We start from the raw sequence: 144,179 nt of genomic DNA, 5'->3' as shown, positions 1-144,179 counted from the left end.
CTTCGCTGTCTGCTCTTTAAACCTGATCTGAGACTGTTACCTGGATTAAGACCCGGCTTACCTTTGACCATCCAGTTATCTGCCTGCATCTGACCTCGGCCTGTTTGTGACTCCTTTTCGCCTGAACCCCTGTACCTCTGCTGTCCGCCTGATATCCGACCTGGCCTGTCTGACTACTCTTGTATTGGTCCTATCGGTTCCTGGTTCTGATCCAGCCTGCTAAGCTGATCCAGTCTGCTAAGCTGCTCCTGATCCAGTCTGCTAAGCTGATCCAGTCTGCTGAGCTGATCCAGTCTGCTGAGCTGATCCAGTCTGCTAAGCTGATCCATTCTGCTGAGCTGCTCCTGATCCAGTCTGCTAAGCTGATCCAGTCTGCTGAGCTGATCCAGTCTGCTAAGCTGATCCATTCTGCTGAGCTGCTCCTGATCCAGTCTGCTAAGCTGATCCAGTCTGCTGAGCTGATCCAGTCTGCTTAGCTGCTCCTGATCCAGTCTGCTGAGCTGATCCAGTCTGCTGAGCTGCTCCTGATCCAGTCTACTAAGCTGGTCCAGTCTGCTGAGCTGCTCCTAATCCAGTCTGCTGAGCTGATCCAGTCTGCTGAGCTGCTCCTGATCCAGTCTGCTGAGCTGATCCAGTCTGCTTAGCTGCTCCTGATCCAGTCTGCTGAGCTGATCCAGTCTGCTGAGCTGCTCCTGATCCAGTCTACTAAGCTGGTCCAGTCTGCTGAGCTGATCCAGTCTGCTGAGCTGATCCAGTCTGCTGAGCTGCTCCTGATCCAGTCTGCTGAGCTGATCCAGTCTGCTTAGCTGCTCCTGATCCAGTCTGCTGAGCTGATCCAGTCTGCTTAGCTGCTCCTGATCCAGTCTGCTGAGCTGATCCAGTCTGCTGAGCTGCTCCTGATCCAGTCTGCTGAGCTGATCCAGTCTGCTTAGCTGCTCCTGATCCAGTCTGCTGAGCTGATTCAGTCTGCTTAGCTGCTCCTGATCCAGTCTGCTGAGCTGATCCAGTCTGCTGAGCTGCTCCTGATCCAGTCTACTAAGCTGGTCCAGTCTGCTGAGCTGATCCAGTCTGCTGAGCTGCTCCTGATCCAGTCTGCTGAGCTGATCCAGTCTGCTGAGCTGCTCCTGATCCAGTCTGCTGAGCTGATCCAGTCTGCTGAGCTGATCCAGTCTGCTGAGTTGCTCCTGATCCAGTCTGCTAAACTGATCCAGTCTGTTAAGCTGTTCCAGTCTGCTAAGCTGTTCCAGTCTGCCAAACTGATCCAGTCTGCTGAGCTGTTCCTAGTCCAGTCCACTAAACCGACCCAGTTCCTGTATCCTAGTTCCTGCAAGAAAGTCTTGGCTGGGCTGATCCACTTCCTCACGGTTGTTGATCCTGCCAGGCACCCGTGCCACTTCTTACTCCTGTGCCTACTGTTACCTTACCAGGGGGCCACGAGTGGGAGCCGTAAGGGAGGCCGTCCTCTGTAATTCGGGCTCAAAACCATCAGGTACGTGACAGTATTCAATAAAGGAGAAGTAGGGCCAAAGTTCTTCTGGCCCAACTTCTCATGTGGGTCACAGGAGTGCACTTACTTCGGCACTCCTGTGACCTAGGTTAAGCCAGCATCGGACTAAAGTCGGCTGGTGTTACTCAGCCAGTCCAGGCTCTAGAGGGATCCCGACTTTAATGTTGGGATCCATCCAGATTTCCGAGCGGCAGCTGATTTGTCCTCCCAGCTCTTCATTGATAAGCTGAGCCAGCCACTTATGTTCCCTCCACAGTCCTGCGCTCCACTGATAGTCACCAGCTCTTTGCTTTGAAGACGGAGAACTGAGTGATCAGTGCTCTTTGGTTGCTCAGTTCTCGGTGTATGTCAGGGGACAAATGAAGCATTAGACCGATGCTGAATCCACCTAGGTGAGTATGTATGTTTGTTATTTTGAAATTCCACACTTTTAAAATATTTCACTAAATGTATTCTTGTAATCGCCTATATGCTAATAAGAGGAGAAAGTAGAGTGATAACGAGATGAGCTCATCACTGTACTGTCCAGTCACAGACTGAGAGGGGACGATACTAAGCTAAGCAGGGCAATAACTTCTCCGGAGGATGTGGAAACCTTGCAAAAAGATCTGAACAAATTAATGGGGTGGGGGCAACTACATGGCAAATAAGGTTCAATGTAGAAAAATGTAAAATAATGCATTTGGGTGGCACAAATTACTAATGCAATTTATACACTGGGGGGAGAACCTCTGAGGGAATCTAGGATGGAAATGGACCTGGGGGTCCTAGTAGATGACAGGCTAAGCAATGGCATGAAATGCCAAGCTGCTGCTAACAAAGCAAACACAATATTGGCATGCATTAAAAAGGGGATTAACTCCAGAGATAAAACAATAATTCTTCCGCTCTACAAGACTCTGGTCCGACCGCACCTGGAGTATGCTGTCCAGTTCTGGGCACCAATCCTCAGGAAGGATGTACTGGAAATGGAGCGAGTACAAAGAAGAGCAACAAAGCTAATAAAGGGTCTGGAGGATATTAGTTATGAGGAAAGGTTGCAAGCACTGAACTTATTCTCTCTGCAGAAGAGATGCTTGAGAGGGGATATGATTTCAATTTACAAATACCGTACTGGTGACCCCACAATAGGGGAATTTTTTTTTTATAGTGGAAGGGAGTTTACCACAGTGAACACAGCGTCTCCCCGTAGGGATGTAGTCCCAAGGGAGGGGGCGAGCAAGCTGACTAACCCCCAGCCAGAACAGCTTGGATGATGGGGGCAAGCTTACTGAGGAGAAACAGGAAGTGAGAAATTCAGACAAAGAAAAAAAAATTCAGAAGGGAAACCGAAGGAAAAGGTAAGTGAACCAAAAATGCACTAGCTTAAAGGAACCTATTAAGAAAATAAACAATGAACCTTTACAACCCCTTTAAAATTAGAAGAAAATAGGTTTAACCTTAAACTACGTAGAGGGTTCTTTACTGTAAGAGCGGCAAGGATGTGGAATTCTCTTCCACAGGCGGTGGTCTCAGGGGGGGGCAATCGATGGTTTCAAGAAACTATTAGATAAGCACCTGAATACTGACATATAATCACACACATAGGTTGGACTTGATGGGTTTTTTTTCAACCTCACCTACTATGTAACTATGTAAGGATGAAATGAGTTTGGTGGAAGTGGATTGAATGATGCTGGCCATGAGACCGAGGACATCTATTGGCATAAAAATGTACTGCAGGGCAGATGTTTGGATTGATGGTGAACATGCAGCAAAAGATGGTTTTGTTATTTTATATTTTATTGGGGTATCAATTTGTATCTTACTTTTGGCTGCAACTGTGGTCTAATGTATTTTGACAAATCATTTTCAATATATTTTCAATTGGCAACTTCTATTAAAACATTCCATGCTGTTTCAGCTTTGAAGTTTGTTGTTCTGACACTTTCTGTTATATGGTGACAATTCTCTGTCCCTGTCTGTACTGACTCCCAGCTTGCACCTTTCCTTTGCTTCTGGCAGATGAAAGGAGCAACCAGAGAGGGAGCGAAAAGAAGATAAGTATATGTTTCCTGCAAAGTTCTACTTAAGGTGAGCCTATTGCTTTACCCTGCATGGGCACAGCACAGGAGAACTTGAAAATCAAAGGCCCAGATTCAAGAAGCAATTGCGCCCGTGTAACCATGAGTTACACGGCGCAATTGCTTACTTGCTCCGGTGTAACGAGTGCTCCTGATTCAGGAACCTCGTTACACCGGCTTGCAGCCTAAAATCTGCGCAGCATAAGGCTCTTATGCCTCGCAGATTTTAGGCTGCATTCTTGCGGGGGCCGCTAGGGGGCGCTCCCATTGTGTATCAGCGTGTAGTATGCAAATTGCATGCTACCACTGATTCACAATCTTGCGCGGGCCCCGCGCAAGCCAGGTACGGAGTTTCCGTACGGCTACTTTAGCGCAAGGCTGCCCTTTCTAATAGCAGGGGCAGCCTGTGCTAAAGTATACCGCCGCTCCCGCGTCGCGATGTTCAAATGTTACGTCGTTTGCGTAAGTGCTTCGTGAATGGCGCTGGACGCCATTCACGTTCACTTTGAAGCAAATGACGTCCTTGCGACGTCATTTGCCGCAATGCACGTCGGGAAAGTTTCCCGACGGAGCATGCGCTGTACGCTCGACGCGGGAGCGCGCCTAATTTAAATGATTCCCGCCCCCGGCGGGATCATTTAACTTGCGCGCGCTTACGCCGGGCAAATTTGCCGGCGCGCCCTCGCAAGTCACGGAGCTACTGCTCCGTGAATCGAGGGCAGCGCAAAATATTTGCGTGGGCGCAGGGCAAAATCGTTGCCCTGCTCCCACAAAAATATCGCGCAAATCTTATTGAATCTGGGCCAAAGTTTCTATGCTAGTTGAAGGCACCCTGGCTGTAAATAATGCATTGATTTTCCCCGGCAGTAATACCATTACATTGGAACCTGACAACTACCATTGATGTTGGTTTTACAACATGCACAGGAATTTTTAATTCTGGATGTAGAACCAGATACCAGAGTACACAAATCACTAACCACAGTGTACCATTTGCCAGGTACTGACTGGTCCTCTTTAACCACTTAAGCCCCGGACCATTTTGCTGGTCAAAGACCAGAGCACTTTTTGCGATTCGGCACTGCGTCGCTTTAACTGACAATTGCGCGGTCATGCGACGTGGCTCCCAAACAAAATTGGCGTCCTTTTTTTCCCACAAATAGAGCTTTCTTTTGGTGGTATTTGATCACCTCTGCGGTTTTTAGTTTTTGCGCTATAAACAAAAATAGAGCGTCAATTTTGAAAAAAAATAATATTTTTTACTTTTTACCATAATAAATATCCCCCAAAAATATACAAAAAAAAGTTTTTTTCCCCAGTTTAGGCCGATACGTATTCTTCTACATATTTTTTGTAAAAAAAAATCGCAACAAGCGTTTATTGATTGGTTTGCGCAAAAGTTATAGCGTTTACAAAATATGGGGTAGTTTTATTGCATTTTTATTAATATTTTTTTTTACTAGTAGTGGCGGCGATCAGCGATTTTTTTTCGGTACTGCGACATTATGATGGACACTTTTGACACATTTTTGAGACCACTGGCATTTTTATAGCAATCAGTGCTATAAAATGCATTGATTACTTTAAAAATGCCACTGGCAGGGAAGGGGTTAACACTAGGGGGCTGGGAAGGGGTTAAGTATGTTCCCTGGGTGTGTTCTAACTGTAGGGGGCCTCATTAGGGGAAATGACTGATTGCTGTTAATACATTGTATGAACAGACGGTCTGGCATTTCTCCCCTGACAGGACCGGGAGCTGTGTGTTTACACACACAGCCGCCGGTCCTCGCTCTGTAACGAGCGATCGCGGGTGCCCCGGTGGTGATTGCGACCGCCGGGCACGCGCACGGGAGTCGGGGGCGAGCAGGGGGGCGCGCGCCCCTATTGGCTGCTGGGCGAGGTGACGTATAGCTACGTGCTCTCGCCCAGCTGAGCCGACCTGCCGCTGTTAAACTGCGGCGGCTGGTCGGCAAGCAGTTAATGAGGCACTATGGGCAAAATAAAAAATACCTCCATTTAGCAAAGGGGTTTATTTACTAAAGGCAAATAGGCTTTGCACTTTGCAACCACACTCTGCAAGGGCATTTTTTCCAAAGTAAAGTAATTGAGGACAAGTTCAATCACATTCGAGCTGCGCGATTTATCGTGAAGAATCGAAATTGCGTTTTTTTTTCCTTCCCGATCTTCAAAACAGCATTTCATGATCTTTCTAACAAGTGCAGAGAGTTCTCACAGCTGGAAAAACTAAATCCAGGCAGCCTCTCAAGTTTTATTACAACACACGAATAAGTGGAAACAAAGGGCCAAATTCTCAAAAAAGCTGCCTAACTTAACTTTCAGCAGTTAAGTTACACAGGCGTTAAATTTCTACCTAAGTGCCCGATCCACAAAGCACTTACCTAGAAATTACACGCCGTGTAACCTAAGTGCCTCCGTCGCAAGGCGGTTGTCTGCTCGAGGGGGCGATTCCTATTCAAATGAGGCGCGCTCCCGCGCCGGACGTTCGGCGCATGCGTGTGACGTCATTTTTCCCGACGTGCATCACGCGAACGTACTTTACGCCGGGCTTTGTGGATCGCGACGGGACAATAAAGTTGCGTCGGGAAAAAAAAAAATACGCGCCGGGAAAAAAAAATCAAAATTTTAAAAAAAACGCGGCGATCGAAAAAAAGGTTTGTTTTTACAAGGTCTAAACAGTTTAGGCCTTCTAAAAGCAACCCTAATTTTACGTATGCAAAACGTAACTTACGCAGAAAACACAAAGCTAAAAAGCTTTGTGGATCTGCTTAAGTACTCATTTGCATACGCAAAGCGGCATTTCGACTCGAAATGCCCCCAGCGGCGGATGCGGTACTGCATCCTAAGATCCGACAGTGTAAGTCTATTACAGATGTCGGATCTTCTGCCTATCTTTGGAAAAATCCTTCTGAGGATCGTTTCCAAAGATAGCCACAGGGATACGCAGGCTGAACAGCAGTTCCGCCTGCGTATCTCCTTTGAAGATTTGGCCCAAAGTATCTTTTTGTTCTTTTATCAAAGGAAAGAACTCCGGCGTGTAGATGAAGGAAGTTTAAAGGGGTTTTAAAGGTTAGTTTTTTATTTTCTAAATAGGTTCCTTTAAGCTAGTGCATTGTTAGTTCACTTACCTTTTCCTTCGATTTCCCCTCTAAATGTTTTTTTTTCCCCTTTGTTTTCTTTGTCTGAATTTCTCACTTCCTGTTCCTCCTCAGTAAGCTGTACTGGCTGACTAACCCCCATGGATGATGGGGGCAAGCTTACTGAGGATAAACAGGAGGTGGGAAATTCAGACAAAGAAAAAAAACATTTAGAAGGGAAATCGAAGGAAAAGGTTAGTGAACCAACAATGCACTACCTTAAAGGAACCTATTTATAAAATAAGAAACAAACCTTTGCAACCCCTTTAACGACCACCAAACCTTTTCTGACATTTGTTGCTTACAAGTAAAAAATCATTATTTTCTGCTAGAAAATTACTTGGAACACCCAAACATGATATATATATATTTTTTAGCAGAGACCCTAGAGAATAAAATGGTGGTTGTTGCAATATTTTATGTCACACCGTATTTGCACAGCGGTTTTTCAAACGCATTTTTATTTTTTTTAATTAATTAAAAAAAAAAAACAGCAAAGTTAACCCAATGCTGTTTTTTTGTTTTATTTTCCCTGCATGTAATTGGGTATTATTTGTAAAGTGAAGCTTCACCTCATTTACTAAGCTACGGAGCAACTGCACTTGCAAAGCTTACAGTCTATTTGTCTTTAGTAAATCAACCCCATAGTTTTATTACCTGCTGATCCTGCCAGTAAGCTTGTTGGATGTGGGAAACCCACATCCAATTCGCATAGGTTCGAACCCAGCTGGAGGAAATTCATATCCTGGGTACTGCACACATGTGACTCATCATTGAGTTAGGAGACCACCTCAATGTTTGACAGCACATGACCGCATCTCCCGCCTGGTATCCGGGCATTGGTTACCACGCTCTCAGGCAAAGCATTACCCTGTGCAAGGGTCAGCAACCCCGTTCAATGCCTGGCGTAGTCCAAAGAACCCACCTAAAGGGAGAATCTATCATGTGACACTTGCTTGGCAACCAACAAAAAAGAGAAGCATGGAGGATGTGACAAACAACCAATCAAAGCCCCCATTAAATGTCTCCCATTTTCATTGATTGTATTCCTTGTCATAATATGTAAATGACTATGTGGAGCTGAATAGTGACATATGGAGGTCAGTGCTCTGTATATGGAAGCGTTGCACTAGCACTAATATTGCTGGTCATGGAAGGATGACTATGAAAGGCAGTGGCAGTGCGTCCATAGTGGGCGCAGGAGCGCCGCCCCCTCTCTCTCCTGCACCGTCACTGAAGTCAACAATACATAGATTCATGCATTGCATGAATCTATGTATTGATGGGCACAGTGGCGACAATTGATGGCACAGTGGCTGCGTTTGATGGCATGGCACAGTGGCGACAACTGATGGGCACAGTGGCTGCGTTTGATGGCATGGCACAGTGGTGACAATTGATGGGCACAGTGGCTGCGTTTAATGGCATGGCACAGTGGCGACAATTGATGGCACAGTGGCTGCGTTTAATGGCATGGCACAGTGGCTGCGTTTGATGGAATAGCACAGTGGTGACAATTGAATGCACAGTGGCGACAATTGATAGCATGGCACAGTGGCTGCGTTTGATGGGCACAGTGGCTGCGTTTGATGGGCACAGTGGCAGCAATTGATGGGCACAGTAGCTGCGTTTGATGGGCACAGTGAGGCTGCAATTGATGTGTGTTTTTCGTTTGTTTGCGCCCCACCAAAAATGTTGAGCACCAGCCGCCATTGATGGAAGGATGACTATGGAAGTATGTGACAGTGCAGGGAGCACACAAGTCTCCATTGGTCCAGTGGCAGCGGATACAAATCCATTGTATAGACCATACTGCAATGTGCACAGATTGTGGCTCAGAGAATGCCCCTATTATAATCCTTATGGTGGTCTGCACTCTGTACATTATAGAACGTTCACTACTAGCACTATCCGTATGCTGCTCATTCCTGCAGGCACACAGGGGACCAGCAGCACACAACAGGCCGCAGCATCCTCCCGTCTCCATGACAACACAATAGATTCCTGCGCAGCGCGTCCCAGGGTGGCCCCACCCATTCCCTCCATGGCCCGGCCCCTCGGTACTCAGTGATTGGTGGGGCCTTCAGACGTGACGTTGCTTCCGTGTGCGCCATCTTGGGAGCGGAGGATGAGGACGGAGTCGCTGTGCCGGAGAGGGGTGTGAGTAGTTGGTGGTATGGCGCCCTATCTTCCGTCTGCGCTGTCTGTTGGGCTTTAGAATAGCAGCGTGGTCTTCAGACGGTGTGGAACTACAAATCCCAGCATGCCTTGCTGTCCTTGGTGTGTGAACTTTCCTATACCTGTCATGTTGTGCATGTCACAGAGGGAGGTGGGGTGTTCTGCTGTCGTTCTCTTCTGCTGGGATTGCACTAGTCACACAATTGTATCTCTTACTACAAAGAGCAGGGTCTTTTAGCAGCCAATCAGATTTCACTTTCCTAGTAGTACATATCTAGTTACTGGTTGCTATGGGTTACCACACTTCCCATCTCATGTCTTTGATGTGTGCGTTTCTAACACTTGAGCTCTGGGAGATTTTACCCCCTTCATGACCAGGGCATTATTTTCTTTTTGGCACAGCAATACTTTAACTGACTATTGTGCCGTCATACAATGCTGTACACAATTTTATATATATTTTTTTATATATATATATAATGTCTCCTCCACCCCCCTCCCCCTTCTTTTTTTTTTTTTTCTTCACAGAAATATAATTTTGGTGGTATTTGATCACTTGCGTTATTTTTTTGCACCATCTTTGAAAAAAGATGGAACATTTTGGGGAAAAAACATGTTTTCTGCTATAAAGCATCCAATAACAAAAATAAAACAAATCTAATCTGTTCATAAATGTGGGCCAATATGTATTCTGCTACATGTGTTTGGCAACAAAATCCCAAGAAGCGTATATTGATTGGTTTACGCAAACGTTATAGCGCCTACAAAACAATGGGATATGTATACTGGAATCTATAAAAAATAATTATGATTATTTTTATACTAGTAATGGTGGCAATCAGTGAATTATAGCGGGACTTTGATATTATGGCGGACAATCTGGCACTAACTGAAACTTTGTGGGAACCAGTGACACCAATACAGTGATCTGTATTAAAAATATGTACTGTCACTGTACTAATGACACTGTCTGGGAAAGGGGTTAAACATCCAGGGCATGGGTGCTGAATTTGTGGCCCTCCAGCTGTAATGGGACTACAAGTGCCATCAGCCCTCTGCTTTTGGGAATCATGCTTGTAATTGTTAGTGGCTTGCAATGCTTCATGGGACTTGTAGTTCGGTAACAGCTGGAGGGCCACAGGTTGTGCACTCATGATCTAGGGCAGTGATGGTGTTACCTTGGCCCCCCAGATGTTTTGGAACGGTTTCCCATGATACTCCACTACACTACAGAGTGCATGAGCATCATGGGAAATGTAGTTCCAAAACATCTGGAGTGCCAAGGTTCACCATCACTGATCTAGGGTGATGAAAGGGTTAAGTGTGTGTGTGTGTGTGTGTGTGTGTGTGTGTGTGGTGAGGCTCTTTCTCGAAGGGATGTGCTGGTTTGCAGGGAAACAAAAACTGCCACCTCCCAACTGACAGGACAAAGCTCCTCATTGTTTACATGGGCAACGCTCAGTCTTGTCTTCCTCCTCACCGATCAGCGGGTGCCGGAAGTCCTCCATTGGCTGGCACCCACTGATCAGCTTTTGCTGTGTCTAATCACAGCTGGTGGCTCGCATGCGTCCCCTACCCAGAAGCGGTAGGTAGGAGAGCCCCCTGGCAACAGTTTGAAAACAGTGCGGCTGTGCGGGGCTCCGCCCACACGGCTGCGTCATTTATACACACAGCTCTGTGTCTGAGTGAACTACAAGCCCCCACAATCCTTAGTGGCTGTCGGCTTGTAGTTATCGATGATCTAGCAGGGCGCTGTGGTAGTTGAGTCTTCCTGTCGGGGAGTATCGGCTTACCCATACGGGATGTACGAGGAAGAAGATGCACTGACAGTGTGCAGGTGAAATGCTTCACAGGTTTCTGCAACAAAAAAGAATGCGCTTTTTTTTTTTTAATTATTTTTTTTTTTTGCCTAAAAACATAAAAAGTTCATTTTTAAACTAAACGTATCCTTTAAAGTGTATCACTAGGCTAATCCTGAGTTTTTATTTTAGTCTGTGGGGTGATTTCACTAACTGTCAGTGTCATTTTACTATCACGTGTGATAAGTGTTTTTTGGAAATATTGAATACAATAAAGTCACTTCAGCAAAGTCAAATATCAAATTTGAGGTAAATACTGAAAAATAAAAAATGTTTTTAAAGTCAATTTCCTTAGAGGAACTGCAGTCCGCTCACATAATTTATAATAAAAACATCTTTGCCATTCTGAAGCTTCCCTCCAACCACTTTGCATATTCTTTTATATAATACTGTGACTCTGTACTTTCCAAATATGCTGCAGAAATCTCCCTTCACTGAGTCTGGCTGCAGCCATTTTAGCTAGGGGTGCAACGGATCAAAAAACTCAGTTCGGATCGTTCCTCGGATCAGGAGTCACGGATCGGATCATTTTTCGGATCGGCAAAAAAATAATAATCTCCCCCACTGTAATATCCACATCTCCCCCCCCCCCCCAACTATAGTACCCCCTCGGTGCAGACCCCCCCCCTTCTCGGCACAGTGACCCCCCCCCTTCTCGGCACAGTGACCCCCCCTTCTCGGCACAGTGACCCCCCCCCCAGCTAGTACCGACACGTGCGGGCTCCTCCTCTGTGGGTGTAAACAGAGGAGGGCCGCCGCCGGGTGTACCAAGATGGCCGCGGCTCCGGAGCTAGGCCGAAGCCGCGCCCTTTCCTAGCGTTATGGTCGCGGCTCCGGAGGTAGGCCGAAGCCGCGGCCATAACATTAGGAAAGGCTGCGGCTTCGGCCTAGCTCCGGAGCCGCCGCCGTAACATTAGGAAAGGCCGCGGCTTCGGCCTAGCTCCGGAGCCGTGGCAATCCGCGGATCACAGTGTGTTCCGATCCGAAGGGGGTGACCCGTTCGGATCACTGATCAACTGTGATTCGTTGCACCCCTAATTTTAGCTGTGGGCAGCTGAAGCTGCTGCCTGTTCACTTCCTGGATTCACACACACCTCCAGCCCTGCATCTCTCATTGGCCCTCTTATGACTCACCCCCTCCCTTCCTGGCAAACTCTCACAATGAGAAAGAGCTGTACATGATATCATGAGCCTAGGCTTTTTACCAGACAAGAAACAGGAAGTGGGCTGTATAAGGCATTTACTAAAAGAAAAAAAATGGTTTCCTATCCAAAGTTAAAACAAGGACAGAAGATTTAATAGATAGAAAGATGAAAAAATTACTAAAAGTCCTTTAAAAAAAAAAAAAAGCGCAGTGGCCATTTATCTTTTCCTCCAGGCAGTTGGTGTTTTAGGAATGTACAAAATAACAATGAAGGGAACTCTGAGTGAAAAGTATACAATGTATCCCTGAGCTCAAATGTAACATTTCATTGTGAATGAAGGCAAACCAAGGCCGCCTCCACACTGGCATTCTAGGCATTGAGGTGCGTTTTTGCTGCTCCCTGAATGCCAAGCAAAGCCGCCTACAATGGAGAATATGGACAGCAGACAGAGCCGTTCACATCTGGGATCTGGGAGGCGCTAAAGCTTGTCAACTTTTTCTGTTCAATACTATTGGAACGTCCCGTAAATGCAGCTGTAGCATTTATGGTGCAGTTACAATGCTTGGCAAGCATTTAAAAAAATAGTAAGGTGGGGGTGGACTCTCCAACAAGCTGCCCCCCCCCCCCCTAAAAAAAAAGAAAAAAAATCACTTGGAGGGAGGGTGTTGTTTAACCACTTCCCGACCGGTATGTATGTGAGTAAGTTCCCATTCACATGGACGGACCGTTCAGGCCCGCCTGTCAGTTTTGACGGCGGACGGTTCTGGCCCGCCTGTCAGTTTTGACGGCGGACCTGAACGGCCGCTCCATGCAGTCCTATGGAGCGTCGGATGTCGGCGGGGACATGTCCGCTGACATCCGATCCGCCAAAATCAGACGTATGGCGATACGTCCATATCCATCCATATCGGATCGGGTGAGGTCTGATGAAAACGGACATGCTGTCCGTTTTCATCAGATCGCTCCATAGTAGACAGCGGTGCCCGACATGCCCCTCCCCGCTCAGTGAGCAGAGAGGAGCTTGTCATCCGACGGCTCAGCAGAGATCTGCGGACAGATCTCCCGCTGAGCTGGCGGGAGCAGGCGGACTCCGTAGCGACGGAGTCCGCCTCGTGTGAATGGGGCCTAATACACACACAGCGTGGCAGGATGGCTCGCCTGTGCGAATTGCCGTATATGTACGGTGGCTCCTTCTAAGATCCATAGCAGGTGCACCCGCTGCATGGCGGGGGACCCGATGCGCATGGCCAGTGGGCACGAGGGCCAGAACAGGTGTGTGTGTGTGTGTGTGTGTGTGAGAGAGACTGTGTGTAAACACACAAATCCCTGTTCTGACAGGGGAGGAGAAAAGGCTTGTCTGTTCCTACTAAGTAGTAACAATGATCTGGCTCCTCCTCCTCCTAGTCGATCCCATCCCCTCACAGTTAGAAACACACCTAGGGAACACATTTAACCCCTTGATCACCCCCTAGTGTTAACCCCTTCCCTGCCAGTGACATTTATACAGTAATCGGTGCATTTTTATAGCACTGATCGCTGTATAAATGTCACTGGTCCCAAAAAAGTGTCAAAGGTGTCCGATCTGTCCATTACAATGTCGCAGTCCTGCTAAAAGTCAGATTGCCACCATTACTAGTATAAAAAAAAATGCCATAAATCTATTTCCTCCTTTTTGTAGACGCTGTAACTTTTGCGCACACCAATCAATATACGCTTATTGTGATTTTTTTTTTTTTTTTTTTTTCACTTTCACTAAAAATATGTAGAAGATTAAATATTGGTCTCAACTGATGAAGACATTTTTTTTCAAAAAATTTGGGGGATATTTATTATAGCAAAAAATATATAATTTTTTTTCAAAATGGAATATGTGAGAAAAAAAGGACGTCCATTTTGTTTGGGTACAAAGTCCGGGGCTGAAGTGGTTAACACGCTGGCCATATACGGTTAAAAAAATCGTTTGACAAGAACAGTCAGAATGGAAAAAAAAAAAAAATCTGTCAAACTTGCGTGCAATAACGCCATCATTGTATCAATAGTTGTCGCCCAATTATCTACATATTATCGATCGATATTCGATAACAGCATTAAGTGCAGTGTTTATTTTTTTTGGCCAATCGATTTCACGATCCGGGGTTACTTTTTAACATGCATGCGCTGTAGATTTGTTCGACCTGTAGATATGTTTTTAATTGATTCCACTACTGTTTCGGTGCAAAAAATCTGCCATTTTAGCTTTTTTGGCCGTACTTCTATGAATCGCTGAATTGCAGTTTGTTTTTAGCCAATGGTTGTGGACTGACATATAAAGGCTGTCAATGGCCTTTAAAAGATTCTGACTTTACAAAGTGTTTTTTTTTTTTCTATTTCTAAACTGCTATTATAACACCATAGGAGTATTGTTTTGCATTAGTGTCAGTATTAGAATTTTTTGGAAGTGTGAACTTCACCTAAGTTTAGGTTCACATTTGTGCATGTGCGATTGATGCGTTTTTGCACCATTTCAAATGTGTTTTTGATATGTTTTCATGCGTTTTTTTTTTTTTTTTTTTGTAGGTGGAGGAGACTCGCGTTTAAACACAAAACTTTACCAAAAACACATGTACATGCATTTTTGATCCACTTCTGCTGAAGTCTATAGAGCCAAAAATGATCTCCCCTGCGTGTAAGTCCCAGCACCTTTCCAAAAAATGCACTTTCAGGAAACTGCATAGATGTGAACGGGACCCATAGGAAATAATGTTAAAGTGATATTAAAGGTTTGTGGGTTTTTTTTTTTTAAATATATGTAACAAACATGTCGCTTACCTGCTGTGCAATGATTTTGACATCCTCTTCTGGTGCTCCTCCCCCTTGACCAGTGCCCCCCAATAACAAGCCACTTGCTATGGGGGCACTGGTGCTTGCTCACTCCTGAGCACTGCTCTATGCGTCCATGAGACACACAGAGCCGTGGCTTGGCCCCACGCTTTCCTCATTGGCTCACTGGCTTTGATTGACAGCAATGGTAGCCAATAGCTCCCACTGTTGTCTCAGCCAATGAGGAGAGGGAGAGAAATCAGACAGCCGAGGCTCCCGTGCATAACGCTAGATCAAGCGGAGGGCTGTAGGAGGAGCAGCACACAGAAGGTTTTTACCTTCATACATCGAATTCATTGAGTTAAAAAAAAACTTTTAGCTTTTACAACCACTTAAAATGGATTGTGTTTCTGAAATTCAGCAAACGCACTAAAAACCACATCGATGTGAACTTCGCCTTGGGGTCAGTTCACATGTGTATGTTGTTTTTTTGGTGCATTGTTGTTTTTAGAGTTCAGTGGCAGCGTGCCTAATAAAATGTGACCTGCCAAAAATGCAAGGCACATATGTGAACTGATTCTTAGGTTAAGTTCTCACTATTGAGTGCCGGGAACACATTTGTATGTGTTCCTGATTGTCGGGAAAAATGTGCTGCTGTTTAGCAGACACACAGGGGTACCGTTAACTTCTAATGGCACCCCCATACATTGACAGAATGTCTGTTTTCAAAAATGGTCCAGGAATTCTTTCTATTCATTTTATTAGGCTGCCCTACTTGCAGAAATGCGGACCACACAAGTGTGAACTGGGCCTAAGGATGTTTTCACAGTTTCACAAAATTTCTGTGTGCCTTCGTTGATAGAACATTGTTCCTCTGATGCAAAAAAAGGTGATAAAACTAACACTAGATTAAATAAGTGCTAAATATCAGAAAACTAAATTAACACGCTTGTAAAATAATGGCTGTTTTTTGGTGAATTGACTGCTTTTGAGAAAAATATAATGTGAGATATTTTAAGATAGAAATGAATGCAGTATTTGTTGCTAAGTGCAATGACCCCTGTGTTGTCCCTGTTGAGATATTCACCTCTGTATTAGTCCTGGTGACTGTCACTAAGACAAAGTGATAAGAAATACAAGATTAGAACTGAGGCTCGGTTCACACTAACTGCGGTGTGAATTCGCTGCAAATTCGCACCACATTTAAATCGCAAACCTGTTCATGTGAATTGATTGAAGAGTGCCTAGGCGATCCTAATGGAACTTTTGGTTCTCAAAATCCCCTCTTTGGCTGCAGCGGTTTGGGACGCATCATAGATTGGCTCGCGCTGCTGTCAATCAACTCCAATGACGCGAGGGCCGGGGGGCGAGTCCTGGAGTCGGCGGCTATGGACGCCAGGCACAGGACTCTGGAACGCACCCGCAAGGTAACCCCCTTGGGAGAGCGCTTCCCAGAGGGGGTTATCAGAAGCAGGGAGGAGCCGAGACAGCTACTGAGGGACCCCAGAAGACGAGGGTTTAGGGCCACGCTGTTCAAAACGAGCTGCACAGTGGAGGTAAGTATGATATGTGTTTTTTTTTTTTGTTTGTTTTGTTTTTTAAAGAAAAACATGTGAAGCTTTAGTATCACTTTAATCTAATCTTTCAATGCTTGTAAAGTAATTTTATCTTTCTTCCTTGCTCCAGCAGGCTTCTCCTTTCCATGAGATCATCCCCCTGTAGTCCTGCATTGTAAGCAACCCGAGAGCCTTTCCACAACCTGGAGCATCAAGGGAAAAGGAGAGTGCTGGCTGCTGGGGGAACTTGGGGGGGAGGAAATGTAAGTTAAACTACTTTAAATATTCCCCTAGACAAACATCTGCATTTTAAAAGGTTAGATTGCCTATAGTAAAAAACACACAACCCACAAGATGCCAAAATCTCCCATTAACCACATGTAACCAACAGGCTGCCCTATGCGTGTCACAGGAAAAACGAGCCACAAATCATGAGCTCCCACTATGTTAGATGTAAATGGGGCCTGAAAGTGAAATTGGTGCGATAACACAGGAACAATGAGGCTCCATTCACATTTGTGCGTTTCCTTGCATTTCAGAAATACGATGTACCAAAAATTGAAAAAATGAACGCACCAAGCTCAGCTCTAAAAAATAGTCCTGAAGCTTCTTTGGGGCGATTGCTGTGTGTAGGGAAGCCTAATCAGGTGGATGCGCTGCCCTATGTGTGATGAGTAAAAAATACTCAGACGCCCTCCCTCCCCTGGCTAAAAAAAAAAAATGCATGTGGGAATGTAAGTTCCTGCTATGCAGAGTTGTGAACGGGGCTTGACAGCTGAGTGTTTCTGTCCACTCCTTTCTATGTACTTTTATAAAACTTGCCATACACTAAGGGCCCTTTCACACCGGGGCGTTTTTCGGGCGCTTTGGCATTAAAAAAGCCTGTAAAGCGCCTGAAAGAAGCCTCATCTGTAATCCCAATGTGAAAGCCCGAGTGCTTTCAGAGCTCTTTCACACTGCCAGTGCCCGAAAAACGCTTGTAAAGTACCGCTAAGACCCCTTTCACAATGGGCGTTTTTCAGGCGCTTTGGCGTTAAAACCCCCTTCCCATTGAGGGAGCTTTTTTTAGGAGCGGTGTATTCAACACTCCTAAAGCGCTGCAAAGAAGCTGCTTGCAGGACTTTATTTTTTTTACGCCCTGCCTGCGCAGAGCCTCAGTGTGAAAGCACTTAGGCTTTCACATTGGGATTGCAGATGCAGCTTCTTTAAGGCGCCTTTTAACGCTAAAGCACCTGGAAAAACGCCCCAGTGTGAAAGGGGTCTAATTCACTGATTGTGTATTTAGTGGGAAGGGTGATCACTGATTGCATTTCTTTTAAAAAGTGCAGCTGTGAATGGGTGGATGATGTAGGGTGCTAATGAGGTCAGCTGGTCCACTCCTTCCTGTGTCATGACCTGTAGTCTGATCAGGAAGAAGACATTACTAATGGAAATGTCTGGAAACATGGATCAGGACAAGAAAAATAATTGTAGATTTAGTGGTAAGCATTGATATTTTTGCAAAAAAAAGTACATGAATGCTATATTAGGGCATAGGGGAGCTGGAATTTTGAAAAAAAAGTGTACAAAGGCGAACTTGCCCTATAAAAATAATGCATTTGTGTATGGAATGAAGCCTGCCCCCCAAATGCTTCTGATAGTTTTCACAGCTCTGTCCTGTCCTCTTCTCTAGTGCAAACCAGCTGTTAGGACATGTGCCCCCAGCGGTACACAATGTCTTTCTGAGCCCTACACATGCACAGTGCTGTCTCTTGTTGCTGCAGATGACCTCCGCAGCTCCACAGCTGATAAGCTCAGCAGAAAGCACAATGCGAGACTCGTAGAGGACGGTGCTCCCTCCTGTACTTCTAGGGGGTGTTTTGTCCTAACAGCTAGCCTTTCCCTGAGAAGAGGACAGCACAGAGCTGTTGGAAGCATTTTGGGCAAACTTAACTTGCAATGGCCTACAGGAATGACCTGCCCTGCTTACTCTAAACCAGGAGTAGGCAACATTGATACTCCGTGGTGACCCTACAAATCCCATCATGCATCTGCTCCTTGAAGTCATGCCTGTGACTGTCAGTCTTGCAATGTGCCTCATTAACTCCACAACAATCCGTGCTAAGATTGCCTAGACTTATAAAATTATCCGTGTGTCACTCTGGGAGTTTGCAAAAACAACAAGTAGCATCTTTCCAGCTTTAGTCTTTTGTACTTCAGTTTCTGTAACATTCTCTTTTTTTTTTTGTCCTAGTAAACTTCCATGGAGAATTTATCATCCCGTGTTATCAGTTCACCTTGCAGCCACCCTACCTTGACCGCCTTCTCTCCATCCCAGAAAATGGAGGCTGCTCATGACTGGCGGAGTGTGTCTCTCTATTCTGAAGCAAGCTTTATACGACAATGAAATTGGCAGCAGACACAAAGTGAAACCGGTGCCTCATGTAGGGATATGTACATTCTTCCTCCATGTTTTATTGGCTCCAGCTATATGCATTGTTCCTTATGTAACACTCTCCACATTTTACGCTTGCTTCAAAATGTGGCATTGTACATGCTTTTTTATGCTTGCTTTCACATGGGCCTCAGCTTGTATAAGAGCAGGATGAACAGCAAGCTTTAACACCTTTTCAGAGATTTGAACAAGCTTTGTTGAGGCTATTAAAGCCAGGGTTTGGCAACCGGTCGATCGCGATCTACCAGTCGAACGCGTCCAGCTCACTGGTAGATCGTGCCTTCAGCTTGCCGACCCACCGTCCCCACAGTGTCAAACGCAATGGAACTACTTCAGTCATTTGCATCTGACCAAGCGCCGGCCGTGAAGGGAGAAGGCAGAAGGCGGACTGAGCAAGCGGTCATATCAGCCGATGCCTCTTATAGTTCTGGCTGCAGAATAAGGCAGAGTGATATCTACTGCACTTCACCTCAAAAACTCTGCTAGCCAGAGCGGTGCCCGCAGGTGCTGCAAGACAAGATTTCTGTGGTGCACTAAGTGTCCTCTCCAATCCCCTGCATCAGGTCAGAGTGTCTTGCACCATACTGAAATGGCCAGAACGGCATCTAAAACTATGAACTCATTGTTACTATTTTAGGAGGCTCAGAAATTGTATATGCCCAATTATAGGCAGGATTTATGAAAGTCCACTTTTTGTGAGCGCCTAGTAGTTGAGCAGAAAGCATAAACCAACAGAAGGAGCGCCACACAAAAATCGTAAGAGGCCAAATCACATTATTGTCTCCCTATAAAACAGCCATTGAGTTTCAGGGGACAAAAGCCTCTCCCTTCATTTAGGCTACAAGTACAGATGAAAGTATATTTTTATTTTATACTTTCTTGTAGTCCTGAAGAAGGGGGCAGTTTTTGACCCCCGAATAGGCTGCTTCTGTTGGGTTTTATGCTTTACTTTCTGAATACTCAATGGAGTAACTGTTAGCCCAGTTTGTATGCAAGCTGCTCAGTCAAAGACAATGAGATTTCCAAATAATAGTTACCTTTTTTGTATAAATAAGCACTGAATTCCCAGTGCCCCTTGGATATATTACTTTGTAATATATGAACAGGGCTGGCATACATGGCGCAATACAATGCCATGTATCGGGCTTGCTTTTCCTTGTAATTATGTTGTCAGTGGCTGGAGATCAGCTTTATCCTTCATACAAAGGTTTGTTGCGCCATTATGATTAAAAATAATGGGAATTGCTACAACCGGCCCAAAGGCCTGTCGTGGTTTTACACCAAACTACAGTATAGTGGAGCTTTTAAAAAATCCTCGAACACGTTAAACTGGGAAAAAGAAATAGGAACTTCCTTCTCACAAGGGGAGAGGCAGACTGCTATACAATCACGCTTTCGCCACTCCCACTGTGTGAATCGTTGGGAACTGATCTTAAAAATGATATATATGGGTCCTACCTAACTCCAGTTTGGCTGTCACAAATCTACTCCGATTCGTGCCATAAGTGCTGGAGGGAGTGTGGAGAAAGGGGTGGCATCCTACATATAATGTGGAACTGCAAAGCTGTAAAAAGTTTTTGGAACGCAGTATTCTCCTTAATTGCTAAAGTCACAGGCCTAATCACTTTACCATCACCACAGTTGGCTTTATTGAGCATAGGAATACACTTGGTACCTACAGACCTGTGGTTACTCACATTTTGATAGCGGCAAAATTAACTATTACTACAAAATGAAAATCCTTAGATGCCCCTAATGTTTCTGAAGTCATATCCAGAGTTAAACAGTATGTATATGAAAAGTACTTTGCTATGAGGAACCATCATTTATTTAAATTCAAACCTTGTTGGGATTTATGGATAGCGAATTACCCAAGTGACAGATAGTGGAATATTAACAGTCCTTCACATATTTGTCTGGTACATCTTGCTGGTTGTTTTTTTTTTTTTGGATTTTATTTGTGTTATGAGTTGTCAGTTGAAAAATACGTTATACTAACTCAATCAACAATATGGACATGGTTAAAACATCTTAGAGGGTGCGGCTTTGCACTCCGAGGCACAGTTAGTTCCCATTAAGGGGTGCTTGGAGTGTGAAGGCGGCACCAAAGCCAAAATAGTACCATGGATGTGGTTGTCAAATGATGCTCTATATCAGCGATATGCAATTAGCGGGCCTCCAGCTGTTGCAGAACTAAAAGTCCCATGAGGCATAGCAAGACTCTGACAGCCACAAGCCTGACACCCAGAGGCATGATGGAACTTGTAGTTTTGCAACATCTGAAGGTCCGATAATTGCATATCCCTGCTCTATATGGTGGTTCTTGTGTAATAAGTAAATAAATGTAATTTTGCACTTATTGATGACAATTTAATGTCTGTTGTGTGTTGCTGTAACTTTGTTTTCTCTTTATGACCTAACCCAATAAAAATAATTGAAAAGAAAGAAAAATAATGGGAATGTATTTTTTTTTTTCTGCTGCAGAATGAATGAGTTGAATCTGAGTGCTGTGGGCATGGACCAGCTTACCGCCTCCTCAGTTGCCAATTCTCTGCCTGTCTCAGGAAACCACCTTGGACTCTCAGCTTCCCCGCCACACAATGCTCTTACTACATCAGGTACGGGGGGGGGGGGGGGGGGGGGGGGGGGGGGGGGGGGGGGGGGGGGGGGGGGGGGAACGGAATTGGGGCTGTGGTCCTTTTCACGCCACTCATAAATAAATGTCTGCTATCCATGCTGAAACAGTATGTTTGCTTGCCTTTTTCTGAATGTGTGATCAGTGGTAGCGGCTTGATAGATCTATTACTGTAGATCTGGACTAGCTCTGCACCCACAACTTCTTCTAAACCCATTTCCTAACCTGACCTGCAGAGTTTATACGTGCAACCCTGTCTAAGATTCGCTTTTATGGCTGTCTGTTACAGAAGAGAGGCATCATTACAAGAGAGTGCTGCCTTGCAAGAGACAAGAGGTAGAGTGCTGTCTTGCAAGAGACGTATTAGAGGTAGATATTGAAAGGGTGTGAGACACTAATACTTTTGCTGGCCACACATGGCCATTTTGACGCAGTTTCATTCAGTTTATGAATACATGGGTCAATGTACCATCATCCTTACCTTAAAGATAATAGATAAACCATTGGTGGCAGTTTTATTTATTTTCTCCCTAATTTACACAAATTTGATGATTTTTCAGCTTTACTTTTAGTTGTGTATAGGCATTATTTCCTGGCTGGAGGATGTCCAGCAGCATCTAGCCCCCTTCCTCTCCAGCCTGACTGTCCCTGGCCCACCACTTTTAAGGCTGGATTCACACCTATGCATTTTTAGTGCTTATAGCATTTTGCAGATTTGCACTACAGTCCATGGTTTCCTATGGAAGACGTTCTGTAGTGCAAATCTGCAAAAAGCACAAAAAAGGTGTGAATCCAGCCTTAATCATTGGATTTCAGTTCTTTCAATCATGGAGGCTTAGCATAACACATGGGCATTACCTAGGACGGTGTGCATGCAAATGCAGCCTGCCTAGGAATGCCCACTCCTCCAGACTAAAATTCACCCATTAAGGTATTTTGATTTTTCAAAACTCCCAAGAGCCAGCCCACTGCTGGCATCAAGGTTGAGAGTGAGTGATTGAAAATGTGTATGGAGGCAGGGTGCGGTTATATGTTCAGAAATCTATGTACAGCCCCTCCCACTGTACAGCCCCTCCCACCAGCCATTATCTGCCTGAATTAAATAGAGAAGCACAGAGACTTGATGATAAAATCACAGGGACTGAGAAAGGGGTATATTAAAGAACCAGGGAAGGTATATGCATACTTAATGTCAGTATTAATGTGTGGCAGGTACTTTTGATCCATTTAGTCACCTTTTGCAGTCGAGATCTAGTTGATGTTGTTGTGTTTTTTTTTTTAAAAACCATAGTTGTTCTTTGCACTGATCGAATAGTGGTAAACTTATTGGCTGAGTTTTCCATTTATGTCGTTCCCTAGCAATGGAATACTTGCTGGTGTCTTCTAACCCTTGTACTCCAGCGGTGGTATGTTCAGCAGCAGCCCAAAGGATTGTGTCATGCTTTTGTTTTGAAACATTAATGACCTAAAGCAATATCCAACTACCAGATGGTTACACCTTTTTGTTATGTGTTGTGGGAGGGGCAGAGAAGATGCCATGGAGAAGCACATCCCACTAGTAAACACCAAATTAACTAATTAGGATTGGCCTTCAAAACAAGTGGTTATTCATAGCATTGATTTTGTTTTCTGTTGTACAGGTCTGCCGGTGGCCATTCCCAACATTGGTCCATCTCTGAGCTCCCTTCCTTCTGCCCTTTCTGTCATGCTTCCTATGGGCATCGGAGAGAGAGGCGTAATGTGTGGACTCCAGGAGAGAAATTACACCTTGCCACCCCCGCCATATCCGCATCTTGAAAGTAGCTACTTCCGCCACATACTGCCTGGTAGCGTATATTGATATTTTGATTTTCTTTGGTTACTGCATACAAATTTCAAGGCTGTTGGTAAAACTACACCATGTGATTCTTGCTCTAACTAGTGCCACTCCTTTCAGATCTCTTCTTGCCCATGAACTACTTCACCTTGGCTCCCTACTAGCCTATTCACTTTTTATAGTCAAAAGGGAAGATAATAATGGCTGGATAGGGTGGACTACACAGCTTTTTTTTTTATTTTTTTTCTATTACTGCGCTTGGATTTTAAAGTAAAGCTTGTGGACATTTTGGTGTGCATTTTTCTGGCACTTTTTGTTTACTTGCAACAATCGGTATCTTTTTTTTTTTTTGCTAGCAAATTTCCTAGCACCCCCCCCCCCCCCCCCCCCCCCCAAACTCATTTTATTTTTAAAGTAGAGGCCCTATCGAATAAATTGTTGGGTTTTGCTATTTTTTCAAACGCAATTTTTTGGAAAAACAACTTTTTAGAATTTTAATGCAAAACAAGCACAATACATAACCCAATTTGTTTGTACAAGATGTTACGTCGAGTAAATCGCTACCAAACCTGTCATACTTTAAAATTGCGTATGCTGTGCACTTTAATTCTAGGACCAGACCTCCTGTATAAATCTACTGTCCATGATCTGATGTTCGCATTGATACCTCACGTGTGGGACGATCGCTGTGTGCATGCGTGCGGGACTGATGCGTGTGCTTGCCTTTATGTATGAGCATGGGGGGACAGAAGCACTTGCATTTATTTTTTTTACACTGTTGCTCCATTTCTTTCTTTTTTTTATTGCTGTCACAAGGAATGTAAATGTCCTTTGTGACAGCAATAGGCATGTGACGGTTACTATTTTTTATGGAGAGATTTGAGGTCTAGAAGACCCCAGCTACCTCCTCTGCCCTTAAAAGCATTTAATCACACCAAGATCAGTGTGTTTTGCATGCTTTTGATTTTTGAAAATGGTGCCATTCACATCTGGGTTTTAGTGATGTCATTGCTTCCGGGTTACTGTAGCCCAGAGCTGAACAAAGTCGATCCAGTCAGAAGCGCTGGCTGGTCAACCGGGACTCCACATTGGACAGAAGATCCCGGTAAAGCAGCGGTAGGTGGAGAATGTCCACTCCTGCTGGTAAAAGCAATCCAGAAGCTATTTGGCCACTAGGATTGCTTTTACAAGAAAGCCAACCATTGTCTCTAAAATAAAATGGTACCTGGATAATGCCTGCAGCTACAAGCATCATCCTGGTATAATCACTTGAATCGCAATGACATACCAGGTTGGCAAGTGATTAAAACAAGATTTCTGTAAGCTGCAGGCACTCTGGAGCAATTTATCCTCAAAGTTTTCAGCAAAAGTACTAAAGTTGTGTTTTTACTGGACTCTACTTGCTCCCTCCTCCCAGAAGTGACCTAATGGCTCAATGCCCCTGCTCTGCTCTTCCTGTGGTTGCTCAGCAGTAGGGATGAGCTCCGGCGTGTTTGCACACGTCACATGCAGAGCCCGCCAGGAAGTCGGCACAGCGCTGCGCTAATCGCAGGCAGTGACTGGCAGACATTTCCTGATCTCTGCAGCCACGCATCATGACAATGTCTCACTACCTGTAAGCGCAGCGCCGTGCTGACTTCCTGGATGGGCTCTGCACGTGGAGTGAGCGAACACGCCAGAGCTCATCCCTACTCAGCAGCTCAGGGTTCCCCCTTCCAGAGCTCATTGGAGATAAGAAGACTGCTGAGATAGGAGAGAAGAGTGCTCTGGGCTGCTGTAAGAATAGGATATACAGTGCCTTGAAAAAGTATTCATACCCCTTGAAATTTTCCGACTTTTTTCATGTTACAATCAAAAATGTAAATATATTTTATGTGATAGACCAACACAAAGTGGCACATAATTTGTGAAGTGGAAGGAAAATGATAAATGGTTTTCAATTCTTTTTTGCAAATATGTGAAAATTGTGGCGTGCATTTGTATTCAGCCCCCTTTACTCTGATACCTCTAACTAAAGTCTAGTGGAACCAATTGCCTTCAGAAGTCACCTAATTAGTAAATAGAGTCCACCTGTGTGTAATCTTGGTTTCCAAATAGCTGTTCTGTGAAGTCCTCAGAGGTTTCTTAGAGCAGTGTTTCTCAACTCCACTCAACAAGGCGCCCCAACAGGTCATGTTTTCAGACTTTCCATTATTTAGCATAGGTGATTTGATCAGTTTCACTGCCTTTGGTAATTACCACAGCCGTTTCATCTGAGGGAAATCCTGAAAACATGACCTGTTGGAGTGCCTTAAGGACTGGAGTTGAGAAACACTGTCTTGGAGAACAAACAGTATTATGAAGGCCAAGGAACACACCAGGTAGGTCAGAGATGAAGTTGAGGAAAATTTTAAAGCAGGATTAGGTTCTAAATAAACAAGCTGTGAACATCTCGCAGAGCACTGTTCAATTCATCATCTGAAAATAGAGCATGGCACAACGGCAAACCTCCCAAGACATGGCCACCCACCTAAACCGACAGGCCAGGCAAGGTGAGCATTAATCGGAGAAGCAGTCAAAGGGCCCATGGTAGCTATGGAGGAGATGCAGAGATCCACAGCTCAGGTGTGTCCACAGGACAACTATTAGTTGTGCACTCCACAAATCTGGCCTTTATGGAAGAGTGGCAAGAAAAAAGCCATTGATGAAATAAAGCCATAAGAAGTCCCGCTTGCGAGAAGCCATGTGGGGGACACAGCAAACCTGTGGAAGAAGGTGCTCTAGACCAGTGTTTTTCAACTCCAGTCCTCAAGGCGCACCAACAGGTCATGTTTTCAGGCTTTCCATTATTTTGCACAGGTGATTTGATCAGTTTCACTGCCTTAGTAATCACTTCAGCCGTTTCATCTAAAGAAAATCCTGAAAACATGACCTGTTGGGGCGCCTTGAGGACTGGAGTTGAAAAACACTGCTCTAGACGGATGAGACAAAACGTTTAACTTTTTGGCCTAAAAGCAAAACCATGTGTGGTAGAAAACTAACACTGCACATCACCCTGAACACACTATCCCCACTGTGAAACATGGTGATGGCAGCATCCTGTTGTGGGGATGCTTTTCTTCAGCAGGGACATGGAAGCTGGGAAGATGGATGGAGCTAAATACAGGGCAATCTTAGAAGAAAACCTGTTAGAATCTGCAAAAGACTTGAGACTGGAATGGAGGTTCACCTTCCAGCAGGATAACGACCCTAAACGTACAGCCAGAGCTACAATGGAATGGTTTAGATCAAAGAATATTCATGTGTTGGAATGGCCCAGTCAAAGTTCAGACCTAAATCAAATTGAGAATCTGTGACAAGAATTGAAAATTGCTGTTCAGACACTCTCCATCAAATCTGACAGAGACTGAGCTATTTTGCAAAGAAGAATGGGCAAAAATGTCACTCGCTAGATGTTAAAGCTGGTGGAGACATCCCCAAAAATACTTTTAGCTGCAATTGCAGTGAAAGGAGGTTCTTCAAAGTATTGACTCAGGGGGGCTGAATACAAACGCATGTCACACTTTTCAGATATTTATTTGTATAAATGGCTTTTAAACTTTTTTTCATTTTCTTTCCACTTCACAATTATGTGCCACTTTGTTGGTCTATCACATAAAATCCCAATAAAATACATTTACGTTTTTTGATTGTAACATGACAAAATGTGGAAAATGAGGGCGTATGAATACTTTTTCAAGGCACTGTATAACCCTAGAACAGGGGTTGACAAATTTGCTTGGAATCTAGGAGCCAGCTAAAAAAGTTAGGAGCCAGAAAACACACCCCGTCCCGACGAGCTTGCGTGCAGAAGCGAACACATACGTGAGCAGCGCCTGCATATGTAAACGGTGTTCAAACCACACATGTGAGGTATCGCTGCGATTGGTAGAGCGAGAGCAATAATTCTAGCCCTAGTCCTCCTGTGTAACTCAAAACATGCAACCTGTAGATTTTTTTAAACGTCGCCTATGAAGATTTTAAAGGATAAAAGTTTGTCGGCATTCTACGAGCGGACGCAATTTTGAAGCGTGACATGTTGGGTATGAATTTACTCGGCGTAACATTATCTTTCATGATATTAAAAGAAATGGGGATAACTTTACTCTTGTCTTATTTTTTAATTAAAAAAAGTGTAATTTTTTCCCAAAAAAGTGCGCTTGTAAGACCGCTGTGCAAATACGGCGTGACAAAGTATTGCAACGATTGCCATTTTATTCTCTAGGGTGTTAGGATAAAAAATATATATAATGTTTGGGGTTCTAATTAGAGGGAAGAAGATGGCAGTGAAAATAGTGAAAAATTACATTAGAATTGCTGTTTAACTTGTAATACCAACGGCCACCACCAGATGGCACCAGCTCACACATCTGGTGGTAATAACTTGTAATACCAACGGCTCACCACCAGATGGCGCCAGCTCAAGCCAAGTCGCCAGGACACCATTTCTAGTCGCCATGGCGACCTGGCGCCCGGGATTTGTCGAGCCCTGCCCTAGAATATCCACCAATAACCAAAGTGTTATTATTTGGGGCGACTAGCTATTCAAATTCTAAAGTATATGAAGCGGTGTAAATAACGCCCATTTGCCAAATGTGGTTTTGAATGGCTTTTTTTTTATTTTGGTTTGTGTAAATATTTTATAAAAACCTGTTGATTCTGCTCCCCCGGGTTTTATTTTTTTTTTAAAGCGTGACCCCCCTGCTTTCAGTGTGCAGCATTATCGCCCTTCTATGAATTACAAGCAGCTTTGCTGTCATCTGCTTTGCTGCAGTCAGTGCTGCCTGCAGGTTGACTGCTCAGCTGCTTTGACCATTGAGCAGCTGAGCATGGGACTTTTCTGGGTAGCTTAGTCTGTTTCAAGGAGAAGAAAAATAATGAATCTGCTGGCAGGGTCAGCAGGTAATTAAACTGTTATTGGGGAAACTCCAAAATAAACTGCTGTGTAAATGCTAGTCAATAAAACATGAATCTCCTTGCGCTCCGGTGTTTCGCTAGACACAGGTGGTCCACACTTTTCGATTAAGGCAAAGTTTAGAATCTTGCAGCCCTCGTCGGAACAATAGGTATTCATACAACTAGAGAGAAAAAGAGGAGGAGGGCGCACCGACCTAGTGCATTACCAATATAAAAGTTTTTATCAAAAGTATAAAAGCAATAATACTACTCACAAACAAGCATATGCAAAGGCTTTTCTATTAGTCGAACTGCATCCCTTGGCACCTGCAAACAGGACATGGTGACGGGAGAATCAGATGGTGTCTCCAAACGGCTGAACGGTGTAAATGCTCGTGACAGACTGCATCATAGTTTTTGTTCTTTTTTTATTTTAACCTTAATTTATGTCTAATTTGCTGTTTTACTGAGATTTTGTGTTACACCGTTTTTAAGATCCTGTTCTGTTCTTTTTTTTCTGTCGTCCTTCTTTTTTTTTTCTGTTTTCCAGGAATCTTGTCATATTTAGCAGACCGCCCTCCTCCTCAATACATACACCCAAGCTCTTTAACTGTTGATGGTAATGGAGGCCTTACGGTATCCAACAACTCTACATCCCTAGATCCATACCAGTCCGGTGGCTCTGTCGGGCTGGAGACAGGAATGGTGTCTCTGGACAGGACAGTGGGTGGACATTCCAGCCAGAGCTTACACCCCAGCGATGGGCACGAGGTGGCGCTGGATGCTGGGATCAGTATGGACAACGTGTCCCGGGTGAATAGTCCCATCACTACTGAACGGATAACGGAGGAACTGACCATCGAAAGTGTGACCGGGGAGCACTCGCAGATCTCCAGTGTGTCACGCTCCCACGAGTCTCTCACTGTTGAGGCCAACCTACCTCCGGACGCTGTGGGCCATGCTGGGGTCCTGCCATTACACAGCGGATCACTGGAGCTTCCCGTGGTCATGGAGAGCGAGCACCATATGGGGGCTCGGTCCAGAATGACGGAAAACTCACTCAGCGATGCTATCCACACTGTGGCCTTGAACAGTAACCCTGTCAGCGTGGCGCTTTCTACCTCGCATCCGCTCTCCTCTTTAACCTCAGTTTCACTACACGGGGGTGCCATCAGCTTGGAGCCAGTAACCGTGTCTTCCATCACACATGAAGTATCACTGGCAGGCGGGCATGTCGATGCTGGCAATCTGACTTTCGTCCCGTCGTCCTTGCATATCGACTCAAACTCCAACAAGGAAAACGTGGCCACCCTTTTTACAATTTGTGAGTGGGTTTCAAATAGAATGTTTAGCTATAAATATAATTGTGATAGAAGATTGTGTAGAAAGGGACAAGGAGGTGTGGAGTAGTTGGGCCAGCATAGAGAGTAATTTAACCTCCCCAGAAGAGAAGAGGGCTATGATGTGCTTCAAAGTTAATTATTGGAGTTTTCTATAGACCACCCAGTGTTTGAGGAGGTGGAGACTCGGCTCCTTGCACAGATGGAAAGGCCTGCAAAGGCTGGAACAGATAATGGGGTGTTTTAGCTACCAGGAAATTGCTTGGGGTAATGGCAATGCCGGAACCGTAAAGAGCGGAAATTTTATAAACCTATTACAAGACAATTTTATGGTACAGTTCATAGAAACCCCTACTAGAAATGCTCTGCTAGACCTGTAAATCTCAAACAATGTGGAGATTACTAATGTTCATATAAGGGAATATCTGGGTAGCAGTGACCATTACTTGGTTTCATTTAATGTTGGCTGTAAACAACAAAAGCATCCTGGAAAGAGAAAAACACTTAACTTTAAGAGCACACATTTTCTAAGGATGAGGGCTGCTCTCCAAGTCTTAGACTGGGAGGGAATATTGGCATTGATGAACACAAAACAGAAATGCGAAGTCTTCAAATCTATGATAAAACATTTTCCCATGGACAATAAGTTTAAAAGGCTAAAAATAAAACCTACGTAGCTCATGGCCAAAGTTAAAGCTGTAAATAAGTAAAATGCTTTTAAAAAGATATAAACGAAGGAACACGAATAATTTGAAAATTTCAAAGAATATAAGCGAATATGTAAAAGGAAAATCAAGGCTTCAAAAATTGAAACCAAGCGACAGGTTGCAAAAGAGTAGGACAAACCCCCCAAAAATTCAAGTATATCAACAGTAGAAAGATCAGGACTAAGCAGGTAGGCCCTTTACTAAATTTTTGGTTGGTTACAGACGACATAGAGCATGTTTGTTTATTAAATGCCTTCTTCAGCTCTGTGTATACAAAAGAGAATGGAGAGGCTCAAGCCCCAATGGAGATGGTATTGAATTGGCACCAGATGATTCACATTGGCTTGAAATTCAGATGGTTCAGAAACATTTAGACAAAATAATGGTGAATAAAGCCCCAGGACCAGGTGGCTTGCACCCACTGATCATCAGAGTTGAGCTCTGTTTTATCTAAGCCAGTGTTTCAATTTTTTTAGAGACTCTTTATTGACAGGCATGGTACCACTGGAGGGGCACTACATCTGGAGGAAAATTATATAACCTTCACATATGGAAAGGCTTCTTCACAGCAAGAGCTGTGAACATATGGAATAGACTCCCTCAAGAACTGGTTCTGGCCAGCTCAATAGCTGGATGGTTTTCTAAATGTACAAAATTAAACTGGATTTTAATATTTAGAGGTAACGACAGGAAATTTCCAATTGCATCATGGGGGTTCAGGAAGGATTTTTTTTCCCTCACTGGGGTCAATTGGATCATGAAAATAGTTACAGGGTTATAGTTACAGCTCTTTATATATCCAACCTTTTGCCAGACGTGACCATAAGCAAAATATTTTTTCTTGCAGGGTGTACACTGTGTAACCGGGCATATCCCTCAGACTGCCCAGATCATGGGCCAGTCACCTTTATTCCCGACAGCCCCATTGAGAGCCGGGCTCGCCTGTCCCTTCCCAAGCAACTGATCCTGAGGCAGTCGGTGACGGGGGCAGAAATAGGTAAGGATGTGAATGGGCAAAGTGGCAATCTCTCATTAACCACTTGCTTACTGGGCACATATACCCCCTTCCTGCCCAGGCGAAAATTTCCGCTTTCAGCACCGTTGCGCTTTGAATGACAATTGCGTCGTGCGACGTGGCTCCCAAACAAAATTTACGTTCTTTTTTCCCCACTAATAGAGCTTTCTTTTGGCGGTATTTGATCACCTCTGCGGTTTTTGTTTTTTACGCTATAAACAAAAATAAAGCGACAATTTTGAAAAAAACACTATTTCTCTTCCGTTCATAGACGGACACAGCCTTCTTTGACATTTGGGTTATGCTCCTTCCTACCAGGAGAGTTTAGGCAGAATTTAACAGCACTTAAGGTGTTAAAACCTTTCCTTCATGCCGCTCCTCCCAGGGGGCGTGGCTTCCCCAGGCATAACCCACACCCTGCTCTAGGAGCCTCAGTCTTTTTCTGCCTAAGGAGAGGAGTCGGGCACTTCTGGAGTCCCTGTACTCTGGGGGTTTTTTTCTTGCAATGTTTTTTTTTTTTTTTTTTTTTTTTTTTCTCGCTTTTATTATTTTGTTCCTGCATTTTTGAATCTTGTGATTCTTCTATCACCAGCCGACTGGGTGACAGGCTGGGTCTTGACTCTTGTAGTCCCCCCATGTTCGGCCATCGAGCGTGTGCCGGCCCTTAGCTCAGCTTTGGGACATCTGCGACAGGCCCCGTTGCTACAGGGGCGGCCGGGGAACTTCGGTTCTAGGGCACACACATGACTGGTCTGTATGGCTTTGTCACAGTGTGTCTGGCCGACAGCCATGCCGTTTACGGACTTTGGTTCTGTCTGGGATACCTCCAGCCGGGTAGTCACAGGAGACAGGGAAAGTAGTGGCCCCTTACTCAGGTAAGTGGTCTGGCTGGTGTTTTCCCTGGGGAGGTTGACTGAGGGTCCGCCCTGCTTTCCTCTCTCCCCTTCCTCTCCCTCCTTCCCCTGACTGGGTAGTGGCTGTGAAGGGGGGCCTCCTGGGTTTTCTTTATTACCACCGGGGCCCGTGTGTTGTTGGGGGACTGTGTTGTTACTCTGGGGGGTGCTGCTGTGTTATATGAGGTGATTTTTACCTCAGACGGTGGCCATCTTGGAAATCTCTTGGTCTCTTGTGACAGTTTTAGTGCTGTGAAACGCTGTGATTCTTCCCTGAGGTGACAGACACATCACAGCCAGCATATCAGAGCACACCTCAGGTTTTCAGCTCTCTGCAGCTGGGTGGGGTGGTGAGTACCAGGGGCCCCAATACTCTGCAATAGCAGCAAGGAGGTGACCAGTGGGTTTTTTTTTTGTCCTGCCTTGCAGGGTGGGTGATTCAGCGCTGACACTATGGAACCTGAGCCAGGTCTCCCTCTCCAGCTATGCCTGAGTTAACCCTTAACGCCCCTTCCCCTGCCACATCTGTTATGTTGGCTGTCCTGGGTTTCTTGCCAGATTTGAAGCAGCTAGTGCCCGGATGGGGGGTAAAAAGCGCCCCCTCCCTGAGCCTGCTTCTGGGGATGTCTCTGACACAGAATCGCTGTTTTTTCTGGTTCTGTTATGTCAGAGGCTGCGGGCTTAACCCTTATGGATAGTGAGGATGACTGCTGCAGAGTCAGTTGCTGGCAAGAATTGTTTGAGCTCTTGTTTCTGCGGTGCGTGAGACTCTAAAATTTGAGGATGTGGCGGAGACACCTCCGTGTCAGTACCTTTTGGGGTTCTGCAGACCGCCACGCACCGTTGAAGTGTTTCCTTGTGTTCCTTATTTGGACAATATGTTATACAAGGAATGGGATGCACCGCAAAGAGTTTGTCAAAAAAACTTTGCAACCCGTTACCCCCTTGAGGGGGACTTTAAAAAACAAACAGTAGGTCTCTCCTCCGCCAGTGGACCCCCCTGTGTCCAGACTGGGCAGGGCCACCACGTTGCCTGTGGAAGGGGCTCCTGCATTTCAGGATCCCGCTGATAGGAAAGTGGAGGCCGTGGCCCGCTCCCTATTCACGGTGGTGGGTTCGGCGGTGAGGCCGGCTCTGGCCAGGGCCCTGTTCAGGCCCCGACTGAAAGGGCGAAGCTCCTGCTGCAGGAGCTGGAAGAGGGGACGCTTCCGAGTCCTCTAGGGACCTGGCTGAACAATTGGTTCAGGGTCAGAAATTTCTCTGCGAGGCGGCCATGGATACGATCCGGGGCTTCCGTCTATACAGTGGTTCTGCGCCGCCTTGTGTGGCTGAAGGGTTGGTCTGCGGACTAGTCCTCTAAGGAGGCCTTGGTGATGGCCTTTAAGGGTGAACGGTACCTTTGGGACTTGAATGGCATCATTGAGGATGCCACGGGTGGTAAGCGCATGCTGTTCCCACAGTCTGGGAAGGGCTAGGGACCTCGCCCTGTGCAAGGACCCTCCTTGACTACCTCCAAGCGCTTTTTCGCCCGCCCTGTGCGGTGGGGATAGGTCTACATGGTGCTTAAATCCCCCGCCGCGGGGTAGCAGCGCACCTGATTCTGCATGCCTAACAAGTCTGCGGACATACCTGCTTCCGCCTGAAGGTCTGCTCCCGCCCGTGTCTCGGGTGGGAGACTGGCTTCGCACATTCGTGGCTCGGTGGAGGTCTCTCCTCTCCGACCGTTGGGGTTGCGAAGTGGTTTCCTTGGGGTACAAGATTGAGTTTCTCTCTTGTCTGCCAAACAGGTTTTTTCCCTCTGGCCTCCTCCGGTTGGCTCTGTCAGGGGCTGTCCAGGATCTTCTGGTCAGGGGAGTGATTGTGCCAGTTCCCTCGTTGGAACGGTCTCAGGGGTTTTACTCCATTCTGTTTGTGTCCCCACGGAGGATGGGGCCCGGTCAATCCTGGGCCTCAAGTCCCTCGTTTGTTTTGTCAAGGTGCAAACTTTCAGGTGGTGTCGATTTGCTTGGTAATAGCGGCACTCCATCAGGGGGATTTTCTGGCATCCATGGATGTCATGAACGTGTACCTGCATGTTCGCATATCCTCAAAGCACCAGAGACTCTGTGCTTTGCGGTCGGGGGGGAACAATTTCAATTGGTGTCCTTCCCATTCGGCGGGTTTTCGCCAAGGTGCTCGTCCCGATACTGGCCCGGCTGTGACAGCGCGGGGTTGTTATGGGAGGTCTGGACGACATTCTCCTACGAGCTCTGCATTGGTGGAGCCGTGTCTATCACGTGTCAGGCTCTCCAAGAGTCCGGCTGGTTTCTGGATTGTCCTGAAATCAGGGTTGATTCCGTCTCAGGGACTGGAATACCTGGCACTAGTCCTGGATTCCGCAGGGGCGGGAGTGTTTTTCTCCTAACGGAAAAACTTCAGACTCTGCTATCTGCTGTGCAGCAGTTGCCGACCCAGAAGCGGTCATCTCTGCGATTCTGCAGGAAGGTTCTGGGCCCGTTGGTGGCCTCTTTCGAGGCGGTTCCGTATGTCCAATTCCACGCCAGGGTACTACGGAGGGAATTGCTGTCACGATGGGACTGGCTTCTGTCATCTCTGGATTACCAGATTCAATTGAGTCATCTGATCATGTCTCCCCTGGTGTGGTGGCTGGCGTTTTCCGGTGCTTCGGGCCGGAAAGTCGTTTTTCTGCAGGCCACTGGACAGTGGTCACGACTGATGCCAGCCTCTCCGTTTGGGGAGGGGCGCTTGGGGCACCCAGTTAGCCCAGGGGCACTGGACTCAGGTGGAGTCCTGCCTACTGATCAAAGTTCTGGAGCTCCGAGCAATCAAGCTTTGCCTTGCCAGGTGGTCCCTGGATCCACAGGGCCGACAGGTCAGGATCCTGTCCGATGACGCCGTGGCGTAGGTTGATCATCAGGGAGGCACACAGAGTTCTGTTGTAGCGACGGGGGTCGCGCACATCTTTTCGGTGGGCCGAAGGGTCCGTTCCAGCTCTATCGGCCGGGTACATTCCGGGAGTACGGAATTGGCTGGCTGACCTCCTAAGTCGCACTACACTGGGCCAAGGGGAGTGGTCTCTCCACCCGCAGGTGTTTCGGGGTCTGTGCCGAAAGTGGGGCACTCCGGACGTGGACCTTCTAGCGTCCCGTCTCTATCGGTAGGTGCCACGGTTCGTGGCCAGGTTTAAGGACCCGTGGGCGGACGCGTCAGGCGCGTTGGTGGCTCCTTGGGGTCACTTTCGCCTAATTTACACCTTCCCTCCTCGGAAGCTTCTTCCTCGCCTTCTGCGCAGAGTGGAAGCTGTAGGGATTCTATCAATCCTGATTGCCCCCAGATTGGCCGCGTCGCTCCTGGTACGCGGACCTGGTGCGTCTGGTGGCAGACGCCCCCTAGCGTCTTCCCCTGGGAGTTGATCTTCTGTTACAGGGTCCGATCTTCCACCCTGTTTCACAGCCACCGGCTTTAGCGGCGTGGCTGTTGAGAGCCAGGGGCTGAAGGACCGAGGCCTATTGGGCTCGGTGGTCTCTACCGTGCTGCGTGCACGGAAGTCTACCTCACATAGGATTTCTCATCATACATGGAAGGCCTACATCTCTGTGTGTGAGGAGATGAAATGGCACCCTTGTACATACGTGGTGTACAGGGTTCTGCTGTCTTTACAGCAGGGAGTGGTTCGGGCTCTCGCCTTAAGTACGGTTAGGAGCCAGATTTCTGCTCTGGCTGTTCTTACTTGCAGCGACCCTTGGCGTCGCACTACTGGGTGCGTACGTTGTGTCAGGGGGTCTGGCAGGTGGCCCCTCCGGTGCGCCCTCCATTACCCCCATGGGACTTGAATTTAGTCCTTTCGGTGCTTCGGGATGCTCCCTTTGAGGACATTCGGGAGGTTTTTTGTTGTCACAAAGGGTGATTTTATTTCTGGTAGCGATTACCTCGATCAGACGTGTGTCTGTCTGAACTGGCAGCCTTGTCTTGCAAGGCTCCCTACTTGGTCATCCGTGAGGATGAGGTGGTGCAGCGGCCGCAGCCGTTTTTTCTCCCTAAGGTCGTTTCGGCTTTTCACATTGTGGTGGACATTGTTCTTCCATCCTTATGTCCTCGGCCGAAATGCCAGGAGGAGGCCACTTTGCATCCTCTGGATGTGGTTTGGGCCCTACGGGTGTACTTATATGTTACGGTTCCGTTCCGGAAGTCGGACTCACTGTTCGTGTCGTTGACTGGCCGTACAAGAGGGCCTGGCGGTCTCGTCGGCCACCGTTCCTAGGTGGTTCCGACAGATTGTGCTTCAGGCCTATGCCCTAAAGGGGCGTGCGCCCCCCTTTTGGCTTATGGCGCATTCGACCAGGGCGATCGCGGCCTCTTGGGCTTTCCGGCATCATGCCTCTGTGTTACAGCGGTGTTAGGATGCATCCTGGTCGTCGATCCACGCTTTTTTCAAAGTTTTACGAGGTGGATGTGTGTGCATCTTTTGATGCCTCCTTCAGCCGCAGGTGTTACGGGCGGCAGTTTATGTTTGGAGTTTCTCCGTTGAGCAACTCCGGTTTTTGTTTGGGGTGTAACCTGGTTTGCTGTGTTATTTTCACATCCCTCGCATTTTTTTGACACTGCTTGGGGACGTCCCTAATGTCAAAGAAGGCTGTGTCCGTCTATGAACGGAAGAGAAAATAGGATTTTTGTACTCACCGTAAAATCCATTTCTCTGAGTTCATAGAGGGACACAGCACCCACCCCTCCTTGGTTTGTACTGCTTGTTACGGACTGAGGCTCCTAGAGCAGGGTGTGGGTTATGCCTGGGGGAGCCACGCCCCCTGGGAGGAGCGGCACAAAGGAAAGGTTTTAACACTTTAAGTGCTGTTAAATTCTGCCTAAACTCTCCTGGTAGGAAGAAGCATAACCCTAATGTCAAAGAAGGCTGTGTCCGTCTATGAACTCGGAGAAATGGATTTTACGGTGAGTACAAAAATCCTATTTTTTTTACTTTTTCCTATAGTAAATATGCCATTTAAAAAAAAAAAAAGGGGGAAAAAAAACCCTTTTTTTTTCCCCCCTCAGTTTAGGCTGATTATGTATTATTCTTCATATTTTTGTTTAAAAAAAATCGCAATAAGCGTATAGTGATTGGTTTGCGCAAAAGTTATAGCGCCTATAAAATAGGGGATAGAATTATGAATTTATTTTTTTTGCTAGTAATGGCGGTTATCTGCGATTTTTGTCAGGACTGCGACATTATGGCGGACACATCGGATACTTTTGACACATTTTTGAGACCATTCACATTTATACAGCGAACAGTGCTATAAAACTGCACTGATTACTGTATAAATGTGACTGGCAGGGAAGGGGTTAACACTAGGGGGCGATCAAGGGGTTAAATGTGTACCCTTCTAGGTGATTCTTACTGTGGGGAGAGGGGACTGACTGGGGGAGGTGACCGATGGGTGTCCCTATGTACAAGGGACACAGCATCGATCTCCTCTCCCTGACAGGACGTGGATCTCTGCGTTTACACACAGAGATCCACGTCCCTGGCTCTGTGACTGCCAATGGCAGGCACGCACGAGCATGATCCCCCCCCCCCCCCCCCAGCAGCCAGAGGACGTCATATGACGCCCTCCCGGCCCTGTAGAGTCACCTTGTGGCCGTCATTAGTCCCAAGTAGTTAAAGCATGCTTTTGATTCTGCTTTATACTCATGGAAGAAAGTGAAGATAATTTAAACCTCAGCTATAGTCTGTTTGGTTAACCTTCTATTTTTACTTTTAGGAGTGTGGACCCAGGAAAATATTCCAGTCAGAACTTGCTTTGGCCCCTTAATAGGACAAGAGAGTCAGTCCTTGGAGGTTGCAGAATGGACTGACAAATCTGCCAATCACATCTGGAAGGTATCTGAAATAAGCTCTGCATGTTTAGCATGCGTTTCCATAGCATTTTGTTTGCTACGCCTGAATATAGGATGTAACCTGTTGCTTAAGGTGAACTTGGCCTTTAAAATGGAGACAGGTTAATATGTTTCTGAATCAAAACTCAAGTCCTAGTTGAGCTAAATCATTTATTAGCTTTGAATAAACTTGTAAGAAGTTAAGAATTTTGCAGGTTTTTACTTTCTGTACCCTATTGAGGAGTTTTACCTTCCTGTATCTGTGATGAGGCAAAAAAATGATAGGAAGGGGAGAAGCTGCTATCACTGGGACAGAATGGCGCACACAGCAATAAAAAACATTTATCAGAGGTTTTAACCCTTTTTTCCCCCCTACTAAAATAGTGTTTTTTCTCTATTTACCATTGGAGAGATTTCACAATTTCCTGTACTGATAGGAAGTGAGGGGAAATTGCTGTAAGACCTTCTGTTCTATCCAAAAAAATGCAATGTTTCAGCTGGAGTTTGACTTTAAGGCCGGGTTCACACTAGTGCGATGCGGGAACACTGCCATATGCGAACTGCTGGGGAGTGTCAATACATTAGTGACACTTCCATTTCAGCTCGCATATCGCACTGTGAGTTCGGACATGAATCGGATCGCATAGGTGTGAACACCCATAGGATCCGATTCTGGTGCGGACCGAAAAAAAGGGTCCTGTGCGAGTTTTTAGTCCGGATGCAATTTCAGCCATACTATCTGTATGACTGAAATCACATTGCATGGACATTGCATTTGATTTGCAGTGCGAATCGCATGCAATATCGCACAGCACACTAGAGTGAACCGGCCCTAAAGTTTGTTTTTTAAAGTGATTGGTTTCATGGGGTTTCTTAAACACTCTTCTGTTCTCAGATGTATAACAACCATGTGATGGAGTTCTGCATCATAACGACAGACGAGAATGAATGTAACTGGATGATGTTTGTCCGGAAGGCAAGGTATGGAGGGATATAGCAAATCCTGTTGATGGAGATGGAATCTTTATGCAGAAACCCTCAACGTCGGGTTCTGTTTGTTTCACCAGGAACCCGGAGGAGCAGAATCTGGTGGCTTACCCTCACAACGGAAAAATCTATTTTTGCACCTCCCAGGATATCCCCGCCCAGGACGAACTGCTCTTCTATTACAGCCGGGACTACTCTCAGCAGCTGGGTAGGGGGAATGTATAGCCTTGAATCGCAAAGTGAAGTAGCATTCAAATTTTTTAATGCCAAGACTGGTCCACCACTGTTCAGGGAGTATTCTCGGAAACACCCAGTGTTATCAGGTCTGGTAGAGATCTCCCCCCAAGGTTGTATTGCATAGGCCTTCACAGCCAATTGTCAGGCCGGAACACTTGTCAACTGGAGTACAGAAGGTCATTAACCCTGTTTTAACCACTTAAGGACATGGTATTTGCTTATTTGGAGAGGTCCCCGTTCTGTCACTGTGGGTAAGGATTGTGGGTGGTCGGCCGACATTAAGTCTGCCAGACCCGCTGATTGGCTCCCTAATGCTCAATAGGAGACCACAGCTCACTGTGTACGAGCCCAATGTACACCTATGGCGATTTGCGCAACCTGCCGCAGTATAACTGTGGCGCATGGTCGGCAAGTAGTTAAAGCAGAGTTCTGCCTGGAAATGGAACTTGTGCTTATTCGGTTCCTCCCCCTCCAGTGTCACATTTGGCACCTTTAGGGGGGGGGGGTGTAGATGCCTGTCAAGTAAAGGGATTTGCTCCACGTCCGGCGGAAGATTGCCGCAGGATTGGTGGCAATCTACGACATGTATGGCCCCTCCTCCGTTACCCCCCGCTGTTTTCTGGGAGACACACAAGTCCCAGAAGACAGCAGGGACCAGTCGGAACACACAGCGCGACTTGCAAATGCGCAGTAGGGAAACGGGCTGTGTAGCCGCAAGGCTGCACTTCCTGATTCTCTTACTTAAGATGCCAGTGCTTCCACCCGGAGCCGAGGAACGGGTCAGCTTTGGGTGTGGACATCGCGGGCACCCTGGACAGGTAAGTGTCTTTTTTTTAATTCAGCAACTGCAGTAGAAAAAATTTCAAACGGAATTCTTCTTTAAGCTAAAAAAAAAGCATTAAGCATTTATAACCAGTTTAAGCTCTAACAGAGCTTACCCAGAGATTTGCCTCAACATCTGGACAGAGCCAGAGGGAAGAATCTATAAATCCTGTTTTAGCTGGAGTGGGGACAGATTAAATCTTGTTGGGGTCCGACCAAGCTATAAGCGGGACGATTCCACCATTATTCCAGCTTTCATACAATATTTCCTCTAGTTTATACTCCACAGTGATATGTGGGAACTATGTTAGAATAAATATGGAAAGTCCCACTGCTGCCTGTTTTTGGGGGTGGAGGCAGACTCGGGTCCATCAAACTGGAATAATGTTTCAGGTGGTATTGCACTGTATGGGATTTAATTTAGAACAATGTGTTTTATGTCTGTTCATTTGACAGGTTTGCCTGAGCAGCCAGAGGTGCTGCTGTGTCACTGTGGGAAGGAGTGCTTCTCATACGCAGAATTCAAGGCTCACCTGAACAGTCATGTGAACAGTCACCTCACCAGTGAGACCCTGAGCAGTGAGGACACCAGCCAAGCATTGACCCCTAGCAAAGAACGCAAGTGGAAGTGCTCAGTATGTCCGCGCTCCTTTTCTTCATCCTCCAAGCTCAATGTACACTACATGGGGCACATGGGCATGAAACCCCACAAATGTGAGTTCTGCAGCAAAGCCTTCAGTGACCCAAGCAACCTGCGCACTCATCTCCGTATACACACAGGTAAGCCCCACCTGAGCTCTTTCCTATGCTAGGTGGCTATGCGTCAGTACTTTAGGAATCCTTTGTGATTTCTTAAAGGGGTTGTAAAGGTAAAAAAAAAAAAATCCTAAATGGCTTCATTTTACCTTGGTGCGGTCCTCCTTCACTTACCTAATCCTTCCTTCAATTTTGCTTTTAAATGTCCTTATTTCTTCTGAGAAATCCTCACTTCCTGTTCTTCTGTCTGTAACTCCACACAGTAATACAAGGCTTTCTCCCTGGTGTGGAGTGTCGTGCTTGCCCCCTCCCTTGGACTACAGGGGAGTCAGGACGCTCTCTATGTTGCAGATAGAGAAAGGAGCTGTGTGTTAGTGGGCGTCCTGACTCTCCTGCTTCCCCCCTCAAGGGAGGGGGCGAGCACGACACTCCACACCAGGGAGAAAGCCTTGCATTACTGTGTGGAGTTGCAGACAGAAGAACAGGAAGTGAGGATTTCTCAGAAGAAATAAGGACATTTAAAAGCAAAATGGAAGGATGAGGTAAGTGAAGGAGGACTGCACTAAGGTAAAGAAAGCCATTTAGGGAAAAAATGTTTTACCTTTACAACCTCTTAAATGTTCATTGAAAAATATTTAAAGTGGTTGTAAAGTCCAGTTTTTTTTTAATCTTCATGCATTAAGATAAAAAACCTGTGTGCAGCAGCCTCCCCCCCCCCCCCCCCTCCAATACTTACCTGAGGTCCATCTAGTTCCAGCGATGTTGCAGGAGTGTCTTGGCTGCCCAGCACTCCCCCCCCCCCCCCCCCCCTTCATTGGCTGAGACGACAGCGTGGCGCCATTGGCCCCCCACTGCTGTCAGTTGGCCAATAACGAAAGAGGGCAAGGCCGGCCTGTGGCTGAATGGACACATGGAGCTTTCGCTTGGTTCGAGCGCCCCTTTAGCAAGCTGCTTGCTGTGGGGACACTCAACAGGAGGGGGGGGGAGAGAGAGACAGAAGTGGGACCCGAGAAGAGGAGGCTATGGGCTGCTCTGTGCAAAACCACTGCACAGAGCAGGTGATAACACGTTTGTTATTTTTAGCTAAAACTAAAAAAAAGACTTTATCATCCCTTTTTTTTAAATGGTTATCAAATATGAATAGCCATTTATTTGTTTTCCTTTTTAGTTTTAGATAGACTGAGGGAGTGTTGGGGCCTCTGTCATGCTTTCATTGCTGTCCATGTCCCTGCCAGGAAGATTCAAGCTCTATTGGTCCTGGGGACCATTATCACTGGAAGAAAAAGTGAGAATTTAAAGATTTTAAAGCTGTCTACAAAACAAACAAGGGGAAATCTTGCAATGGGGACACTGTTCCTGCAATGACCAAGAAGGCTACTCTCTGCCAGGAACTCTCCCTAATGAGATGCAGTGTAAAATAATAAATCGGCCTTCCCTACTCTACCCAGAACTAAAATGTATTTGCTTTACATACACTTCAAAGAATGTAAAACTGTTTTAAAAAAAGTAAAAAAAAAAAAAACACTGGGAAATACAAATGCAGTGATTGCTGATCAGTTTGAGAACTGATAGTTGATAACTCGCTCCTAATCTGCATGTTACCGGGCTGCCTGAGAGGTGCGCTGACAATGTTGATTTATGGTGACAGCCAGGCAGCTAGCATTGTTAGAAATCCGCATTGGCAGCCTGCATTCGTTTCCATTCAGTTTTTGGCCTGGAACATGTCATCTAATTTTATTTTTCTATAGCTAAAAATAGAACTATTGGACCCGTTTTAATGCCAGCTGCCTGACTCTTCCCGCAGGACAGAAGAATCATCGCTGCAATCTTTGTGACAAATTGTTTACGCAGAAAGCTCACTTGGCCTCACACATGGTGACCCACACGGGTGAGAAGAACCTGAAGTGTGACTTCTGTGAGAAGATGTTTATGAGGAGGCAGGACCTCAAACAGCATGTGCTCATTCACACCTGGTGAGTAGCCACATCACTCTGCTGCTTGAACAGCTTCATATTGATTTTTTTGAAGGCGGCACTCAATAGGCATGTCATATCACAGATACAACCCCCAATTCCAAAAACTGTGTAAAATCTACATAAAAACAATGCAATGATTTGCAAAGCTCATAAACCCATATTGTATTCACAATCAAACACATCCAAAGATTTAACTGAGAAAATTGACAATTTTAACCACTTGGTGCCCCCAGGCCGTTATATGACGTCCTTGACTTTCTGGGGGTATATCTGAATGATGCCTGCAGCTACAGGCATTATTCAGATATTGCCGTTTTCAGCCGGCAATTCCCTACACCATAAGAACGATCTTGCTCTCGACACCGCTTGATCATTCTTACGGGAAGCGAGAGGGGACGCCCCCCACCCTCCGGTGCTTCTACAGTGAGTGGGAGAACGGATCCGCCGGCCCCAGATGTTGACCATAGAGACTTCCGGTGTACCAGATGGTCGCCGAAGTCTCTATGATCGTCTGAGGCTGGGCGCAATGTTATGACCTCGCGCTCGGCTTCTGCATTAAAAAAAACTGTGCTGCCTCGACTGGGAAGCCGAGATCGGTTTGTTTATTTTTTTGGATTTTGGGCTTCCCAGCCTTAGAGGTGAGATGTAGTGTCTTATTGACCCCATATCTCGCTGTAAAGAGGACCTGTCGTGCTTATTCCTATTACAAGGGATTTTGCAATGACCGCCATTGTATTCTCTATGGTCTCTGCTAAAAAAAAAATATATGTTTGGGGGTTCTATGTAATTTTCTAGCAAACAATTATGATTTTTATATGTAGGAGCGAAGTGTCAGAATTTGCCTGCATGCAAAGTGGTTAAGAAAAAAAAATAAGGTCATTTTGAAATGGCAGCAACACGTCTCAAAAAAGTTTGGACAGGGCAGGAAAAAGCTGGCAAAGTGGTACTAAGGAGGTAGAGCATTTTTTACCTAGTTGGGGATATTTGCAACAAGTTTGAAAGTAAAGATGAGCAGAGGCTCACCAATCTGAAAAGCTGCATCTAAAAATTGTTGGACAATTTCAGAATAATGTTCCTCAACATAAAATTACAAAGACTTTAAATATATTATCTACAGTACATAATATCAAGACTCTGAGAATCTGGAGAAATCTCTATGTGCAAATGACAAGGCTGTAATGCAATATTGGATGTTTGTGCTCCTCATACCCTCAGACAACACTATAAAAACAGGCATGATTATGTGATGGACATCACTGCATGGGCTCAGATATATTTCCAGAAATCGCTTTCTGTAAACACTGTTCGCTGTGCCATCCAAAAATGCAAGGTAAGGTCTATTATGCCGGGAGGAAGCCATATCTGAACATGATCCATCTTCTTCTCTAGGCCAGAAGCCATTTAAAATGGTCTGTTGCAAAGTGGAAAACTTCTGTGGTCAGACGAATCAAAATGTAAAACTATTTTTGGCAAATGTGTTTTCTGGACTAAAGAGGAGAGGGACTTTCCGGATTGTTGTCAACGCTCAGTTCAAAGGTCTGCATCTCTGATGGTATCGGGGAGCATTAGTGGGTATGGAATTGGCAGCTTGCAAATTTAGAAAGGCACCATCAATGTTGAAAGATATATCCAGGTTTTAGAGCAACATATGCTCAGGCTACAATTGGACAACGTTTTTGCCCCAAAACTCCAGCAATTGGTCTCAGTTCCCAGATTTTGAGTGTTAAAAGGAAGTGGGGATGCTAAACCGTGGTAAACGTGGCCCCTTGCCAACTTTTTCAAAACTGGGGTTGTACTTTGCCAGCTTTTTGTTTCCCCGTCCCAACTTTTTTGCAACATCTTGCTGCCATCAATTTCCAAATTGCCTTCCCCTTTTCTCTTAAAATGGTCCATTTACTCATTTAATGTTTTTTTTTTTTTTTCTATTGTGAATACAATATGGGTTTATGAGATTTATAAATCATTGCATTCTGTTTTTATGTAGATTTTATACAACGTTCCAATTTTCTGGGATCTGTATGATACTGATGTAATAACATTGTTTCTTGAAGTAGATTGGTTGTTATCCTATTATTTATACCAATAAAAGAACAGACAAGGACATGTGGCTCTACTGCATTAAATACAGAATGTTTTTACAGACAGCTGTGGCTTGCACACTGTGGCTGGTAGTGGGGCTTTGGTGTAGTAGTTCCAACTGTAAGACCCCTTTCACACTGGAGCGTTTTTACATAAAACGCTCTCCATGCATCTCAATGGACCCTTTCACACTGATTCCTGCAAGCAGCTTTTGGGCACTGAAAAGAAACGCTCCAAATACGTCTCCATTGAAATGAATTAAAAGCGCTGTAAAAACGCCTTGCCCTTTCCCACTGAGGCACTGCAAAAACGCCCTAAACCATTAGGGTCTTAGCGGTGCTTTACCAGCACATTGGGATTGCAGATGAGGCTTCGCTCGAAAAACGCCCCAGTGTGAAAGGGGCCTTAGACTTTCTCTTTAGAACCCGTTCGAGCCTGTGATGGCAAACTAAGTAGCAGACATAGTCTCCTCAGTGCATCTCTAAACAGAAGAGCTCACTGCTTCTAGTTGCTATGGTGGTGTTTTTAGGAGTAAATCATCACTTTCTCAGGCCTAACTAGCTGTGGGTTTGTTGCAGCAATAGTTGAAGTATGGCAATTTAAGTGAACTGGACGGATATGTGATGCATTAAAAAAAAAAGTGAAGTACAGCTCTTTAAACACAGACTACAATAGATCAAGAGTGTGTACAATTATATACAAATATATATAACAGCACTTCATTCCTAAAAATAATCCTCAATCGGAAAAATTCCAGGTTTGACCACTAGATGGAGACATGAGTTGTAAGTGGGCATAAGGTGTAGCTTCTATATTTGTCACAGTATACTAGATATTATATTTTATCCCCTTTTCTACCTCTACCAGTGACCGCCAGATAAAGTGCCCAAAATGCGACAAGCAGTTCTGCAGGACCAACCGCCTGAAGAAACACCTGAATTCCCATGAAGGGAAGAGGGACTATGTATGCGAGAAGTGCTCCAAGGCCTTTCTCACCAAATACCACCTCACACGACATCTGAAGATCTGCAAAGGCCCCACCACAGCACCACTTACTGATGTGGACGAGGAAGAAGATGACTCTGAGGATGAGAAGTTCCTAAGCTCAGACTGTAATGTATTTAATACTGATGGGAATCTCTCTCATACGTGACATGAGTGGTGTGGACGCTATTTATTTTATTTATTGTGCGCGTCCATCTTATCGGACTGAGTTCTCAGTGCACGATTGGAAGAAAACCATTTTTTTATGCTGGCTCCGGGCTGTATAGAAGGGGCTTAAATGTTGATTTGTGTACATAAATGAAGTATCCATATATAAATAAAGGAAATTGTGAAAGTTCTGCTTGCTTTGTAAATATGCACCAACCCGATCAACTGGGAAAAAAACTATTTGTTGTCTCTTCGTCATTAGTGGAAAGACCTCTGTGTTCAAATGCACTGTTACAGGAAGCTGTAAATTAAAATAGAAGTTCACCCAAATGGGAAAGTTCAGGTTTATGTCAGTGAGAGAGTAACAAAATTATCCTGAAAAACTGATTTAAAAAAAGTTATAAATTGATTTGCATTTTAATGAGTGGAAAGGGTATTCGATCCCCTATCGGCAAGATTTCTGTCTCCCAGGTGTCTTATATACAGGTTAGAGCTGAGATTAGAAGCACTCTCTTAAAGAGAGTGCTCCTAATCTCAGCTTGTTACCTGTTTAAAAGACACCTGTCCACAGAAGCAATCGATCAGATTTCCAATCTCTCCTCCATGGCCAACACCAAAAAGCTGTCCAAGGATGTCGGTGACAAGATTGTTAGACCTACGTAAGGCTGGAATGGGCTACGAGACCATCGCCAAGCAGCTTGGTGAGAGGGTGACAACAGTTGGTGCGATTTTTATTAGCAAATGGAAGAAAGACAAAATGACTTTCAGTTTTGCACGGTCTGGGGCTCCATGTAAGATCTCACTTCATGGAGTTTAAATGAGAAGGGTGAGGAATTGTCCCAGAACTACACAGGAGAATCTGGTCAATGATCTCAAGGCAGCTGGGACCATAGTCGCCAAGAAAACAATTGGTGACACACTACTCCGTGAAGGACTGAAATCCTGCAGCGCCTATAACGTCCCCCTTTAAGAAAGCACATGTACAGGCCCTTATGAGGAATGCTGCCTATGACCCCAAGAACACCATCCCCACCCTCAAACATGGAGGTGGAAACAATATGCTTTGGGGGGGTTTTCTGCTAAGGGGGCAGGACAACTTCACTGCATCAAAGGGACGAAGGATGGGGCCAAGTACCATCAAATCTTGGGTGAGAACCTCCTTCCCTCAGCCAGAGCATTGAAAATGGGTTGTGGGTAGGTATTCCAGCATGACATGGACCCAAAACTCACGACTAGTGTTGAGCAGAATACGCCATATTCGATTTCGCGATATATCACGAATATTCGAGAAATATTCGCTAAATTCGAATATTCGTGATATTTTATCGAAATGAAATTTTTGTGAAATTTCGCTATTGCGAATGCGAAAATAATTGCGAAATTTCGACAACAGCGGAAGGAGCACTCTGATTGGCTCAGAATATTCGTGATATTTTGCACTCTGATTGGCTCAGAATATTCGTGATATTGTATCGAAATTTCGCAAAATGCGATATTGATGGCGAAATTTCGGAAGGAGCACTCTGATTGGCTCAGAATATTCGTGATATTTTACAATAGAAAATAAAAAGTGTTTTGCATTGGTGGTGATTCTTTACTCTATCCATCTGTCACAGCCGTTTGTCAATCAAACACCTTGAAGATTGAACACGTTCATGCTGCATGCTTTGGACTTTTTTTCACTTCACATATCAAAGACATTTTTATGAAAGATTATTTTTCTATTATTGGGACTATATTTCTTTATATATTTGTTTCACTGTGTATTTCACAAGTTATTTGCGCTTGCTTATTTTATAATTTGCCCACATGTCTTGTCACTAGACATATTTTTTATTCTTGTAGAGCGACTCCATTTTCTGTCTTGTATTAATTTATGTTGTATAACATTTTTGAGTTGCTGCTGTATTCTCCCCTTTTTTTAAGGTATGCGCAATTTTTTCCTTCTTACAATTTTTTTTTATATCAAACATACAAATATTCATAACAGAAACAAACACAAAGCCCCCCCCTTTTGCATCAGAGTTCTCCTACCACAGTTATCGAAAATTCGCAATCATTTTCGCATTTAGCGAAATTTCGCAATTTTTTTTTTTTATATATTCGGCAACATAAAAGGATCGCCTCAGCTTAGCTACTCGGCCCAGGGTCTCTAATCATACCAGCAATGCTTTTAGACGTCGATAGGATGTGATCTGTTCGGAATAGCGAATATTGGCCGCGAAATTCGAGATATTCGCGAATACTCGAATATGCCATATTCGAGCCGAATATTCGCAATACGAATATTCGTGAGCAACACTACTCACGACCAATGCAACAAAGGAGTGGCTCAAGAAAGAAGCACATTAAGGTCCTGGAGTCTCCAGACCTTAATTCCATAGAAAATATGTGGAGGGAGCTGAAGGTTCGAGTTGCCAAACATCCGCCTCGAAATCTTAATGACTTGGAGAGGATTGGGACAAAATCCCTCCTGAGATGTGTGCAAACCTGGTGGCCAACTACAAGAAACGTCTGACCTCTGTGATTGCCAACAAGGGTTTTGCCACCAAGTACTAAGTCATGTTTTGCAAAGGGGTCAAATACTTATTTCACTCATTAAAATGCAAATCTATTTAAAACGTATTTTTGAAATACGTTTTTCTGTTTGTTTTTTTTGTTCTGTCTCTCCATGTTAAAAAAAAAAAAAAAAAACGACTAATTAAAATGTATAGACTGATTATCTTTGTCAGTGAGTCAGTACAAAATCAGCAGGGGATCAAATACTTTTGTCCCCTTGCTGTATAAATGGAGATAAAGAAAGGAGCACGTTTGTAGCCCTAATCATGAGAGCAGTCCAGGTTGACAATGGTGCTCCTCCACAGATACAGTGAAGTGAAGGAATTATGACAGGATCACCAGGTGAAAACACAGGAAAACTAATGTGGATACCACATCTAAGAGATGGTAAGCTGCAACATTACCAAAAGTATTGTGATGCGCTGAAACTGGAGCTACCACCGCTGCAAAATCCCTAGCTGACTTAGGGACATGGACAGAAGGTCAAGAGTAGCATTATCAACCAGGTTTTTTTTTCTCTTCAGAATACCGAACATGAATCTCACAGTGACTAAGTATGAACTGCATGTAATACAGCATTTATTTATAGTTTTTATTATGTGGGTTTAGGGCCCCTTTAACTCTTCTGGAGTTCCCTGCAGGCGCTGTCCCCTCCTTTCGTGCAGGTGCCTCCTCCGCAAGCTGTGTACTTGGGGGTAACCATGCAGATATGCTTTCGAATTGGGATTTGTGCATCTATAGACGGGCACAGCTCTGGTAAGCCCTGCCCTCTGACTCCTCACTGGAGTTTGACTGATTAGTAGCAAGAACCTATGGCAGTTTCCTGTGAGCCCAGGAAGAAAGTGCAGCAGTGCTGGATCGTGAGAGGAGGCAGGTAATTGTTTAGGGATGGTGGGTGGAGAAGGCTTTACAGGTAGTGGTGTGTGTGTGTGTGTGTGTGTGTATATATATATATATATATATATATATATATATATATATATATATATAAAATTTGTGTTTGGGTGGGTGTGTGTGTGTGTGTTTTTTTTTTTTTTTTTTTTCGTTTAGCATAACACATTTAAGGTAAAAAAAAAGTTTAGCCACTAGAACCATTTTAACAGCTTGCTTACTGGACACTAAAACTCCCCTCCTGCCCAGACCAATTTTCAGCTTTCAGCGCTGATGCATTTTGAATGACAATTGCGCGGTCATACAACACTGTACCCAAATGAAATTTTTTTTTTTTCACACAAATGGAGCTTTCTTTTGGTGGTCTTTAATCACCACTGGGGTTTTTATTTATTGCTAAACAAAAAAAAGATGGAAACAAAAAAAAAATTATGTTTCATATTTTGTTTAAAAATTTTGCAATTTTTCTCCTTCATTGATATGCGCTGATGAGGCGGCACTGATGGGCACAGAAAAGGCGGTACTGATTGGTTCTGATAGGGGGCACTGATAGGTGACAAGGATGGGCAGTACTGTTGATGAGGCACTAATTGGTGGCACTGTGGGGCTGGCGGCAGCTCTCTCTGATCGGGACCGATGTCCCTCTATCAACTACCTGTGATTGGCTTTTTTTTTCTCCTCACACTATCAGCATGAGGAGAAAGAATAGCTGATTACCAGCTCGGTTTACATCACATGATCAGTCGACAGCTGATCACGTGGTAAGGGGTCGGGATCTCATAAGACTCGCTGATCACAGAGCAAGTCACACGCGCCCTGCAGGGGGCATGCAGGCCTCTAGAGCACAGGAGGACGTCTATTGACAGCCTCCTGGCAAAGTAGGTCCATGCTGTAGCTGTCATTTGGCTATAGCGCAGATCTGAAGCGGTTAAAGATCAAATGCTCTGTGGCCTATAAAAAATATTCTTCCTATTTTGCTTAATTTCTAGTATTCTTCTGATCTGATTGGGTTATTTATATTTCTCTTTCGTTCATAGACGGACACAGCCTTCATTGACCTTAGGGTTATGCTTCTTCCTACCAGGAGATTTAGGCAGAATTCTACAGCACTTAAGGTGTTAAAAACTTTCCTTAATGCCGCTCCTCCCAGGGGGCGTGGCTCCCCCAGGCATAACCCACACCCTGCTTTAGCAGCCTCAGTTTGTTTTCTGCCTAACGACAGGAGGTCAAGGCTATCTCTGGAGTTCCTGGACTCTGGAGTTTTTTTCTGGCGATTTTTCTCGCTTTTTTTATTATTTTGTTCCTGCATTTTTGAATCCTGCGATTCTTCTATCAACAGCCGACTGGGTGACAGGCTGGGTCCTCGACTCTTGTAGTCCCCCCATGTTCGGCCTTCGAGCGTGTGCCGGCCCTCAGCTCAGCTTTGGGACGTCCACGACGGGCCCCATTGCTCCAGGGGCGGCCGGGGAACTTTGGTTCTAGGGCACACATATGACCGGTCTCTATGGCTTTGTCGCAGTGTGTCTGGCCGACAGCCATGCCGTTCGCGGACGTTGGTCTGTCTGGGATACCTCCAGCCGGGTAGTCGCAGGACAGGTAAGTAGTGGCCCCTTACTCAGGTAAGTGGTCTGGCTGGTGGTTTCCCTGGGGAGGTCGACTGAGGGTCCGCCCTGCTTTCCTCTCTCCCCTTCCTCTCCCTCCTTCCCCTGACTGGGTAGTGGCTGTGAAGGGGGGCCTCCTGGGTTTTCTTTGTTACCACAGGGGCCCGTGTGTTGTTAGGGGGACTGTGTTGTTACTCTGGGGGGTGCTGCTGTGTTCTATGAGGTAATTTTTACCTCGGACAGCGGCCGTCTTGGAAATCTCCTTGGTAACGCTGTGATTCTTTTCTGAGGTAACAGACAAAGCAGTCAGTGCTGCTGTGTTCTATGAGGTAATTTTTACCTCAGACAGCGGCCGTCTTGGAAATCTCCTTGGTAACGCTGTGATTCTTTTCTGAGGTAACAGACAAAGCAGTCAGTGCTGCTGTGTTCTATGAGGTAATTTTTACCTCAGATGGTGGCCATCTTGGAAATCTCCTTGGTAACGATGTGATTCTTCCCTGAGATGACTCGGCACAGCCTCTGGTCAGTTTTAGTGCTGTTACAGTTTTAGTGCTGTGAATCTTCCATGAGGTGAATACACATCACAGTCAGCACATCAGAGCACACCTGAGGTTTTTCAGCTCCCTCTGCAGCTGGGTGGGGTGGTGAATACCGGGGGCCCCCATGCTCTGCAATAGCAGCAAGGAGGTGACCAGTGTTTTTTTTTGTCCTGCCTTGCAGGGTGGGTGACTCAGCGCTGACACTATGGAACTCAAGCTATGCCTGAGTTAACCCTTAACGCCCCTCCCCCTGCCACATCTGTTATGTTGGCTGTCCTGGGTTTCTTGCCAGGTTTGAAGCAGCTAGTGCCCGGATGGGGGGTAAAAAAGCGCCCCCTCCCTGAAGCCTGCTTCTGGGGATGACACAGAATCGCTGTTTTTTTCTGGTTCTGTTATGTCAGAGGCTGCGGGTTTTAACCCTTATGGATAGTGAGGATGACTCTGCTGCAGTCAGTTGCTGGCAAGAATTTGTTGGAGCTCTTGTTTCTGCGGTGCGTGAGGCTCTAAAAATTGAGGATGTGGCGGAGACACCTCCGTGTCAGTACCAGCAGACTACCACGCATCGCTGAAGTGTTTCCTTGTGTTCCTTATTTGGACAATATGTTATACAAGGAATGGGATGCACCGCAAAAAGTTTGTCAAAAAACTTTGCAACCCGTTACCCCCTTGAGGGGGGCTTAAAAAAAAAAAAAAAAAGTAGGTCTCTCCTCCGCCAGTGGACCCCCCTGTGTCCAGACTGCGCAAGGCCACCACATTGCCTGTGGAAGGGGCTCCTGCATTTCAGGATCCCGCTGATAGGAGAGTGGAGGCCGTGGCCCGCTCCCTATTCACGGTGGTGGGTTCGGCGGTGAGGCTGGGGCCCTGGCAGGCCCCGACTAAAAGGGCGAAGCTCCTGCTGCAGGAGCTGGAAGAAGGACCTCTAAGGTGGCCTTGGTGATGGCCGTTAAGGGTGAACGGTCCTTTTGGGTCTTCCCTGACTGGCATCATTGAGGATGCCACAGGTGGTAAGCGCATGCTGTTCCCACGGTTTGGGAAGGGCTAGGGACCTCGCCCTGTGCAAGGACCCTCCTTGCCTACCTCCGAGCGTTTTTTTCGCTCGCCCTGTGCGGTGGGGGTAGGTCTACATAGTGCTTGAATCCCCGCTGCGGGGTAGCAGCGCACCGGATACCGCATGCCTAACAAGTCTGCGGACATACCTGCTTCCGCCTGAAGGTCTGCTCCCGCCCGTGTCTGAGACTGGCTTCGCATTGCGAAGTGTTTTCCTTGGGGTACAAGATTGAGTTTCTCTCTTGTCTGCCAAACAGGTTTTTTCCCTCCGGCTTCTGGCCTCCTCCGGTTGACTCCGTCAGGGGCTGTCCAGGATCTTCTGGTCAGGGGAGTGATTGTGCCAGTTCCCTCGTTGGAACGGTCTTGGGGCTTTACTCCATTCTGTTTGTGTCCCCATGGAGGATGGGGCCCGGTCGATCCTGGGCCTCAAGTCCCTCGTTTTGTTTTGTCAGGTTTTTCTGGCATCCTTGGATGTCATGAACGTGTACCTGCATATCCTCAAACCACCAGAGATTCTGTGCTTTGCGGTCGGGGGGGACCATTTTCAATGGTGTCCTTCCCATTCGGCGGGTTTTCGCCAAGGTGCTCGTACCGATACTGGCCCGGCTGTGACAGCGGGGGTTTGTTATCATGGGATGTCTGGACGACATTCTCCTATGAGCTTCTTCGAGCTCTGCATTGGTGGAGCCGTGTCTATCACGTGTCAGGCTCTCCGAGTGTTCGGCTGGTTTCTGGATTGTCCTGAAATCAGGGTTGATTCCGTCTCAGGGATACCTGAGACTGGTCCTGGATTCCTCCGGGGCGGGAGTGTTTTTCTCCTAGCGGAAAAACTTCAGACTCTGCTATCTGCTGTGCAGCAGTTGCCGACCCAGAAGCGGTCATCTCTGCGATTCTGCAGGAAGGTTCTGGGTCAGTTGGTAGCCTCTTTCGAGGCGGTTCCGTATGCCCAATTCCACGCCAGGGTACTACGGAGGGAACTGCTGTCACGATGGGACTAGCTTCCGTCATCTCTGGATTACCAGATTCAGTTGAGTCATCTGATCATGTCTCCCCTGGTATGGTGGCTGGCGTTTCCGGTGCTTCGGGCCGGAAAGTCATTTTTCTGCAGGCCACTGGACAGTGGTCACGACGGATGCCAGCCTCTCCGGTTGGGGAGGGGCGCTTGGGGCACCCAGTCAGCCCAGGGGCACTGGACTCAGGTGGAGTCCTGCCTACTGATCAACGTTCTGGAGCTCCGAGCAATCAAGCTTTGCCTTACCAGGTGGTCCCTGGATCTACAGGGCCAACCGGTCAGGATCCTGTCCGATAACACCACGTCCGTGGCGTAGGTTGATCATCAGGGAGGCACACGGAGTTCTGTTGCAGCGACGGGGGTCGCGCGCATCCTTTCGGTGGGCCGAAGGGTCCGTTCCGGCTCTATCGGCCGGGTACATTCCGGGAATACGGAATTGGCTAGCCGACTACCTAAGTCGCACTGCACTGGGCCAAGGAGAGTGGTCTCTCCACCCGCAGGTGTTTCGGGGTCTGTGCCGAAAGTGGGGCACTCCGGACGTGGACCTTCTAGCGTCCCGTCTCTATCGGTAGGTGCCACGGTTCGTGGCCAGGTTTAAGGACCCGTGGGCGGACGCGTCAGTCGCGTTGGTGGCTCCTTGGGGTCGCTGTCGCCTACTTTACACCTTCCCTCCTCGGAAGCTTCTTCCTCGCCTGCTGCGCAGAGTAGAAGCTGTAGGGATTCTATCGGTCCTGATTGGCCGCGTCGCTTCTGGTACGCGGACCAGGTGCGTCTGCTGGCAGACGCCCCCTAGCGTCTTCCCCTGGGAATTGATTTTCTGTTACAGGGTCCAATCTTCCACCCTGTTTCACAGCCACCGGCCTTAGCGGCGTGGCTGTTGAGAGCCAGGGGCTTAAGGACCGAGGCCTATTGGGCTCGGTGGTCTCTACCGTGCTGCCTGCACGGAGGTCTACCTCACGTAGGTTTTTTCCTCATACATGGAAGGCCTACTTCTCTGTGTGTGGGGAGATGAACTGGCACTCTCGTACATGCGTTGTGTACAGGATTCTGCTGTCTTTGCAGCAGGGAGTGGTTCAGGCTCTCGCCTTACGTACGGTTAGGAGCCAGATTTCTGCTCTGGCTGTTTTTTACTTGCAGCGACCCTTGGCATCGCACTCCTGGGTGCGTGCGTTGTGTCAGGGGGTCTGGCAGGTGGCCCCTCCGGTGCGCCCTCCATTACCCCCATGGGACTTGAATTTAGTCCTTTCAGTGCTTCGGGATGCTCCCTTTGAGGACATTCGGGAGGTTTTTTGTTTTATTGTCACAAAAGGTGATTTTATTTCTGGTAGCAATTACCTCGATCAGACGGGTGTCTGTCTGTTCTGGCGGCCTTGTCTTGCAAGGCTCCCTGCTTGGTCATCCGTAAGGATGAGGTGGTGCTGCGGCCGCAGCCGTTTTTCTCCCTAAGGTCGTTTCGGCTTTTCACTTGGATGTGGACATTGTTCTTCCATCCTCAGCCGAAGAAGGCCACTTTACATTCTTTGGATGTGGTTCGGGCCCTTCGAGTTTACTTGTCGGCGACAGCTCCGTTCCGGATGTCGGACTCGTTGTTCGTGTCTGTGTCCGGTCCCAGTAAGGGCCTGGCAGTTTCGTCGGCCACCATTTCCAGGTGGATCCGACGGATTGTGCTTCAGGCCTATGCCCTGAAGGGCGGGCGCCCCCCTTTCGGGTCATGGCGCATTCGACCAGGGCGATCGGGGCCTCTTGGGCTTTCCGACACCAAGCCTCTGTGTTACTGGTGTGTAAGGCTGCGACCTGGTCGTCGGTCCACGCTTTTTCAAAGTTTTATATGGTGGATGTGAGTGCATCTTCGGATGCCTCCATTGGCCGCAGGGTGTTACAGGCGGCAGTTTAAGGTTGGAGTTCCTCCGTTGAGTAACTCCGGTTTTTGTTTGGGGTGTAACCTGTTTTTGCTGTTATTTTTCCCACCCCTCGAATTTTTTTGACACTGCTTGGGGACGTCCCTAAGGTCAATGAAGGCTGTGTCCGTCTATGAACGAAAGAGAAAAAAGGATTTTTGTACTCACCGTAAAATCCATTTCTCTGAGTTCATAGACGGACACAGCACCCACCCCTCCTTTGTTTGTACTGCTTGTTACGAACTGAGGCTGCTAAAGCAGGGTGTGGGTTATGCCTGGGGGAGCCACGCCCCCTGGGAGGAGCGGCATTAAGGAAAGTTTTTAACACCTTAAGTGCTGTAGAATTCTGCCTAAATCTCCTGGTAGGAAGAAGCATAACCCTAAGGTCAATGAAGGCTGTGTCCGTCTATGAACTCAGAGAAATGGATTTTACGGTGAGTACAAAAATCCTTTTTTTCCACTTCCATGAGTTGTTTTCCTGTGTGATTTGAATATATTTTGTATCTGTAGAAAAGAAACGGCAAACGCCAGCTTTAGCCATGATAGGTAGATAAAGCAGTTTTGCTGTGAGAGAGAACTCCAGGTAGATAGCTAAATGCAGATGAAACACACATGGGAACTGTTGCCTACCAAAGGATTTGTATTTCTATACAGTCCTGACATTTACACAGCACAGCGTGACACGGCAGGAGATCTGCTTTTTCTCTTGGTAGTTAGGCAAAACTTGCAGGTTTTGTCTCTCCTCCAGTCTGTGACTGGACAGTAAATTGAGAAGCACTAGAATAATCCTGAGCCTGCTGTCAATGGATTGCAGGAAGCTGATACCAAGTCAAATTCTGGACCTTGCGCTATTTACATTATTAAATAAAGGGCTGCAATCTCCATACATTTTCATTGTAGTAAACCTAAAAGTGTTTATGGTAATTCCTCTGGCTTCTAAAGTGGACCTGTGAGAGAAACATGACTGCTGCAATTGCTGACGACCTCCTAAAAATCCAAGTTGCCTGGCTGTCATATTTTTAGAGACACAGACATAAAATATATATAGTCCTTGGTTATATGCATTAGGGTCAGCGTGACAAACAAACATTTTCCAAAGAGGTGGCAGTGACATCCCCCAAGTTTCTCTGTTTTCCTTCAATTGTTTCTAAACTCTGTAAAAAAAAAAAAAAAAAAAAACGTATAAAGTATGTGGCTGTACAGAGTCCTCAGAAGAAGTGGCTTAGGCACTAAGCACAGCAGTATCAGATGTGGATTGGGGCATAAGCTCTTTCAAGGAAATCTGGAGACCTTTCTTCCTAAACATACTATTTTTAATCATTTGATACCAGACACAGGATCTTGGTCTTAACCATGGGTTATGGCCAGCTTCCTTCAGGTGATAGGACATTCGCAAAAAAAAAAAAGCTGCAGGGGCATCCCCTATTATATTATCCCTACCAATCCCTGGGTTGTAGATGTTACTCAGAAGCTTACCTCTTAGATGGAGTCCCCCCCCCCCCCCCAAGATTCTTCACTAATCCATAGCCACTGCAGCTTCCAGACTAATCTGCCGAGCCTTGGGAAACCATACCGGGTCCCCACCTGAAGATGCAGGGCTGTCCTCTAATGTTGCTCTGGACACTAGATTCTTTGTGGCCGCTCAACTTGCCACATGTTGATTTTGCATGCTGCTATTCAGGTACAGGGCCATAGTCTGCACACAACATGGAGGATGAATCCTCAATGAGGCTGGTCTCCTTATGCATCTTGCTCAGACTAAGAAGACATTTGACATGATAAATAACAGGGCTTATGCTCTTCTATGATCGAGTGTACTGTTGCTCCGTTGCCATATGGCTGTGGCAGAGTACAGGCTGGACACTTAAAAATGCATAGCGTGCCTTCAATTACGTAGGCTGGAATTACATGCAGGAGGTTTTATGGTGGTTTGGGTTTGGCCCCACCGTTCATAAATGCATAGCACTATTATATAGTGCCCCAGTTGCTGCAGTCAAGCTCTGTGGGATGGTGCCTAAATTTAAGATCGTCGGGGCTGTCCACTGTCTCCAGGTTTATTAAGATCGTCGGGGCTGTCCACTGTCTCCAGGTTTATTTGCCTTAATGATAGAACCTTTGGCGGTGTCCTCTGGGGTGCAGGGGATCCAGGTGGGCGGGTTGGAAGAAAAAAAAACTATGTTCTATGCCGATGACATGATGCTTTATCTAAGGGGCAATGAGTCGTCGCTATCCTTGGTGCTGTCTATATTGGACACATTTTCATTTTTTTTTGGGTCTCCAGGTTAATTGGGTCAAGTCTCAAGTTTTGCTGTTGAAAGTTCCATCTGTGACTTTGAGGGCTCTGGTGGGTTGCCTGGTTCAGTGGGTTAACAAGGTAAAATACTTGGGTTTAACTATATCGCAGTCCGTATCGGACTTCATTCCATTTAAACACTACTCCAATTCTACAAAGCCTCAAAGGCCGTACGCAAGCCTAGCGTAACTTACCACTTTCTCTGATTAGGAAAATTCATTCGTTGAAAATTACGTTTCTTCCTCTCTCTCTTTTTATACATTTTCAGGAACGTGCCCAATTGGCTCCCCAAAACTATCTTTCAGGCCTTAAATCGCATAGTCTTGGATTTCATAGGGAAATCGTATTAGACTACAAGTGCTGCAGCAGCCTTGGAAGGAAGGGGGACTAGTAGTACCCAATTTTGCTTGATATTTTTTAGCCAGATAATTGGTCTTTGCACACAGATGGTTGACACAGCCTGACAATGCTGCGGTATTGCTGGAGGCCGCTGTGAAGCATTGTCTCACTTAGTGTTCCATGAGTGCAGGACCTCTTATCCCCTTACTGGGTTTATGAGATCTGTTGTTGGAGCGTGAGAGGTAACTAGGGGAGCTGAATCTCAAGATGGTGCGGTGTCCCCTTTTATGCCATTGTGGCATAATTTTTAGCTGACAGTTTTCCTAACATGACCTAATTACTTGGATGAGATATGGGAGTAAGATGGTGGGTTCTGTAGTTGGGAATAGGGTGCTATTGGCATTTGATGTACAGTCCCTGACAAGTCTTGTCGCTTGTGTACAAATTGACCTGAAGTGCGCTAAAATATATTTCTAATCAAGATTTTGTTACAAGAAATGGATCATTTAACAGTTTTTGTAATAATGTTTCCGTGCAAAACGAAACTGACAAAAAGTATTCTAATATTCACAGCTTGGTAAAGCCCATTGAGTATATTTTTGCCAAGACAGAAGTGTTGTCGCCTTGTTATATGAGCTTCACCTGTGACTAATAATGGATCAATTAGGTCTCAGGTGTGTATAAAAAGAACACCAGTACACTACCACCTCAACTGCAACTAGACCTCTGCAAACATGCCTAAGATTCACCCGGAGACTAAAGTGTTGATTATCAAGAGGCTGAAGACCAGATCCACTGCTGATGTGGCAGACACCTTCAATGTGTCTCAGCGTCAAGTTCAGAGGATAAAAAAAAGATTTGAAGAGACTGGAGACGTTTTGGACAAGGCAAGATCAGGCCCACCCCGCAAGACAACTGCTCGAGAGGACCGCTTGTTGGCTCGAAAATCCAAGGCCAGACCATTTTCCACTGCAGCAGAGCTCCACGAGACCTGGTCACCTGAAGTCCCTGTGTCAACCAGAACAGTTTGTCGGATTCTGTCTCGAAATGGCCTCCATGGTCGAATCAGTGCCCATAAGCCAGCACTAAACAAAAGGCAATTGAAAAACCGTGTGGCATTTGCCAAGGGCCACAGCCTGCTAAAAGGATGGACTCTGGAAAAGTGGCAGAAGGTAGATTTTTCAGATGAATCTTCTGTTGAATTACACCACAGTCGCCGCAAATATTGCAGGAGACCTACTGGAACCCGCATGGAGCCAAGATTTACCCAGAAAACAGTGAAGTTTGGTGGATGCAAAATCATGGTCTGGGGGTTACATCCAGTATGGGGGTGTGCGAGGGATCTGCAGGGTGGAAGGCAACATCAATAGTCTAAAATACCAAGAAATCTTAGCTACCTCTTATATACCCAACCATAGAAAAGGCCAAATTTTGCAGCAGGATGGTGCTCCATCGCATACTTCCATCTCCACATCAAAGTTCCTTAAGGCGAAGAAGATCAAGATGCTCCAGGATTGGCCAGCCCAGTCACCAGACATGAACATCATTGAGCATATGTGGTGTAGGATGAAAGAGGAAGCATGGAAGACGAAACCAAATAATATTGATGAACTCTGGGAGGCATGCAAGACTGTTTTCTTTGCTATTCCTGATGACTTCATCAATAAATTGTTTGAATCCTTGCCAAACTGCATGGATGCTGTCCTTCAAGCTCATGGAAGTCATACAAGATACCCCAGTTGAAGTCCTCTAGTGACGAAACTGGTAGGGTGATAGTTCTATTGCAACTCCACTGCTGACTTATTGGAACTCTCCCATACCTATCCAAGGTGGGAGTACTTGCTGCTATTTTTTCAGTTTGCTGTGGTTTTTTCATTATTGATTTTTTAGTTTGCTGCTTGTTTTATCTTTAGTGTGGCTTTGCAAGCCTTTCACTATTTTACTTTGATTCTTGCCACATGGGTGCAATTTGGATTTTTTTATAAATTAAAAAAAACTTTTACACTATGAGGAGCACCTCTATATTTTTTCCCTTTGCATACCAATCGGGATGTTTGGAGCAATTCTGACAGGCTGATTCCTGCCACAACACTCTGGACAATCAAGATCACCTGAGGCTATCTTTGGTACAGACCATCTTAAGGGGAGACTCCCAGATCCAGACGCCAGTCTGTACAAGCTTTGACGACCCTCCCACCGTACGGTGAGGTTGAGGGTCCATCTTTTCTGGTAAGAGTACCCACCCTTTTAATTGATGCCCATGTGTGAAGAGTGTTATTTGTTTTGAAGACTTCTCGCTCCACTCCAACATTTGAAGAACATATGTGTGCTTTTAAGGACTTTTTTCTGTACACTATTGCATGGTGTCACGTTAATTGACTTAATTAGTCATTTATGTATTTAAGGTGTATTTACACTTTTTTTTTGGACATTATTTTATGCACAGTATCACGTATGGTTTATATATCTAGCAAAAGTTTTTTCGTTTTTAGAACACTTGAACGATTTCTTTGTTCACTATCCACCATACCACAGTGATTGTTTATGAGGGACCAGTTGCTCTGATCTCACACAGACATCATTTCACTTACAGCCGATTGTATCATTATTATTTTTTATTTGGCACCATTATATAGGCCTATATCTGAGGTATTTTGGTCTATTGTTCATGTGTTTGTTTTCACCTCACAGGTTCACACATTTTGGTACTAGAGCAGTCGGTGATGCAGATCATTTGACTGTCAGATTTATTATTATCCTTTTAAGGGTTTATTTATTTTTTTCACCTTGGGCGCTACATTTTTTTCACAACATTTTCACCAAGTATCCACTTCGTTATGTTGGCAGCCTGACTCACGATACCTAGTGGTTTGCGCAATATTATTTTATTTTTTCATACAAGATATTAAATTTGGATCTCACAGCACCACTACTTAATTTGCTGACATATTTTTGGATTTTCAGTAAAGTTGTTAATTTTCTGTATAGGCGACAAAACTTTTGTCTTGCCAAAATTTGACCTTTCTGTCTTGATTAAATGATAAATCTTTTTTCAGTGAAACTAATTTATTTCAGTGCATTAAACATCATTTGGGAGGGCTTTAGCTTTTCATATGAGCTATTTCTAACACTAATTGATTAATTAAAAGTCAGGTTAATAGCAGGAGTTTCTACAAAATAGAGAAGCGACAAGACTTTTGTCAGGGACTGTACTCAAGTGCCAATACCAGCTTCCTAATTCACGCTTGCTCCAGTTTAGGCATGCTTTTTCTGCCCCATTTGGATCTCCCAGTCTGAGGTGTCCGTTTAATAAACTGTGAAGTTTTTTTCTCCGTTCAGTTCACAGCAGTTCTCATGAGGAGAATTATCTCCTCTGCAGCCGGTTTAATAAACTGAGAACTTCAGTTCTCAGATGGTGAACAGAGGTGAAGTTTTTTCTCTGAAAACAGCCGAGATCTGTGTAAAAGTGGGTGGACTGCCTGTAATCTCGTGAGATATTGTGAGATTATGGTGCAGCCGAATTCAAAAAGTGAAACTAAAGTTTAAAAGGACATGTAATTAATGTTTTCAGACATGTGATAACATATTATATATAAAATTACATATATATATATATATATATACACATATACACATATATACCTTATTTATCACCCCTACTCTGGACGTGAAATTCCTGAATTTTTTTATTTTTTTTATTACTTACAGTTTTGGTGTCTTGCCTAGCGTCCATCGGCGGCCTTGTCCGGTCCGGCGTCCGTCTGCGGCCTTCGTGGTGTCCTCCCCACTGCTCCTGCGCTGTCTCTGAGCCGATCCCTGCTTCCCGCGCTGTGTTTGAACACCGCCGCCGACATAAACCGAGCGCAGTACACTCGAGCACGCTCGGCTCCTCTCGCATAACCTAGAAGGGAGTCGAGCCTGGCCGACTGTACTGCGCTCGGTATATGTCCGCGGCGGCGTTCTAACACAGCGCGGGAAGCAGGGATCGGCGGCAAAGTTCAAACACAGTGCGGGAAGCAAGTATCGGCGTATATCGCGCACCCACAATTTTGCCCTGATTTTAAGGGCAAAAAAGTGCACGGTATACGCCGATAAATACGGTATATATGTGTGTGTATATATACGCACACACACGTGTTATATAGATACTGTATATATATATATACACACACACACACGTGTATATTGTTGTTAATATTCATTTTTAACCCACTGGTGCTGATGTTAGGAATAAATAAGCCTTCTTCCTCTTATCACACCAGCTTCTCTCCCAGATTCTCCACCTCTGAGCTGGTGAATCTGGAAGGGAGATATTTCAGGTGAAGAGCTGTGAAATCTTCAGCTCTCAGTCTATTAAACTGGGCGTTTGTGACAAAACATCCATGTGATGTGAAGTGGAGAATGAGTTCTCTGCTCCTTATCACAGTTTATTAAACCGGCAATGCTCTGTGATAAGCAGTGATCATCATGATCTTGGCTTACCATGGTTTATTAAACGTACACCTATGTGTGAAGGTTGGTGATTTGGAATCTTTATTTTGGGATCACAACCTTTTACTAAAGCCCAAATCCAATATTTTTAAACAACCGTTCATAGATACCACCAATGTTTTGTATTCCTGTCGCGCTGATCGGCAGTAAGACAGTGATGACTGGGACAACGTATAGAGTTTTACTTTTTCTAGGCTGGTGTTATCAAGGGATCATCTGATTTAATTTAAATTCCTTTGTAGAATCCATTATACCCCTGCTAAACCTGCTAAGATTTTTCCTGCACACTCTTCGAACTGTTAGCGGTGTAATGCCCCTGGGGACGATTTCTATGCACATTTTCTGGTATTGCACACCCATCCAAGGGTTCTGGTCTAAAGTTATGGATTGTATCAAGATGGTCAGGACGATTAATATTAGACCCTCTATAGAAATTTGTTGACTAGGTCTAGTTGATCCGGTGGCACCCAAAAAGGTGATCTGTACACCACTTTGCTCTTGTTTTACACACATAAAATAATCATTCCGTCATGAAAGAAACCAGTGGCCCCTACCATCATGACCTGGAAGGTGTTAGTGAATTACTGTTCATTCCACTGCCTCCGATTGATGCCAGGTTAAAAGGACCGGGCCTTGAAAACCTTAAGATGAAGTGGGTGGTCAATTTCCCTACACTAGATACAGTATAGAAGATTGGGAGGAAATGTGGAAGTGTCCCTTTTCAGAGCTAGTATTGGATAGATTAGTGCAATTCAAAAATACATCAAGTGTATTACATGCCCATGCGCCTACACAAAATATATCCATCCATGCTCTTGCTGGAGATGCGACTTGCCTTCAGTGGATTTCATTCATATTTTTTTGGAACTGTCCTGAGATTAGTCTTTTGGGCTAAGGTCACCACCATTCCTGTGCCATTGTCAGTGGAGGTATGTCTGTTGGGACTTGCAGAACCGCTGGCCCCTCGCCGGGCAAGCAGAACCCTACTAGGATTATTACTTTATTATGCTCGTAAGCGTAGTACTCCGATGAAAGGCTTCGTCCGCACCCTCAATACATTTTTGGAAGAGGTTAGTGAACTCGGCTCTGCAACTATACAAGGCTACTTACCTGTCGCGTGGCTGTGCTATGAAATTCCATTAAATATGGGACATCTGGATGGAATCCCTGTCCACTAATGCAGACTCGATGGACGATTAGTAACGCTCTATTAATTACCTGTAACGGCTCAAACGGCATCTCTAAACTTGCAGGCTTCCTTGGTCAATATGATATAAATAACAATGCGCAGAAAATTAACTCTAATGATGTGAAAACCTTTTGCAATAGTGCAATACACAGTGCATTAATAAATTAGTCCCAATTAGTGACTCAGTAGGTACAGAGACCTATACACTCCATGTGTGGAAAATGCAAACAGACTTGTGTGGGATGCACCTTCCTGATTCCCAGGCACTTATCACTGGCAGGTAACAAGATCTTCCCCGCTGACACAGCTCATGAAAAATAAGCAGAAAGAATTTGATTGCGCAATACTATAACCACCATTAGCAAATGATGCACAAGGTTCTAATATGGGCACACTCACGAATCCCTGGACAAAAACAGGCAACAAACAAGCCACTCAGGATGGATGTTCTCCTCATTCAGACGTGTAGTCTGTCATTCCTGTTCGTAACTCCTCCCCCACACATTACATCACTAGACACGTGACTTAGTCATGGGTTACTGCAGGTCAGAGCTCAGCTGACATTATTTATAGCCAAGTGAGATAACCAAAACTAATGAGAAATGCAGCACAAGGAGTGTGACCATATCATTGCAGGCTCACTGAGAAGGGGGTAGGAAGAAGCATAACCCTAAGGTCAAAGAAGGCTGTGTCCATCTATGAACGAAAGAGAAAAAATGTGTTTTAACCACTTCCCACCCACGTCATCTGAGGTCCTTGACTTTGTGCAGGGATATCTAAATGATGCCTGCAGCTACAGGCATCATTCAGATATCATTTTTTTCAGCCGGCGATTCCCTGCCTACACCATAAGAACGATCATGGTGGCTGTTCCGCCTCTTGATCGTTCTTACGAGAGGGAAAAGGGGACGTTCCCCACTCCCTTCGCCCTCCGGTGCTTCTTCCGACTCACCGCTGCAATCGAAGCCAGGATCATTTTTTTTCCCCCAGCCTAGAGGTGAGATGTGGGGTCTTATTGACCCCATATCTCACTGTAAAGAGGACCTGTCATGCTATATTCCTATTACAAGGGATATTTACATTCCTTGTAATAGGAAGAAAAGTAATCAAAACATTTATTTTTGGGGGAAAACGTGTCAAACTAAAATAAAGTAAAATGAACAATCAAAAAAAAAAAACAACATTTAAAGCGCCCCTGTTCCCGCGTGCTCGTATACAGAAGCGAACGTGCACACAAGTCCCGCCCACATATGAAAACTGTGTTCAAACCACACATGTGAGGCATCGCTGCGAACGTTAGAGCGAGAGAAATCATTTTGGCCCTAGACCTCTTCTCCAACTAAAAAGATGTAACCAGTAAAAACATTTAAAGCGTCACCTATGGGGATTTTTAAGTAGCGGAGTTTGGCGCCATTCCACAAGCGTGTGCAATATTGAAGGGTGACATGTTGGGTATCTATTTACTTGGCGTAACTTCATCTTTCATATTATGCAAAAACATTGGGCTAACTTTAATGTTTTTTTTTTTTTTTTAAAGCACAAAACTGTTTTTTTTTTGGAAATAAATGCGTTCGAAAAATTGCTGTGCAAATACCATGCGCGATAAAAAGTTGCAACGACCGTCATTGTATTCTCTAGGGTCTTTGCTAAAAGAGCATATATAAATGTTTTGGGGTTCTATGTAATTTTCTAGCAAATAAATGATGATTTTTCCATGTAGGAGAGAAATGTTAGAATTGGTCTGGGTGCTCCAGAACGCCTGAAGGTGCTCCCTGCATGTTGGGCCTCTGTATGTGGCCACGCTGTGTAAAAGTCTCACATGTGGTATTGCCATACTCGGGAGGAATAGCAGAATGTGTTTTGGGGTGTAATTTGTGGTATGCACATGCTGGGGGGGGAACAAAAAAAAAAAAAAAAAAAAAAAAAAAAAAACAACACCTTGCTTTTGCAAAGAATTGTGAGAAAAAATTACAACTTCAAAGAACTCACAATGCCTCTTTCTAAATACCTTGGAATGTCTTATTTCCAAAAAAGGGTCATTTGGGGGGTATTTGTACTTTTCTGGCATGTTAGGGTCTCAAGAAATGAGAGGCTGTCAGTAGATGTGATCAAATGGATCAATTTTCAGTAATTGGTACCATAGCTTGTAGACCCTATAACTTTCACTTAGACTAAATAATATCCAAATTTGTTTTTGTTTGGTTACCAAAGATATGTAGCAGTATACATTTTAGGCCAAATTTATGAATAAAAATTACTTTTTTGCAAAATGTTATAATAGAAATGAAGAGAAAAAAAAAAATAGATTTTTGTACTCACCGTAAAATCCATTTCTCTGAGTTCATAGACGGACACAGCCTTCTTTGAAATTAGGGTTATGCTTCTTCCTACCAGGAGAGTTTAGGCAGAATTTAACAGCACTTAAAACCTTTCCTTCGTGCCGTGGCTCCCCCAGGCATAACCCACACCCTGCTCTAGGAGCCTCATTCCGTAACAAGCAGTACAAACCAAGGAGGGGTGGGTGCTGTGTCCGTCTATGAACTCAGAGAAATGGATTTTACGTTGAGTACAAAAATCCTATTTTCTCTTCCGTTCATAGACGGACACAGCCTTCTTTGACATTGGGGACGTCCCCAAGCAGTGTCAAAAAATTCAAGGGGTGGGAAAGTAACACAGCAAACCAGGTTACACCCCAAACAAAAACCGGAGTTGCTCAACGCAGAAACTCCAAACATAAAACTCCTGCGGCTGAGGAAGGCATCAAAAGATGCACACACATCCACCTCGTAAAACTTTGAAACAGCGTGGATTGACGACCAGGATGCATCCCAACACCGCTGTAACACAGAGACATGATGCCGGAAGCCCAAGAGGCCTCGATCGCCCTGGTCGAATGCACCACAACCCGAATGGGGGGCGCACGCCCCTTCAGGGCATAGGCCTGAAGCACAATCCGTCGGAACCACCTAGGAACGGTGGCCGACGAGACTGCCAGGCCCTCTTGTAGGGCCAGCCACCGACACGAACAGGGAGCCCGACTTCCGGAACGGAACCGTACCATATAAGTACACTCGTAGGGCCCGGACCACATCCAGAGGATGCAAAGTGGCCTCCTCCTGGCATTTCGGCCAAGGACATAAGGATGGAAGAACAATGTCCACATCAATGTGAAAAGCCGAAACGACCTTAGGGAGAAAAACCGGCTGCGGCCGTAGCACCACCTCATCCTTACGGATGACCAAGCAGGGAGCCTTGCAAGACAAGACCGCCAGATCAGACAGACACATCTGATCGAGGTAATTGCTACCAGAAATAAAATCACCTTTTGCGACAATAAACAAAAAAACCTCCAGAAATTCCTCAAAGGGAGCATCCCGAAGCACTGAAAGGACTAAAATCAAGTCCCATGGGGGTAATGGAGGGCGCACCGGAGGGGCCACCTGCCAGACCCCCTGACCCAACGTACGCACCCAGGAGTGCAACGCCAAGGGTCGCTGCAAGTAAAAACAGCCAGAGCAGAAATCTGGCTCCTAACCGTACGTAAGGCGAGAGCCTGAACCACACCCTGCTGCAAAGACAGCAGAACCCTGTACACAACGCATGTACGAGAGTGCCAGTTCATCTCCCCACACACCAAGATGTAGGCCTTCCATGCATGAGGGGAAAAAACCTACGTGAGGTAGACTTCCGTGCACGCAGCACGGCAGAGACCACCGAGCCCAATAGGCCTCAGTCCCTAAGCCCATGGCTCTCAACAGCCACGCCGGTGGCTGTGAAACAGGGTGGAAGATCAGACCCTGTAACAGAAGATCAATTCCCAGGGGAAGACGCTAGGGGGCGTCTGCCACCAGACGCATCAGGTCCGCGTACCAGAAGCGACACGGCCAATCAGGACTAATATAATCCCTACAGCTTCCACTCTGCGCAGCAGGTGAGGAAGAAGCTTCCGAGGAGGGAAGGTGTAAAAAGTAGGCGACAGTGACCCCCATGGAGCCACTGACGCATCTGCCCACGGGTCCTTAAACCTGGCCACTAACCGTGGCACCTACCAATCGACGGGACGCTAGAAGGTCCACGTCCGGAGTGCCCCACTTTCGGCACAGACCCCGAAACACCTGCAGGTGGAGAGACCACTCTCCTTGGCCCAGTGCAGTGCGACTTAGGTAGTCGGCTAGCCAATTCCATATTCCCGGAATGTACCCGGCCATTAGCGCCGGAACGGACCCTTCGACCCACCGAAAGGATGTGCGCGACCCCCGTCGCTGCAACAGAACTCAGTTTGCCTTCCTGATGATCAACCTACACCATGGCGTCATCGGACAGGATCCTGACCTGTCGGCCCTGTGGATCCAGGGACCACCTGGCAAAGCTTGATTGCTCGGAGCTCCAGAACGTTGATCAGTAGGCAGGACTCCACCTGAGTCCGGCGCCCCTCCCCAACCGGAGAGGCTGGCATCCGTCGTGTCCAGTGGCCTGCAGAAAAAAAACGACTTTCCGGCCCGAAGCACCGGAAAACGCCAGCCACCACACCAGGGGGAGACATGATCAGAGGACTCAATTGAATCTGGCAATCCAGAGATGACGGAAGCTAGTCCCATCGTGACAGCAATTCCTTCCTTAGTACCCTGGCATGGAATTGGACATACGGAACCGCCTTGAACGAGGCCACCAACGGACCCAGAACCTTCCTGCAGAAATGCAGAGATGACCGCTTCTGGGTCGGCAACTGCTGCACAGCAGATAGCAGAGTCTGAAGTTTGTCCGTTAGGAGAAAAACTCTCCCGCCCCGGTGGAATCCAGGACTAGCCCAGGTAACACGTGATAGACACGGCTCCACCAATGCAGAGCTCGAAGGAGAATGTCGTCCAGACATCCCATGATAACAAACCCCCGCTGACACAGCCGGGCCAGTATCGGGACGAGCACCTAGGCGAAAACCCGCCGAATGGGAAGGACACCAATTAAAAATGGTCCCCTTGACCGCAAAGCACAGAAACTCTGGTGCTTTGAGGATACGCGAACATGTAGGTACACGTTCATGACATCCAAGGATGCCAGAAAAAAATCCCCCTGATGGAGTGCCGCTATTACCAAGCGAATCGACACCACCTGAAAGTTTGCACCTTGACAAAACAAACGAGGGACTTGAGGCCCAGGATTGACCGGGCCCCATCCTCCGTGGAGACACAAACAGAATGGAGTAAAAATCCCTGAGACCGTTCCAACGAGGGAACTGGCACAATCACTCCCCTGACCAGAAGATCCTGGACAGCCCCTGACAGAGCCAACCGGAGGAGGCCAGAGGGAAAAACCTGTTGGCAGACAAGAGAGAAACTCAATCTTGTACCCCAAGGAAACCACCTCGCAACCCCAACGGTCGGAGATGAGAGACCTCCATCGAGCCATGAACGTGTGAAGCCAGTCTCCCACCCGAGAGATGGGCAGGAGCAGACCTACAGGCGGAAGCAGGTACGTCCGCAGACTTGTTAGGCATGCGGTATCAGGTGCGCTGCTACCCCGCGACAGGGATTTAAGCACCATGTAGACCTACCCCCCACCTCACAGGGCGGGCGAAAAAACGCTCGGAGGTAGTCAAGGAGGTTCCTTGCCCAGGGCGAGGTCCCTAGCCCTTCCCAGACTGTGGTAACAGCATGCGCTTACCACCCGTGGCATCCACAATGATGCCATCCAGGGAAGTCCCAAAAGGACCGTTCACCCTTAAAGGCCATCACCAAGGCCTCCTTAGAGGACTAGTCCGCAGACCAGCTCTTCAGCCACACAAGGGGCCGCAGAACCCTGCATAGACTGAAGCCCCAGAACGTATCCATGGCCGCCTCGCAGAGAAACTTCTGACCCTGAACTAATCGTTCAGCCAGGTCCCTAGAGGACTCTGAAGCGTCCCCTTCTTCCAGCTCCTGCAGCAGGAGCTTCGCCCTGTCAGTCGGGGCCTGACCGCCGAACCCACCACCGTGAACAGGGAGCGGGCCACGGCGGGATCCTGAACCGCAGGAGCCCCTTCCACAGGCAATGTGGCGGCCCTGCTCAGTCTGGACATAGGGGGTCCACTGGCGGAGGAGAGACACACACTTTTTTTTTTAAAGTCCCCCTCAAGGGGGTAACGGGTTGCAAAGTTTTTTGACAAACTTTTTGTGGTGCATCCCATTCCTTGCATAACATATTGTCCAAATAAGGAACACAAGGAAACGCTTCAGCGGTGCGTGGCGGTCTGCGAAATCCAAAAGGTACTGACATGGTGGCGTCTCCGCCACAACCTCAATTTTTAGAGTCTCACGCACCGCAGAAACAAGAGCTCCAACAAAATCTTGCCAGCAACTGACACTGCAGCATAGACATCCTCACTATCCATATTCTGACTCCGATTGTTGCGATAGCGATATATCCCTTGCTGAGACCTCTATGCCTGGCCTGTATAAGCAGATATACTCACTGCGGACAATCCTTGTCAGACAGCTGAACTCGTCAATACCGATTCATTCAAAAGAGGTGTTTATTCTTTAAACTTCAGGGGTTACAGCAGATAACAGGAACAGCAGATGAATGGTGATAGTATTGTGCGGTCAAAAGATGATGCCTTTCCTACCTACTGAGCAGAGTACATGAGTGTCCTTCTACATGTGGCTTGCTGGCTGAAGAGATGACACAGGAAGTACTCCACACAGGAAGCAGGGAGGGGCATTCATACATTGAAAATATGTGGTAACTCAAAGAATCACATAAAACATGTGCATTGCAACAAAGGCCACTAGATGGCAGCATAGGATAACACATAGATTTAGCTATGAGAAAATAGTAGGCAAACCACACTATATAAACTCTAATCTATATAACAATGCTAGTATTAACTGAGGCTATGCATCTCATATCCTATGCCCCTATTGGGGCAGCACAATCCATGTGGGTCAAGCCCGCAGCCTCTGACATATCAGAACCAGATTCCATGTCAGAAACATCCCCAGAAGCAGGCTCAGGGAGGGGGAGCTTTTTAACCCCCCATCCGGGCACTAGCTGCTTCAAACCTGTCAATAAACCTAGGACAGCCAACATAACAGATGTGGCAGGGGAAGGGGCGTTAAGGGTTAACTCAGGCCTAGTGGAGAGGGAGACCTGGCTCAGGTTCCATAGCGCCAGCGCTGAGTCACCCACCCTGCAAGGCAGGACAAAAAATCCCCACTGGTCACCTCCTTGCAGCTAATGCAGAGCATGGGGGCCCCTGGTGCTCACCACCCCAACCAGCTGCAGAGAGAGTTGAAAACCTGAGGTGTGCTCTGATGTGCTGGCTGTGATGTGTCTGTCACCTCAGGGAAGAATCACCACAAGAGACCAGAGGCTGTGCTGTGTCTGTCACCTCAGGGAAGAATCACAGCGTTTCACAGCACTAAAACTGTCACAAAAGACCAGAGGCTGTGCTGTGTCTGTCACCTCAGGAAAGAATCCAAGATGGCCACCGTCTGAGGTAAAAATCACCTCATATAACACAGCAGCACCCCCCAGAGTAACAACACAGTCCCCCAACAACACACGGGCCCCGGTGGTAAGAAAACCCAGGAGGCCCCCTTCACAGCCACTACCCAGTCAGGGGAAGGAGGGAGAGGAAGGGGAGAGAGGAAAGCAGGGCAGACCCTCAGTCGACCTCCCCAGGGAAACATTCCAGCCAGACCACTTACCTGAGTAAGGGGCCACTACTTACCCGTCCTGCAACTACCCGGCTGGAGGTATCCCAGATAGAACCAACGTCCATAAACGGCATGGCTGTCGGCCAGACACACTGACACAGCCATAGAGACCGGTCATATGTGAGCCCTAGAACCGAAGTTCCCCCGGCCGCCCCTGGAGCAACGGGGCCTGTCGTGGATGTCCCAAAGCTGAGCTAAGGTCCGGCACACGCTCGATGGCCGAACATGGGGGGACTACAAGAGTCGAGGACCCAGCCTGTCTCCCAGTCGGCTGTTGATAGAAGAATCGCAGGATTAAAAAATGCAGGAACAAAAAAAATAAAAGCGAGAAAAAGCGCCAGAAAAAAACTCCAGAGTACAGGAACTCCAGAGAGGGCCTGACTCGCCTGTCATTAAGCAGAAAAAGACTGAGGCTCCTAGAGAAGGGTGTGGGTTATGCCTGGGGGAGCCACGCCCCCTGGGAGGAGCGGCACGAAAGAAAGATTTTAACACTTTAAGTGCTGTTAAATTCTGCCTAAACTCTCCTGGTAGGAAGAAGCATAACCCTAATGTCAAAGAAGGCTGTGTCCGTCTATGAACAGAAGAGAAAAAAGGATTTTTGTACTCACCGTAAAATCCATTTCTCTGAGTTCATAGACGGACACAGCATCCTTTGACCTTAGGGTTATGCTTCTTCCTACCAGGAGATTTAGGCAGAATTCTACAGCACTTAAGGTGTTAAAAACTTTCCTTCATGCCGCTCCTCCCAGGGGGCGTGGCTCCCCCAGGCATAACCCCCACTCTGCTTCAGCAGCCTCAGTTCGCAACAAGCAGTACAAACAAAGGAGGGGTGGGTGCTGTGTCCGTCTATGAACTCAGAGAAATGGATTTTACGGTGAGTACAAAAATCCTTTTTTCTCTTTCGTTCATAGACGGACACAGCATCCTTTGACCTTAGGGACGTCCCCAAGCAGTGTCAAAAAAATTCGAGGGGTGGGAAAATAACACAGCAAAAACAGGTTACACCCCAAACAAAACCGGAGTTACTCAACGGAGGAACTCCAACCTTAAACTGCCGCCTGTAACACCCTGCGGCCGAAGGAGGCATCAGAAGATGCACTCACATCCACCTTATAAAACTTTGAAAAAGTGTGGAACGACGACCAGGTCGCTGCCTTACACACCTGTAACACAGAGGCTTGGTGTCGGAAGCCCAGGAGGCCCCGATCGCCCTGGTCGAATGCGCCATGACCCGAAAGGGAGGCGCCCGCCCCTTCAGGGCGTAGGCCTGAAGCACAACCTGTCGGATCCACCTGGAAATGGTGGCCGACGAGACTGCCAGGCCCATACTGGGACCGGACACAGACACGAACAGCGAGTCCGACTTCCGGAACGGAGCTGTCGCCGACAAGTAAACTCGAAGGGCCCGAACCACATCCAGAGAATGTAAAGAGGCTTCCTTCGGGTTCTTCGGCTGAGGACATAATGATGGAACAACAATGTCCTCGTTAATGTGAAAAGGCCGAAACGACCTTCGGAAGAAAAGAGGGCTGCGGGCGCAGCACCGCCTTATCCTGATGGATGACCAAGTAGGAGGCCTTGCAAGACAAGGCCGCCAGTTCAGACACTCGTCTGATAGAGGTAATAGCTACCAGAAAGATCACCTTCTGCGACAAAGTCAGCAAGGGGATCTCCCGAATGTCCTCAAAGGGGGCACGCTGAAGCGCCGAGAGGACCAAGTTCAAGTCCCAAGAAGGTAGCGGAGGGCGCACCGGGGGGGCCACATGCCGGACCCCCTGCACAAACGTGCGAACCAAAGAATTCGCTGCCAAGGGACGCTGAAAATAAACAGCCAGAGCAGAAATCTGACTCTTGATCGTGCTCAAGGCAAGAGCCTGGTCCACTCCCCGCTGTAGGAACAGCAGGAACCGGGACACCACGTAAGTACGGGGTGCCACTTCATCTCCTCACACATAGAGATGTATGCTTTCCATGTACGATGTAAATTTTTCGAGAAGTGGACTTCCGTGCACGCAGCATGGTAGAGATTACCGGGCCCGACAGGCCCCGGTCCTTCAGTACCTGGTTTTCAACAGCCACGCCGTTAAAGCCAGTGACCGTAAAGCGGGATGGAAGATCGGGCCCTGAGACAGGAGATCTTCCCTCCGAGGCAGACGCCAGGGGGCGTCTGCCACCAGACGTACCAGGTCCGCGTACCAAGAGCGACGCGGCCAATCTGGGGCGATCAGGATCGTTGGAATACCTTCGGCTTCCACCGGCTTCCACCCTGCGCAGCAGGCGGGGTAGGAGCCTTTAGAGGAGGGAAGGCGTAAATCAGGTGATATTGACCCCAGGGAGCCACTAACGCGTCTGCCCACGGGTCCCTTGACCTGGCCACAAACCGTGGTACCTTCCGATTGAGACGGGACGCCAGAAGGTCCACGTCTGGAGTGCCCCATTTTTGGCACAGGATCTGAAACACCTCCGGGTGGAGAGACCACTCCCCTTGATCCAGAGTCATGCGACTTAGGAAGTCGGCTTGCCAATTCAGAACTCCCGGAATGTATACCGCCGACAGGGACGGAACGGACCTTTCGGCCCACCGAAGTATGTGAGCGACCTCCGTCGCCGCGGCCGAGCTCCTTGTGCCGCCCTGATGATTGACGTACGCCACGGCCGTGGCGTTGTCGGACTGGATCCTGACAGGACGGCCCTGTAGCTCCAGCGACCACCTGACAAGGCACAGCTTGATTGCTCGGAGCTCCAGGATATTGATCGGCAGGCGGGACTCCTCCCGAGTCCAGCGCCCCTGGGCTGACTGGGTGCCCCAGACGCCCCCCCAGCCGAAGAGGCTGGCTCCGTCGTGACCACTGTCCAGCGGCACGGAAGAAAAGACTTCCCGGACTGAAGCACCGGAGACGTCAGCCACCATGCCAGGGAAGATTTGGCCAGATGGCTCAACCGAATCTGGCGATCCAGAGAAGATGGGACCCTGTCCCATCGTGACAGAATCTCCTTCTGTAGTACCCTGGTGTGGAATTGGGCATACAGAACCGCCTCGAAGGAGGCCACCCTCAGACCCAGAACCCGCATGCAGAAGCGAAGAGATGACCACTTCTGGGTCAACAACTGTCTCACTGCAGATTGCAGGGTCAGCAGGTTTTGCGATGGGAGGAACACTTTTGTCTCCCCCGAATCCAAAACCAGCCCCAGGTGTTCCAGCCTCTGGGACGGAACCAACACTGATTTTCTGAGATTCAGAAAACCAGCCAAACTCCTGCAGAGTCCGACACGTGATGGACACGTCCTCCTCTAACTCTGAGCCTGAAGAAGCTCTCAGGAGAAGGTCGTCCAGGTATCCCACGATAGCGATCCCTCGCTGCCGTAGCAAGGCCAGGATCGGGGCGAGCACCTTGGTGAACACCCGTGATGCCGACGCCAGCCCGAACGGGAGGGCCACGAATTGATAGTGGTCCTCCCCGATCGCAAAGCGCAGATACCTTTGGTGGCTTGTGCAAACGGGAACATGCAGGTATGCGTCCATGATGTCTAAGGACGCCATGAAGTCCCCCTGGTGGAGGGACGCTATGATAGAACGGACCGACTCCATCCTGAATCGCTGCGCCTTGACAAAGGAGTTGAGGGCCTTTAGGTCCAGGATAGGGCGAACCCCTCCCTTCTTGGGGACCACGAACAGATTGGAGTAGAACCCCCGAAACCGTTCCAGCGAGGGGACCGGCACAACCACCCCCCTGTCCAGAAGAACCTGGACAGCCCCGGACAGGGCTAGCCGACGATCCGGAGGAAGCTGGAGGTTGGATGGAAAAAATCTGTTTGGGGGACAAGAAAGGAACTCTATCTTGTACCCCGAGGCGACCACCTCGCAAACCCAACGGTCGGATAGAAGAGAATTCCACCGATCCACGAAGTCGTGAAGCCGTCCCCCCACCCGAGACCCGGGCGGGGGCAGACCTTCATGCGGAAGCAGGCTTGTTCGGTTTTTTGAACCAGGGGCGCTTACGCCCGGCAGCAAGGGCTTTTGCACCTTGCGGACCTTTTCCAGCCGCGCTGGCGCACGAAAAAAAAAACGCTTAGGGGGTAGTAAAAGTAGGACCTTGCTTGCGGCGAGGTTCCCTACCCTTCCCCGACTGAGGGAGCAAGGTGCTCTTACCTCCAGTGGCATCCTTAATGATGTCATCCAGGGATGCCCCCAAAAGCCGTCCGCCCTTAAAGGGCAAATCTATCAAGGCCTTTTTTGAGGACTGGTCAGCCGACCAGCACTTCAGCCATATAAGGCGGCGCAGAACCACTGCGTAGACAGAAGCCCTGGAAAGCAAAGGAATCTAATCCATATCCGCCTCGCAGAGAAACTTCTGACCCTGAATCAACTGCTCAGCCAGGTCCCTAGAGGACTCGGAAGCACCCTGGACCTCCAGATCCTGCAGCAGGAGCTTCGCCCTTTCAGTTAGCGTCTGAGCAACCAGGGCGCCGGCCAGAGCCGGCCTTACCGCCGAACCCACCACCGAGAACAGGGAGCGGGCCACGGCCTCCACTCTCCTATCAGCGGGGTCCTTGAAAGCAGGAGCCCCCTCCACAGGCAACGTAGTAGCCTTACTCAGTCTGGACACAGGAGGGTCCACCGACGGAGGAGTGACCCACTTTTTTAAAAAGTCCTCCTCCAGGGGGTAACGGGTAGCAAAGCTTTTAGGAATAGTAAAAGCCTTTTGCGGTGTATCCCATTCCTTATACAACATATTGTCTAAATAAGGAACACAGGGGAATACCTTAGCGGTACGCGGTGGTTTGCGGAATCCAAAAGGGACTGACACCGCTGGTGTCTCCGCCACATCCTCTAAATGAAGAGTCTCACGCACCGCAGTAATAAGAGCTCCAACAAATTCCTTGTCAGCAGACTCCGCAGCAGAGTCATCCTCGCTGTCCATGTGGGTTAAGCCCGCATCCTCTGACATGACAGAACCAGAAGCATCAGATTCTGCGTCAGAGATATCCCCAGAAACAGCCTCCGGGGGGGGCGCTTTTTTACCCCCCAACCGAGCACTGGCTGCTCCAAACCTGGTGAGAAAAAGACTCCAGGACAGCCGACACCGACTCAACAGATGTGGCAGGGGAAGGGGCGCTTAAGGGTTAATTCCGGCATTGTGAGGAATGAGGGGCCTGATTCAGGCTCCATATTGCAGCTGCCGTGTCACCCCCACTGCCAATGGCAGGAAAAAAGTCCCCCACAGGTCACCTCCCGGCCGCTAGAGCACAGTATGGGGCCCCCTGAGACTCACCACCCTCTGTACAGCGCGGTCTGTGAAGGCAAGTGTGTGCTGAGGAGAAGCTGCAGCGCTGCGTCTGTCCCCTCAGATGATTCGCGGTCTTTTTTCCCCGCCGAAACAGCCACTAGAGGCCGAACTAGTGCTGAAAACGGCGCCGGCCACAAGAAAATGGCCGCCGAATAATACAAGCGCGGCTCCGGCAAAATGGCCGCCGTTGCGCAGTTTTAAAAAGACAGTGTACCCAAAAATGACAGTACACCAAAACAGCACACAGCACACACAAAAATGCCCAGAATGTCCACCACAGTCCCCTGCAGTGACACAGAACAGCCCCAGCCATACCACGAGTGAAAAAAAACAAAAAATGAGCCCCAGAGAAAAAAACCCCCTGCACAGCCGTCACCCAAAGGGGGAAGGAGGGAGAGGAATAAGGGAGAGAGGAAAGCAGGGAAAAACCCTCAGTCGACCTCCCAAGGGAAAACATTCCAGCCAGACCACTTACCTGAGTAAGGGGCCACTACTTACCTGTCCTGCGACTACCCGGCTGGAGGTATCCCAGACAGAACCAACGTCCGCGAACGGCATGGTTGTCAGCCAGACACACTGTGACAAGGCCATAGAGACCGGTCATATGTGTGCCCTAGAACCGAAGTTCCCCGGCCGCCCCTGGAGCAATGGGGCCTGTCGTGGACGTCCCAAAGCGGAGCTGAGGGCCGTCACACGCTCGAAGGCCGAACCTGGGGGGACTACAAGGGTCGAGGACCCAGCCTGTCACCCAGTCGGCTGTTGATAGAAGAATCGCAGGATTCAAAATAAAATAAAAAAGCGAGGAAAAAACTCGCAAAAAGCAAAAAAATTTTGCAAGAAAAAACTCCAGAGTCCAGGACTCCAGAGAGAGCCTGACTCTCCTGACGGTTAGGCAGAAACAAAACTGAGGCTGCTGAAGCAGAGTGGGGGTTATGCCTGGGGGAGCCACGCCCCCTGGGAGGAGCGGCATGAAGGAAAGTTTTTAACACCTTAAGTGCTGTAGAATTCTGCCTAAATCTCCTGGTAGGAAGAAGCATAACCCTAAGGTCAAAGGATGCTGTGTCCGTCTATGAACGAAAGAGAAATTCATTTTTTTTTTACAAAATTTTCGTTCTTTCATTTATAGCGAAAAAAATAAAAAAAAAACGGCAGAGGTGATCAAATACCACCAAAAGAAAGCTCTATTTGTGGGAAAAAAAGGACAAAAATGTCATTTGGTTACAGTGTTGTATGACCGAGTTATTGTCAAAATGTGAGAGCACCGAAAGCTGAAAATTGGTCTGGTTATTAAGGGTGTTTAAGTGCCCAGTGGTCAAGTGGTTAAACTGAAGAGCTTGTCCTCCAGCATCTTAAGACTACAAAAAACAAACAGTAGAAGGTTCTGTTTATCTGGATGCAAAGAAAGCGACACCCAGAGTGTACCATTGTTGGCAGATCTAGAAGAAAACATCAGGATGCAGGTACCATTCCCCTTTGCACTCCAACATGGATAATACTCGCAGTCCAAAATTCGTCAAACATGTGACTTGTAGTGCTCTAGCAAAGTTTATCTACATGGGAAGATGAAGCATCGTTGACCCTTTATTGATCTAGGTGTCATCAGCCAATGCAATGGAAGAACCTGGTTCAACCGATGCATGTGCCCTCCAAGAGGTCACATCCTTTCCTGCCACTTTGTACAAGACAGATGCGGCAGCTATAGCCCCTAGCAGCAATCATTGTATTCTGCTGGCCGGGAAGGCTCCCCACGGCACCCCGCCAAAAGGACACAATAGCGATGTGGAGGGAATTCTACCAACACTTACTGTGTTAATAGGGGAATCTTGATTGTCTTTCCTTCCACCTATGGTGAAAGGAGAAAAAAAAAAAAAAAAAAGGGGATCCATCTAAGGCTTGCTCGGAAATACTGGTTGTATGCCCGTTTTGTTAATCTAGAAGTATCTTCCGTATTTATCGGCGTAGGTTTCGGCCAGCGCTTGGGTTTCCTCACCCTCCCCTTCACCACAGAATGAGAATGCTGAAGCCCCAAGCCGCGCTACAGGTGTCGGGTAAAAGAAATTCTGCTTATTTTTTGTGACATCATGAAAGTCTAGATGGGAGAATAAGAAGTAATTTTAATAATTCATAAAAAGTTTGTCTAATGTTAAATAGTGATTATAAATAACTGTAGTTTTTCCAGAAAATTCCCTCCTAAAATTGGGGTGCGCGTTATACGCCGATAAATACGGTATATACTTACTCACCAGATCAAAAGTCCCGACTTCACTGGCGTCAAGCTTGGTCAGTTCTTGCGCTTCTCCATTTTTTTGCTCACAGAAATTAATTTTTCTAAAACTAAAAGCAATCTACCTATAACTGCCTGTTATGCTCTATACAAGACCATAAGAAGCTGCAGACAATCCAGTACAAGTAGTTTTTTTTATTATTAAAGAAAATGTTAAATGAAACAATTTGAAAAGCCAAGTTTATTGTATGCATTTGGAAAAGCAAATCTAAATAACGGCTGTCAGAGGAGTTGCTGGCAAGTGCTTTCCTTGCAGGAGTAGTAATCTGGAGTGTGGTGACAGCATGTTGCTCAAATTTCAATATGACTGCTTTAATTAACCCTTCAAGTGCAAAAAGAATGGAGTGAGGGCTGTAAAATAAACAGGTAGTTTTTGCTCAGTTTGTTATAGAAATGATGTTAAGGCGACCTGCCAACTTGCAATCATGTATTCTTGAGTGAGGCACTTTTTGTTTTTGGAGAAATGGATCAGTCAAATGATGCAGTCCCTCCCTTGGCTTCACTCCTTACTGCTGAACTATGCGTTCTACATAACAAAGGCTAGACATCAATTAGGAAACGCAAGAACACAACCATGGCTTTTACCAGAGACACATCCACTCAATACTCAGCAATGAACGGATAATCCTTATGTGTTCTGGCTCTGCAGGATGAGAAAGGTGGTAAATTTATTTTATGCAAGAAAGCAAAAAAATCTTTCAAAATGTAATCTAGGTCAGAGCATTGTGTAACATTAAAAAAATAAAATAAAGTAACAAAATCACTTTAAGCTCCTGTTGCTGGGTAGAGTAAAAAAACTGAATTTAAGAAAACCGATCATCAGGAAAATAGAAATAAATGAACCTTTGATCTAGTTAGATATTCATTATAAACCATTTTAAATATAGCTAGTGTACGTACCGGAATGCCATTTGCCTAAGGAACATCTGAGCTTAGTGTTATTTGCCCACAAAAGGTGGATGCAAGCATTAGTTGGACAATTATTTTTCTTAAAATACATGTCCGATTCCCTTTAAGGGGTTGAAGAATTGTTACCAGCTTCTGCCTGAACTTCTCAGGGTATAAGAAAAGCCTTCATAGCGCCATGGTTGAAAACTCTTATATCTGTAGCCATGTGATAACCTATCATATGTTTCAAGGATTTAACCAACTTTGCCTCATCCCTCTTCCAATCTATTTTCAATGTTCACAATACACTCCTTCAGCAAAGTAAAAAATGACCAGGAAAAGCAAAATGAATACTTACGTAGACAATGCACAGACCCTCCAGCCCCGATCAAAGCTCATTATCTCTTTCATTTCTTCCTTAGACAGTTCAAAATCAAACACCTGCAGATGATATATAAACAATATGAGAGTTCATAAAAATTGATATTGCAACAGGACAGTTCCTTCACTACCCCAAAAATACAGACATAAGTTTCCATACCTGAAAATTCTCCAAAATGCGCTGAGGAGTTACAGATTTTGGGATAACAACCAAGTTCCTCTGAATAGGGAAGCGGAGCAGAACCTGAAATGTAAATCATATTAGCCAATGTGTCTTCATAATCTTAACATGACAGATGTCTTTATGTCTAGCGGCAATCTTCAATTTTGGTTCATCTAAATCCCTGGCGCCCAACCTGCAGTCCCTTGTCACTTATTGTGCAGGTCTCAGGGGCCCTGCAGACAATAGTCTGGTTTTCCTTTGCCAAGGTGCTTATTCAAGGCAGAGATAGAAAACTTTTCTCTCAACTAGACTTTAGACTTAAGGACCGAGCCTCTTTCTGAGATTTGTTGTTTACAAGTTAAAAACATGTTTTTTTTGTGCTAGAAAATTACCTAGAACCCCCAAACATTTTATTTTTCTAACACCCTAGAGAATAAAATGGCGGTCGTTGCAATACTTCGTCACACTGTATTTGCACAGCGGTCTTACCAGCGCACTTTAGTGTTTTTTTTTTTTTTTTTTGTTTTTTTTAAAGGGGTCACTAAAAGGAAAAAAATGTTTTGCCTAAAATTAATGTCTGCAAGGTAGACAGAATAGTGTAATGATTCTGTTAAAAAACGAGTAAATACCTATTAAATTCCTTCATCTATATCACCTCCGGCATTTTAGTTTCTGTTCTCTCATTCACTTCCTGGTTTGCATCGTTTGTTCATGTAAGAACTACATTTCCCAGTATGAATTGCGGCACGCTCAGTAATTCACACCTCCTTGAAGTCTCTAACACGTAGAGAGCGTCCTGCCGCACAGATGTAGTTCCCAGGAGGGGATGAGCACATTACTCACCACCGCAGTAAAGCCTCCCGTCACGGTGGTGAGTAAAATCAGACAAGCAGGAAGTGAACAGAACAGAGAAGAAATAGAGCAAGGGAGCTGTGGTGGCTCAACGCGATTGGCACTGCGCTGACAAGCCATTCACCTCTGCAGCTAGAGGTTCGGATCCCGGTCTCGGCTACATGTGAATTGAGTTTGGTGGTCTCAGCCCGGCTCCCGGTGGGTGTGCTATGCGAGGTAAGCCTGCGCTTAGTACGCCCACCCCCTCCCACAAAAACCACCACACTTACACGCCCTCAAAATTGGGTTAACATGCACGCACTTTGACCACGCGGTCTCTAAAAAAGAGAGGCGAAGGACTAACGGGGCTGGTTGAGCGGGCTAGATCCTCTCACTCCCTTATAGGGAGTCCCTCTGCCCCGTTGGATGTTTTGAGTTACAGAAGAGGTCTAGGGCTAGAATTATTGCTCTTGCTCTACAGATAGTGGCGATACATCACGTGTGGTTTGAACACCATTTTCATATGTGGGCGCTGCTCACGGATGCGTTCGCTTCTGCACGCGAGCTCGGCACTTTATTTTTTTAGAACAGTGTAAAAAGACACTTATTCCTATTACAAGGAATATAAACATCCCTTGCAATAACTAAAGCATGACAGGTCCTCTTAAATATGAGATCTGGGGTCAAAGGCCTCAAATCTCATTTACACTAAAATGCTAAAAAAGCGGGTATGATATTTCCCCACTGATCTTTTATAAAAAAAAAAAAAAAAAAAAAAAAAAAAATCAATCACCTGGGCAGATGTCTTCTTATGTCTAGCAGCAATCTCTTTGATTTTTGGTTCATTTAATAGGGATGGATCCTCTGGCTTGGCCCTTTAAAAACAAGATATGGTTCAATTTAGCAATTGTGCTTACTGAAAGAAAATGTAAAGCAGAACATTTTATGACTACAAACCCAAGTTCTCAAAATTGATAGCAACTATACATCACAAAAAAAGTGATAGAAGAAGGGTGATGATCAACAGGGGACTAAATGCACACACAGCCCAGAGCATAAAGGCTATTGCAGAGATATGTGACTGCATTATCAACCTGGACAGAATCCAATTCAAGATTAGGATAAAATGGAAGTATTGCTGCAATAAAATGTAATTCCTATAAGAATTACATTGTATCAATTACCGTATTTATCGGCGTATACCGCGCACTTTTTTGCCCTTAAAATCAGGGCAAAATCGTGGGTGCACGATATACGCCGATACTTGCTTCCCGCGCTGTGTTTGAACCACTCCGCCGACATATACCGAGCGCAGTACACTCGGCTCCGCTCGCGGTCACGGCCTTTACGCGAGAGGAGCCGAGCCTGCCCGAGTATATGTCGGTATATGTCGGCGGAGTGGTTCAAACACAGCGCGGGATCAGCTGAAAAACACAGTGGGGAGGCCACCATGATGGCCACAGAAGGACAAGGCCGCCGGGCCTTGTTTCCTTTCCTGGTTGGGGGTGCACGCTATACGCCGGTGCGCGTTATATGAAGATAAATACGGTATTTCGAATTAAAGCTCAATTGCCTTACGTAACCACTTAAGGACCACCCACCGAATATATACTGCGGCAGGGCGGCCCTATTGCGCGACCTGTACATAGTTTTGTGCACGAGACACTGCGGGCACACCCACTGCAGGTGAGCCAAGAGGCAGAATGGGAATCTGCCAATGTAAACAAAGCAGACCCCCTTCAGAGAGGAGAGTACAGTGATAGTCTGTTCCTAGAAATCAGGAACAGCGATCTCTCTGTACTCCTAGTCAGTCAACTCCCCCCACGGTTAGAAACACCTCCCTAGGACACACTTATCCCCTTGATTGCTCCCCAGTGTTAACCCCTTCTCTGCCAGTGTCATTTATACAGTGATCAATGGATATATTTAGCTTTGGTCACTGGTCCAAAAAAAAAAAAAAAAAAAAAAAAAGTGTCCAATCTGTCCGCCGCAATCCCGCTAAAAATCATAGATCACTGTCATTACGAGAATTTTTTTTTATATTAATAAAAAATGCCATAAATCCATTCCCCATTTTGTAGACGCTATAAACTTTTGTGCAAACCAATCAATATACACTTATTGGTTTTTTTTTTTTTTTTTAACCAAAAATATGTAGCAGAATACATATTGGCTTAAAGGGGGTTGTAAAAAGGTAAAAAAAGGTTTCCCTAAATAGCTTCCTTTACCTTAGTACAGTCCTCATTCACTTCATCCTTCGATTTTGCTTTTAAAATGTCCTTTTCTCTTTCGTTCATAGACGGACACAGCCTTCATTGACCTTAGGGTTATGCTTCTTCCTACCAGGAGATTTAGGCAGAATTCTACAGCACTTAAGGTGTTAAAAACTTTCCTTCATGCCGCTCCTCCCAGGGGGCGTGGCTCCCCCAGGCATAACCCCCACTCTGCTCTAGCAGCTTCAGCTTCAGTTTGTTTCTGCCTAACCGTCAGGAGAGTCAGGCTCTCTCTGGAGTCCTGGACTCTGGAGTTTTTTCTTGCAAATTTTTTTGCATTTTGCGAGTTTTTTCCTCGCTTTTTTATTTTATTTTTGAATCCTGCGATTCTTCTATCAACAGCCGACTGGGTGACAGGCTGGGTCCTTGACCCTTGTAGTCCCCCCAGGTTCGGCCTTCGAGCGTGTGCCGGCCCTCAGCTCCGCTTTGGGACGTCCACGACAGGCCCCATTGCTCCAGGGGCGGCCGGGGAACTTCGGTTCTAGGGCACACATATGACCGGTCTCTATGGCCTTGTCACAGTGTGTCTGGCTGACAACCATGCCGTTCGCGGACGTTGGTTCTGTCTGGGATACCTCCAGCCGGGTAGTCGTAGGACAGGTAAGTAGTGGCCCCTTACTCAGGTAAGTGGTCTGGCTGGAATGTTTTCCCTTGGGAGGTCGACTGAGGGTTTTCCCCTGCTTTCCTCTCTCCCTTATTCCTCTCCCTCCTTCCCCCTTTGGGTGACGGCTGTGCGGGTTTTTTTTTTCTCTGGGGCTCATTTTTTCACTCGTGGTATGGCTGGGGCTGTTCTGTGTCACTGCAGGGGACTGTGGTGGACATTCTGGGCATTTGTGTGTGTGCTGTTTTGGTGTACTGTCATTTTTGGGTACACTGTCTTTTTAAAACTGCGCAACGGCGGCCATTTTGCCGGAGCCGCGCTTGTATTATTCGGCGGCCATTTTCTTGTGGCCGGCGCCGTTTTCAGCACTAGTTCGGCCTCTAGTGGCCGTTTCGGCGGGGAAAAAAGACCGCGAATCATCTGAGGGGACAGACGTAGCGCTGCAGCTTCTCCTCAGCACACACTTGCCTTCACAGACCGTGCTGTACCAGAGGGTGGCGAGTCTCAGGGGGCCCCATACTGTGCTCTAGCGGCCGGGAGGTGACCTGTGGGGGACTTTTTTCCTGCCCTTGGCAGTAGGGGTGAAATGGCAACGGCAATATGGAGCCTGAATCAGGCCCCTCATTCCTTACAATGCCGGAATGAACCCTTAGCGCCCCTTCCCCTGCCACATCTGTTGAGTCGGTGTCGGCTGTCCTGGAGTCTTTCTCACCAGGTTTGAAGCAACCAGTGCTCGGTTGGGGGGTAAAAAAGCGCCCCCCCCCCCGGAGGCTGTTTCTGGGGATATCTCCGACGCAGAATCTGACAACGCTATTGCTGCTTCTGGTTCTGTTGTGTCAGAGGATGCGGGCTTAACCCACATGGACAGCAAGGATGACTCTGCTGCGGAGTCTGCTGATAAGGAATTTGTTGGAGCTCTTATTACTGCGGTGCGTGAGACTCTTCATTTAGAGGATGTGGCGGAGACACCAGCGGTGTCAGTCCCTTTTGGATTCCGCAAACCACCGCGTACCGCTAAGGTATTCCCCTGTGTTCCTTATTTAGACAATATGTTGTATAAGGAATGGGATACACCGCAAAAGGTTTTTACGGTTCCTAAAAGCTTTGCTACCCGTTACCCCCTGGAGGAGGACTTTTTAAAAAAGTGGGTCACTCCTCCGTCGGTGGACCCTCCTGTGTCCAGACTGAGTAAGGCTACTACGTTGCCTGTGGAGGGGGCTCCTGCTTTCAAGGACCCCGCTGATAGGAGAGTGGAGGCCGTGGCCCGCTCCCTGTTCTCGGTGGTGGGTTCGGTGGTAAGGCCGGCTCTGGCCGGAGCCCTGGTAGCTCAGACGCTGACTGAAAGGGCGAAGCTCCTGCTGCAGGACCTGGAGGTCCAGGGGGCTTCCGAGTCCTCTAGGGACCTGGCTGAACAGTTGATTCAGGGTCAGAAGTTTCTCTGCGAGGCGGATATGGATTAGATTCCTTTGCTTTCCAGGGCTTCTGTCTACGCAGTGGTTCTGCGCCGCCTTATATGGCTGAAGTGCTGGTCGGCTGACCAGTCCTCAAAAAAGGCCTTGGTAGATTTGCCCTTTAAGGGCGGACGGCTTTTGGGGGCATCCCTGGATGACATCATTAAGGATGCCACTGGAGGTAAGAGCACCTTGCTCCCTCAGTCGGGGAAGGGTAGGGAACCTCGCCGCAAGCAAGGTCCTACTTTTACTACCCCTAAGCGGTTTTTTCGTGCGCCAGCGCGGCTGGAAAAGGTCCGCAAGGTGCAAAAGCCCTTGCTGCCGGGCGTAAGCGCCCCTGGTTCAAAAAACCGAACAAGCCTGCTTCCGCATGAAGGTCGGCCCCCGCCCGGGTCTCGGGTGGGGGGGGGACGGCTTCACGACTTCATGGATCGGTGGAATTCTCTTCTATCCGACCATTGGGTTTGCGAGGTGGTCGCCTCGGGGTACAAGATAGAGTTCCTTTCTTGTCCCCCAAACAGATTTTTTCCATCCAACCTCCAGCTTCCTCCGGATCGTCGGCTAGCCCTGTCCGGGGCTGTCCAGGATCTTCTGGACAGGGGGGTGGTTGTGCCGGTCCCCTCGCTGGAACGGTTTCAGGGGTTCTACTCCAATCTGTTCGTGGTCCCCAAGAAGGGAGGGCTTCGCCCTATCCTGGACCTAAAGGCCCTCAACTCCTTTGTCAAGGTGCAGCGATTCAGGATGGAGTCGGTCCGTTCTATCATAGCGTCCCTCCACCAGGGGGACTTCATGGCGTTTTCTTCCGTGCCGCTGGACAGTGGTCACGACGGATGCCAGCCTCTTCGGCTGGGGGGGCGTCTGGGGCACCCAGTCAGCCCAGGGGCGCTGGACTCAGGAGGAGTCCCGCCTGCCGATCAATATCCTGGAGCTCCGAGCAATCAAGCTGTGCCTTGTCAGGTGGTCCCTGGAGCTACAGGGTTGTCCTGTCAGGATCCAGTCCGACAACGCCGCGGCGTACTTCAATCATCAGGGCGGCACAAGGAGCTCGGCCGCGGCGACGGAGGTCGCTCACATACTTCGGTGGGCCGAAAGGTCCGTCCTGTGCCAAAAATGGGGCACTCCAGACGTGGACCTTCTGGCGTCCCGTCTCAATAGGAAGGTACCACGGTTTGTGGCCAGGTCAAAGGACCCGTGGGCAGACGCGTCAGACGCGTTAGTGGCTCCCTGGGGTCAATATCACCTGATTTACGCCTTCCCTCCTCTAAGGCTCCTACCTCGCCTGCTGCGCAGGGTGGAAGCCAAAGGTATTCCAACGATCCTGATCGCCCCAGATTGGCCGCGTCGCTCTTGGTACGCGGACCTGGTACGTCTGGTGGCAGACGCCCCCTGGCGTCTGCCTCTGAGGGAAGATCTCCTGTCTCAGGGCCCGATCTTCCATCCTGCTTTACGGTCACTGGCTTTAACGGCGTGGCTGTTGAGAACCAGGTACTGCGTGCACGGAAGTCCACTTCTCGAAAAATTTACCATCGTACATGGAAAGCATACATCTCTAGGTGTGAGGAGATGAAGTGGCACCCCCGTACTTACGTGGTGTCCCGGATCCTGCTGTTCCTACAGCGGGGAGTGGACCAGGCTCTTGCCTTGAGCACGATCAAGAGTCAGATTTCTGCTCTGGCTGTTTATTTTCAGCGTCCCTTGGCAGCGAATTCTTTGGTTCGCACGTTTGTGCAGGGGGTCCGGCATGTGGCCCCCCCGGTGCGCCCTCCGCTACCTTCTTGGGACTTGAAATTGGTCCTCTCGGCGCTTCAGCGTGCCCCCTTTGAGGACATTCGGGAGATCCCTTTGCTGACCTTGTCGCAGAAGGTGGTCTTTCTGGTAGCTATTACCTCTATCAGACGAGTGTCTGAACTGGCGGCCTTGTCTTGCAAGGCCCCCTACTTGGTCATCCATCAGGATAAGGCGGTGCTGCGCCCGCAGCCCTCTTTTCTTCCGAAGGTCGTTTCGGCCTTTCACATTAACGAGGACATTGTTGTTCCATCATTATGTCCTCAGCCGAAGAACCCGAAGGAAGCCATTTTACATTCTCTGGATGTGGTTCGGGCCCTTCGAGTTTACTTGTCGGCGACAGCTCAGTTCCGGAAGTCGGACTCGCTGTTCGTGTCTGGTCCCAGTAAGGGCCTGGCAGTCTCGTCGGCCACCATTTCCAGGTGGATCAGACAGGTTGTGCTTCAGGCCTACGCCCTGAAGGGGCGGGCGCCTCCCTTTCGGGTCACGGCGCATTCGACCAGGACGATCGGGGCCTCCTGGGCTTTCCGACACCAAGCCTCTGTGTTACAGGTGTGTAAGGCTGCGACCTGGTCGTCGGTCCACACTTTTTCAAAGTTTTATAAGGTGGATGTGAGTGCATCTTCTGATGCCTCCTTCGGCCGCAGGGTGTTACAGGCGGCAGTTTAAGGTTGGAGTTCCTCCGTTGAGTAACTCCGGTTTTGTTTGGGGTGTAACCTGTTTTTGCCGTGTTATTTTCCCACCCCTCGAATTTTTTTTTGACACTGCTTGGGGACGTCCTTAAGGTCAATGAAGGCTGTGTCCGTCTATGAACGAAAGAGAAAAAAGGATTTTTGTACTCACCGTAAAATCCATTTCTCTGAGTTCATAGACGGACACAGCACCCACCCCTCCTTGGTTTGTACTGCTTGTTACGAACTGAAGCTGCTAGAGCAGAGTGGGGGTTATGCCTGGGGGAGCCACGCCCCCTGGGAGGAGCGGCATGAAGGAAAGTTTTTAACACCTTAAGTGCTGTAGAATTCTGCCTAAATCTCCTGGTAGGAAGAAGCATAACCCTAAGGTCAATGAAGGCTGCGTCCGTCTATGAACTCAGAGAAATGGATTTTACGGTGAGTACAAAAATCCTTTTATTTCTTCTGAGAAATCCTCACTTCCTGTTCTTCTGCCTGCAACTCCACACAGTAATTAATGCAAGGCTTTCTCCCTGGTGTGGAATGTCGTGCTGGCGCAGATTCCAAGAGCCTAGAGGGGGGAGTTGGCCTCCTAGGACATTTTTAACTCTTTGGTCCAGTGAGCATTCCTGGCAGATGTGCATAAAGACTGCCCTATCGTCAGCTCAAGGACCTCACAGGTAGTTTAAAGGCATCGCCCGAACAGGGACTTGAACCCTGGACCCTCAGATAAACACTAGGGTTGTCCCGATACCAGTATCGGTACCGATACCGATACCGAGTATTTGCGTGAGTACTTGTACTCCCGCAAATACCCGATACCTAAATAGAATACTTGCCCGAGCCACCCACCCCCGCCGCATCGAATGCCGCCGCAGACCCCGTCGCATACCGCAACGCCACCGCATGGGTTAAACAGCGTGCGGGGAATATCACAGCTTTCATTTGAATAGCTGTAGTATTTCCCGCTGCGCCGCGTATAGACACTCCCCCTTGCTCGGGATCTGTCCAATCCCGAGCAAGGGGGAGTGTCTATACGCGGCGCAGCGGGGAATACTACAGCTATTCAAATGAAAGCTGTGATGTTCCCCGCACGCTGTTTAACCTATGCGGCGGCAGCATCTAGGTATGGGGGGACATGGCTGCATATGTGGGGGGGGACGGACATGGCTGCATATGTGGGGGGACGGACGGACATGGCTGCATATGTGGGGGGGGGGGGGACGGACATTTAAAAAATAGGATTTTTGTACTCACCGTAAAATCCATTTCTCTGAGTTCATAGACGGACACAGCCTTCATTGACATTAGGGTTATGCTTCTTCCTACCAGGAGAGTTTAGGCAGAATTTAACAGCACTTAAAGTGTTAAAACCTTTCCTTCGTGCCGCTCCTCCCAGGGGGCGTGGCTCCCCCAGGCATAACCCACACCGTGCTCTAGAAGCCTCAGTCCGTAACAAGCAGTATAAACCAAGGAGGGGTGGGTGCCCCTTCAGGGCATAGGCCTGAAGCACAATCCGTCGGAACCACCTAGGAACGGTGGCCGACGAGACTGCCAGGCCCTCTTGTAGGGCCAGCCACCGACACGAACAGGGAGCCCGACTTCCGGAACGGAACCGTAACATACAAGTACACGCGTAGGGCCCGAACCACATCCAGAGGATGCAAAGTGACCTCCTCTGGGCATTTCGGCCGAGGACATAAAGGATGGAAGAACAATGTCCACATCCAAGCGAGAAGCCGAAACGACCTTAGGGAGAAAAAACTGCTGCGGCCGCAGCACCACCTCATCCTTACGGATGACCAAGCAGGGAGCCTTGCAAGACAAGGCCGCCAGAACAGACAGACACCCATCTGATCGAGGCAATTGCTACCAGAAATAAAATAACCTTTTGTGACAATAAACAAAAATCCTCCGGAATGTCCTCAAAGGGAGCATCCCGAAGCACTGAAAGGACTAAATTCAAGTCCCATGGGGGTAATGGAGGGCGCACCGGAGGGGCCACCTGCCAGACCCCCTGACCCAACGTACGCACCCAGGAGTGCGATGCCAAGGGTCGCTGCAAGTAAAAACAGCAAGAGCAGAAATCTGGCTCCTAACCGTACGTAAGGCGAGAGCCTGAACCACTCCCTGCTGCAAAGACAGCAGAATCCTGTACACAACGCATGTACGAGAGTGCCAGTTCATCTCCCCACACACAGAAGTAGGCCTTCCATGTATGAGGAAAAAACCTACGTGAGGTAGACTTCCGTGCAGGCAACACGGTAGAGACCACCGAGCCCAATAGGCCTCGGTCCTTAAGCCCCTGGCTCTCAACAGCCACGCCGCTAAGGCCGGTGGCTGTGAAACAGGGTGGAAGATCGGACCCTGTAACAGACGCATCAGGTCCGCGTACCAGAAGCGACTCGGCCAATCAGGACTGATAGAATCCCTACAGCTTCGACTCTGCGCAGCAGGCGAGGAAGAAGCTTCCGAGGAGGGAAGGTGTAAAGTAGGCGACAGTGACCCCAAGGAGCCACCAACGCGGCTGCCCACGGGTCCTTAAACCTGGCCACGAACCGTGGCACCTACCGATAAAGACGGGACGCTAGAAGGTCCACGTCCGGAGTGCCCCACTTTCGGCACAGACCCCAAAACACCTGCGGGTGGACAGACCACTCTCCTTGGCCCAGTGCAGTGCGACTTAGGTAGTCGGCTAGCCAATTCCATATTCCCGGAATGTACCCGGCCGATAGCGCCGGAACGGACCCTTCGGCCCACCGAAAGGATGTGCGCGACCCCCGTCGCTGCAACAGAACTCCGTGTGCCTCCCTGATGATCAACCTACGCCACGGACGTGGTGTTATCGGACAGGATCCTGATCGGTCGGCCCTGTAGATCCAGGGACCACCTGGCAAGGCAAAGCTTGATTGCTCGGAGCTCCAGAACGTTGATCAGTAGGCAGGACTCCACCCGAGTCCAGTGCCCCTGGGCTGACTGGGTGCCCCAAGCGCCCCTCCCCAACCGGAGAGGTTGGCATCCGTCGTGACCACTGTCCAGTGGCCTGCAGAAAAATGACTTTCCGGCCCGAAGCACCGGAAACGCCAGCCACCACACCAGGGGAGACATGATCAGATGACTCAACTGAATCTGGTATCCAGAGATGACGGAAGCTAGTCCCATCGTGACAGCAGTTCCCTACGTAGTACCCTGGCGTGGAATTGGGCATACGGAACCGCCTCGAAAGAGGCTACCAACTGACCCAGAACCTTCCTGCAGAATCGCAGAGATGACCGCTTCTGGGTCGGCAACTGCTGCACAGCAGATAGCAGAGTCTGAAGTTTTTCCGTTAGGAGAAAAACACTGCCACCCCGGGGGAACCCAGGACTAGTCCCAGGTATTCCAGTCCCTGAGACGGAATCAACCCTGATTTCAGGATAATCCAGAAACCAGCCGAACACTCGGAGAGCCTGACACGTGATAGACACGGCTCCACCAATGCAGAGCTCGAAGAAGCTCGTAGGAGAATGTCGTCCAGACATCCCATGATAACAAACCCCCGCTGTCACAGCCGGGCCAATATCGGGACGAGCACCTTGGCGAAAACCCGCCGAATGGGAAGGACACCAATTGAAAATGGTCCCCCCCGACCGCAAAGCACAGAATCTCTGGTGCTTTGAGGATATGCGAACATGCAGGTACACGTTCATGACATCCAAGTATGCCAGAAAATCCCCCTGATGGAGTGCCGCGATTACCAAGCGAATCGACACCACCTAAAAGTTTGTGACAAAACAAACGAGGGACTTGAGGCCCAGGATGACCGGGCCCCATCCTCCGTGGGGACACAAACAGAATGGAGTAAAAACCCCGAGACCGTTCCAACGAGGGAACTGGCACAATCACTCCCCTGACCAGAAGATTCTGGACAGCCCCTGACAGAGCCAACCGGCGAACCGGAGGGAAAAAACCTGTTGGCAGACAAGAGAGAAACGCAATCTTGTACCCCAAGGAAACCACTTCGCAATGCGAAGTCAGTCTCCCACCTGAGACACGGGCGGGAGCAGACCTTCAGGCGGAAGCAGGTATGTCCGCAGACTTGTTAGGCATGCGGCATCAGGTGCGCTGCTACCCCGCAGCGGGGATTCAAGCACCATGTAGACCTACCCCCACCGCACAGGGCGGGCGAAAAAACGCTCGGAGGTAGGCAAGGAGGGTCCTTGCACAGGGCGAGGTCCCTAGCCCTTCCCAGACTGTGGGAACATCACGCGCTTACCACCCGTGGCATCCTTAATGATGCCATTCAGGGAAGTCCCAAAAGGACCGTTCCCCGTGAACGGCCAAGGCCTCCCTAGAGGACTAGTCCGCAGACCAGCTCCTCAGCCACACAAGGTGGCTCAGAACCCTGCAGAGACGTAAGCCCCGGAACGTATCCATGGCCGCTTTGCAGAGAAAATTCTGACCCTGAACTATCGTTCAGCCAGGTCCCAAGAGGACTCGGAAGCCCCTTCTTCCAGCACCTGCAGCAGGAGCTTCCAGTTGGGGCCTTACCAGGGCCCCGGCCTCACCGCCCAAACCACCATGGTGAATAGGGAGCGGGCCACGGCCTCCACTCTATCAGCGGGACCCTGAAATGCAGAAGCCCCGTCCACAGGCAATGTGGCGGCCTTGCACAGTCTGGACATAGGGGGTCCACTGGCGGAGGAGAGACCTATATTTTAAGTCCCCCTCAAGGGGGTAACGGGTTGCAAAGTTTTTAGACAAACTTTTTGTGGTGCATCCTATTCCTTGCATAACATATTGTCCAAATAAGGAACACAAGGAACCCTTCAGCAGTGCGTGGCAGTCTGCGGATCCAAAAGGTACTGACACGGTGGTGTCTCCACCACAAACTCAATTTTTAGAGTCTCGCGCACCACAGAAAAAAACAAGAGCTCCAACAATTTTTGCTGACACTGCAGCAGACATCCTCATCATCCATGTGGCTCAAGTCCGCAGCCTCTGACAAACCAGAACCAGATTCCATGCCAGAGACATCCCCAGAAGCAGGCTCCAGGAGGGGGCGCTTTATTACCTTCCTTCTGGGCACTAGCTGCTGCAAATCTGGCAAGAAAACCCAGGATAGCCACATAAACAGATGTGGCAGGGGAAGGGACGCTAAGGGTTAACTCAGGCCTGGTGGAGAGGGAGACCTGGCTCAGGTTCCACAGTGCCAGCGCTGAGACACCCCCCCTGCAAGGCAGGACAAAAAAATCCCCACTGGTCACCTCCCTGCAGCTAAAGGAGAGCATGGGGGGCCACTGGTACTCACCACCTCACCCGGTGCAGCGCGGTCCGAGAGCCGTGCAGCGCTGTGTCAGCTTCTCCCTGAGAAACAGCCGAGGTGATCGCAGCGCCAACACCAGCCACACGAAAATAGGAAAAACGGCCGCCCAATGCAAAACAGCATAGGACCACAAGAAAATGGCCGCCGGGCTATACAAGGCTAGGCTCCGGCAAAATGGCCGCCAAATGACGCAGATTTAAAAAGACAGTGCTTTTTTTTTTTTTTTTAGCAACTGTCACACAGAAACACCTCACAGCACACTGCAAAGGCCCAGAAGTGAACACCACAGCCCCCTGCAGTGACACACACACACACAGCCCCTGCTACACCCGGGCCCAGTGATACGAGCCCCAGAAAAAAAAAAAAACCCTCACAGCCGTCACCCAAAAAGGGAAGGAGCGAGAGGAATAAGGGAGAGAGGAAAGCAGGGAAAACCCTCAGTCGACCTCCCAAGGGAAACATTCCAGCCAGACCACTTACCTGAGTAAGGGGCCACTATTTACCTGTCCTGCGACTACCCGGCTGGAGGTATCCCAGACAGAACCAACGTCCGTGAACGGCATGGCTGTCAGCCAGACACACTGACAAGGCCATAGAGACCGGTCATATGTGTGCCCTAGAACCGAAGTTCCCCGGCCGCCCCTGGAGCCACGGGGCCTGTTGTGGACGTCCCAAAGCTGAGCTAAGGGCCGGCGCACGCTCAATGGCCGAACATGGGGGGACTACAAGGGTCGAGGACGCAGCCTGTCACCTAGTCGGCTGCTGGTTCTGTCTGGGATACCTCCAGCCGGGTAGACGCAGGACGGGTAAGTAGTGGCCCCTTACTCAGGTAAGTGGTCTGGCTGGAATGTTCCCAGGGGAGGTCGACTGAGGGTTTTTTCCCTGCTTTCCTCTCTCCCTCCTTCCCTAATGTCAAAGAAGGCTCTGTCCGTCTATGAACGGAAGAGAAAAAAGGCCAGCACACACCTGACCAGTCAGTGTGCTGGTAAAGTGCAAAACGTGACGCCGCCTTCCCTGTTGATGCCCTCTTGGGAGAAACGCGTCGGGTGGATCGAGTATCGCTGACGTCACCACGCTCCCAGCTGATCGGTCTGAACCGATGCTGGAAAGACTTGCACCCGTTTACCAATAGTCTTGCAAACTTTGTGATAGTGCAGTGTTTTTTAAAAAGTATCTTTTAAATAGGTCAGTTGGATTGGAATAAAGCACCAATTTCCAAACGAACTACTGCACTATGAAATCCTCTTTTTACTTTTGATACCCACACGTTCCTTTTGAACTGGAGAGGCTGTTGTATCCTTGAAATAACCTGGCGGGAGATATCTTCAGGTGTGTTCCTGAGCTTCCAGCAGAGGAGATATCCCGAAGCAACCATCCAGTGATAGACATCCTAATTTCAGTGCCCGATTGACCTCTTGGGGGCCAACGTTCTGGTAAGCGGCCATCTATTTCTATACACGAGAGAAGTGTTTTGCTGATCAGCTGTTTGCCATTTAAGTTACATGTATCCATTCACTACTGGGGAGTGGGATCACACATGAACTAGTGCCTGGATGTTTCCCTGACAGGACTTATTTATTGCACACTTTTTTTTTTGGATATGTCTAAAGACATTCGTTTCATCATTTTCCTTTTTGCCATTTCATATTCATTTTTTGCTTCACTAATTTGTAGCGCACCCGTTTCCTTTTTATGCACAATGTGCTGGTAAACCTGAAAATCTGGACACAGGACTGGGGATTTCATCCCACCCAGATCTCTACGAAATCCACAGGCTCCAGGTCCCAAAGTGGACATTATTAAATACTGAGGAAACTGAAACGCCAGTTTCCTCTGTAAACGAATCTGTCACACTCCCGAAGTGGGCTGTGTTGTTCATAGACAACCATACCATGGCTATGCCATGTCCCCGCTCCCCTTCAGGGTCTGACTAAGCCTATAGCTCCCGCTGCTCTCAGAGTCTCTTGTGAGACTAGGAGTGCTGCAGATAGGACAGCACTGGATTGTGAGAGCACTCTAGTAAGTGTTGGGGGGGGGCTCTCGACAAGTGGTGAAACGTATGTACCTTAATGCAGAGAAAGCGTTAGGGGTGAGCTGAGAACAGTCAGTAAATTTGATGCCAAGACGTTCCTCGGCCAGGAAAAGAGGCAGCCTCTGACTTGCTGCAGCTTCTAAGTAAGCAATTTCAATACAGAAGAGGAACCTGTACAACTGTGCAAGACTGAAGGAAAAGCTGGAGTTCGGCTTCAAACATTGCCAGCATTATGAGCATTTTGCTAGAGGGAAACAAGTCTACACTATTACACTACGAGGAGACAAACATTCCTTATATAAAGCCAGGAAGCTGATGACTGACCAAGACATTTAACCCAAATGGTGCGGTAAAATGGAAAATAAGGAACAATGGGTGAATTGAGGTATTGGAGGAAAAAAATAAATAAAAAAGGTCAGTCCCAAACAGCCAAACTAATGAGCCTAGACCATTAAATACCCCCAAGCTGTTAGTAACAGTGTTGCATACTATAGTGATATCAATACACTCCTGAGAAAGTGGAATCTACTTAAGATATTGGAACCCTACTTGGCCTCTGCTGTAGCAGGCTCCACAGCATGGTAAGGATAGACGCTCGAGGACCTGTTCAGGTCATGCCCAGGGCCTGATCAATGCGTGGAAAAAGCAGTGACGAATGAATGTTCACAGCCCAATGTATCCAAGCTAATTGCTCACATAACCCTAACCCATAATTATGAAAAGGGCATAGCTCTCAGGACAGGCTCTATGCATAAATTCACTTGGATGTGGACCTCAATGACATTCCCTATTATTGTTTGATGCATTTATTATTTGGTACTACCAACTGATATCCTTTCCCCAGTTATTGTTGATGTGATTTTTTTTTTTAAGCTCGATTGCTTGGTTCAGCGATACCCTTGTTCTGTGTCCCTCGTTGTATGCAAAAAAAGGATTTTTGTACTCACCGTAAAATCCATTTCTCTGAGTTCATAGACGGACACAGCATCCTTTGACCTTAGGGTTATGTTCCTCCTACCAGGAGATTTTAGGCAGAATTCTTACAGCACCCAAGGTGTTAAAACTTTCCTTCATGCCGCTCCTCCCAGGGGGCGTGGCTCCCCCAGGCATAACCCACACCCTGCTTCAGCAGCTTCAGTTCGTAACAAGCAGTACAAACCAAGGAGGGGTGGGTGCTGTGTCCGTCTATGAACTCAGAGAAATGGATTTTACGGTGAGTACAAAAATCCTTTTTTCTCTTTCGTTCATAGACGGACACAGCATCCTTTGACCTTAGGGACGTCCCCAAGCAGTGTCAAAAAAACGAGGGGTGGGAAAAATAACACAGCAAACAACAGGTTACACCCCAAACAAAACCGGAGTTACTCAACGGAGGAACTCCAACCTTAAACTGCCGCCTGTAACACCCTGCGGCCGAATGAGGCATCAGAAGATGCACTCACATCCACCTTATAAAACTTTGAAAAAGTGTGGACCGACGACCAGGTCGCAGCCTTACACACCTGTAACACAGAGGCTTGGTGTCGGAAAGCCCAGGAGGCTCCAATCGCCCTGGTCGAATGCGCCGTGACCCGAAAGGGAGGCGCCCGCCCCTTCAGGGCGTAGGCCTGAAGCACAACCTGTCGGATCCACCTGGAAATGGTGGCCGACGAGACTGCCAGGCCCTTACTGGGACCGGACACAGACACGAACAGCGAGTCCGACTTCCGGAACGGAGCTGTCGCCGACAAGTAAACTCGAAGGGCCCGAACCACATCCAGAGAATGTAAAACGGCTTCCTTCGGGTTCTTCGGCTGAGGACATAATGATGGAACAACAATGTCCTCGTTAATGTGAAAGGCCGAAACGACCTTCGGAAGAAAAGAAGGTCGCGGGCGCAGCACCGCCTTATCCTGATGGATGACCAAGTAGGGGGCCTTGCAAGACAAGGCCGCCAGTTCAGACACTCGTCTGATAGAGGTAATAGCTACCAGAAAGACCACCTTCTGCGACAAAGTCAGCAAGGGGATTTCCCGAATGTCCTCAAAGGGGGCACGCTGAAGCGCCGAGAGGACCAAGTTCAAGTCCCAAGAAGGTAGCGGAGGGCGCACCGGGGGGGCCACATGCCGGACCCCCTGCACAAACGTGCGAACCAAAGAGTGCGCTGCCACGGGACGCTGAAAATAAACAGCCAGAGCAGAAATCTGACTCTTGATCGTGCTCAAGGCAAGAGCCTGGTCCACTCCCCGCTGTAGGAACAGCAGGATCCGGGACACCACGTAAGTACGGGGGTGCCACTTCATCTCCTCACACATAGAGATGTATGCTTTCCATGTACGATGATACATTTTTCGAGAAGTGGACTTCCGTGCACGTATCATGGTAGAGATTACCGGGCCCGACAGGCCCCTGTCCTTCAGTACCTGGTTCTCAACAGCCACGCCGTTAAAGCCAGTGACCGTAAAGCAGGATGGAAGATCGGGCCCTGAGACAGGAGATCTTCCCTCAGAGGCAGGCGCCAGGGGGCGTCTGCCACCAGACGTACCAGGTCCGCGTACCAAGAGCGACGCGGCCAATCTGGGGCGATCAGGATCGTTGGAATCCCTTCGGCTTCCACCCTGCGCAGCAGGCGGGGTAGGAGCCTTAGAGGAGGGAAGGCGTAAATCAGGTGATATTGACCCCAGGGAGCCACTAACGCGTCTGACGCGTCTGCCCACGGGTCCCTTGACCTGGCCACAAACCGTGGTACCTTCCGATTGAGACGGGACGCCAGAAGGTCCACGTCTGGAGTGCCCCATTTTTGACACAGGATCTGAAAAACCTCCGGGTGGAGAGACCACTCCCCTTGATCCAGAGTCGTGCGACTTAGGAAGTCGGCTTGCCAATTCAGAACTCCTGGAATGTATACCGCTGACAGGGCCGGAACGGACCTTTCGGCCCACCGAAGTATGTGAGCGACCTCCGTCGCCGCGGCCGAGCTCCTTGTGCCGCCCTGATGATTGACGTACGCCACGGCCGTGGCGTTGTCGGACTGGATCCTGACAGGACGGCCCTGCAGCTCCAGGGACCACCTGACAAGGCACAGCTTGATCGCTCGGAGCTCCAGGATATTGATCGGCAGGCGGGACTCCTCCTGAGTCCAACGCCCCTGGGCTGACTGGGTGCCCCAGACGCCCCCCCAGCCGAAGAGGCTGGCATCCGTCGTGACCACTGTCCAGCGGCACGGAAGAAAAGACTTCCCGGACCGAAGAACCGGAGACGTCAGCCACCATGCCAGGGAAGACTTGGCCAGATGGCTCAACCGAATCTGGCGATCCAGAGAAGATGGGACCCTGTCCCATCGTGACAGAATCTCCTTCTGTAGTACCCTGGTGTGGAATTGGGCATACGGAACCGCCTCGAAGGAGGCCACCATCAGACCCAGAACCCGCATGTAGAAGCGAAGAGACGACCACTTCTGGGTCGACAACTGTCTCACTGCAGATTGCAGGGTCCGCAGTTTTTTCCGATGGGAGGAACACTTTTGCCTCCCCCGAATCCAAAACCAGCCCCAGGTGTTCCAGCCTCTGGGACGGAACCAACACTGATTTTTTGAGATTCAGAAGCCAGCCGAACTCCTGCAGAGTCCGACACGTGATGGACACGTCCTCCTCTAACTCTGAGCTTGAAGAAGCTCTCAGGAGAAGGTCGTCCAGGTATCCCACGATAGCGATCCCTCGCTGCCTTAGCAAGGCCAGGATCGGGGCGAGCACCTTGGTGAACACCCGTGGTGCCGACGCCAGCCCGAACGGGAGGGCCACGAATTGATAGTGGTCCTCCCCGATCGCAAAACGCAGATACCTTTGGTGGCTTGTGCAAACGGGGACATGCAGGTATGCGTCCATGATGTCCAAGGACGCCATGAAGTCCCCCTGGTGGAGGGCCGCTATGATAGAACGGACCGACTCCATCCTGAATCGCTGCACCTTGACAAAGGAGTTGAGGGCCTTTAGGTCCAGGACAGGGCGAACCCCTCCCTTCTTGGGAACCACGAACAGATTGGAGTAGAACCCCCGAAACCGTTCCAGCGAGGGAACCGGCACAACCACCCCTCTGTCCAGAAGATCCTGGACAGCCCCGGACAGGGCTAGCCGACGATCCGGAGGAAGCTGGAGGTTGGATGGAAAAAATCTGTTTGGGGGACAAGAGAGGAACTCTATCTTGTACCCCGAGGCGACCACCTCGCAAACCCAACGGTCGGTCAGAAGAGAGTTCCACCGATCCGCGAAGTCGTGAAGCCGTCCCCCCACCCGAGACCCGGGCGGGGGCAGACCTTCATGCGGAAGCAGGCTTTTCCGCAGGCTTGTTTGGTTTGTTAAACCAGGGGCGCTTACGCCCGGCAGCAGGGGCTTTTGCCCCCTGCGGACCTTTTCCAGCCGCGCTGGGCGCACGAAAAAACCGCTTAGGGGTAGTAAAAGTAGGACCTTGCTTGCGGCGAGGTTCCTTACCCTTCCCCGACTGAGGGAGCAAGGTGCTCTTGCCTCCAGTGGCATCCTTAATGATGTCATCCAGGGATGCCCCAAAGAGCCGTACGCCCTTAAAGGGCAAATCCACCAAGGCCTTTTTCGAGGACTGGTCAGCCGACCAGCACTTCAGCCATATAAGGCGGCGCAGAACCACTGCGTAGACAGAAGCCCTGGAAAGCAAAGGAATCGAATCCATAGCCGCCTCACAGAGAAACTTCTGACCCTGAATCAACTGCTCAGCCAGGTCCCTAGAGGACTCGGAAGCACCCTGGACCTCCAGATCCTGCAGCAGGAGCTTCGCCCTTTCAGTTAGCGTCTGAGCAACCAGGGCGCCGGCCAGAGCCGGCCTTACCGCCGAACCCACCACCGAGAACAGGGAGCGGGCCACGGCCTCCACTCTCCTATCGGCGGGATCCTTGAAAGCAGGAGCCCCCTCCACAGGCAACGTAGTAGCCTTACTCAGTCTGGACACAGGAGGGTCCACCGACGGAGGAGTGACCCACTTTTTTAAAAAGTCCTCCTCCAGGGGGTAACGGGTAGCAAAGCTTTTAGGAACAGTAAAAGCCTTTTGCGGTGTATCCCATTCCTTATACAACAAATTGTCCAAATAAGGAACACAAGGGAATACCTTAGCGGTACGCGGTGGTTTGCGGAATCCAAAAGGGACTGACACCGCTGGTGTCTCCGCCACATCCTCTAAATGAAGAGTCTCACGCACCGCAGTAATAAGAGCTCCAACAAATTCCTTGTCAGCAGACTCCGCAGCAGAGTCATCCTCGCTGTCCATGTGGGTTAAGCCCGCATCCTCTGACATGACAGAACCAGAAGCAGCAACAGCGTTATCAGATTCTGCGTCAGAGATATCCCCAGAAACAGCCTCCGGGGGGGGGCGCTTTTTACCCCCCAACCGAGCACTGGCAGCTTCAAACCTGGTGAGAAAAGACTCCAGGACAGCCGACACCGATTCAACAGATGTGGCAGGGGGAGGGGCGCTTAGGGTTAATTCCGGCATTGTGAGGAATGAGGGGCCTGATTCAGGCTCCATATTGCAGCTGCCGTGTCACCCCCACTGCCAATGGCAGGAAAAAAGTCCCCCACAGGTCACCTCCCGGCCGCTAGAGCACAGTCTGGGGCCCCCTGAGACTCACCACCCCCCTGGTACAGCGCGGTCTGTGAAGGACAAGTGTGTGCTGAGGAGAAGCTGCAGCGCTGCGTCTGTCCCCTCAGATGATTCGCGGTCTTTTTTCCCCGCCGAAACGGCCACTAGAGGCCGAACTAGTGCTGAAAACGGCGCCGGCCACAAGAAAATGGCCGCCGAATAATACAAGCGCGGCTCCGGCAAAATGGCCGCCGTTGCGCAGTTTTAAAAAGACAGTGTACCCAAAAATGACAGTACACCAAAAACAGTACACAGCACACACAAAAATGCCCAGAATGTCCACCACAGTCCCCTGCAGTGACACAGAACAGCCCCAGCCATACCCGAGTAAAAAAATATGAGCCCCAGGGAAAAAAAAAACCCTGCACAGCCGTCACCCAAAGGGGAAGGAGGGAGAGGAATAAGGGAGAGAGGAAAGCAGGGGAAAACCCTCAGTCGACCTCCCAAGGGAAAACATTCCAGCCAGACCACTTACCTGAGTAAGGGGCCACTACTTACCTGTCCTGCGACTACCCGGCTGGAGGTATCCCAGACAGAACCAACGTCCGCGAACGGCATGGCTGTCAGCCAGACACACTGTGACAAGGCCATAGAGACCGGTCATATGTGTGCCCTAGAACCGAAGTTCCCCGGCCGCCCCTGGAGCAATGGGGCCTGTCGTGGACGTCCCAAAGCGGAGCTGAGGGCCGGCACACGCTCGAAGGCCGAACCTGGGGGGACTACAAGGGTCGAGGACCCAGCCTGTCACCCAGTCGGCTGTTGATAGAAGAATCGCAGGATTCAAAAATAAAAATAAAATAAAAAAGCGAGAAAAAACTCGCAAAATGCAAAAAAAATTTTGCAAGAAAAAACTCCAGAGTCCAGGACTCCAGAGAGAGCCTGACTCTCCTGACGGTTAGGCAGAAACAAACTGAAGCTGCTGAAGCAGGGTGTGGGTTATGCCTGGGGGAGCCACGCCCCCTGGGAGGAGCGGCATGAAGGAAAGTTTTAACACCTTGGGTGCTGTAAGAATTCTGCCTAAAATCTCCTGGTAGGAGGAACATAACCCTAAGGTCAAAGGATGCTGTGTCCGTCTATGAACGAAAGAGAAATAGCATAACTCAAAAATGTATTGTTGGGAAAAAAAAATTAAAATTAGTTTACCACCACTTTAAAAGTTGAAAATAAATATTTAATAGAATATATGAATTTTACAGTCTACAAAATTTAGAGAAAGCATTTAAAAAAATAAATAAAAAATTCAAGGATTTGTCTTACCAGGGTCGGTCTGGAGATCCCAAGGGGCTGTAAGCAGTCACTGCAATGCCTTTGGACTGGCAGTAATCGATAAGCTTCTGCTGGGTTAGGTAAGGATGACATTCAAACTATTGGAAGACAAAAAACAAGTTATCCAGGTGGACAAATAAAGTAATGTTCTAATACCCCTATCACTGATATCAGTCAACATGTAATGAAATGGTGCAGATAAGCTGGTTTAGGCTACAATACTCTATAAGAAAATGGTAACCGATTGCACACAGGACACCAAAACGTACCCAGTTAATTTAAGAGGGCTTCAGCTCTGCTCTCCACCCGCAGAAGAGGTTCCTCAGATGCATTTCACACCCTAGCTGGCTTAATTGCCTCAACAATTAAGTCCATTTGAGCTGAAGCCATCTTACAGTGAGTTAGCATCCTGAGTGTAATCATTTCCCATAGCATGAATTATCCATGTTTTATTTTTACTGGTGAATTTTGCTTTTGGACAGCAGGACAACTCAAATTTACAGAAAACGCATGAAAATCAGCGAGTACCTGGTGGACAGCTGGTTTGTGTTTCAAGTTTGGCTTATTCAACAACCGCTCAATTTGTTCATGGTTGAAGTTAGATATTCCAATGGCTTTCACCAGCCCAGCATCCACAAGATCCTCCATTGCCTGGGGAGGGAGATAGGAAAAAGTTAGACAGACAGTTAAGAAAGACAAGCAAACAGGTCTCAGCTCTTAACTTACTTTTAATGTTTTGTCCAGTTTTGAAGCTCCCAAAAAGGAGCATAAAGTATCCATGTATCCATCCATAAGCTGAAAATGTACAATTTGAGGAGATAAAAGCATACACCTACCTCCCATGTGTCTAAGAAGTCCGTTTCACTTTGGACCACAAGTCCTTGATCATCAGTGGGAAATAATGCATCTCCAGCCTGCAAAAGGCATATAAAATATAGACCTTAGTTTTGAATATTGACCCATTTCACTTTTAAAAAATACAATCTTTAAGGTTGGCCCCTTTTTCCACATACACTGTCAGGTCCGGTTTAACCGGTTCCCAACCGCACTATAGTCGAAATATGGCTACAGCACATATATATATATATATATATATATGCACATAGGACGTCCTTGGACGTCCTTCCACGTGCCCCCCTGGGGTGCGATCTGCGACTACTGTGACCTTCAGACACAGCTAATCACAGATCGCAGTAAAGGGCCAATCATAATAGCCATTTGATCCAATCAAAGCTGGTCACATGTAAACAGACTTGTCGCCATTGGCATTGCTTTTCTCACACGCCATGTCTGTATGAGGAAAGGAGAGCAGATAGACGGCAAATTGGACAGGGCACAGTGTACATTGTTTACACTTGTAATCATCAGTGCGGCCCATCATGAAGAACATTTACTTTTTTGCAAAATGTTATAACATAAACCAAGAAAAAAAAAAAAGTATAAAAAAATTCCCCAAAATGTTTGGTCTTTTTCGTTTGTGTTTAGAAAAAAAAATAATAAACCCAGTGGTGATTAAATTCCACCAAAAGAAAGCTCCATCTGTCTCAAAAAAATTAGTTTGGTTACAGTATTGCATGACCGCGCAATTGTGTTTCAAAGTGCGACAGCGCTGAAAATTAGCCTGGGCTGAAAGGGGGTGCAAAGTGTCCCATATTGAAGTGATTAACAGCCCTCATCCATGAACAGATCCATCTGCTGAATTCTAGCACAACGAGACAAATGTTTTTCTTTAAAAACCTGAGGGCTGGATGAAAACACAGACTACCTCTGATGTCGTCATGTTTAGGTCTAAAAAAAAAAAAAAAAAAAAAAAAAAAAAGGAAAAGACCTGAAAGTACTTGAAGATAAGTAAATGGACAAATGTCAGTCTGTCTGCCTATAGACTTACATGGAGCTTCAAAATAGGTTCACCTGAAAGGGGCCTTAACCCTCTTCATGACAAAAAAAATAAAACAAATCTAATGCCCAAACACAGTTTGGCACCTTTGACTAGGGTTAGTAAAACTGTACTAATCACCATAATTACTTAAAGCGGATGTGCCACTAAAAATATATATTAAAAGCCAGCAGCTACAAATACTGCAGCTGCTGACTTTTAATATAAGGACACTTACCTGTCCTGGAGTCCAGCGCCGATCGCAGCAGATGACGAGCGATCGCTCGTCACCCTGCTGCTCCCCCCTCCATCCACGGTGAGGGAACCAGGAAGTGAAGCGCTCCGGCTTCACTGCCCGGTTCCCTACGCCGCATGCGCGAGTCGCGCTGCGCCCGCCGAGTGCTGGGAGCCGAGTGTTCCCAGCATACAACGGGGGGGCGACGGGAAGCGGAGAAAAAACCCGTCTTTTGCCCGTATCGTAGGGCCGGAAGTGGGTGCAGATACCTGTCTGTAGACAGGTATCTGCACCCCCCTCCCCCCTGAAAGGTGTCAAATGTGACACCGGAGGGGGGGAGGGTGCCGATCAGCGGGACTCCACTTTAGAGTGGAGATCCGCTTTAAGTGTATCCAGGTGAATTATACCTCGTTTTGTTTCAGGGCAAAGTGGGCTTTTATTTGGTGGCAAGTGGTAATGGACATTTTCAGATTTTTATTTATTTTTTTTATCAAAGAAAAAACTTACACTTTTTCAAAAACCCCAAATAAGTTCTCCTAACATTATTTGTTGTTGGTTCCCATAGTAGGGACCAGAAACCATATGCATTTTGACTTTTTTCATAAATAAGTTTTATTTTTATACACACACACACACACATTTATAATTTTCTCCTTTAGCAAGAAAATACACACATATACATATACACACATATATATATATATATATATATATATATATATATATATATATATATATATATATATATATATATATATATACACACACACACACACACACACACACACACACACCTTTTTCACCATTCAAGGAGGAGAAAATCGGGAGGGGGTGGTCTGTACAGTGACTGATCACTATGATAGCCAATCAGGAATTGGGCCTCTTGATCATTAGAATGAGACCCAAAACGTTTGGCAAGTGTGCACTCTCAACACAAATGCTGCTGTGGATACATAATGACCCACTTCCTTGAGGCCGCAAGCAGGTGCAAGCTCAGCAGGAAGAGGGTAATCTCCTCTAATATACCCCCCTTCAATACTACAGTGTCAGAAAACAATTACTTAAAGCGGAGGTTCACCGTAAAACAATTATATACAGTTACATCCAGCATACTGCTGACATCTACAGTATGCTGATATTTTTTTTTTTCCCCTGCGCTACATAACTTCTTATAGGTTCTTTTTACCCTGGTTCTCACTGCCCCGGGGAGTAGGCGTTCTATTAAGATGCGTAGATGATTGACGTGCGGGTAAGGCGCGTCACGTGTTCCGAAAATAGACGATATGGGACTCGGCATTATACGGCGCCTGCGCAGTCAGCTCTACACGGCAGGCGCCGTATAGCGCAGAGTCCTAGTTCGTCTATTTTCAAAACGTGTGACGTACCTTACCCGCACGTCAATCATCTACCCCTCTTCATAGGAACGCCTACTCCCTGCGGGAGTGAGAACTCGGATGAAAAGAACTATAAGACAGCAAGTACAGCGGGGAAAAAAAAAAAAAAAAAACAACAGCATACTGTAGATGTCAGCAGTATGCTGGATCTAATGGTATATAGATGATTTTTAGGGTGAACCTCCACTTTAAGCATAACCATTTACTGTTTGTTTACTTTCATGTGATGACTTCTAAGCCATGTTCTCTGAATTACAAAGCTCAATGAAAAAAAAGTTTCCTGTAGCTAAACCAGGTTATAATATACGAAACAGATGGTGTAAAGAAAACTTGATTGCAAACAAAATATCTCACTAGGTCTGCTAAGGATCTTTTGAGAGCCTGTGTACAGGTTCATGTATGCTTTAGTACCTCCAAACATACATGCAAATAAATACCTTAAATCCTGTTGGCCAGTGGATCAGATACAGGTCCAGGTAACCAAGCTTCAAATCAGCAAGTGTTAACTGACAGGCTCCTTTCACCAGAGACTTCGCATGGAAAGTGGACCATAGCTACAAATAGAAGACAATAGCACTCAATTGCAAACAGAAGACCTGTCATAAGAGTAACACGAGACTGTCGCTGCCGACACCACCTTTTGGAATTCCTAGTTGCATAGCTGTCAGTTGACACTCTTCCCGCCATACCTTTAGATCACTGACCCAAAACATTTAAGGGCTTCCAACTTTTCTCTGATCTTCCTGATGGGTGTAGTTGTTCTAGGTGACAGACTCAAAAGTACAAATGTCAGACAGGCAGCTAGCATTTTTTGGGCAAGTCAGCAAATATTCAGTATTGAGTGGAATCAGGTGTCAGGCTCTTATTTCTGAAATTCCACTGCAAAATGTTAGTGGACAGAACCTGGATGAACAGGAAATTCTCACAGCTGTCATCTCAAAGAATTCTGAATAAACTTGTCATCAACCCCTTCAAAAATTGATACTTTAGGTTTGAATTGTGTGGGCCTCTCGCGGATCAGCAAGTGTGTGCTCCACTCAAGATTAGTACTTGTTGCTCCTTGTTTAACACTTTCCCTACCGAGTCATTGTAAAATGACATCGGCGGGGAACCCTCCCTTCGGGTGGACGTCATATGACGTCCTTGCCTTTTCCGGGCGGCTGCGCGCACCCCCGCCGCATTGCTCGGGACCCGGTGCGCGTGCCCGGCGACTGCGATTGCCCGCAATCAGTTAGAACACACTTTAGGGAACATATGAACCCCTTCAGCAGCCTAGTGTTAACCCTTTCCCTGCCAGTCACATTTACACAGTAATCAGTGCAGTTTTATATCACTAATCGCTGTATAAATGTGAATGGTCCCAAAAAGTGTCCGATATGTCCGCCGCAATGTCACAATAAAATAAAAATCGCAGAGCACCGCCATTACTAGTAAAAAAATGCCATAATTCTATCCCCTACTTTGTAGAGGCTAGAACTTTTGCGCAAAATGATCAAATGTGCTTAGATTTTTTTTTACCAAAAATATGTAGAAAAATACGTATCGACCTATATAAAAAAAAAAACACGATATTTATTAAAATAAAAAAAGGTGTTTTTTTTCTAAATTGTCGCTCTACTTTTGTTTATAGCGCTAAAAATAAAAACTGCAGAGGTGATCAAATACCACCAAAAGAAAGCTCAATTTGTGAAAAAAAAAAAATAATAAAAAAAAAAGTCAAATTCTGTTTGGGAGCCACGTCGCATGACCGCGCAATTGTCATTCAAAGTGCGACAGCGCTGAAAACTAAATTGGTCTGGGCAGGAAGGGGGTGAAAATGCAAATGCCCTGTATGGAAGTGGTTAAAACATCCTTGATATTCTATGACCACATTTCAGCACCTTACAGATCTCGTAATGGAAACTTTGCCCAAGTGGTTTTGGGTACCGTACTTTTCAGAAGAGGTGCAGGGAAATATATAGCATTTAGGAGATACATTCAACTAGCTAGGCAAATATTTTTACAAATTTAAAAGTTTTACCTTGCTGGTGATGAAAAGGTCTTCCCTTTTCACGACACCCTCTTTGATCTTCTTCTGAATGCCCGCTCCGACTTCGCTCTCATTCTGATACACATAGGCGCAGTCCAAATGCCTGTACCCCGCATCTAAAGCTGCCTCCACGGCTGCTGTCACTTTGCCTGGTTCGGACTGCAAGAAAAAAAAAAAAAAAAGTATATATAAAATTTCATTCACGTTTTGCCTTAAAATCCTTTTTTATTTATTTTGGGCTAACAAACAGATCCTGGTCCCTTAAAGCAGATTAAACAGCACAGTGTAGTGCCATGTACTCTGCCCCCCCCCCCCCTAAACAAAAAAATAAAAAACCACACACACACACACACACACACACACACAGTGTGTAAAACACAATTAAAATGAATTAAACACCGGTGGAGTGGAGATACCTCTGGGGATGCTTACGCAAATTTGGCTTTGGGCCCTACTTTATTAAGTGGGTGCAACTGCTATATCTGGAGCCCAAGGGTAAAGGTAGTGGCCAACGGGAGGGCTTCCCAGAGGTTCGACCTGTCCAGGGGCACTAGACAGGGCTGCCCACTGTCCCCGCTCCTTTATGCTCTGGCGGCGGAGCCACTTGCAATTTCCATTAGAGACGACCCCAAGATCCAGGGTCTTTGCCTTGGATCCCTGACTGAGAAAATTAGCCTATATGCAGATGACACACTACTGTATCTAGCCGACTCCGCCACATCCCTTCAGAGGGCACTACACATGATCGAACATTTTGGCCAGTTTTCCGGCCTCAAAATTAATTGGGAAAAATCCCAAATACTCCCCATGGACAGCTTCCCCTCTCCCAAGCTACAGAACCAGTTACCTCTTCAGCGAGTAAACACTATTAAATATCTTGGAGTGTTAGTGAATGGGACACCGGCTGACTATATATCACTGAACATAGAGCCCCTTTTCAATCTCATCAAGTCTAGGACTCAGGTGTGGGCGAGACTGCCCCTTGGTGTATGGGGACGCATTAATATTGTAAAAATGATACTACTTCCCAAAATACTGTACATACTCTGGCATACACCCGTATACTTGCCCTTAAAACTTTTTAAATCAATGGAAGCCATACTTGGGACATCTGGGGCACCAACAGACATAAGCTGGCCTGTAGAGTCCTTAAGAACCCCATTGACCTGGGGGGGGGGGGGGGGGGGGGAAGACGGCCCTCCCGGACCTGAATCTCTATTACCTTGCATCCCAACTGTCTCAGCTATACCACACTGATAAAACAGACAGACTAAGATTCCTCACGCTCCTCTGCCCCCAGTGGGCGCAACTGACCACTGATCCACTTACTGCAGTCGCAGTGGGCCACAGGGGGGGGTGGCCGTGGGTCTCTCCTCTACCAATACAGGCGCATATGGGACATTGCCGCCAAGATGTTGGGGACCCCTACCCACAACGATTATACCCCTCTATGGCACAATAAAATACTTCCAGAGTTTCTCGATCCCTAACACAAACATATGGAGCGAACATGGGATATATTACTTGCACCACATATTTTCAAACGGCACGCTTAAAAACTTGAGACTCCAAAATGAGTTCCTACTGCCCAATTCACTACTCTTCCAATTCTTACAGGTACACCATGCAGTCCAGGCACAGTTCACCCAGCCTTTACCACAGTCCACTCCTAATGTCGTTATGGCAATAGTTAAGGGGTCGGATTTTGGATTTTTACGTCATGCTCCTGACCCAATCGTTAACTGTGCTAGCCTACAATCTTAAACCAAGATGGGAAAGGGAGGTGGGCCTGCTGAAGGATGACGAGTGGAGTGAAGCACTTGACTCATGCAAGGCGGTATCCCCCAAACTCTGACAGGTTGACCCAGTTGTATATTGTGCACCAAGCATATGTTACCCCAGTAGCCCGCTTTAGGCAACAGTCTACCTTGTGTAAACAGGTGATGGGTTCCTTTTTCCCCACTTAATTTGGGCGTGCCCGGTCCTTCAGGGTCTGTGGAAGCAGATTGTGGACTTCCTACATGATGACATGGGATCCCCCTTGACCCCAAACAATGTCTACTAGGGATATTCCCCGACTCTGAGATGGACAAATTCACCAAAACATTCCTACATGAAACACTGTTCTCTGCAAGGAAAATTATAGCCAGGCGGTGGATGAGACCCGTTCCCCCCAGCTTCAATGACTGGAAAATAGATATAAATAGCACACTGCCCTACAAGAAGTTTATATACATCAACAGAGGTTGCCCAGATAAGTACAGCAAAATCTGGGACAGGTGGCTTGCGTCCACGGACACATGCACTGGGGGTTCATAGAGTCATAACCCCTCCCAGTGAGGAACCCCGTGATTAGCATAGATAAAAAGGTTTCCGCCCAACTGTGATTTGTTAAGTATCTGGTTTAACTTGTATGAGTTCCCGACTTGTTGTATTTACATGTACATGAGCCACATATCTTCTATGCATTTCTACAGTATTGCCTTATAACCTGCAGAAATATGTTTAAACTGTAAATTGTTCAATAAAAACCTTTAAAAGTAAAAAAAAATTATTAAACACACACAAGCCAGTAAAGTTAGCCCAATTTTTTTGGTATAAATGTAAAAGATTTTAGAAAATCGTGATCTTTTATTCTAAGCAAAAAAAATTGTGATTCTCATTTTGGCCAGAATCGTGCACCTCTACATGGAACACAGTAAAGACCGTCATCAACAAGTGGAGGAAATATGGCACATTGACATTATCAAGAACTGGATGTCCCTCCAAAATTGATGAAAAGATTAGAATAAAACTGGTTAGGAAGGCTGCCAAGAGCATTAAATGAGCTGCAGGAAGATCTGGCAAGTACTGGCTGGGTGGTTACATGCGACAACAATCTCCTGTATGCTTCATATGTCTGGGAAACGTGGTAGAGTAGCAAGAGGGAAACCTTTGCAAAAACACATCTGAAGTCTTTAAAAGCATGTGGAAAAATGGGTTATGGTCTGATGAAACCAAGGTTGAAAATTTTCAGCCATAATTCCAAAAGATATGTTTGGCGCAAAACACTGCACTAGGACCGAAACAACGAATCAATTAATTGACAATCAATTATGAAAAATAGTTTATCCTCTCTGAAGAAAGGCCTAACCCTACTTGGCCCATGACTATTGAACAGTGTTTCTATGAATAGGCACCTTGCTGTCCCAGGACCCCCTCCACCCCCCCCCCCCTTTCGTCTCTGCTGCTCTAGTCGACCCCCCACCCCTTTTCTTTTCCCTGTATCCAAGATAATGGAAAATCGGGACGACGATTCAAGGATTTGCTACCTGTAACCTATTCTTTAGAGATTACAATGCATAGTTTAATCCTATATGGAATGTATACTGCCATTGTTGCATATATTTTACTTTACACCTTCTGATCCATGTTGTCTTTTTTCTTTGCAATTGTAATGTATCCGTTTCACATTGTTCCTATAGTAACCCGGACTCGCCTTTTGGCAGTTTAAATAAAATATTTGGACAAAAACAAACAAAAAAAAACGGAACTTCACCATAAAGGGGAAGTTCCACTTTATGTCTCCCCTTCTTTTCTATTATTGCCATTTGTTTCAGGAGGATAAGGAACAGGTGATCTGGATGGGAAACCGATACACATTACAGATCCCAGAAGGCTGTGTTCCAGGGACCCGAAGACCAAAGAGGTGGTTTGGGAGAGCACAGTGCTGAACCCCTGGACAAGCGAATGTCCTTTTATTAAAAGGTCAGCAGTATTTGTAGCTGCTGACTTTAATTGTATGCAAAAGGCTAGAGCAGGTCCCTCTGGAGGAGAAGGGCATTGAGAGGTAAAACATACCTAGAGATATAAATTTTCCAGAAATTTTGAAGCCATGTTTCTGGAGGGGAAAAAAAAAAAAAAAAAAAAAAAGCTACCTTTTTAATGTCTTTAGGGCACCTCTGGCATGCCAGGATTGGCTTTGTCATCCTTGTGACATTTGAAAAATATTTCTTCTCACTATATTGTTCACATTTCTGCTTTGCTCTCAAGAAATTGTACTGTGGAAATGTTTCCAAACTCTAGATGTTGGTCTCACTACTTTGAGAGAAGGACATGCATACATACATATAAATAAATTTGTCAGACAAGTTTTCCATATTACCCATCAATATGGAAAATATCATCTACTGTGTAGCACAACAATCACCCAACTGTAGGGGTGCAACGGATCGTCATTGATCCGTGATCCGCACGGATCAATGACTTCGGATCGGCACATACGCGATCAGCGGCGTGCCGCGGGACTGCAGAGCAGAGCAAAGCGGTAAAAAACACATTGAAATTGTCTCCGCCCCGCCTGCTCCTAACCACGCTGTGATAGACAGAATGCGTGTCCAATGCGCTGATGTGTTCTGTCTATCCCAGCGTGGGGTTAGGAGGAGGTGGGGCTGTGTGCGAGCAGCGTGAAGATGTTTTAACATACGGCGGTGAGTTGTTTCTAGCAGAGAATGTGCTGCCGTCCGTCCGCCCCCCCCCCCCCCCCGGTTCTGTCCCCACCTCCTCCCTCCAGCTGCCGAGTCTCCGTCCCTGCCGCAAATAGCATACAGTGAGAGGGGTGAGCTGAGCTCTTCCCATCTCAACTGTGAGGACTAATTTCACAAACTTCTGCATAAGCTAACATTTAAAGTACTAATACATTTTTGCACCCGACAATCACAGTACAATACTGTTATCTGTGTATGGGGAGAAAATGCCAATGGCTGAACTGGCATCATGCAGGTTGGATCGTTTGGTCTGACTCCTTGCTTCTATTTGTTGGGGTGGTACAGTGAGCGGAGATCGTGCATAACAACTTGTTAGGTGAGGTGACAGGGTCAACAAAGAGAACCTGTCGCCTCCAATTGCTATGACACAGGGAATTGTTTTATCTTGTGTGATAGCAATAAAGTTAAATGTAAGAAATAATAATTCAATTAATAAAATGAGTAATTAAAAAGTAAAGAAGAAAAATATTAAAAATAAGAAAATTATACAAAAATAAAATGACAAGCTACAAAAAAAAGTGATAATGTAATAAAAAAATAAAAAAAGATACAAATATTTGAACTAACCATGCCGCCCCTGCCATCCAATTTCTATTCTCCGGGGGGGGGGGTTCGGTTGGTGGGGAGGGGGTGCATTGCAGAACCTGGCCTTGGGGTGGCAGGGAAAGGAAATCCAGCCCTGCTGGCTGCCCTCTCACTTCCTCCGCCCTGGCGAGGCTGCAATTTGGGGCAAAGTGAGACGGCAATTTGGGGCACAGTGAGGCTGCAATTTTTTTTTGCTGATCCGAAAAATGATCCGATCCGAGGAACGATCCGAACCGTGAATTTTTTGATCCGTTGCACCCCTACCCAACTGTAATAATAGGTACAAGCGAACTAAACTTCAGACTCCCCTTGCAGTGCCTCCTAGTGGCAGAAATACATATTTCTATTGTTTGAGAACTGCGTTAAGTACAGTGTTACTTAAACTGTATTCCAGGATTTGCAACAAATTTAAAGTGGCTGTAAACCCTTTACAACCACTTGTAGTAACAGCTTGTTTGCGTCATTACCGACATGCAGGAATGACGTCATCGCGGCCCAGGCTAATCATAGCTCTGGAGCACGTGATACCCGGAAGTAACTCCGGGAGACATGTTGGCCAAAGCGATGTGCTAGGACCGCTTCGAATTAAAGCAAGTATATCATAAATGAGCAAATATGCTCTGCATATTAGCTCATTATGCCTTTGTATCTCCGCATAGGTTTACAACCTCTTTTAAGACTTTACATAAAATTTCAGAAAGCTTTCATTGAGGGTTTCAGGTTATATGAATGCCATAGATATAGAATATGTTCTTTTACAATGGTAAATATTTTATATCTCCCACCCCCCCAGGAAAAGAAAATAAATATAATTTTCCCAGGCCTTTCCATCACTACACGTACCATGAGTTAAGTTGATTGTCTTTAGGAAGGGAGTGAAGGGCCAGATAGGGCACAGTTCTAGAACCTTAGTTAACATATGGACTGAAGTTAGAGGTACAAGGGTGAGAAGAACTTAAGGAGTCTAGGAGAGGTGCAGTCTTGAGCAGTGGCACAGATGAGATCCAGAACTGAAGGTGGCACCAGAGGCAAGGGATTAGCCTGTGGGCTTAAAGGGAAGGCTCTCTGAAAGGCAAATTACCCCAACACCTGTCAGGATGCATAATCAACCCCCACGTGTAGAACTAGATGTACTGTTCAGAAAGTTTATCCAACCTCTAAAGTTCAAGCCCTACAGGCTGAGTGGAATTCAAGCTCTAGGGGCCTAAGAGTATCTACTGCAGAAGTAGAAATACAAGGGTCATATTCAGCTGACCTCTCCCCAGACCTCCTACGATGAGGCAGGAGTATGCTCTGGCCTCCCATGACATTACTAATCATGGTGTCAAGTGCAGGGCCCAAAAGACAACATCCCTTGAAGGCCAAGCAAGTAGATGCGCTTTAGATATGTCATCAGTGCTGCGCAACCAGAGTGCTCTAAACATCTATGTCCCACATGGGTCTATACAAACAGATGCTTGTAACAAGCCGTCACAATTGAAGCATAAGGCTCCAAACATTCCCCAAAATGGGGGCGTCAGAATTGCCGCGGTATTTGGCCGCTAACGGTGCGGTTTTAACCCTGGCTAGCGGCCGGAAAAGGGTTAATACCGGCGGCAATGCGCCTCTGCAGAGGCGTATTACCGTAGTTTCCCATTTCTTTCAATGGAAAGGAGCGGTAAACACATCGCTCAAAAGATGCTGCTAGCAGGACATTTGGAGTGGTCCTGCTAGCGCACCACTCCAGCTCAGGCTTTCGCACTGAGACTGCAGGGCAGGAGTTTTTTGAAAAACTCCTCAGTGTGAATGGGGACTAACTGAGAAAGGGTGATTTAGATAGTTGCTATGTAAAAATCAATTCAATAAATGATATAGCAAGACAAAGGAAGAAAAGTTTTCCATCCTCCCAAGACCCTAGCAAAAAAAAAAATTAAAAAAAATGTTTTTTGAGGCATTCTGGGTTGGAGAGAGGTTATACTAGGGCCTGGGTTACTAGTTTTGCCAATGTCCAATCCTCCTGTAGGCAGCAGTATAACCTGAATCTTTCAATGGACAAGAAAGAAAAAGCTTTACCATAGGCTTCGCAACAGATTTCTAAAAAACAAAAAACCATCTAGCATTCCAAAAGCAATGAAGCAGCAAAACACATGATTCATACATTATCAAAGGGAAGTGATGCTTCCTTCCTAAACACTATACAGGGAAAATTGCATATTTTTGAAAGAGGAAGAAAGGGAGGGGAAGAGGGTCAGAGAGGAATATTGAGTCACCTTGTAAATGCTAGGGCTGCAACTAACGATTATTTTCATGATCGATTAGTTGGCCGATTATTTTTTCGATTAAATCGGATAATCTGGTCTTAAAAAAAAAAATTATATCAGTTTTACTTTTTTTTGGGCCAATTTGTTGGGCAGATTACAAAACACAAATTGCCGCAAAAACACATTACATGCTTTTCTGCAGCTTCTCCATTGAAGTATATTGAACAAAAAAAAAATAGCACCGTTTCGTGTTAAATAGTCCTTGCCCTTTCCAAATACACAAAAATAAATCATGGCTGTGAACGTGTCCCATAGGAAAACATGTAAATGAACTGTAGTGTGTTCCTGCAAAAAGCACCAAAAAAAAAAAACCGGAGGTGTAAACCCAGGCCTGAAATGTTTAGTAACATAATGGGTTAAAAAAACAAAAGTACGTACAAAAAAGAGCAAATAATCGCTACTGTAAGGGGTTAATTTTTTTACTGTGGGACAGTGAAAGTAATATTTACAGTAGCCATTTGCTTTTTTTGTACTATAAAGGGCCAATTTTTTTTTTTTTAACTCCATTATGTTACTGGCCGATTAATCGATTATGAAAATTTTAATCGATTAATTGTTTCGGCCCTAGTAAATTCCATAACCTTGGAATACAGTAAAGGCCACAGGCATAATAATATTTATAGACCCTGGGTTATAGGCTCAGTTTTTCCACAAGAAATGTAATGTAACACAAGAACATAAGGGAAGCTGGACTGTGTCCTCAACTATTTCAGGATATGGAATTTACAAGCAAGTCCACATTTCTTTTTATCTTAAAGGACAAGTTCACCTTTCTGAACATATTTAGGGTGTAACATGTTCAGCATCTGCTTGCTCCCCCCCCCTCGTGACAGTGGCCTGGAGATCTTCACCATGCACCTGGTGTCACCATTCAAAAAAAGTGTGGCCATGTGGGCAAATTAATGAACTACAACTACAGTCATCCTTTGCAGAGGACGGCCTGTAGTTCCCAATGAACTGATGAGTGCTCTAGGTATTTCATTGCGCTTCCTGTCATTCATTAAATGCCTGTTCGCATCGTGGCATTTAATCGTACAGAACAGACCACAGTCTTGATGCTCATAGATCCAGGGACATCTCCAAGGAATAATAGGGGTGGGAAAAAAACAAAACGCAAACAGAACAGTGCCAACAGGCCCAATAAGGAGGGTCAACATAGATTGCTGCTGCAAGAACCTTGTTGCCAAAATCTGCAACTGCAGAAGATTGGATATCCACCTGGTAGAACTTGGAAATGGTGTAAACAGAAGAGCAGGTGGCGGCTTTACAGAGCTGAATCTTAATGTTAGAATGCCCAGGGACCTCCTTTCATCCTAGTGGAGTGAGCACGTAGTAAGTGCAAGTACTTTTATGGTGTAAATGCTTCAGATGAGTTGTGTTATCCACCTAGCAATGGTGGATCCTGAAATAGGAAGTCCACTGTAAAGTCTTGCGGGCAAGACAAATGTGCTTTCAGAAATGTAAATATGTGAAATGACAGCATCAGCCAAGCCCCCAACGTGCTTCACATTGGGGGGCGTGGCTTTGCTGGAGCCAGATTGAGGCTGTCATTTAACATATCCACAGGGTTTTGCAGCAATATGTGACGCATGAGACCTATTTTTTTTGTTATATCATTTGAACAAGCTCTGTCCTTGCCAGCACTCCCAGTGGTGTACTACATGAGAGGACCCAGCTGACGCCTTGAGCAGCACCCCCCATTTGTCTGTTTTAAAAAAAAAAAAATGCATATCTTGTTCCTATACAAACATCCAAACTGTAGTTGAAAATAGTGAAGAGTTACAGAAAAGTGAAACACAACAAAAACGGTGAAAAATTTAGGGCATGACCCAGCAATGAAAGGGTTTAACACCACAGGGGCATATGACTTAATAGTGTGAATTTATGATCCTTAAAAAAACATGCCTAAAAAAGAAAAAGCACGTACTAGAGTCTTGAACTAAAATCAAAGTGCTTTTACACCAACACCCATGAAAAATTTGATTATAAAGCATCAAAGACTGAGAACAGTTTGTTTGAATCCAGAGACCACAACACATTAAAGCATAGAATTTTTGATGGTCAGCTTTAATCTTTTACAGCGTCAACAAGCATCTGACCACAAACAAATGTATGTTCCCGGCAACACTACAGATCCAAGTCACATAACCTTCTGAAGGTTTAAGTGCAAAGAAATATGCAACTATGATATTTTCCAAAATTAAAACTAAAAGTCAATAAAATGTGAACGTTAAAAGGGTTTGTAAACCCTCATGTTTTTTCACCTTCATGCATCCTATGCATGAAGGTGAAAGGAAAAAACAAAAAATAAAAAAAAGCACACACACACACACCACACTTCTGCCAGTGACCAGTCCCCTGGGCCCCCCCCCCCCCCCCCCCGTTTTACTTACCCGAGGCCCGAATTTCCCTCGGCGGGGACGCTCTGTTCCTCTCTTCACGGGGTCCCGACTCTTGATTGGATAGATTGATAGCAGCCATTGGCTCCCACTGCCATCAATCAAATCCAATGACAAAGGGCACCGGGGTTGGGGCCCGAGTCCGGCATTCGTATCCACAGACGCAAATGCTGGACTCGGAAGAGCGCTTCTCCTAGGGTGTTATCTGATGCAGGGGAGGAGCCGCCGAGGGACCCCAGAAGTCTGTTCGGGGCCACGCTGTGCAAAACTAACTGCACAGGGGAGGTCAGCAAGCAGCTTTACAACCCCTTTAAGACTCATTTACACTTGAGGTGAGGGAGTACGAAACACTGAGCTGAGCCCCCCCAACTTCTCCCCCTTTATGTAGAGGCAGCGGACAGGGGCGTACACATGCTGCAGTCATAATGCTTTGCAGCTGAAATACTAGGGCTGCGATGCATGCCGTTGCAGCATTTTGGGGGTTAACAGACGGTGTGGTGGTGTCATTTTGCCTCCTTACTGCCTGTAAAACGCCTCTAAAAAAAATGATGCGAACACAGATCTCTTTTCATAGGAGCATCAGTCCTTGCAGCAAGCATAAACGAGGGCATGAGGGAAAGTATCGTTTTTCAGTAAGCACACACTGCATTGTTAAGAATATTATTATTATTATTAGGGTGATTATATAGCGCCGTCAATTTACATGCACATTCACATCAGTCCCTACCCTCAAGGAGCTTACAATCTTAACTTGGAGTGTGGGAGGAAACCCATGCAGGCACAGGGAGAACATGCAAACTCCAGGCAGGTAGTATCGTGGTCGGGATGCGAACCAGCAACCCATTTTACTGCTAGGCGAGAGTGCTACTCACTAACACTGTTGTAGCGTTTATCTAAAAATACCCTGACCTCCTTCCTCTGTTTTCATGCCTGCTTTCCATATTATTGTAGTAAAAGGTAAACAGTTATTGATCACCCCTAGAGAGGGGGACGATTACCAAAAAAAGTGATTCTGCCAAAACAACCTCAGCAGAAGAAGTTGACAATCTTCATACAATAATTTGGAAGTGGTTATAAACCCCAACATGTACCCAGTGAAGTGACCAGACGATGATACACAAATCCTCCAACATAAACTGTACCTGTTAATCTGTAGCATCTTTTCAAAGTGCATAAATCATCAGCTTGTCTGAACTTTAAGCAAGCAGGGGGTATGGAGCAGAAATTACATTTTACAGAGCTCAGTGAAGAGAGCCGATTGGAGGGAAAGGACACAACCCCCTTCACAGAGCTGAGGATGTCAATTACAGGCTGTGAGTTGGAGCTCCCCCCCCCCCCCCCCCCATCACCTTTTTACCTCTTGGTGTCAGGAAAAATTTGTCAGACGCGATTTTCACAGATCAGAGGGGAATTGAGGTAGCAGATAGATTTGCCATTTTGTGCTCTGGATTATAGCGATACAGGGCCGCTGTTAGAAATCATGGGGCCCCGTACAGCCTACCCGACAGGGCCCCCCCTACAACCACGCCCTTGTCCCCACCCCCCGGCCTCCCCCCTGACCCTGACTTGAAGCAAAATGCAGGTTTGTTGCTGTTTACATATGTGTGTTTGCAATTGGTAAGCATGAAAGAGCAGGGGGCAGTTTAAATTTATTTTAAAATTGTATTTTATTTCTTACGAATAATAAAAAAAAATACACCATCTTTACATTTTGTTTGGTAATTTTTTCTTTCACAAGGGATGGACAACATTCCTTGTGATAGCATGGGCCATGACAGGTCCTCTTTATGAAGAGATCTTTTTTTTTTTTTTTTTTTTTTGGACCCCCATATCTGTTTTTTGGCCTCCAAAGCATCTGATCAAACTAAGATCAGTTTGATCAGATGCTTGTTCAAGTCGGTAATGGCTTCTTTATACGAGACCAAAACCAGGAGTGATAAATTCTTTGTCACTTCTGGTTTCTGATGTCACGCGGTGGGAGGAACGACATCTATCCCTCTCACTGTGTCCCAGTAACTGGATGCTACTGGTCACATCTTAAAAGCAGTAAAGGCTGTGGTGGGACCCTCTTCCACTGCCTGTAAAAGTAATGCCGGGGCTTCCAGCCACTATGATTACTTTTACTTTGTGCAGAGTCTATGGGGCTAAAAAAATTAAATCTCGATCATTGCTGTAGTGATGACCGAGATATCAACCTTCCAATTCAGTGGCGACGAGAAGCGGTTAAACGGGATTGGTTTGGGGGGGGGCAGTAAAAATGCAGCTCCGCTGCACGTTTACTGCTCCCCAAGTGACGTTTAAAGTAGCATGCTTCTCATCATCAGGTTACAATTATCACACAGGCAGCACAGTAAGCAGGGGCTCTATCATGGCTCTATGTCACATGGCTGTTGAGTGCTGGTTTAGTTAACTTATGGCTGTATTGTATATAACAGACTGTATCAATACAACCATAACAAAAGTCAGCACCCAAAAGCAACGTGACAGAGAGCCATGACAGAGACCCTGATGTGCTGCCTGTATGATGATTGTAACCTAACCTGCTGTGAGATAAATAATAGGACAGTAGTGAGTATTCTTTCCTCTATTCCCCACTGTGTCCAGTGCAGCCACAATCTCCTCCTGCTCTCCCCTGTCAGCTGCTCAACTTCTTCACATCTCTGGAGAGAAGCAGCCAGGAGCCGAACAGAGAATCTCTGTATCACTCCGCCAGCCGGGACTCATAGAATAGTGGGGCGGCATGATGTACATGCACCCCGAAAATAGAGAAATAGTCCCTCTGCTGTGCTCCTCTCCTGGGCCCCTGTGTTGACCAGATGAGGCCCAGGAAAACAATATACCCACTCTGTAAGCAAGTGGAAGTGGGGAAAAGTGTAGAAAACATTTTTTTTTTTTTTTTTAAATGCAGCAACGAATTGTCATGATGTCCGGGCCCCACTGTGTAGCTGATCTGGGCGGGCCCAGTACAACAGGGCTGGTTGTACTGCCCTATCAGCGGCCCTGTAGAGGTATATGCTTTGTTCATATTTCATGCCAGAGGTTTACAACCACCTAAATCTTCACATAATCATTTGAAGAGCAAAATAAGATTTATGTACTCACTGTAAAATAAATCTTCGAGGGGGGAAGATCTGAAATGAAGGGACGCTCTGCTGATTTCTATCATCCAATCATGTGCAAGCAAAAATGCAGTTTTGTATTTTCCTTGCATGTCCCTCTAGGTCAACAGCAACTGCAATTTCAAGTGCACAGTCGATTTGTTTTTAGTAAATAACCCCCCCCCCCCCCACTAATTATTGATAGCATTACTGAGCCTGTGCAGTGATGTCTGTCATGGACCTTGGAGTAATGGAGTGGTTACTGAGCTATATTGAGACATTTCCATTATGTGATAAGCCTGTTTAAAGCCTTTGTGATTATCAGGTGTGGGTGTCTTCTGTCGGAGACAGCCCGTCTGAAGATGTAAGTGTTTATGCTAAGTGCCTTTGTACTGTTCTAAAGGTCAGAAGCCTCCTGTCAGGAGCATTGAATTAGCATTCTATTGTCTAAAGCAATGTAACCTCTCAGAGGTAGTAATTAAGTAGCCCGGGTTATTGTGTACATTGATTACCCCCTGGGGCTTCCGTCTCAATACACAAGTCTTTCTATCCAAGCTATTGGACCAATCCCTGTTGACAATTTCAAGTCCTCATTTGCATGGTCAAGGAGGACTTGAGTGAAGACTGGATATACTTTACAATTGACCAATAGGAAAGCGGTTGTTGGGAGTGGGATGTTCCAAAATTCTGTATAAAAGTGTGCTGTGTACTTGAAATAAAGAGGCCTGCTTGAACTTACATACAGCCTGCCTGGTGTTTGTTCTTAATGGGTCTGAATGGCACATAGCTGTAGTTCGGACCCCGGAACCTTGGATGACTGGACCATCAGACGCTGCAATCTGCAAGCTGACTCACTGGTAGCAGAGGAGTGTCGGGAGAGCAGGACCTGGGCGAGGAAGGATCTCGTCACATTGGTTGGCAGCGGTGGGATTTGCTCTCCAGTTACTGGGACAACTCCAAACCACCACCATGAATGACCAGCTATGCAGCCTGGAGGAGAACCATGCTAAAAGACTTGCTTGAGAGCCGTGGAGGGACCGGTGGGAAGAACAAGGCCACCCTGATCATTGCGCTAGCCGAGATGGATCAGAGGGATGGTGATGCAGGACCCCGGTCAGTTGAAGACTTGTTCCAGCAGCGAGTTCAACAGCGGTTGGCATTATATGGTGCGAACCCATCAGAGACCGCCATACAGAATACCATTAGAGACCTCCAGCGGCAGGATGAGAGAGAACGAGAGTGGCAACAGAGAGCACGAGAGCGGCAACAGAGAGAACGAGAGCGGCAAGAGGAGCTGGAGACCGCCTACAGACAGCTGCTAGACTCTGCTCAGCAGCAGGGTGGGGCTCCCGTTGCCTGGGACTGTCTGGGAGAAATAGCAGACAGTCAAAAAGATGAGGAGCAAATGGGGCCAGGGGTGACCCTACGTTTTCCCGTTCTAACCGCACTGGAAGAAGCAGCGATGATACAGAGGGCACTGCGAGCGCTAGAATGCAAGAACGCACCGGAGGTCCCCCAGGCAGCGAGACAAGCTAATAGCATGAAGGTCTCAGAAAGGGGAGTTGAGACAGGCGCTGGAAGGCTGGGAAATGATGATCAGCAGCAAGTCCAGAGTATCTCATTGGGTGCCCCAGCAGAAGCGCTGGCTACAGGGCAGAATGCCTCTGGCATCTGCCCAGCATCAGAAAAAGAGGGGGATCCGGAGAGTCTGAGAGAGGATCTGCGTGAGCTGTTGTCCCAACAGCAGATATCCCCACCGGGAGTAGAGGAAGCAATTCTCCCTCCCCAGCAATTGGACACTACCCCAATGTTCATCCCCCCAGCAGAAGTGCTGGCAACAGGGCAGAGTGCTAGCCATCTCTGCCCAGCACCGGGACCAACTGTGGAGTTCCAGGGAGCCGGGGCGGTTGGCCCCCCTCCCCAGCAACAAGCTGAGGTAGTGAAGCTGTTACTCCCAGCTGAATCACTGGCAGCAGGGCAGGATGCTACTGGCTGCTGCACACCACTACAGCTTGAGCGGACATCGGTGGATGGGACTGTGGTCCCCACTCACAGCAACCCAGCGGAAGAGCTGGCAACAGAGCAGAGTGCCCCGGGCCTCTGCTCTCAACTAACAGAAGAGGGGGTTCCGGTGGTAGTGGATGGGACTCCGATCTCCACGGACACAACCCCAGAACATGGTGCGGCACTGAGACAGGAGGATGTCGGCTTTGCTTTGCAAGCACCGGGGGATTTTTACCTAGCCTCAGTGGATGGGACTGCAGTCTCCACTGGTATACCCCAGGAATGGTGGCCAGTTGGCCCAGATTCCCAACGGCATGATGAACTGAGCCCAGCCACCCTGTCTTCTCTCCAGCGGCTGAAAGGACTCCAGGGAGAAGGGCCAGTCCAGGCCTCTCCCCAGCGGCAGGCATGTTCTCTGAGAGAGGCAGAGATTGGCTGGGTGAGTAATGCTTTGTTTGGGACAAGTTATCTGGGGTACTGGGTGGGTACCGGAATTGGGGTCTCTCCCAGTGTTAGTCTCCTGCCAAAGGGGGAGATGTGTGACAGACCTAGCCGGGACAGGGGCTTTTGGAGAGGACTGAATGTGAGCCTCTTGCCATCCGATTATGGGCCAGGACCTCAAAACAGGAAGGCAGATGGGTCATCCCAGCGGACAGTCCTGGAACCTTAAGACTACTTTTCCAACATCCTCGAGTTGACCCGTTTGGGTCCCACTGCGGCTGTTGGACTGTTTCCCAGGGGAAGTAATGTCATGGACCTTGGAGTAATGGAGTGGTTACTGAGCTATATTGAGACATTTCCATTATGTGATAAGCCTGTTTAAAGCCTTTGTGATTATCAGGTGTGGGTGTCTTCTGTCGGAGACAGCCCGTCTGAAGATGTAAGTGTTTATGCTAAGTGCCTTTGTACTGTTCTAAAGGTCAGAAGCCTCCTGTCAGGAGCATTGAATTAGCATTCTATTGTCTAAAGCAATGTAACCTCTCAGAGGTAGTAATTAAGTAGCCCGGGTTATTGTGTACATTGATTACCCCCTGGGGCTTCCGTCTCAATACACAAGTCTTTCTATCCAAGCTATTGGACCAATCCCTGTTGACAATTTCAAGTCCTCATTTGCATGGTCAAGGAGGACTTGAGTGAAGACTGGATATACTTTACAATTGACCAATAGGAAAGCGGTTGTTGGGAGTGGGATGTTCCAAAATTCTGTATAAAAGTGTGCTGTGTACTTGAAATAAAGAGGCCTGCTTGAACTTACATACAGCCTGCCTGGTGTTTGTTCTTAATGGGTCTGAATGGCACATAGCTGTAGTTCGGACCCCGGAACCTTGGATGACTGGACCATCAGACGCTGCAATCTGCAAGCTGACTCACTGGTAGCAGAGGAGTGTCGGGAGAGCAGGACCTGGGCGAGGAAGGATCTCGTCACAATGTCGATCACAGAATCCCGCCTGTTTAAACAAAGTGCTGTCTGAGGATCACAGGCATCCAATATTGCATTTTAGCTTTGTCCCCTATTAGGCCGGATCTGTCCGATGAAAACGGTCCGCCGGATTTTGGTCTGATGGTTGTACACACCATCAAACCAAAATCCCCGCGGACAGAGAACGCGGTGACGTATACGACACCGACGTTCTCTGACGCGGAAGTTCAATGCTTCCACGCATGCGTCGAATCACTTCGACGTCATGCGCAGGTTCTCGGGCCAGCGGACATGTCCGACGAGTCATACTGACCATCGGACATGGTTCCAGCAGACATGTTTCTTAGCATGCTAAAAAACAGTTGTCCGCTGGAAACCTGTCCGGTCGGCCCTACACACGACCGAAAGTGTCCGCGGGAACTGGTCCGACGGACCAGTTTCAGCGGACATGTTCGGTCGTGTGTACAAGGCCTTAGGGGAGTCCGCTACTGCCTGGCTGAGCTCGTCCAATGTCAGGGGGGGCATTTAATTCCCGTTTAGCTATAGGGGAGAGGGAGAAGTTTTAGAGGGTCCAAAAAATACCTTAGCCATACCATCGGGTAATTGATCTTACTCTGATATAAGTTGCTATAGAAAGTACCAAATGATCTTCAATATGTCACGCTGCTCATTCGTACAGGTACCCTCTGGCGTTGTAATAGAAGAAATAAAATTAGTGGCATTCTGAGAACTCACCATGTCTGCCAACATGTGACCCGTTCTCTCTCCCTCCTCAAAACCGCTGCATTTAGAGTAAAATCTGGAGTGTACAGATTTATCTAGGGCTGTTCGCCTATACATCAATTGGGCCTCTTTCCATGCTGAGCGATTGGAGGGGGTAGGATCTTGAATATATTGAGCCTCCCTCTGCTGTACTTCAGTCGCTAGGTTTTCCAACACTACATTCTATTTTTTGTGGACCTTGATGGTTTGAGCAACACACTCAGTTTAGTCATGGTGTCCCAAACAACTTGGGAGGCAGAGCCATCATTAATGTGAAAAAAAATTCAGGTAGGGCCTCACCCATGGAATGCCCCTGGGCAAGTACCTGAAACCATAAAGCAGGAACCTACCAATTAGGTTTAGTCCTAGGTTTAATTCTGTTTAGACTTCGAGTGACCAGGAGGGGGGAGTGATCTGACAACCCCTTTGTGAAGTACTGTATAAACACATGGAAGAAATAAGTCTGTGCCCAAAGAGGTCTATTCTCAGGTCTGGTAGGTACTGGAGCAGCATGAGTAAGCATGGAACAGTGGGTTCTTAAGGCACCATATATCATGCAATCCCAGTTCCCTGCACTGCCTATAAAAGGGAGTCTCTACCCAGAGGACCCGCCGGTTGCTTATCCATGCTGGGATTGTATACCACTATTCAAGTCTCTTACAGCCAGCAGAGGAATCCCTGGGTAATCTGCCAAAAATGCACCTATCCTGGGGATCTATCAAAGTCTGAGCAGGAAAACCAATTTGAAGGAAATTAATATGCTAGAGCCTCTGCCTTAAGCGGAATATAGAATAGTATTGAGTAGAAAACATTCTATCCTGCAATAGAGAGACAGTGTCATGTGCGTCCCTGCAAGTAGACAATGGATGGAGCAGGTTGAGACAGTGCTTTAAACAGGGCACACTTTTTAGCCATTCTCGTAAGTGAACATAAGACCCAGAATAGGCAGGTCAACATACTCACAGAACCAGTGACCAGGTGTCCTCTGGTGCTGCTCTTGTATAAATAACAGTTCTTGAAAACAGTAGAAGCATGTGTAGCACAGTACAGTTCTTGGTAAAATTTGTAAATAGCATTTCTCCAATTGCAACAATCTCGAGCTTAGCACAGTAGAAAGCGCCTATTCAACATCCGCAAACTGAGCTCTTAGCTTTTGGACTTTTACATTTTAGTCGGTTGTAAAAAAAAAAAAAAAAAAAAAAAAAAAAAAAAAGAAGAAGGACTTTGGATCCGTTCACATCAATATTTCCCTTAGTGTGGGTGAGAGGATCTGGTCTACATTTATGAAGCATTTTTAGGAGAAAACGGACATGGCAAATTACCTGGAGGCAGGGATCTAGCAGGATTCTGTGTGCGCTTTCCACCGCAAAGAAGGGAGTGAAGTTTTGCTTATCAAAGTCATCCAGCAACCATTGCTCGATAAACTCAGTGGGGTTCCCGCCTTCAATACGCTCAGGAAGGCCCAGAATACGCACGTTGTTTCTTCTGAATCTATTTTCGAATTCATCATTGCGATTACTTTGCAAGCCCACTGCTTTTAGATTACGCTGGAAAGGGCCCCATCTCACCCTCTATGTTGCTCACCTCCCTGGACCTTAGTATTCAGGGAGGCAAGAGTATAATTACAGTTTTGCACAGCCATGAACATGTCTTTGAAAGATGGCTCCTCTGTTGGGCCAGCCATTTTGCAATTGCCCTGGTGAGCGGGTGACGCTGCAGTGTCGTTCCCACTGAATAGCCAGTTCCGGGAGATGCCTCTTTAGCTGGTTTAAAGCAGGATGTCGGCGGGAGCTCAGGAGAGCGCGTTCGCCGACATGCCAAGCCTAGCCATGCCCTCTGTAATTCACAATTTTTAGCAACAGCGGCTATGGGGTGGAAGTGGTAGGGAATCCCCAATCTGTCGGATGTAAAATTTACAGCAAAATCTTGTTTATTTTTCTTCAACGGGTTCAACTTTGCTGACATCATAGCCAAGTCCTTCTCACCAGTATACCAATCACTGTACCTCAGTGCACAACCAGGGTGCTCATCTGGGACAGGTGGCGAGTGAGGGGTTTATCTCTGAAACTGGAGATTAATCCTCTAGTAACATTTAGTAATTTTTTTAGTTAAACTTGCACTTTTATTTTTTATTACTCAAATGAGCTGCAGGCTGGGTCGTTGCATCCGCTCTCACAATTTGAAAATGGCACGGCAGTCCGCCCACATCATTTATTCACAGTTTTCTTAGAATGAATGCCTACAAGTACTGCCAGTCACTGCAGCTGATGACTTGTAGTTCTTAATGAACTATGGGGGCGCTGGTGAGAACTCTCATAGTCCCCTGATTTTCCTGAGGTACGGGCAGACAGCTATCCTGAGTGCCTGCAGGATCCTAAAATCTGCTGATCACAGGTGCAATGCTTTGCAGGCTCCTTAGAAAAGATAAATGCACATTTTTTTTTTTTTTACCGAAAAAGGGTAAACGTATACTTTAAAGGGTCAAAATAGCTGGCAGATTCACTTTTAGCTAAGTTGCTAATCATTTTTGCTGATCTATGATAACCAATAGATGCAACCAATTCAAAGCCATTTATGAAACATAATATGTTAGTACGCCTTTAACTTAATAATCAAATAAAAGCACACCCATCACTGGTCATTGCATGTATAGGCCTTGAAATCAGCATATAATAAACAAGAGACAAAACTAACTGCTGTGTAATGCGATTACATAGCCACAAGCCACTTTACAGAATCTGCCCATTCCAGTCACAATACACCAGTATAAGGCTTAATAACCACAAAATGCCTTGTAATCTGCTAACGATTTAGAGTTTTACACACTCAAAATTTAGGGATTTTGAAAACATTATGCAAAATTTAAAAGAGCTATTTTGGTCATATTTATTCTATGGAACACAGGAGCGCAGTCCATTCTGAACTCCTGTGAACTGTTAAGCTGACAGCAGGCTGAAGTCCAATGTCAGAGCCGGCCCAGGTTCTGAAAAGATCCTGACCATATGGTTGGTATCCACCCAGAAGCCTGGATCGGCACCTGGATCCGCCTCTCAGGGATCCACTGAGAGCCTGAGCCAGTCCTTCCCGTCCTATCCACAGCCCAGTGCTCCTGTGAGCACTGGAGGGGAGAGCAGAGAGTCATTGACAGTCCCCACTCTCTGCTCAGAGTGGAAGGAAGAACTGAGCAATCAGTGGTCTCACTACAGAGACGTGGGGGGACAGATGCAGCATCAGATCGATGCTGCATCCACCTAGGTAGAAATTTTTTAAATCCCAAACTGCTTTCAAGTGCAACACTCACCCCATGTGGACGCAATCACATTTTTTTGTCATAAACATATAGCAACCGCTTTTAAAGCAAACATTTATACCTAAACACAAAATTCCACATCCCAAAACATCACTGCCTCGTTTGTGCAGGGAAAGGGTCTTTTGTGAAATTACATTTTATCCCTCCTGGTTCGCAAAAGCCTTACATCTGCTCTCTGGGAAAGCCACATTTTGAGTGCCTTCCAAGGAGATCTTGCCCATGTTGCGTGTGCAGCGTATGGGACCTGGGTTGGTTTCACTATTCTATAACAAACTGTACAAGATCTCATAGGTAGATGTTTTAATCCTGTGTGTTGTAAAAGACCTAGCACAGTTGGTTATTGAATAGCAGGTCTTGTAAGGCACCTGCAACATAGAAGATCTCCTATGGTGCACGTGAGACAAAGCACAGACGTCTTTGATAGGCCGGCAGCCAATAACATTTTCCCATCTAAGGAGGAAAAATAAAACAATTGTATTATTATACACGCATACTTTTGGGAGATTTCAGAAAACCTAGTGATTACCACTTTTATTGATTTTCAAATTAAGAATGCATTTTGGTTATCAGTTTTATAAGGGGGGGGGGGGGGGGGGGGTCTTCAGTCAACTTTAATAAAAACTTTTTCAGTGACTGCTAAAAGTAAGTGAACTTCTGTATGTGCAATTACTAACTTGAATTAAGATGTATAAACCTCGTATCCATCTATGAACACATAGTATATGCAACAAAAGTGGAATTTTTTTTTAACCACTTGCTTTCTTTTGGTGGTATTTGATCACCTCTGCGGTTTTTTTTATAGCGCAAAAAAGAAGAGCGACAATTTTGAAAAATAAAAATTGCAAGTTAGTCTTACCGGTAACTTGTTTTCCAATAGGCTTTCAGGACAGCACCTGAGAGATCATGGCTCCTCCCTCCACAGGAAACACCTCCTCCATCCAAACTTCAAAAGGAGGCCTTTCCATCACAATCCTCAGTTGTTTGTAGAGACCTCCAGCCCCGGCTGAAGAGTTTTCTGCTCCCTGGAGTCTATCCAAAAGCCCAGAAAAAGAACCTGTTGAAGGGACCAGGCTTGATTTCTGGAGATTTAGAATCCACCCCAAGGACTCCAAGTGAGACCTGGCCCTGACCAGATCTCTCTGAAGACCCTCTCTGGTCTGGGCAAAAAACAGAAGGTGGTCTAGGTAAGGGACTACAGAGATCCCCTCCAGACGCATCGGTGCCAGAGCCTCTGCCATTACCTTTGTAAACACTCTTGGGGATGATGATAGGCCGAAGGGAAGAGCTCTCAATTGTAAGTGTACCAAATTCTCTCTTTCTTTCTCTTAGGGCCAATCTCAAAAATTTTTGGGAGCTGGCTGCAATGGGGACGTGCAGGTAGGCATCTCGCAGATCTATAGTTGCCATGAAGCAACCCTGACTCAGTAGATTTTTTACTGAGAAGATGGAATCCATCGAAACTTTCTGTACTCTACCGACAGATTCAGTTCTTTTAGATTCAAAATAAGGCGAAATTTCCCTGAAGGTTTTCTTACCAGAAAAACATGTGAATAGAACCCCCTGGAAAAACTCCTGTTTTGGGACCGGAACAACCACCCTTTGAGAAATCAGTTCCTGAAATAGGGACTTCATAGCAAGAGCTTTTGTGGGATCCCTCGGGACATTCGTTGCCCGTAATCTTTTTGTGGGTTCTTCCTTGAGTTCTATCACATATCCCCTTTGAAGCAAATTTAGGATGAACTGATTTGAGGTACTGTCTCTCCACTGGGGAAAAAACTTCTGGAGTCTTCCCCCTACCTGTAGCGGAGAGTCATTGCGGCTTCTCGGAGGCTGGAGGAGAACTCCACCCCTACCTTTTCCTATTTGCGTAGGCCACTGCTTCCTCTTGGTTTTGAGTCTTTTCCTGCTGCCTTTGCAGACGAAAAAAACGTTTTCGGATAGGCGCTTTATTTTTGATCGGAAAACACTTTTTATCTGCTGTTCTGTCGAGAATCGATTCCAATTCTGGACCAAACAGCAAATCACCAGAGAAAGGTAAGACACACAACCTATTTTTGGAGGCCGCATCACCCGACCAAGTTTTAAGCCATAGGGCCCTCCTGACAGAATTTGTCAGGGTTGCTGACATACGGATTGATTCCGCAGAAGCGTCTGCAATATACGACACAGCTGCTGAAAGAGTGTTAAAGGAGTCTAAAATCTCCTGCTTTGGGGAGTCAGCTGTGATATGCGACTTTAATTGGCCTAACCAATGTTCCAGGTTTCTGGCAACACAAGTCGTTGCCATCGCCGGTTTAAGATTGTTCATCACGGATTGCCAGGTCTTTTCTAAAAGCAGATCCATTCTTTTGTCCATGGACTCCTTTAACATGCCCATATCTTCAAAGGCCAGATCGGTAGATTTTGAAACCTGTGAGAAAGCTGCATCCAATTTAGGGACTTTATTCCAGATGGCCTGTGGGTCTTCCTCAAAAGGGAACCTCCTCTTATGCGCCCCAGAAAATAGGATTTTTGTACTCACCGTAAAATCCATTTCTCTGAGTTCATAGACGGACACAGCCTTCATTTGACATTAGGGTTATATCCGCTTTCACTAGGAGAGTTTAGGCAGAAAAAAAAAAAAGCACTTAAAGTGTTAACAAACACAAACCTCAGTGCAGCTCCTCCCAGGGGGCGTGGCCCCCCGGTATAACCCACACCCTGCTCTAGCAGCCTCAGTTCGTAACAAGCAGTACAAACAAAGGAGGGGTGGGTGCTGTGTCCGTCTATGAACTCAGAGAAATGGATTTTACGGTGAGTACAAAAATCCTATTTTCTCTTCCGTTCATAGACGGACACAGCCTTCATTTGACATTAGGGACGTCCCCAAGCAGTGTCAAAAAAATTCGAGGGGTGGGAAAATAACACAGCAAAACAGGTTACACCCCAAACCAAAACCGGAGTTGCTCAACGGAGGAACTCCAACCATAAACCGCCGCCTGCAACATCTGCGGCCGAAGGAGGCATTAGAAGATGCACACACATCCACCTTGTAAGACTTTGAAAAAGTGTGGACCGACGACCAGGTCGCTGCCATACATCCCTGTAACACACAGGCATGATGCCAGAAAGCACAAGAGGCACCGATCGCCCTGGTCGAATGCGCTGTAACCCGAAAGGGAGGCGCCCACCCCTTCAGGGCATAGGCCTGAAGCACAATCCGTCGGATCCACCGAGAAAAGGTGGCCGACGAGACTACCAGGCCCCCTTGTAGGACCAGCCACCGACACGAACAGTGAGTCCGACTTCCGGAACGGAATCTTAGCAGATAAGTACACTCGTAGGGCCCGAATCACATCCAGAGGATGTAAAGTGGCCGCCTCCTTGCATTTCGGCCGAGGACATAAGGATGGAACAATGTCCACATCAACGTGAAAAGCCGAAACGACCTTGGGGAGAAAAGACACCACCTCATCCTTATGGATGACCAAGTAGGGAGCCTTGCAAGACAAGGCCGCCAGTTCAGACAAACACTCGTCTGATCGAGAGAATTGCTACCAGAAAAGAAAAAAAAAAAAAAAAAAAAAAAAAAAATCACAGTGGAGATGCCCACGCTGAGCCATGGCCACGTGACAACGTAGACCTTCCTGGGCTTGAACCCAGAGTCAATGCATGAAGGGCAGGAACTCTAGCGCTGAGCTAAACCTGCTCTCTTTTTGTGACAGTCAACAAAAACCCTCCCGAATATCCACAAAGGGAGCATGCAGAAGTCCCATGGGGGTAGTGGAAGGGGCCACATGCCAGACCCCCAGAACAGACGTACGCACCAAGGAGTGCGACGCCAAGGCTCATTGAAAGTAACAGCCAGAGCAGAAGACTGACTCCTAACTGTACTAAAGGCGAGAGCCTGATCCACTCCCAGCTGTAAGAAAAAAAAAAAAAAAAAAAAAAAAAAAAAAGACAGCAGAATCCTGGCCACCACGTATGTACGAGGGTGCCATTTCACGTATGATGTAAAGCCTACGTGAGGTAGACTTCCGTGCAGGCAGCACGGTAGAGACCACCGAGCTCAATAGACCTCGGGCCTTCAGCCCCAGGCTCTCAACAGCCACGCCGCTAAGCCAGTGGCTGTAAAAACAGGGTGGAAGATTGGACCCTGTAACAGAAGATCAACCCCCAGGGGAAGACGCTAGGGGGCATCTGCCACCAGACGCACCAGGTCCGCGTACTAGGAGCGACGCGGCCAATCTGGGGAAATCAGGATTGATAGAATCCCTCGGCTTCCACTCTGCGCAGCAGGCGAGGAAGAAGCTACCGAGGAGGGAAGGTTTAAATTAGGCGATAGTCACCAAGGAGCCACCAACGCGCCTGCCCACGGGTCCCTTGACCTGGCCAAAAACATGGCACCTTCCGGTTGAGGCGGGACACTAGAAGGTCCACGCCTGGAGTGCCCCACTTTCGGCACAGACACTAAAAACCCCTGCGGGTGGAGAGACCACTCTCCTTGGTCTAGCGCGGTCCGACTTAGGAGTCGGCTCGCCAATTCCGAATGTACACGGCCGATAGAGCCGGAACGGACCTTTCGGCCCACCGAAGGATGTGCGCGACCTTCGTCGCAACAGAACTCTGTGTGCCTCCCTGATGGTCGACGTACGCCCCAGCGTCGTCGGACAGGGTCCTGAATGGTCGGCCCAGTAGATCCAGGGACCACCAGGCAATGCAAAGCTTGATCCAGAACATCGATTGGTAGGTGGGACTCCACCTGAGTCCAGCGCCCCAGGGATGACTGGGTGCCCCCAAAAAAACCCTCCCTAACTGGAGAGGCCGGCATCCGTCGCGACCACTGTCCAGCGACATGGCAGAAACGACTTCCCGGCCTGAAGCACCAGAAACGTCAGCCACCACACCAGGGACCAGTTGACTCAACTGAACCTGGTAATCCAGAGATGACGGAAGCTTGTCCTCACGTGACAACAGTTCCCTCTGTGGCACCCTGGCGTGGAATTGGGCATACGGAACCGCCTCGAAAGAGGCCGACAGACCCAGAACCCTCATGCAGAATCGCAGAGATGACCACTACTAGGTCGACAACTGCTGTCCAGGACTAATCCCAGGAATTCCAGTCCCTGAGACGGAATCCCCTATTTTGTAAACGCTATAAATTTTGCGCAAACCAACCGATAAACGATTATTGCGATTTTTTTTACCAAAAATAGGTAGAAGAATACGTATCGGCCTAAACTGAGGGAAAAAAAAATTGTTATATATGTTTTTGGGGGATATTTATTACAGCAAAAAGTAAAAAATATTGAATTTTTTTCAAAATTGTCGCTCTATTTTTGTTTATAGCGCAAAAAATAAAAACCGCAGAGGTGATCAAATACCACCAAAAGAAAGCTCTATTTGTGGGGAAAAAAGGACGCCAATTTTGTTTGGGAGTCACGTCGCACGACCGCGCAATTGTCTGTAAAAGCGACGCAGTCCCGAACTGTAAAAACCCCTTGGGTCTTTAGCCAGCATATTGGTCCGGGGCTTAAGTGGTTAAGAGGCTGGGCGGGACTGACGTTTTGACGTCATTTCCGCCCAGCAAAGCTATGAGGACGGGTGGGGGCCATCTTGCCCTCACTCAAGTCCTCACACACCAGGCAGCAGCATCCGATCTCCTCCACCGCTACCCGACGGCTCCGGTAAGCGGCGCGGAAGAGCGGCGGGAGCCCCCCTCTCCCGCCACAGATAACGGAGATTCCGCCGCGGAGACCGCCGTTATCGTTTACACGGCCGCCCACTGTAAAGATGGATACCTCAGTTGTGGCAGCAGCTGCTGCCGTTAACGAGATATCCATCTTTAAAAACAGGACGTACATATACAGTGGGCGGTCGGGAAGTGGTTAAGGGTGGACATTAACTCCCCACACAAGGACGGAGTTTCCTTTAGGACATTGCCTGTGCAATCCGCACAAAGGGATTTTTTCCAAGTCTCGCTCAGCTTCTCTTTACAAATAGGACATCTCCTTTTCACTGTTGGAGCAGAGCCTTTCCCCTGTAAAGTAGACAAAACACGGATGCACGCTAAGAATACCATATTCTGGTGAAAAAAACACCAACACCCAGGTGCACTTAGGAAAAAAAACGCTCCCTGTGCCCTGCAAGCAAAACACCACCACCACATACAGACCCCCAACTAGGCAACAAATCATTTCACAGTAAGTGACCAGCCCAGGGAGGTGGGGGGGGGGGGTAAGGGAGAGATGGATGAGGTAACCCCCCCCCCCCCGCTGGAGATACAGGCACCGGGTAGTAAAAGGACCTCGCCTTACTGGTGCCTTGACTTGCCCCCTTTTACGCATCCTCCATTGCAGAGTGCATAGCGGTCGCGTGCTATAGATGGGATACGGTTCCGGATTCAAAAACGCCGCTGCGCTGATCCAGAACCGGAAATACCCATCCTGAATGCACCAGGTGACCCTGCCTTCCCCCCTGCGTCGGAAACGACGTCATGCGCCGACCCGGAAGCGCAGCCACTTCCTGCATCTGCAGGCGCGTCCGAGGCCCTCCTCGGACGCCAGGGCCTGTAAAGTTTACCGGGCCCCGCCAAATGGAAAAACCGTACAGGCTCTCCCCAAGCACAGAAGGGGGAGAAGGAGCCCACGGGACCAGGACACAGCGCGGCAAGTGGGAGGGTCAGCTCCATAGACAAAATGGTAAGCGAGAACCCACGTCTCCCAGGCAATACCTGAAAGATCATGGCCCCTCCCCGGAGGTGTTCCTCCAGCTGGAGGAAACACAAAAAACTGAGGATTGTGATGGAAAGGCCTCCTTTTGAAGTTTGGATGGAGGAGGAGTTTCCTGTGGAGGGAGGAGCCATGATCTCTCAGGTGCTGTCCTGAAAGCCGTCTTGGAAAAATACAATATTTTTTACTTGTTGCTATAATAAAATAGCCCCATTTTTTTTTTCTCAGTCTAGGCTGATACGTATTCTTCTACATATTTTTGGTAAAAAAAAAAAAAAAATTATAATATAATATATATATATATATACACACACACACACACACACACATATACACACACACACACACACACTTTAAGCGACTGGTTTGCACCAAAGTTATAGCGCCTACAAAATAGGGGACAGACTATTATTATTTACTAGTAATGGCAGCGATTTTTATTGGGACTGCGACATTATGGCAGACACCATTCACATTTATACTGCGATCAGTGCTATAAATATGCACCAATTACTGTATAAATGTGACTGGCAGGGAAGGGGTTAACACTAGGGGGTGAGGAAGGGGTTAAATGTGTACCCTGCATAGTGTTTCTAACTGTGGGGGAAGGGGACTGACTGGGGGAGGTGACCGACCTGTGTCCCTATGTACAAGAGACACAGATCGGTCTCCTCTCTCCCTAACAGGACGTGGATCTGTGTTTACACACACAAAAAAAAAAAAAAAAAAAGCTCTATTTGTGGGAACAAAATTATACAAATTTAGTTTGGGTACAGTGTAGCACGACCGCGCAATTGTCATTCAAAGTGCAACGGCGCTGAAAATTGGTCTGGGCAGGAAGGTGTATAAGTGTCCTGTATGGAAGTGGTTAAACAGACCACTCATTGGCTGGATAGCTGCTGGTCCTGCCGACCCCGGGTCCCACCCACCTCCGACATCGCTGAATTTGTCAGCTCCTCTCTCCATACAGTTTAACACACCGCGGCACTGCAATGAGCAGTTTCCCACCGTAACACTATCGGCTGTGAAACCTGCCATTGCCAAATAAAAAATAATAAATAAAATAAAAATTATAAACATTTAATTTGGGTACAGTGTCGCATGACCGCGCAATTGTCATTCAAAGTGTGACAGCGCTGAAAGCTGAAAAATGGCTTGGGCAGGAAGGGGGTGAAAGTGCCCTGTATTGGGGTGGTTAAATTGGAATCAGTGGGAAGAATACCAATTAGATTGGTGGAGGTGTCTTTGATCTGTAACAGCTCTTGGTGTCAATATCCACGTTTAAGAGACCTTCGGATTTCAAGTCACCATTTTGATTTGTTTGTTTGTTTCTATGCATAAAATACTTTTTTCACTCATCAATATTAACATTAATTTTATTTAAAGCGGAGGTTCACCCTAAATATGAAGTTCGTCTGACTCATAGCAGCAGCATAAATATATGTGCGATCTATCGGGTTTTTTTTTCGTAGGTCAATGTTTACCTTTATAATTGTGGATTCATGCTCATTTTGTTTAGGGGAATCGGCTAGTTTTTTTTTAAATCAAAGCTGTACTTGCCGTTGTAGAGAGCGATCTTCTCCGCCGCTTCCGGGTATGGTGTTCGGGACTGGGCATTCCTATTTTGATTGACAGTCTTCCGAAAGGCTTCCGACGGTCGCATCCATCGTGTCACGAGTAGCCGAAAGAAGCCGAACGTCGGTGCGGCTCTATACGGCGCCTGCGCACCGACGTTCGGCTACTTTCGGAAAATCGTGACGCGATGGATGCGACCGTCGGAAGACTGTCAATCAAGTAGGAACGCCCAGTCCCGGAAGCGGCGGAGAAGATCGCTCTCTAAAATGGTAAGTACAGCTTCGATAAAAAAAAAAAAAAAAAAACTAGCAGATTCCCCCTAGACAAAAGGAGCATCAATCCAAGGTTAAAAAATGTCATTTCCGGGTGAACCTCCACTTTAAGTCGCCATTTTAAGTAAGGGAACACAGGTGTCCTCGTCCTGTGTAAATTCAGTCTGTACCTGAAAGAAGCAGCATTGTTTTTTTTTATAGCAGCAATCTAATACACTAACGGGGCGTGTAGCTTACACGTCACCCGTTGTCATGGTAATGTGGATGTGTTGACGGTGCTGCTCGCCGTCAACACAGCGCATGCGCGAGATTATGCGGTGCATCATGGGAGGCTCGCATCACTGCATCCAGGAAGTCTTTGCTTGTGGGCTTCACAATGCCCACAAGCAAGATGGAGAACGCCTGGATGTTATTTTAAAAGTTCTTCTTTAGGACAGAAAACGAGGCAATACGATTTGAATCGGCTAGCAAGTGAGTGTGAATTTGTAATATGTTTTACTATGCATTCAACCTAACAGCTAAAAATCGTTAAACCACGGGCCCCCCGCTTTAACCACCCTTTCACGCCGACAGAATGGCACATCCACGTACATGGCTCTTTAAGCCCAGCCGTGGGGTCGCCGCCGCGTGCACGCGACCCGGTCCGAAGCTCCGTGACCGCGGGACCCGATTGCCAATGGAGTCCCGCGATCAGTCCCCGGAGCTGAAGAACGAGGAGAGCCGTGTGTAAACACAGCTTCCCCGTTCTTCACTGTGGCACTGTCATTGATCGTGTGTTCCCTGTTATAGGGAAACATGATCAATGATGTCACACGTCCAGCCCCTACAGTTAGAAACACATATGAGGTCACACTTAACCCCTTCAGCGCTCCCTAGTGGTTAACTCCCTAACTGCAATTGTCATTTTCACAGTAAACCATGCATTTTTATAGCATTTTTTGCTGTGAAAATTACAAATGTCCCAAAAATGTCCGATGTGTCCGCCATAATGTTGCGGTCACGGGAAAAAAATAAATAAATAAATAAAATAAAAAAAGAATAAAAACAACGATCCCCTATTTTGTAGCACTATAAATTTTGTGCAAACCAATCGATAAACGCTTATTGCGGATTTTTTTTACCAAAAATAGGCAGAAGAATACGTATCGGCTTAAACTGAGGGGAACATTTTTTTATTTATTTTTTTTTTATAGATTTTTGGGGGGATATTGATTTTAGCAAAAAAATATTGTTTTTTTTTTCAAAATTGTCGCTCTATTTTTGTTTATATCGCAAAAAATAAAAACCGCAGAGTGATCAAATACCACCAAAAGAAAGCTCTATTTGTGTAAAAAAAAAAAAAAAAAAAAAAAAAAAAAAAAAAAGGGGACACCAATTTTGTTTGGGAGCCACGTTGCACGACCGCGCAATTGTCTGGTAAAGCGACGCAGTGCCGAATCGAAAAACCTGGCCGGGTCCTTTAGCTGCATTTTGGTCCGGGTCTTAAGTGGTTAGGAGACCTTCGGATTTCAAGTCACCATTTAGATTTGTTTGTTTCTATGCATAAAATACTTTTTTCACTCATCAATATTAACATTTTATTTAAGTAGCACAGTTTATTTTTTAATTTATGGTGTGTGTATATATATATATATATCTCTCAAATGTAAAACTGTTATACGGTCACCTACATTTTTAATACTAGTCACACATCGACATTTTTTATTTTTTTTTACAAAAAATAAAAAAAATGTATTATCATACAAACCGACAGTACAGGTATACAATAAATTGTTATAGCATACAGAGCTAATCTGGACCCGAAAGCCCTCACCCGGATGGGGGAAACATGAGCCGTGACTGTACGCTTTATTCAAATAAAGTGAAAAGAGTCCTTAGGACCAGATAGTCTATAACCCAAGCCATGCCCGGGTGTCTGTAAACCTGCAGTATGAGTGTACAATACACAACAGTAGGGGAGGGGGGAGAGGGAGAGAAATAAAAAAAAAAAGCAGAGCGAGGAGAGGAGTAGAAGGCCAAGAGAGGAAAAGAAGGAGAGTAGGAGGTCCACGGGGTGCGCGCAGGAGGGGTCTTACAATGAAAGTAATGCAGTATCAAACCTAGAAGGGTGGTAGTATGTAATCCAGGGCTGCCAAACACTAAGAAACGGGTCATGCGTGTCAGAAAGGGCAGCCGTTAGTTTCTCGTTAAAGTGGAGTTCCACCCATAAATATAACATTATATCAGTAGTTTTTTTTTAGATGCCTTCAAAGTGTTGTTGCTAGGCAGAATAGTTAATCTTCCCTCTTCCTGCACCTAGGTGCTTAAGCTTCCTAACCTACACCGCACAGACTCCTGGGAATGTAGTGGGTGTAACTTTCCAGGAGTCTGTGCACTCCCCAATCTCGAAGAATCATGTGACTTGGACAGTACAGGTGCTGAAACCTGATCTGAAAACTATTGCATTGCTTGTGCAGCACTGAGCATGTGCGAGATCTGCAAGGCTGAAATCCAAGAAGTCATACAGTCTGGCTTCATGATGCCCACACTTAAGATGGCCCCAGTCAATTTCTATTTTATAAAGTGTCTAAATGCTGTAACAACCTAACAAAACGGACCTTAGTTTACAGACTAACTTTACTAGAATACATTAAGCTTGTGTATTACAGGGGTATTTATATTTAAAAAGTGAAATTGTGGCCGGAACTCCGCTTTAACCATGACATCGTTCAGGTGGTTCTTGATTACCTCAAAGCTAAGTGTGGGGGTTTTCCATGCTCTCGCAATTGTCAACCTAGTTGCTGGGCTAGTTGCCTTTCTGGACGTAATAATTCCATAATGGGCTTACCAAGGAGAGCTACATAAGGGTCCCTTTTGACATTAATCTGAAATAGATTGCGGAGGAGTGTAGATATTCATTTTTTTGATAGTGCTGTATATTTGCATTTGATCGATACACACACACACACACACACACACACACACTTATGAAGGCACACCGGCTAATCCATGGAGGATACAACAGTGACAGAGTGTAGAGAACACACCGATATGTAGACATAGAACACTATGGGGTTGATTTACTAAAAAGGAAAATAGACTGAGTATATGAGGTGACACTATTTCACTGTGCAAAGAATACCCAAGAACATGCAAGGGGAAATAAAATACATTTAAAAAAAATAAATGCATTTTTGCTTACACGATTGGATGTTGGAAGTTAGCAAAGCTTCCCCTCATTTACCAAGCTCTGGGGCAAATGTCCTTGCAGAGTGCCCAGTCTATTTGCCTTTATAAATCCATCTCAATAGGGTTGAGTTACTAAAAGGCAGACAGACTGCACCTTGCAAACGTAGTTGCGATCTGCAAATCAACCGCATGGATACAGAACACGGAATATAGATATACAGATGATTACAGACCATATACATGGAGTAGATATAGGAAGTGGTGTGTGTGTGTGTGGGGGGCACATGGGCCCAGCAGTGCTAGCTAGGCTTCGCAGTCATTTATTCAACTGACAATAGTATTTAAATAAATCAAGTTTTTGCGATGTGTGTGTGATATGGTGGGGATCAGTAATTTCCTATAAATAGGAGTTATAGAGGCGAAGGGGGGGTCCCTGTCACACACAGGCAGGCCTCTGTAGGGAGGGGGGATTCCATAGAGGACAGGGTGGCACGAACCCAGAATAGCCCTCACCTTCCATGTGCCCAGGCCCAGGATGGGCATCTTGGCCCCGTTGCGAAGCTCCACAAACAGCGGTCCCTTCATGTCTTCAGCAGCTCTCAGATGACTGACTGACTTGCTCAATCTGCAACGGCTCTTTGCAAAAACCAGCCGCTGGGAGGATTCCTATTGGCGGAGGACGAGAATGAGACGACGCTGATTTGAGGGTGTGTGTGATGGGCGGGAAACTGGCCCTTCCTTCAGGCGGACGTGGGATGGTTGCGACTTTAACCCGCTCTGTGTCAGTTGTGTGCAACGTATAACTCCCCTACCTCACCCCCATGTAGCTGCCATTACCTAAAGCCTGGCTGTACCCAGATTTCCCCTCACTTGTGTTGGAGACACCTTTACCCAGACAGGATGAGGAGGAATCTCTCCAAAAGACTTCTGACAGCAATAAAATCCTGACAGGCGTTCAAATTCTTCCTCAGTCTATCCAAAACTAAGATGAACAAGTATTGTGTGTCCATCCATTCCATACACTGTAAGGGCCATTCAAAGAGCAAAGCCGCGTTCTGTGCACTTTTCCTGCAATCAAAACACACTGGGTGAGCAATGCGGTCCTCACTGGCTCTCACGCCGCGTACACACGGTCGTTTTTCGGCATGAAAAAAAATGACATTTTCAGCATGTCCAAAAAACTACGTTTTTCCAACTTCATCATTAAAAACGATGTTGCCCACACACCATTGTTTTAGAAAAATGATGAACAAAGCGCGGTGACGTACAACACGTACGACGGCACTCTGAAGGGGAAGTTCTATTCGCCTTTGGGCTGTTTTTAGCTGATTCCGTGTTAGTAAAAGACGATTCGCGCTTTTTTGTCTGTTACAGCGTGATGAACGTGCTTACTCCATTATGAACGGTAGTTTTACCACAACGAGCGCTCCCGTCTCATAACTTGCTTCTGAGCATGCGCGGGTTTAAAACGTCGTTTTAGCCCACACACGATCATTTTTTTCAACCCGAAAAACGGCATTTAAAAAAACGACATTAAGCCCTGGTTCACACTGGGTACGATTTGGCGGCAATTGTCGGCAATGGCACTGTCCTAATCAGTGCGACGCCACATCTGCGATTTCAAAAAGTAGTTCCTGTACTACTTTTTGCGATTTCGGGCCACGATTTACATTAAATTGCGCCGAAATCGCGGCCGCGAAGTCGCGGTAAAATCGCGATTTTACCGCGATTTCGCGATTTTGAATTCGCAGCAGTGTGAACCTAGGCTAAAAAATGCAGCATGTTCAAAAAAAAATGTTGTCGTTTTTCAGAAGCCAAAAAACGTCGTGAAGCCCACACACGATCATTTTAAATGACGTTTTTAAAAATGTCGTTTTTTTTCATGCCAAAAAACGACCGTGTGTACGCGGCATTAGCCTGAGAAATGATCCCTCACTATTCTGTGCTCCTGGAGAGGAGAGCAGTGACTGTCATCCACCAGCTCTCTACTCTGCCACCCACCCATCAGAGCTCCGGGCAGGAGAGGGCACAGAAGCAGCTGGCTCAGGCTCACAGCGACAATTGTCAGACAGGCATCTGGATGGATCCCAACATTATTGTCAGCATCTCTTCTCTTTTAACACCTTTTCACCTATATCAGATTGATGGCTAGGTGGTGGCTTTACCGTTCTAACTGGACATCATATGAGTTGGAGCGCAGGAATGAGCCCTGCTGCAAAGTATTGCAGCAAAAATTGTACTTACACGCCCCTGTTAAACAGGGGCAGAAAAATTAGGCCTTAGACACTGGTGCTGGTGCCACAACACTGCAACCCCTAACAGATACTCTAGTTGGAGCACAGAACGGGCCACTCATGCACGCCCGCAGGGGAGTGCAGCGCAGCAATCAGTGGTTCGCTGTAAGTAGATATTTGCCAGCACACCATGGATCATTAATTTCAACCAAACGGTTTGTATTCAAGAAAGATCACATCACAAAATAGTATAGTGCAACGTTTCGGAGCCACGCTTCGTCAGGCAGAGCTCAGGAACATGTGCAATGGGACTATGGACTGTGGGCAGTGGTGGGGGGTGTCCCTAATGACATAGGCTCTTTACCATTTGATCAGCTGTGTCCAATCACAGGAAATGCCAGTTATCAGCATTCCGCTCCTCACGCTGAAAGCAGGTGGGGAGAAGAAAGCCAATAAGCTGCTTTTCTCAGTGGGGACATCTGCACTGATAATTAGTGTCCTGATTATCAGTGCAACCCAATCAGTGATGCCTGTCAGTGCCTACCAGTGATGCCCGTAAGTGCCCATCAGTGTTTCCCCATCAGTTCTGCCTATCAGTGCCACCTATTAATGGCCACCAGAGTCGCCTATCAGTGCCCATAAGTGCTGCCTAGCAGTGCCAATAAGTGATGTCTATCAGTGCCCATCAGTGCTGCATACTAGTGCTTCCTCATCAGTCGCACTTTAGCAGTGTCAATCAGTACCGCCTATCAGTGCAGCCTCATTCGCGCATATCAATAAAGGAGAAATATTACTTATTTACCAAATTTTTTTTTTTTTTTATTGTTTAGCAAAAAAAAAACCTAGTGGTGATTAAATAGCACCAAAAGAAACCTCTACCTGTCTCAAAAAAGTATACACATTTTATTTGAGTACAGTGTTGCATGACCTCATCAGTTTAGGCCAATATATATTCTTCTACATATTTTTGGTAAAAAAAAAAAAAAAATCGCAATAAGCGTATATTGGTTGGTTTGCACAAAAGTCATCGCATTTACAAAATAGGGGATAGATTTATGGCATTTTTATTATTTTTATATTTGTTTTACTAGAAATGGTGGCGATCAGTGATTTTTGGAAGGACATTGCGGCAGACAGATCAGACACCTAACTGAAATTTTGACACTTTTTTGGGAACCAGTGACATATTTACAGTAATCAATACTAAAAATATGCACTGTTATTGTACTAATGACACTGGCAGGAAGGGGTTAACATCGGGGGCGATCAAGGGGTTAAATGTGTTCCCTGTTTGTGTTTTATAAAGCCTTGTACACACGATCCAACTTTATGGCCATAATTGTTTGACGGACGTGTTGTGTCGGATAATCTGACCGTGTGTATGCGCCATCAGACAATTATTGGCTGAATTAACGACAACAAAAGTTGGCTGTCCATGCTCACCAATTGTTGGGCAATAAATCAGTTACGTCGGTTTATCCTATCGTGTGTACGCAAGCCCGTCCAACTAAAATCCAAAGTACAAACACGCATGCTCAGAACCAATGCTAAACATCAGACAACAATAGCAGAAGTTGCCCAAAGGGTGGCGGTAAGGAGCTGAAAAATCACGTGGTTTGGTGAATGTTGGCTGAAAATGTTGGGCCGTGTGTATGCAGAACAAGTTCACGGCCAACACCCTTCGGCCCAAAATCCACGGAAAAGTTGGGTGGAAGTCCGATCGTGTGTACAAGGCTAAACTGTATGGTGGATGGTGTGACTGGGGAAAAACAGAGATCCATCTTCCTGCATAGCAGAAAGACAGGATCTGTGTGATTTCCCCTGTCAGAACGGAGATCTGCCTTGTCTAAACAGGCAGATCCTTGTTCTATCACTGTGGGGAATGATCGCAGGTGGTCAGCGGACATAGAGTTCGCCGGACCCGCTGATTGGCTCCCCCTGCTGGCCAATGAGAGCGCATGTGCCGCT

At 47.0% G+C, this 144,179-nt stretch overlaps 2 protein-coding genes across 7 annotated transcripts; one reads left to right on the top strand and one right to left on the bottom strand.

The window, feature by feature from the left end:
• The first annotated feature begins 8,783 nt into the window (after positions 1-8,783).
• PRDM4 (PR/SET domain 4) lies at positions 8,784-46,090 on the top strand. 6 transcript variants are annotated; one of them, XM_040345646.1, is made up of 14 exons: positions 8,784-8,885; positions 14,464-14,666; positions 16,393-16,525; positions 18,496-18,685; positions 21,181-21,314; positions 22,972-23,157; positions 28,612-29,385; positions 30,956-31,105; positions 37,776-37,894; positions 38,786-38,871; positions 38,958-39,085; positions 40,393-40,716; positions 42,497-42,665; positions 45,615-46,090. In XM_040345646.1, exons 5-14 carry the CDS (start codon positions 21,182-21,184, stop codon positions 45,898-45,900), a joined length of 2,355 nt encoding a protein of 784 aa, XP_040201580.1. In that variant the 5' UTR covers positions 8,784-8,885; positions 14,464-14,666; positions 16,393-16,525; positions 18,496-18,685; position 21,181; the 3' UTR covers positions 45,901-46,090. The 6 variants fall into 6 exon arrangements, with proteins under 6 accessions (XP_040201580.1, XP_040201582.1, XP_040201581.1 ...); XM_040345648.1 differs by having other exon boundaries at positions 8,815-9,005; positions 14,464-14,572; positions 16,396-16,525; XM_040345647.1 differs by having other exon boundaries at positions 8,815-9,005; positions 14,464-14,572.
• Positions 46,091-79,144: 33,054 nt separating this feature from the next.
• On the bottom strand, positions 79,145-140,624 carry LOC120932854 (aldo-keto reductase family 1 member B1-like). Its single transcript, XM_040345643.1, has 10 exons — positions 140,491-140,624; positions 107,840-108,007; positions 106,257-106,373; positions 103,151-103,228; positions 102,843-102,965; positions 102,306-102,412; positions 82,081-82,162; positions 80,454-80,537; positions 80,271-80,353; positions 79,145-79,667 (listed from the first exon to the last, which is right to left on the bottom strand). The coding sequence occupies exons 1-10, from the start codon at positions 140,560-140,562 to the stop codon at positions 79,625-79,627; spliced, it is 957 nt and encodes a 318-aa protein (XP_040201577.1). The 5' UTR covers positions 140,563-140,624; the 3' UTR covers positions 79,145-79,624.
• Positions 140,625-144,179: the final 3,555 nt, after the last annotated feature.

Source organism: Rana temporaria, chromosome 3, assembly GCF_905171775.1.
Source record: "Rana temporaria chromosome 3, aRanTem1.1, whole genome shotgun sequence".
Lineage (NCBI taxonomy): Eukaryota > Metazoa > Chordata > Amphibia > Anura > Ranidae > Rana > Rana temporaria.
Note: the sequence above shows the minus strand (reverse complement) of the source record. Positions and strands in the feature narration are given on the sequence as shown.

Bases quoted from the DNA above. Each gene is read 5' to 3' on its own strand.
- PRDM4 (XM_040345646.1), top strand. From the start codon at position 21,182: ATGAATGAGTTGAATCTGAGTGCTGTGGGCATGGACCAGCTTACCGCC. The intron at 29,386-30,955 runs GTGAGTGGGTTT...TTTTTCTTGCAG, and splicing joins GGCCACCCTTTTTACAATTT to GGTGTACACTGTGTAACCGG. The intron at 39,086-40,392 runs GTAGGGGGAATG...TTCATTTGACAG, and splicing joins GGACTACTCTCAGCAGCTGG to GTTTGCCTGAGCAGCCAGAG.
- LOC120932854 (XM_040345643.1), bottom strand. From the start codon at position 140,562: ATGAAGGGACCGCTGTTTGTGGAGCTTCGCAACGGGGCCAAGATGCCC. The intron at 102,413-102,842 runs GTACTCGCTGAT...GTCTTCCAATAG, and splicing joins ACAAACCAGCTGTCCACCAG to TTTGAATGTCATCCTTACCT. The intron at 80,354-80,453 runs GTATGGAAACTT...TATCATCTGCAG, and splicing joins GCATTTTGGAGAATTTTCAG to GTGTTTGATTTTGAACTGTC.